The sequence below is a fragment of the Channa argus genome, chromosome 18, assembly GCF_033026475.1.
Source record: "Channa argus isolate prfri chromosome 18, Channa argus male v1.0, whole genome shotgun sequence".
In the NCBI taxonomy this organism is placed as follows: Eukaryota; Metazoa; Chordata; class Actinopteri; order Anabantiformes; family Channidae; genus Channa; species Channa argus.
The window spans coordinates 5,591,950-5,732,709 of NC_090214.1; the positions used below are offsets into that span (position 1 = coordinate 5,591,950).

Below are 140,760 nucleotides of genomic sequence, written 5' to 3' on the forward strand. Positions count from 1 at the left end.
CAAAGCAGGATAAAGCAAGCTCCTCACATTCTCCGAAACATCTTACGCAGATAATTTTCCTCACCACAGTCGCAGTCATTTAACACAAGTGGTTTACAGCATAATATATAGATGAACTCTTGACATTCAGTATGATACGTATAGAGAGAGAGAGAGAGACGTGCAGGGGATTGTTGACGCCTGCAAACAAATGAGGAAATGATGAACACACACCACATGACTCATCCATCGTACATATCTGTGACATGGCTCAGCGTGCGTTGGTGGGCCAATCTTTATTATCCTCGACGTGCAAATGGAAAAATATATATATTGCATATTTGAAACGATCCAAGAATACCAATTTGCTGAAGCCTCAGCCACTTTACCGGGACCCACACAACTTGTCAGATTTGTGGCAGCATGTCTTTCTCGAAGGAGGCCTCTACATTGTGTTTGTTCCGTTTGAAGTCCATATGACGAATAGGTACCTGAATGAACTCAGTCATTTGCATTTTCTTTAAACCCAGAACCTCGGCAAGCCTTAGCTGCAGCAAAGACGGCAAAGAAGTGGCTGAACTCTGCATGGTATGATATGCAGAGAAGCTGAAGGGACAAAGGAAGTGTATGAAAGAGCGAAAGACGTTTCTGTGGCAAATTAAATAGCGATAAGTACTTCCTCAATACAGAGCAAAGAAAAGAGGTGTTTGCCAGAAACTGTGAAGTCATTTCTGGGTCATGCACAGAGAAGAAAAACAAGATGAGACTGCTGTTGGAGCTGTATCAGCTCTATTATTGTCAGACCAGGGACCAGTAACAAGCTTTTCCCTTATAAATGTACAAATGGTAAATGTCAGGCAAGTCTGAATTTGTGGATGGCGTTTTCACAAGAATGGCAGCTTTAATGACTTGAGATTCCTGTTCTAATAGGCAAAGACTAAATTATATAATTGAATTCTCTCTGCTACACTTGAACTTGCAGTAATCTGCCCACGCTCTGTGAAAGTCAAGTCCCATAATTCTTATCGTAGTAATGATGTAAGAAAGTGCAATATGATTGGTCTGCATCATCAGCACCGAGGGGTTGTGTCACTGACCCTTGTTTCAAAGGCTCCAATATTGAGCTCCCAGTTTCTTTAGTAGGGTATTTGAAGAAGAAATAAAATATTGCATATACTATATAGTATATTTTACAGTTTGGCATTAAAAATTCTTTCTATTACATGGTTTGCTGTGATACTATGAGAATTACCACACCATGTATTGAATTACATTATATAGCAACCTTCACAGCAAAGCATAGAGGTCCCATGTAAAGTTTTAATATGTACTTGTTTACATTTAATTGTTGACCGATCAAACTTTGATTGCTATGATAATATCATATTATCTGTATTTAATGAATTCATTAGAGGGCCTTTTGTTTTAACATGGGTATGAATGTTCACATTGAAAAACTATTAAAACATTTTTCTAGCTACAGCTCGCATGTGAGAATATGCTGGTAAACAGGTGAGTGTGAGACGTGCGCACGCGATGTAAAGATGCGTTTTAACGGTGACAAAATTAAGCACTTAATGTGTGAAATACGCATATTATGATTTCAACACAAATCTTTTAAGTGTAGAGCTCATTAGCTGCCCTTATGAATATTACTGAGTGCAACAGTCCAGTGATTACATGTCAAATGGAACAAGCATGTTGTCAACTCATAGAAGACTAAGGCTGTCTGGTATCTCTTGTCCTCAGGTTAAAATGAAAAACAACCATAGGGCATATTATCATCAAAAAGCTCACATGAAGTACTTTTCTCTGAACTCTGCAGGGTCAACAGCTTCAACAGCATCAGCATGACGCTGAATTTCATGGACACTGCCTGCTGTGTCAGACTGGCAAATCATTTTCTACAACAAAAAGTTCAAAAGAATGGCTAAAGACGTTGCTGTACAAATAACACAAGGCTACAACAAAACGATTTCTCGTATCCGCCACAAAATCCGTCTGCTTAAATAACCCTTATTCCCCAGCTGGAATTCCATTTCTGAAATCTCACTTTTGTGGTGTTTCTTGGTGTCACCAGTGTCTTGTTCAGACTCTGCAAATGTGCAACGCTTACAATTGCCTTTAGGTTCAAGTGAAAGATGTTTCCAGCGTTCACATGGAAATCCAACGGATAACTCTATGCTCAAGATGAAAACAAAAAGACATTTGGACATACCGTCAGCATGAATTAGTAAGTAGCTAATTAATATATTATTTAGATGTTGCACAAGAGGTTAATTACAAAAACAGAGACAACATTTTAGCATCTGTATGTGAGACTCATTGTACAGTTATGTGACAGAACCGCATTTTGTTTGTTTATTCATTAATTAGTTGATCACACTGCCCCTACACACACCGCTGTCTTGGCATCTTGACTTTGCCTCGGAGATCCTTAAAAAGCTGTCTTTGTGAAGTTGACCATGTGTGGAGTCAAGTGGGACCTGAAAAGTCAGGCCACGCATGCTGCTGTATTCACAAAGGAAGATCACTGTGAATGGCTTTTGATCAGGTTTGAGAGAATGTGGCCGGCACAGAGAAGCACTAGGTCCCTGCTTTTAAGGAGAAGCTGAAGGACTTCGATCCTTCTACACCTAAGAGTGTTTTACTGTATGTTCACCTTTTGGCTTTCTGAGCAACTCTCACAGATTCACTGTTGCATAATAACAGAAATCAAGAACTAGTTCCCACTTTAAACTTCAATATTTGATGCAGTGATGACTGATTTCATCAGTCAGACACACTTCTTCATTCAGTTTTTACCAAAACTAGGACCATATGATCCGATTCCCTTTATTGCGACTGGTGAATTGTGGATACGCAACATTTTAAGTGGCGTTACAGAGACTCAGAAGAGTGTGGACAACATTTGAGGGGTTCTTGGTTTTTCAGGGGAAGAACCTCATCACCCAGTGGAGCGGTGTGTCTGGCTGATGTGTTTTTGATAATCAAACACGAGTAGAGAGGAATCAGTGTTTGCCTTAACATCTGTACTGTCATTGTTGACAATACAATTAATTCAGAAAATAAATAAGTCATCTGTTAATGTTGGTGTTGAGGTTTGTTATATTTTTGTATTATATTATCATTATGTGATGAATTGCATGTCACACTGTCCTATACTCATATGACTAACTTGGTGAAAAGTGTCTTTATGTCACAGGATGCGGCTAGAACAGAAGGGTTCAACACGTCCTTTTTTTGCATACATCCTTAACTGACTTAACCCTATAAGGAGTTGTTTTTCTGCTGAGAGCTCTCTATCTGCTTAGCAACAAGTTATTTTAATCTAAAACGAGAAGTAATGTATATGTGTAAAGTGTCCAAACATATGAAGGCACACCCGTGTCTGCTCTGTCGCTGCTTTCAATAAATAAGTTGAACAAGGAAGAGCCCGGTGGAGTTGGCTGAGTTCTGGTGAAGTGTTAAGTCACTAAGACCCCGCCGGGCTCCCCTTGGCCAAGTAAAACTGCAAAGTCGACTCTTGTGTCTTATTTCACTGTTGCTGAACTGTGTTCCAGGTGTAATCAGCACTGTTGTGGTTGTTAGAACCCAACAGTTGGTGTATACAGGGGTCAGCATGGGCCAATCAGATCAATGTACAGATCCCTTTGCATCAGCATTCACCAAATAATTTGAACCCTTGTCACCACTTTAGTGTTCTGAAGGTTTATTGAATGTTCATTGACAAGCTCAGTAACAAAGTGCTGTTATTTTTCATCTGAATGGATTTAAAGCAACAATATGACAAGGACACAGCATTTGGCCGCATATTGGAGGCTTCCTCTACAAAAAGTCAATGACTGATTTTATCCTTATGCAACTGCCCTTTTGTTCACACATAAATAGACACAGCGCTGACAAAGAGTGGCCGTAGCACTGAGTGGAGTAAATGCTCTACAATTACCTCTGGCAAGCAAGTTGTTTTTAGTTCTATTTGTCTGTGTGCGAGCAGGCTATTTCAAAAACTACTTAACACGTGTGAACAATATTTAGTGTGAAAGCTTACAAAGAAATGGCTAATATTGAGGACGATGAGGCGATAGTGGTGCTAGTTACGTAATAGAAAAAGTGACTCTGTGACAAAGACTGTGAAGCAGTGCAGTCAGGTGTTCAGCTTAACAAGCATTCCCTGCTCCATGTGAGGAAATTTCAGATGTCAATGCCAGCAGCCACACCGATTTAGATATTCTCCATAGACAACCCGGCCTCTTAAAAATTACATTCCTCTGCAGCTTAACTGCAAGCGTGATTATTCTTTTGTGGGGAATACAATTCACAGTATTTTTTTTTGTGTGTGTGTGTGTGTGTGTGTGTGTGGGGGGGGGGGGGGGCGTGGATGTGAGTCTCAAGGCGGAAGTGGGCAAACTGAGTGCGTGACCGCCACACCTCAGATCCAAGTTCAGCCCTGGAGTCTCGTGTGGTTACGTTGAGATAATCACTTAAAGAAACGTGGAAGCCGAAGGCTGCGTGTGCCTAAAAATGAGCACATTTTAATAATGCGACAGAAATACCATGTTGTAGTGCAAATTGGCATATTTTGGCAGAAAGAAATTCAGAATGAATGTATTTGGGATTCGCCATTTACATTAATAATCAACGTGTCCTCATTGTTTTATTGGGAAATATAACCCAGCTGCAATCATCTTCCTTACTGAGAAATATTTGTTTCCAATTTAGTTGCATATAAATTGATTTTTTAAGAAAGTGTTGCCATAAATTTGCATGATTACCCACCATTCTGCCTATGTCAATGCACATCCAGATGCAGATACAATCATTCTTACTAATAGAGTTCATGGAGTTGATTCGTGAGCTGAGATGCTTGCGCTTTTTGTTTTGGCTGTTCATGCCAAATGAAATGTTATTTTTTTAATATATGTAAATGAAACTAAAAGAAAATAGTTTTTTTTACATATGCAATTAAAAACCCACCTCTCATTCCCCTTCTTTGGGCCCTGGCCCTAGTGTTATCAATCTAATAAGAGTGGCTCAGGCATCCCTTTCCATGTGCCATATATTCAAAGCTTCTTTCAGAGTATCCTGAGGCGTTCCTAGACCAGTTGGAATATATAATCCCTCCCAAGTCTTTCTGGCTTCCTCACAGTCAGACGTGCCCAGAATAGCTCTACAGGGAGGCTTCAGGTAGACATCCTAATCAGATGCCCCCACCGCTTCAGCAGGTTCAATTCAACATAAAGGAGCAACTGTTGCAAGAATAGGTTAGGGGCTTAGATATGGTATCAGAGAATCGGAGCTCCCGGTCCCTATCCCTGCAAAGAAAACTAATTTCAGTTACTTGTATCTGCAGTATCATCCCGTTGGTCACAAACCAAAGCTTGTGACTAAAGGTGAGAAGTGGACCATAGATCAGCTGGTAAATCCCAAACTTCGCCTTTACAGTAGGCTCCACGCAGGCCTAAAGGTGAAGCTGGTGCATCGAAATGAAATTGATACAGAAAGAAGAAGACACAGAAACACCAAGGCAGATAAAAACGTGGCAAAAACACAAAAGAAGAGTAAATATTTGCATGAAAGAGTAAGAGAGAGAGACAAAGGAGATAGCGTTAATGTCCCAGTTGCTACGAACTGTAACACGGGTAAATGTTAGTCTTAATGCTAGTCACATCCACAGTGCTTAATCCCTAATTTATTGTTTTATAAGTGACTGAACTTATAATCGCTGAGCATAAATGAGACCAGCCATGCTGAGCAGAGAGACATTTTACTTAGCAAACAGTGATTTAATTGAAGACTTCAGGGGGTTGCCAAAGTCTCACATTGGAAAAACGTGAAGTACACTCTCAACAAGAGCTCCAGGAAGAGTGAAAAAAAAACTTTTAAATCTGCCAGTAGCTGCGGTAAATGTCAGAAAAAGCAATATTTTAGTAGAGAGACATGATAGTGAAAGCATTGTTAAGTCAAGTGTAATCAGATGTCTTGCTCACTTGTAACAATTTGTTAGATGGCTCTTCAGTTAAGAAATAGCAAAGGACACGCAAGCAGCTGCTTGGATAAACAAGGGAAAAGAATTTTCACATCCCTGAAGCGGATCTAGCTTTAGCTGCAAAAATAGCTGAAAAGTTCACATCCGATTGTTGGAATTCTGCGAGGTAACACCAGCATGAAGCACAAAACTAACACCTCAAAATAAAAACGGTGTGAGTTTTTGACTGCATTTAAGCAACCTGTTTTGGGTTCACAGGCATCTTGACAAGTGATGCTGTGTGTGTTGGTAGCGGTGTTGTTTATGAACGTGTGAAAAAGCAAAAGACTGCAAATAAATGTCACCAAGTGGTGGAAAACTACTGTGGACATGCACGATCCAGTAAATTGACATGCACATAACTTTTCGCTTAAACAACACCAAGCCCACCCTTTATCCCGTGTGTTCCATATAATTGGATGGAGTGAGGAAATAATGTCATTTTGGTTGAATGAGTGGGGAGTTAGTGAAGTGTTTGTGAAGCTTGTAAAACTGCCCTGAGTTTACAGTGCAGTGGCACAAATTGAAATCGCGTGCATTCATGTTTAAATTTATTTTGAAAAACTGTGAGATCTACCTCCGAGTTACACAGTTGTAACTGATAACTCACAAGCAATTGCATTTGTCCACAACGAATAGATAAAACATCAACAGTGCAGGTAGAAAATGTTTTTTTGAGCCCCTCGGCTAATGACATTCATTACCCAGAGTCCGATCAATGAAACGACACTGGAGTTGTGAGTTTGAGTCACTTTGACTCGTAAAATCTTTCAGTTTGCTGAACGAGAAGCATCTACTGAGACAGGAGTCGGTTGGCAGTGGCGTAGTCAGGGTCCAGACTTTAACCCAAGAGAAACCAATGTGAAAAACATGTCTGACTCCTCCCGAGGCATCTGACTGCAGCTATTAGTACAGTAACACGTGTTGGAGTTCATTTCCCCAAAGGATTCACTTACTTTTTCCACCAATGTACATTTCATGATCACTTAATGCATCTGCAACGTGTTCCAAGCACATTTTTCCCTTTCTGTATTCTGCCAAAAGCAAATCTGACCCAGCATCGCACCAACAACTGTACCAAGTTGCAACACAGTAGCGCTGGGGTTTGACTATAAGCTTGCGAATTGAAAGAAATTGATTATACTGACAGTTTAAACTGTGTTTGCACCAAAACCTGCTTGAAATTCTGACAACATCGTTCTTTCTAACTAGTTACAGATGTTCCAGCTCTGATTCATCTAATTTTGTGTGAGAGAGCCTTACAATTTTTTGCAAAATTCATCAGCCTTAACCTCACAGACACTATTGTTATTTTATCTAATTGTCTGTATTTCTAAGAACATGTCTTTAATACGTGCAAACATAGCTGCAATTGATGGATCATATCGCTTGAACTTTTCCACAGCATCATGAAGTCCAAGGAACACAGCAGACAGGTCAGGGATAAAGTTGGAGTGGAGAAGCTTAAAGCAGGGTGAAAAAAATACCCCAAGCTTTGAACATCTCACGGAGCACTGTACAATGTATCATCTGAAAATGGAAAGAGTGCGGCACAACTGCAAACCTGCCGAGACATGGACAAATACAGAAAACCTGTTAGTCTGCAAAAGACTTGGGACTGGTGAGGAGGTTCACCTTCCAGCAGGACAACAACCCTAAACATGCAGCCAGAGCTACAAGGTGATGGTTCAGATCGAAGCATATTCATGTGTTAGATTGACCCAGTCAAAGTCCAGACCTAAATTCAATTCAGAATCTGTGGCAAGACTTGGAAATCACAGACGCTCTCCATCCAATCTGACTGAGCTTGAGCTATTTTGAAAAACAATAACAGAGAAATTTTTCCCTCACTACATGTGCAAAGCTGGTAGAGACAAACCCCGAAAGAGTTGCAGCTATAATTGCAGCAAAAGGTGGTTTTACAAAGTGTTGACTCAGGGGCCACACTTTTCAGATACTTATTTGTAAAACATTTCGAAAACCTATATCATTTTTCTTCTCCTTGACATTTATGCACCGGTTTGTGTTGGTCTATCACATAAAATCCCAATAAAATACATTTACAATTGTAGTTGTAATGTGACAAAATGTGGAAAAGTTCAAGGGGTATGAATACTTTTGCAGGGCACTGTACACTGGGACATTCCTGCTATTATGTCTGTTACTAACAGCTCACCAGGATTAAAAGAAGCGATGCCAACCTGTCAAAACTCACATGTACTCTCACACAAACAAATCACAAAAATGGGATTTGTATCAGTGATACAAATTCTGAATGACCTGTAAAGAGGACAAAAAAATAGTACCAGGAAGAAGAATGTTATTAGCCAGTGAATAAATAATGCAGCAGTTGTGTGCTGCTGTATTTGGGCTCTGCAAAATACAAATGTCTGCAGGATAATATGCTCAAAATCACAAAGCTAACACGCTGATAATGCTTACTGAGTCCACCATCTTACTTTGGTCTTGGCGATCCATCCCACAGTTACTGAGATATTTTAGTCGTGAAGTGACTGTCAGGCTGACGAACCAACAACTTGCGTTGTGATTCCTCCTGCTAGCAGGGTTAAAAACACATATATGCTGTACATGTAAAGAATGTGATGTGACTTCTCACTGCATGATACCTTGTTATATGAATTGACCCATATTGTTGCAATCATTTTCAAATGGAAAAATAAATCACCTAACGACCCCCATTAAAACCACCAGACCAGGCCACTCCACATTCGCTCTTATGATGCTCATATGACCCATGTCAAAATTTACCCTCATTCTTTGTGTGCTGGCACCGTACAAACAGATACGGGACTGGTTCATCCCTCTTCTCCCCCAGGGTAAGCGAGAGGCTTTTGTGTAATTTCAATAAAAGCCCGTTAGTTGAAGCCTCACTTTGCTCCCACCAACATCCTTCCATCAAAAGCTCTCATGGGCTCTGCTTAGTTATTAGCCACTGCTCCATATTTGTGAGGTGTCATCAGTAATAAGCTGGTTGCAGGTTACCTTTGCCTCTGTCTGTCAGGTAGAATACTGGATCCACAGCCCCCAAAAGGCCCCACTGGGACCTTCCACCGCCAGCACCATCAATTAGCCTTACGTACAATAACATCACATGCCACAGGGAGAAGGGGACTTGTGGGTGGGAGCTTGGAGGCATGAGTACCTGGGATGTGATATTTTCACATTCTGTAACTGTGTAATTCTTGCAGACAAAGAGACATACAGGAAGACAAATTGGGACCTTTAGAGTATTTAAAGTAGAGAAATTTAGTTTAGTCACTGCTCACCTGTGTTTGATTGTTTCCAAATATGTTGATCTCTGCCCCCGTCTGTCGCTCTTCACGTCTGGGTGCCGACTTGAAAGGGATGACTACTGCTCATTGTGTCGCTCTTAGTGTCACTGTTGGTGTGAGTGTGTGGTTATAGGGGTTGACACTTTTGCTGCAATTGCTGAACCCTAGGAAAGATGTAGCCGAATGTCTGATGCCTGTTGAAAAAAGCGAGTGTCAGAGACAGCCTGCTTCAGATTCTGTCGTTTGGAAAGCTTAGGTGGATGTTCAGCAACTGGGCCAGATCGACTGACTCCTTTAGCTGCACGGATATTTTATGGATGTAGGAAGAGGGTATTCTGTGCCAAAAAAAGAAAGAAGAAACTCTCTCACACAGACACAGAAACTTCCTACTGCACAATGTTGGCAGTGTTGTAAATATGAAATGCAAGTCTTGAAATTATTGAGCACCAAAATCCCATTGCAAAGAATTTTCTTTTAATACCTGTCAAAACCATCATAGGTTTTTTGTAAAGAAAAAAACCTAAAGAAATAATAAGAACATTTTAAAGACCAACACAAAAATGTACCTTTAGACAAGCAAAGACAACAATGAATTACCTTAAATGTTTTTTGATTTTTTTTTGTGCTTTCAGCTTATCCTGTGAGTTTAGGGTCCACAGCGGATCATTGTCCGCATGTTGAACAGACATGGGCTTGGACTGTTCTACTGGCACTGAACAGGTGGGGTGCTGGGTGCCCAGTATCTTGCCACTTCGACATATAGCCCAGACTGGGGATTGGACCACTAACCCTGTGGTCTGTGGACATCTGCTTTTACCGACTGAGCTACAGCCAACCAAACGATTTACCTTAAATTAATGATGAATTAAATTCCTGTAGGTGACACCCGGCTACAGCCAGGTTGGTAAAAGCCTTGCATTCGGCCTTAAATGAACTGATTTTGATTAGAATGCATCCTAAGGATCCAATATCAAATTAAGAAGATTTGAAGTCTTATTTTAAAGCTGTCGGGCGGTGAAATTTAGCCAGCCAGAAGAAATGATTACTCTGATTACATCAGTATTTTCTCACCCATTCCCGTTCTCACCTTGGATCATTATTCTAATCAAGGTGTTGATATACAAGTACAGAACAGTACACGATGTAAGGAAATGGGTGTGTGGATTCTCCCTGACATTTTTGGTTTGATATGATAGAAAGAAAAGGGCAATGCCGTTTCCAAAGAGCCTTACCAAAAAGCATAAAAGGTGAATTGTGCATGGGAGAAAAGAAACCCTCATTTACAAACCTCAGCACCTGAACGTTCATCAGAGCCAACCACAAGAACATCAAGGCTGTGTGAAGAGGCCGAGGAGTGAGTGCTGCTCTCAAGCTAATCAGTACAAAGAGTCCCTGTCACTGTTCTGTCAAGCCCGGCACTGAAACTCTTCACGTGATATAAGCTGAAAGGAACCGGCTGTGGGATGATGAAATGTCGCTGCTGCAGCTCCCACCCAGAAAAGGGAATTTATTGCTTGTTTTTGCTGTGTTAGATAGTTTTCATCTTTACGCACAGATTCATGAATACATCGTATGTGACTCTCAATTTTTACAAGACCAAACTTGTGCTCTCGGGATAAGACTTGGTCTCAGATTTTGTCTGATTGCGAAGTTTTCATTTTCAAGCCACTGTGAAGCAGATGTTAAATGCTAGGCTGGAGCTGATGAACCCTTTCCAATACAGGCAGAACACATGTAAAGCAGGTGGACAAAGAGGTGTATGCAAGACCAAGTAAGTCCAGTACTGCATGGATGGATGCACTGAGGAGAGAGAAATTGAAAATTAGAAACATTTGCACTACATTTGCAGTATGCAATGTAACATTAAACAGCTGTATACAGCTGTCAGCCCATTATGCTGCAACAAATATAGCATCTTAAGTCCACTGGTTGACTGGTAATTGTAAAATGATGTACTTTCCTCTTGAACTGCAACTTACATTCATACCTGATTGATCTGGTGGATTTTATGGATTCATCGTTTGGTCTCTAAAATGAGAAATAAACAAACTAAGGACAGACTCTTAGGCGATGTCTTCTGTTGCCTGAGCCGGGGCCCCTAAACTCAAATATATTCTAATGTACACACTATTACACATGATGATAAAGTGCACAACGTTGTCAGAATACATTCTTTTAGGCATTTTTGCTTGAAAAGGATGCAGATTAGATTGTTTTTCGCTTTCATTTACGTTGAGGTTTCACTGCATAAAATATAAAATGATACTGTAACTATAAAATCAAACCTAACAAGCAGTATAATTTACTTCTCTGCCCTCCACACAGCAAGCACTTCAACCTTAACGCCCATAACAGGTTGCTCATCCCGACCCTCTGACACGACCCACAGAACCATTTGTTAAGATTACTCCCATGTAGGGAGGCAGACATCTGTTGAAATTGCACGGCTTTTCATGCAAAGGCACCAAACCGATGGCTGGTGTAACGCTATCTTTCATTCTAAACAGTCACAGCAGCTGGATCACAACCGGTCTGGTTGAAGTTTTTAGAGGCTTCGGTTTAAGTGTGGGCACAGAGTTTAGGCACTAAATAAACAGACGTAGTTAAAATGTCGGGGTTTTGCTTAAATCCTCTCATTACCTGGCATTTGTAACATGACTGCATTTTATGAGACTGGTTACAATAGGCAACAGAAAATAGTTTCACACTGGACCAACACTTTTTTCCTGTAGGAAATTCCTCTGCTATGCTGAGCCATCCCACCCAAAACCTCCCCCTGACCAACATTTCTACTGCCCAACAGTAATATGTCTGTGTTGTGCCCAACACAGACATGAAAAAAAATCCAAAAATACTGCTTAATAGACATTGTCCATTTGTTGTTTGCTTGGAAAACGGCCTAAAGGGACGTTTGCGTACACCCACGTTAGCTAAGTCAAAGACGAGGAAAACTGAATTCTAAGCAAATGCCTTTAAAAAGAGAAGATATGCTAAGCCTCATTATTGCAGTTAGTAATGTAAGATTTCAGCGTCGTGCACTGAAAAAAAAAAAAAAAAGCTTTGGTTGTGGTTAAAGGGGAAGAAAAACAGTCACTATCTCTGCTTGAATATGCCGGTGCTACTGCAGGCTGAACTGTCACCAACTTGAAGGAAATGCTAATGCGGGTTGAAATGGGTTACTTCCATGCACAAAGGAGAGAAAGATTAGATCAACTAATTTAATTAATGTCGACTTAAAGTTACATTAAAGGACAAAAAAAAAGGAGGAAAAAAAAAGCTTAATTAATTGAGATTGCCGTGCCAACCTACTAACTGGCTCGGAATGTGGGGAGAGCAGAAAGCTTTCAGGACCACACACGCCAGTACACACAGACATACACAGACCTCCGTCGGAAAGACGAAGTGCTCCATAAGCTATCAGCGATCCTTTGTCAAAAAAAACAAATACAAAAATTCAAGCGCTACAACAGCTATTGGGTGGTCATTACTCACTGCACTGGCAACTCACTCACCGATCACACATGAAGAAAATTATAAAAACTGGCATAATTATGCTTCTACACCACATTGTGTTGAAAATGTTCTGCGGTGAAGCTGTAATTGCACCATACTGGGAGAAAAATAAAAGAACATTAGCTCACCAGAAAGCATAACAACAATCACACTTCTGGCTATTATATCTCAAATAGTGAAAAAATAATTCCCTTCAGTCCAATCACACTTATTTAAGTGAAGATCTCTGTGTCTGCATTCCGCATCTTTTCGTGTATGTGGTCCCGGTCGGAGGATCGTGTGAGGAAATGCTTTAAATTGGAACAAAACACGTATTAAAAACATTCCAACTCAGTAAACCAATAAGCTCCAAGCAGTCACGTGAAGTTACGATGAGACTTTGAGAGCAATGAACAAGTGCGGCAGAACAGCCCTGCAATTTCTGCGAGCACAGCTAATGCCATTAAGTTAAAAAATGTCTGATGCAGTCTGCTGTCCCCCCATCTGAGTGTGTGTTTGTGATTTGACATGTCGTCTCTTAACTATGACCTCCATGTACACACAAATACAAACAATCCTGTGACTTTTTGATGCCCATGCTTCACTTTTTAACGGCAAATGATTCAAAGTGGGTCTTACATTACAGCGGCACACAGCAACATGCATTTAATTTTGTAAGAAACACAATATAAAACCACTTAATGTAACAAACAGCACGCACAATTCCGTCTGGCACCCGTGTCTCCGCAGCAAGCCGTCTACCTCCTTCCCAGCAAGCATGCTGATGATGTAGCCATGAAATGCAAATCCCCCGATGGGTGTTCAGAGTGAAGCCAGGGCAGCAACAGAAGTATGTTATCAATGTCAGAGCCACTGGATATACTATATCAGATAACAGAGGGGTAGAAGTAAAGCTTAGTGAATAATGGATACATCAGTTTATACAGTAACAATCAGTGTACAGCAGGTAAATTAAATAGACTGCTTCATTATGGATGGAGATGGTGTAGGGAGATGGAGGTGTGGAGCGACTAGCTGATAGATTACCAAAGCATGACATTTGTGCTCGAATACAATGTTCCTTTTCAGTCAGGTGTTCACGTGTTCAGACTGTTTTCATGGCTCTGCAGTAATCTGTATGCTTACCCTGCTGGCATGCAGGCTATAAGCATACAAAGAAAAGCGTGGCATGAAAAGAGATGCAGGGAAGGAATACTAATACCCGAAGCTCAGAACTAGGTGGCAAAGGTGGAGCAAACGATTCGGAGGTACGAGGAGTTGTTCAGCAGCCCATGCAGAGGCAAATGTGGATCAGTTTTAGCCATCGTCTCGGTGCCTAAAGTCATTTCTCTTCTTATATCATGTCTTTATGTTGGGCTCCATGCCTTTATGGAATTAGCACTGTAACACAAAAGCGCTCAGTGTCAATGTGGGGCTCAATGTGGTTTCTTTAGGCTCTTTCCTTTTGTTCTTCTAGCCTTTTCCCACGCACTTCTTTGCAAATCAGATGCATAATTTAACCTGATAGGGGAAAATGAGATTGTTACTGTTAACCAGGTTTAGATCAGTCCTTTAGTAAGATTAAAGATGTGACTAGACAAGACAATAATTAAGGTGCAGACAATCAGGAAGCAGAAGTGAAGTGGACAGAAAGCCACATCCTCCTACTGGAAGAAGTCATGAAATTACACTGGAGAATATATTTAGCACTAAATTACATAATCTTTACTGGACTTATCTTTATATGTGCAGTTGACATGGGTTTTCAAACAGAATGACACTCATTAAATAAGCAAGCAGCATTTTATCTGCCAGTTCTGCACATTGAAGGGGCTGAGTGGTTGGCACAGCCAGCACACACGCGGTGTCAAGACCAGAGCTGAATGCCTCGTGCATCTCGCGGATCCACATAGATAGCAACTCAGTCTCTGACTTCATTTGCTGCCTTTTGAACTATGAATTGAGGAGCAAGATCACACGGCTGGCATCGCTCTTCAGTGTTACTCCTTCAGCATGAACTCATCCTATCATGACTCGCAGTCCTTCAAGGCAATTAGGAGAGGCACCGCGTTGGCCTAGGTTTGGGGCCACACGCAGCCACTTCAAATATGATTAGTGACAGGTTGCTTTGTTTCGCACGATTTCAAAACGCCAGAGGATCGTAGGATGGATGTTGAACATTAGAAATTATTTGAGCCAACCTGTTACGCTTAATACCACCATGCTCTGAGAACACACTTCATAGCGGGATTTTCTAACACACAGACCTGTATTTTATATGAAATGAGATGAAAGTGTTTATCCCCTTGGGTTGTTGGAGCAGCAACAAGTAATGTGTTTCAGTAGAGAAGACTAAAGGACACAGAGTCTAACTACACAACCAAAATATAAAAAGCAATAAGAATCATAAACACAAGCAATAAGGCAATAAAACCAGCCAAGCAAAATGTGAAGATTAAATAGCTGTGGAATTATAGATTTTCATACGCACCATTTCATAGCCAGCATTTTCAACGCTCTAGATGTGTACATGGGAGAGAAATTGAAAACTAACACCTCAGAAGAACTAATGGATAACAGCAACGTGTCCACGTTATAACAATGAAAAGTAATCGTCATGTTGTTGCTGGGTCTTAGGAGCAGTGCGGTGGAAAAGCTAATTTCACAATAAAAAAAAGGCTCTATGAAAAGAAAACCTGACAAGCGCCATGTGAATAAATTACTGGCTCTTATAAGACGTCTAAAGACATCACCCTCCAACTAGGTCTTTACAATATTTCATTTGTATGTTACAGTGTATAAGTGGCGCCATAATCTTTTTCTGGAGGTAGAAATTGTAATAAAGCATGACATATCCAAACACTGGATATTATTTTTTTTAGAAAAACATGTTGCTGTTGAGTTCATTTATTTCAAACGGCCTAGATTTTACTATAAATATTGAAGCTTCACCAACACCATTAAAATTATATGTTCTTGCAAAGGCTTAAGAAAACTCAGCCAATAAGCACTTTGGGTTTGCTTGGACTATTCCATAGACCCAGCAGCTTCTTCCATTGTTGCTTTATTGTGGTTGACGGTGCAAAACATGTACTTGGCAAAATTCATTGTTCATCGTTTGTTCAGCAAAATCAAATCAGCACTTAGTTCTCAGCATGCACAGGTTTTTACCTAAGGGAAAAAAAAAAAAACTCTTGTAGGTGTTCTCCATTTATAAAATGTGAATGTTTATTAAATGTCGACAGGAACATCAAAACACATTATCAAGATTCAGCAAAACAATCTATAGTACTTCACTAAAAATAAAAAATAAAAATCAAATAAAGAAAACAGAGTTAGTTCTGCGCTGGGACTCAAAGGATGGGAGGGCTGAGGGCTGGGCAGAGAAGGGGACGGGAGTGAGGCAAAAAAAACAAAAAAACAGAGCAATAAAGAGGCAAGCAGTCTGGAGCTGGAGAGAGAAGAGAGGGGAATTTAAGAGCTATGGAGTGAGGGGGGATTGGCAGCAGAGGCTAAGGCAATTAAGGAGGTACACAGTAAGAAAGATAGAAGGTTTTGAGAGTTGGGGGGATCGATCAGGAGGGTGCTGATGCACTTTAATGAGTGGGATAACTGGGAATGATTGGAACGTCTGATTTCACTCTTTTATCGTGCCTTTCGTTGGAGGCCTAGCCGAGAGAGTGACTATGAAGGCATTCACTTAGAAACACACACACACACACACACACACACACACACACACACACACACACACGCACAGAAAGGGGCATGGCAAACAATACGTTACATTTAAATAACAAAGGGCAACAGAGCATCAACATATACAGTGAGCACAATGTTGTGGTGAGGTAATTAAAGATTTTGGGAGTGGGTTCTCAGGGCTTTAGGGTACGAGCGCAGTTCAACACAGTACCAGAAGGTGGTGTCCACTCTAATGGGTTCACATCACAATAAGGAATAGTTCATTATAATTATGCAAATCTCTCTGTTATCAACACAAATATCCGGGGAGGCAAGTTGTACATAAGCATCACATGACTTCAAAATTCCACAGAGAGATGCACTCAGCCCCCCGTTCTCTTGTCTGGCTCATGCACATGGGCATGTACAAACCAAAGCATGTGCATATACTGTATGTGTACACACAGAGACACTGTAGACGCACACATGTGCACACATGCTCTCACACACACACACACACACTCTGTTTAGCACAGAGACACGCAGACACACACATTTGCATACACACAGTCCAATTCATTCTCCTTAAGTGACTTCAGCTTGCTTTAAATTTGCTGCATCCTCTGACATTATCATCCCTCACACTGTGTGCCATAGTACCATCAGCGAGAATTTGAAACATGTGTCTGTGCTTTGATACTGAATGGAGGTGGCAGCGGTCCACCGAGCTGAATTAGCTGTGAGCACACAGCCAAGGTGCTGCAGAGAAACACACGCACAGAATTTGGGACATCCTTCCGAGCGCCGGCCACGACAGAAAAACTGACAGCTGTTCCTGTATCAGTGCAGCATTGCTGGGTGATGGACGCTAACTCGCTGTCGGCCGGGGCGACAGCCTTCAGCGCACATTTAAAGCTGTCTCCCGGTGCCACAGGACTTTCCAAAGCCGAGATGTCAGAGAGACCGCAAACGTCCAGCAAGGCAGCTAATGTGCCAAGAGGTTCCAAGTCTCTGTAAAAGATTTATATTTGTGCTGCAGAATTGAACATGGACATGTGCTCGAGGGATAATCAGATTGCTTCTGTTCGCTCACATTTGACCTTCAGTTGCGGGGCCACTCTGACCTATTGCTCAGGTAGAGGAAAGCGAATAAATTCTGTCAATACTTCTCGCTTGACTTCTTTATCTTTTAACTGGTGGATTTTGTTAAGTTCATGTGCTTCAGTTCTCTTTGTGTTTCAGCATAGTAAGAAAACAGATTCACATGCTCTAAAAGTCATACACACTGTACAATAAATCTACACATTTTTTTTTAAAGCTTTTAGTACATCCAAAGAATCTCGATGAAAGTGGAAAAAGTTGATTCATCGACATTTTTTTCTCTGCATGTTTTTCTTCATAACATTTTTTTTACTTTTTTTTTTTTTTTTGGTTTGTTTTTTTGTTTGCTTCCTGTAGGGCAATTTTCTTTTTGCCATAACACATTGTAGAATTCCTACTCAAAAGAAGAAAGACAGTGGTTCAGAGCTTCAAATCTTATTTTACAGCAATTTACTTTCTGTTTGCATGACATGTAAAACAGTGCCACACAAACAACTCCCACAATAATCACCTGGAAAAGAGGGAAACATAAAACTGAGGACAAACCAGAGGTGCGGGAATTGTTGTGGGGGGAGGGGGGTGGGGTTGTGTTGGCAAAAATGCATCCTTTTCTCACCGAGTTGAAAAAAAAAAAAAAAGGTCAGAGAGGCAGGGGTGACACGCTCTTGGATTGTGTGTCAGTTTTCCTTTACGTTGCATGTACATACATTAGCGGCTTCGTTATCTCATGTTAACTAAGATGGAGAGAGTGAAGGTATGTCAGCCATGCATCACGTTTAGTCTGTCTGCACTAAACATTTTAGTCAATCGAGACACTCTGCTGAACTTCTGACAGGAAATTGATAGTGTTAGAGAACTCTGTCTGTCTCTCTCCGTCTCACACACACACGTACACACACACACACACACGTACAGACGCAAAGTGCTGGGTTACCATCTGTGAGTGCTGCATCACTTGGCCAATACTCAGCTGGCAGGCAGATCAGACAAAGTGCCCAATATGCTCCCTAATGGTCCAAGTCAGATGAATGAGATTCTACGTCGTCTCTTTCTTTTTCTCATTTCTCTTTTTCATCCTTTTCGCATCTCCCTTTCTTCCACTTCCTCTCTCCCCTTTGATTCACTCTGCCCCTCTTTCTATTGACTAATTTAAGTCTTGTCAAATTGTTTCCTCGTTCTCTCTGTCTCTCTTTCCCTCTCATTATCCGAGGCCCTGCACTTCTTGCCACTACTCCTGCTGGGTCTCATTCACACTGATCAAGGATGTAAACGTGACTCAGTGTACTGTGACCACTGTGCTGGCCCTTCTCAGCGGTTGATTTTCAGAGGGGTAAAAAAGAGAATTTGTTCGTCTTGCTCATATCTTGTGAAGGGGTTTGTCTTTTCCGTTTAAATCTGGACCAGCCCTCTCCAGTTGTACCGAAATGGGAAGCGAGACTAAAACACAGTCTAAATGTCATGTCAGCAGAGATAGGAGGTCAGAGTTAGATGTCAGGAGGAAATCACTAGTGTGGAATTCAGGAGGGGATGGTTGGACACCATGTTAGACTGGATTAAGTGAAGTGAAGTGCTAGAGCAGTGTTTGAGGACTGACTGGTCAAAAACGGGGCACCGTGGTTGCATTACTTTCTGAAAGAACGGGAACACGGGAAGGATTATGGTAGCCAGCATGAGCAGCAGCTGAGTGATAGAGGACGAAGAGCAAAAAAAGGAGAAGTAACATCAGGAGGCAAACAGCAGTGTCAACTAAACTCAAAGAGGTACTGTATGTTTTAGTGAACAAACAATATCGAGACAAGTAACTCCACCTACTGTAGCTGTCAGAAATCGTGGTTTGTAATTTTTAAAAAAGTTTCTCCCCTTTCCTTCTTTCTCTCCTGTTAGTTTCATTTATTCTCAGCGTCACGGGTGGGTCGTATCTTCATTTCCGAAAACTTGAGGGAGTACTGCCAGCCAGTCCAGGAGGACCACTCGATGCCATCGGCATAGGAGGTGTGCTGACCGCGCAGGTACTGGCCGTTAAGGTTGGACGTGTGGCAGTTGCGGTACCACCAGGCGCCGTGGTAGAAGGAGGCGCAGTTATTCTCCGAGTGGTCGTTATCTCTGTCTTTGGTGGTGAACTTCATCCCATTGTGCTTCAGCAGAGAGTCGCCTAAAGGGGGAAAAGGTATGAAAAAATGTAAACGGTTTAGTTCATATTTAAAAAGTAACATGTTACTGTAGGGTTATTTACATCATGCCCGTTGCATATGAAAAGAGTCGCATTAAACAAGGGCAGCAGCTTCTGTTTTCCACAGAAATACTGTTGGTTCTAAAACCAGAAAGCAGTAATTAGAGATATCCGCCAGGAGAGATTCACACATCCACTTCAAAACGGTACAAGATTTTTCAATTAATCATTTCTATAAACAGAGGGAGAAGAAAATAAAGCTCCACAGTCCTCCAGAGCATTGCTTCTCATTATCTAAAGCAGGAGGTCAGACGCCTTTGTAGCCAATTTATTAAAGGTTCCGTGGTGACCTTTTTATCTTCTTCACTTTAATAATGCCCCCTCCCCCTGGCGATTTCATCAGGATGTCAGTCACTTAACGGACAGAAATGTTAATAGGAAGAGAGAGAGAAAAATCTTAATGAACCTCATCATATATGTAAAATTCCTTTTTAAACCCTTTAGTTATTTCAACTAGTACAGAAAGATTTCAAAATATGCACAACAGTCTATAAGATGGCACTCTTTCCTACAACCTGTGAACGTGACAGTGATGTAAGACCCCTGCAGGGATGCGGCACAAGGAAGCTGCAGCATGCAAGTTCCCTTAGTTGTGGTCTGCATAAGTCTGATGGGCACAATCGAGTCGAAAAGCTGCAAATATCTACTCACTACGTAAAGATTTCTCTCTGGCACATCAATAACTGCTTTGCAAGCCACTTCTCTAACAGGCTTACAAGGTAAATGAAAGCAATGTGTATATAGATACAGCAGTAAACCCAAAGATTTTAGCAAATGGATGTTCAAAGAGCTCATAATGTTCAATACACCTCCCCTTCACTCCCTGTCTGTTTCTTTCTGTCGAAAGAAGGCTTCACACTGACGAAGTGGATGGAAGGATAAAGCTGAGAGCAGACTGAAAAGACTGCTCACCAGCCACCAGGTGATGGCTAACAGCTCATCAGGGCATCAAACAGCCCTTAATTGCCCAGGACGTGGCCACCTAGCTCCTTACCCTCTCGCTGTGTTCTACTCTGCACTCCATTTGTCATTACCATGGTAACCAGTCATCAGGAAGAATAACCTGAGAGGCATGTTGTGTGCAGCTCGACAATAGAAGAAAGGCAATACGGGGGGAGAAGAAGAGAAAGGAAGACACAGCTCAGTGGCGTCAGCAATGGGATGATGTCCAAAGGAAAACAAACACAACAGAGGGACTTTAAGGCTCATTTGCAGTGAGCTGGGTGTCACCTTGGTGTGGCTGGGGACCGCCGGCTCCCTCTGGTGCCTATTAAGATCCAGCTGCTCTTACCCCAAATGAGCGCGTGTCAGCTGATCACAGAGTAACCACTGCAGAGCAAAGTAGTGCTAATAATAATAACAGTAGTGCTGCTTAGAGGGAAGCCAAGGTGAGAACACCATTATCCTGAGAGCGTCTGAGTGCCCTTATTTCAAATGCATTCGAATGTCCAACAGGCAAATGAGTTCAAGGTCAGGCCATGCTGGGGACGCACCAGGAGTATTAGCACAGGACTTTTTAGCAGACACCATCTCTGGGCAAAAGGCTGCTACTCATGTGCTGCTTTTTCATTCTCCTCCAGTTTCCTTTTCTGCCTTCTCAGTCCCTTGGATGTCTCTATCCTCATTCTTATTTACCTCTTCATCTCTCCTGTTACTCTCTTCTTTCCTCACACCTGGCCCTTTCATTCCCCCACCCTAGTTTCTTCCAGGCCCCCCTCCTTCCTCCCTTTCTCTCCACTGCTCCATCTCTCATATCTGTCCCCATTCTCTCTGCGTTCTCTGAGCAGCACTCCCCATAGGTTCTTCAAATTGCTTCTTCATTTCAACGGCAGGGTTTTGTTTACGCTGCAGGTCAAGCAGTGCAATTAATTGGCAGTAATTTAATCAAGGTGACAGGTGGCTGGCTTGGATCTGGTGGTTGGGGAGCAGAGACACAGACACCTGCAGTTCCCCCTCTCTGCGTAACTGTCTGCGTGGTTTAACAAGTGGACACACCTACCGCACTGGAGCAATGACTACTTTGCTACAAGGCAGCATGCATCGATGATGGCCGGAGGGTTCACATCAATGCTATGACTTTTGTTTTCACATTTAGGTTAGATGGACAGGCTAATGCAAAAATAGCACGTTCTAATCGACATTTCAGCACAAAACAATCTTGCAAGCAAAGTCTTAACTAGTTCTCCGAAAATACTGTACATACCTGCACTGCCTGAATAGTCTCCCACAGTCAAAGGGTATCCATCATCATCAGGGTCCACTGAGAACAGTCCCACTCCAAAGGTACCATACTGGGCGTATGCCGTGCTATTTTCAAAGTCTTCCAAGTCGATGCGTAACTCATAGTTCCCCTGAATGGACAGGGCATGGATCTGCTTCAGCCCTGCGGTGAAAAAGAGCGAGACACAGACCAAAACAATCCATTACAGTTCTACAATTGTTCTCAGCAAACAATTTAAAGCTATTTCAGCAGCCTCTCAAAGCCGTGCATTTTCTGGAAATAAGACGTAATAGGGTTTTTGTCCCATTTAGAGTCTCTCCTTGCATGTGTAGGGTTTCTTTTCAAAACAAGATTAGAGTTCCTTTTCACACAGCGGCTTGCCATGTGGATGGAAGCACCAGTCGAACTGACACGCAGCATATGAGTTTTAATAAAGGAATGACATACAAATGCAGCAAGACTGCATTGTACAGCAAAGAACTAACTGGTTATTGAAGTATTTCTATTGCTTTCATTCTACTGAATAAGTAGACTTAGGCATCACTTCCTGCTCCTGTTGTGAATTAAGCTGTATTGCATTCATTTGGGGAATAAACACAAACATGAAAACTCAGAAGTTAGTCTGACATGTTCCTAAGCTAAAAAAACCATTGAAAAAAAAAAAGAGAGAGGCTGAGATGAGAACAGGGTTTTACATCTTATGCAGCACAGTCAATGCTTTATGAAGCAACTGATTCTTATTCTTCCACGTGAGAAAGTATTTCTAGTGTTTAAACACACATCTAGATTAACTGGCTTTTCTGTCTCTGACAACTAACCACAGTCATCCAACACTTACTGCACAAACATGTCTGACGTTACTCAAAAGGTATCATTTTGAAATTGAAGAAAGAAACTTACAATTTAACAGCAAGGTCAAAAACACCTGTGGCCTCTTGATAATGAAAATGTATGGTCTGTAATCTCTCTTGCCACTAATGGGATAATTTCACTTCCCTTCGGGTCAGGAGAGGAAAAAAAAAAACTGCTGCGCTCTCACAGGGTGTATTCACTAAAACACTGAGGTAGCTTTTACCTCAATGGGCGGATTTGTACTGCTGTTGGAGGCATTACCAAAAAAAGAGGAGATACATGTGGTTGGAGTCATCATTAGTCCATTTCTCTACAGCAGGAGAGTGTGCCAAGAGTTTTTTTAGATTTCCTTTTAAAGCCCAATCCAAACGTAGGCGCACTTGCAGCTCTCATCCACCTGTCCTAACTATTTCTAAGGTCCTCCATCTCTTCTTCTTGAATTCCAGGTTCAGGTTTTTTTGGCAGCATTTTGTGCTTTAATTTTGTGTAAGTTTACGGATTCGTTTTTCTTTTGACGTTTGCCGTATGAGGCTCACCGATCCAGCGTGATACCTCAGATTCAAGCTTGCCATCCTTTTGATGGTTTAATTGTTGCTCAACCCTTCAGATAGAGTGTGTAAGACAAAAAGTGCCCAGAGGGAAAAGGTGTTTCCTTCCCTTCTTCCTTGCTTCCTCCTGCTCTATGTTTTCTCCTGCTGTGTTGGAGTGATGGCACCTCCTGGGGCAAGTTTCCCTCTCCTGGGCTGATCAAAGGTACAAGAGCAATAGTGTGTCAGGCAGCGAGGAGCAGGAGGAACTCAACCTGGGTCCCTTGAAATTCAAGGCAGGAAGACAAACAAACGTGAACTCTGCCTCGAGATTGTTAAACAGCCTTGTTCCGTGCTTACAAATGCACTCTATATATTTGTTTATTTGGGAGGACCCCCCTCCCCCCCCCAAAAAAATAAAATAAAACCAAAAACACAGAAAGCACGCATTGATGGAGAAGCTTCAAAGGGTTGGATTTTGAGGATGTAGGAAGCAGGAGGCTGCAATTGCTGGTTGAAAGCTTGTTTTACAGCCGATCCTGTGATGCACGGGTTGGAATCGGCATGAAAGCAGGAAGGACTATGTTTTCATGAGCCCCAGCCGTCACGTTATCTCCCACACAAATCGTCACGTTCACAGATGAAACTCGTTTTCCTTTTTGAAGCCTACAAACCTCAAACCGACTTTCCCTGATTTGAATTCTGTCGTCGTTGAGAATTGCACTCTGAGAGCGCCTTGTCTGAAGTAGTGGGCTAATTTGATGACAAACACAGCTGAAAGAACCCATTATTATTCAGAGACTGAAGCTTGCAGTCTGGGCCCAGCCACTTAGTTTGGATTTAATCTGGCCCAATGGGAGGTTGATCCCGCTCTTTTCATTTTCACAGTGGATCAGCAAATTGGAGGTAGTGAATCAGTCATTAATAAATTCATAAGCAGGTAACTTCATGCATGTTGGTTTCCAGGTAATTCTTAGGATCCTCAAGTATGTGTGCAAGAACCGGTCGGTCACAGAAACACACACACACACAATGCAACACATCGTCAAATGTATTCCGAGAAAAAAAAACAAAACAAAACAAAAAAATAACCAGACGGGCCACTTGCAAAATAGTTTTCGTGCATATGTTTGCATGTGTCATAACCCTTTGAAAAAAAAATACCAATCGACGTAAATACCTGAGGGAAAAGTAACCCTGGGGTGATTTGACAAACTTCAAAGCAAAGACTTAGGATGTTTTCTCTTTCTCTGTCAAAAAAAAAACAAAAAAAAACTAAAAACCAAACAAACAGATGCAACACAACTCTATTTAAAGACTCTGCGGTTTCCAACTGTATTTACATAACTTTAATTCAGTCCCTAATTAAAGCTCCAGAGAATCTGAGCGAGATTCTAATTCAGAATAATTAAAGTGGAAGACAAGTGAAATAACAACAGAGGCTTCTATGGTTAAAATCTAAATGCTCAGGTGTAACTCCCTGGTAATTAAATGCTACTGTTTGGTTATTTCAAATGAGATCTAATACAAGGGAGAATTTTGAGGTGTTTTGCTTCAGTATTAATATGCTGATTGCTCCGTTGGGGGAGAGATTCTTCCCTCTTCTCACTTATTTGCCATTTAATAGAAGCTTAGCAGACAGTCGGAAAATGCCTGTCCTCCTACGTGCTTATGGGCAATTAGGGTATTCTTTCTTTATTCCTGTTATTCCGACTACCTTTATATCGAGGTGATATTAAGACACATTATTTTTAATTGCGGTAATTTTTGATCTACTCTGCTTTTAAGTCTGTAGCACATTCTTCTTTTTCTGCTTCAGCTTTTCATCCCCATTGTTATAGTTTTTATGTGAACAATATGCACATACTACGTGGCACATAGGTTTCAAAGTCCTAAAAGAAACAAAAAAAAAAAACAACAAAACTTTTCAGTGCCTAAGGAATAAAACAATGTAAAAAAAAAGCCTTGCACTCGCAGTGTGTCCAGATGGTACATAATAAAGCACAGTGAACCCATTTTTATGTTGTTAAATGTCTATATACAGAACCAAGCCTTCTGTTTACGGATTCAGCAGCGTGGACATGTAAAACGTTGTTGGACTTTAACATTTTACAGTAAGAGTATGTGAATAACAAATGAAGTATCAGAACTCTACATGGGTTATGTAACGCATGTACTAATGCATGGTCAATTCATTAACTCATGCTGCAACTAAAGCATTTGACTCGACTCGACTTCTGAGTTAATCAATAATAAATGATGTTCATGTCTTCTTCTTCTTCATACTGTTCAGTCTGCAGTGATTTCGCAATTGTGCCACCATAAATCGTCCAGCATGTTATTGATCTGTGTTTAAAGGAGCTCATCAGGTGCAACTAGTGTAAATAATAATGCTTAGTTAATGCTTAGTTAATCATGATCGATAATTCTGAAATGCAAAAGGATCCACGTGCACCACCGTGACAGGTCAGTTTTTGAGCTTGTCTCTTTACCACAGACTTAACTGTGATGAAGACATGAACGGCATTATTAAGTCATAAGCCACGATGAGTAAAAATACTTTAGTTGTATCATTAATTAACGTAATGTTCTTCATTACTTCATGCATGACATGCAGTTAATTCTTGAAGAGTCCTGACAGTTGTAGAATTACATGCATGAAATCATACATTTTCATGCATGCAATTATGCATAGTTATATGCACAACAACCTCTTTAAGGAAGAGATTTTTAAATATTATAGTAAAGCTACAGTGTGCAACTTAAGCAAGCACTATAATGAGGCTCTGAATCAGTCAGTCCTCCCTCTCCCAGCTGTGAAAAGCTGCTTCGCCTCACTCTTTACACTCCACCACGCTCTGCACAGCCCTCCAGGCAGTTGTTGTTATCAAATTACAATAAATACGAATATTACGAAACTTATTATTCAAGCAGAAATGGTTGCTCTCCACTGATTGGTCAGAAGGTGAGACACTTTTAGAAGTGATTATCTTTCTGCTGGTGCCAGTGTTGTTCAGTGAGTTTGTCACCAGAGGCTTCCGCTGCACCTCTCCACATTAGGAAAACATGTTTAAGCTGTTGCACACTCTAGTTTTGGAGGATTTGTACGATAAAAATATTGTTTTATTATGAGTATGCGGAAATAATTGGGCCCACATACTACTTATGTTCTATGGAGCAATGATTGAAGACGAAGCAGACAGCTGTCCACATGAAAACCCACAAGATCCCCGATAGCATCAGACAGTCTGTATGAAACAAAAAAAGGCCAAGGTGGCTCCTGCATATAATATTTAGTGAGGTCTTGTAGGGACCTACTGTCAAAATCTGCTTTTGACGCGTGCGTGTTAATATTTCCTACACAGTACGTAATTTGTTACTTTATCAGCAAACCTGGGGGAGAAAAACTGGTTTGTTTCTTTGACTGTATCTCTGAAAGCGACAAGAAAAAAAAAAGTTGTGGGAATGTGTGTGGGCCCCAGGGCTCATGGTTGCCCCAGGCCCCTCTAGTGGGCTAATTCAACCCTGCCTCCAGTTACACTTTTCTTAAGCACACAGTAGATACAGATTTTCAGGCCTGTGATAGCGCTAACCAACACTTCAAACAACAAATTATGAATGGGTAGCAATCGTCTTTGAACTTTTCTTAACAGATAAATCTCCATAATATGCAAATAGTACTCTACAGGCCTAATTACTCAATGTCAACTTAAAAGAAGATAAATAATAGGGGCAAAATCAGCATCTCACTTTGAACAATCAATGTGTTTACGGATAAGGAATCGCAGTAAGAGTGTGATTAGCAAGCGCAGAAATCTTTAAGCATTCTTTGCCCTTAAATCATCCGTGTCATTACAGCCTCCTTTGCAATGTTTGCTAACAACAGCACTGTGCTTTTCCTTCCATAGGACGTCCACTGAAAGCTGAACATTATCTTCATCGTGTCCATTACTGTAGGGTTAGCACTTCAGGTGGATGGCAGACAATAAGTATCCACTTTACCGCACATGCAAAGCATATTACATTTAGAACACACTTATACATGTAGGAGAAACTATTAGTCCACCTCTGTAAAAAAAAAATAAATCTATGAAACATGACAATAGAAATGATGTATATCTGCAATTACCTCATTAAAGTAGGTCATGGTAATCCATACCTCATTTTCACAGCTCTGAAGTTTATAGGGAAGAGGCCAAATTCATCTTATTTAGAACATGAAGACAGAAATTTGTCATTTTTATATTTTATTAATTCCCAGAAGGCATGTTGTATTCTCCAGAATTTGATTTTAATAAATAAATAACAAAGCTCAAGCCTTGCTGACACTGATTAAACTATAACCGTCCGAGATTTCTGCTTCATATATGTGATTTTACAGCTAATGAGACTGACATCAATGACATGATTTAAAAATGTACAAGGCCTTTGTGAGATGTCTCTGGGATGCGGCTAAAAGGCTCAAATATTAATGATTTATTTGCTTTTATTTGAAAACTATGTAGAGAAATGCATCGAATGCTTTTAGGGGCCGAGTTGCAGCCCTGTGCTCACAGTCTCAGTGTAGCGTAGCACTACAGGGCATAAAGGAAAAGAATAAAAACCAGTTCTCTAAACCCAACAGAGAAATTATTACACTTCTCTCTGCCGCTTGTGACATTTCTTGAAGTTAATTATTCATCATGCTTTTCTCTCTCTCCTGCTGGGGGGCAACTCCTGAGACTGTTTCCATCGAAAAGGAGAGAACGGAGCAGCACTCCTCCATCTCTTCCTTCCTGCCCCCTCCCCAACACAACTCAACTCAGCCCCTCCCTCATTTTGTCTCTTTTTTTCTCTCCATCCCTCCCTCTTTCTTAATCTTCCTGTCAAGCTGTTTTACTCAGAGATCGTGGATGGGCAGGAGTTAGAAGAGGTTGGACTATTTCCGCAGCCACGAGTACAGTTGCCGTGCCCTTCGCCATCAGGGGCTGGGCCATGTTGAGGGGGGTCTGTGAAAAGCTTGCTGTCATCAGCTCTTAGGGGAAAAAATGGCTCGCTATCGTCAGATAGGAGCTCAGGGAGAAAAACAGAGACAGGTGTGTGCTGAACTCTCTGGCTTGCCGCTCCCACAGAGCCAACTGTGACATTTGGTGGGACAAAAAGCAAAAGAATTTTGAGGCCGCCTGTCACACCTCTGACATGTCTGTGCCTCTTTACACGTTTTCTCTTGCAAATTTCTATTCAAGACAGTCAGCCTCTCGAGCAACTGCACATTATATCACAAAGAGAAAGACCTGATGTGAACATTTTTAAGCAATAGTGAGAGACTTTCATTTTTAGTGTTGGCAACAGAGAGGGATGCACATTTTTCTGTTACATACTTTGAAGCACAAGCGTGATCCTCCTCATACAAATAGACAGAACTTAAAAAGTGCAAATCCTTTAACCCTGCTCTTTCTACTGAATGGTGAGTGTCAAGACTGCCTCTAGATCAAATAAGATATGGCCGGTTATGGCTGCAAAAATAGTCCCTATTCTTTCATGAGGAACTCAAAAAGAGTGTGGGGGCTGCCTTTTTTTTCCTGGCATGCTTGCACTTGTGTGCACACAAGTAGCCTGTGCACAAGAGGCTCTTCTACTCAATTCAAAGACTGAATTCTGAATATTCTTCAGCTGAACTGAAGTGTCAGTGCTACTATTTGTTCAGCAGCAAACCCATGGTGCCTTTCCCCAGGCAGGAGACTAACTTGGGACTAATGATCTTGGGAATGTTTGTTCACTTTTGCCCACAGCGTCCTCATTATTGCTCTCAGGAGTCGCTTGCTTCATCTTTGAACATAGATACATTTTGCAATATATTATTAATACATATTATTTCCTTTGAATCCTTATCCTGAAGTTGAGCTGCACATTTCAGCATTTTTACTGAATGAAATCCAGCAGCTTTCATGGTTTGTTAATGCTGTAATCATGACAGTAGCATGACATATCAAAAGCTTACACATAATTTCATTATTCCGTAGTCAGGGGTCATAAATAAGCGGACGGTGTGTCCAGGCAAAGCTACGGTCGAAAGCAAATCTGATTCCCTGGCTGTCTAGTGGAGCTATTAAATGACCGAGAGACACAGAAGAAATAAATTAGCATGATGCTGTTCTAGTGTAAGGTATAAGTAAATGTTAAGCCACCGTGAAACATGTGTACTTTTTACTCCAAAAATCTCTTTCTGCATCAGGGACGGATCTGCCTGCAATTAAATTGTTTTAAGAGGCAGTGAGGTTTTTTTTTTTTTTTGGTCTGTTTTATCTGCTTAAGGCAATGAATTACAATGTTTCAGCTGCCTTGTTATATAAACAGAATAATCTAAATCAGCAGGGGTGTGCGAGTCCTATTGATCAATATAAGCTGCCTCACTATTACAGCACCTCGATGACTTTAAAAATTACCAAATATAAGTCTTACTTATGGAATTATCTTTTACACACCAAGACAATAAGGAACACTTCTAAATCCCCCCCTGCACAACCCTCCACGCATCTGCTGGTTGTGGAAAAACTTGGAGGATCTTTGCATGAGTTTCATTCTTTTTTAAATTCAAGTTGAATCTTTCCCTATGATTTTCAATATATTTGACTTTCTCTAAACAAACTTAAAATTATTAACACAGATGAGATTAGTAAAGCACTTATACAACTTTGTTTATCAGGGTATGTACATTTTGACCAGCTCCATCAACACTACTTTATTTTAACACATTTACTTTATCATGCCATTTATCATTCATTATCAGTCCCTACTTATCGTTTTAATAAGGGACACATAAATAACCGGCAACATATTGCAGCCGTAGCAAATCTGACGATACCAGAGTTTCAATTAGGGACAATATGCAGAGAAGACAAAATCTTCTGTTAAGCACTTTGTGATATCTGATCTACAAATGTACTATATAAACAAACTACATACTCACTGAGCCAACTAGCATACAGAGCAGATGCCTAATGCACCAAAGATATGGTGCTTAAAACATCTGATAATGGTTATTAAATTGTTAGATAACATCCAATATCCATCATGTTTATCCAAAGGTTGAGTTGTCTATTTCCTTCTAATTAGTTTTCATACACCCATCATTGCAATTTATGTTGTTACAGTGGACAATAGCAAACCATATATTATTTTTGTTGGTTGAGCTCTTCCAGCCCCGTCAGAAATATACACGTACATATATGTTTGTGGCCATACGTGTGAAATGTTGCGCTACATGACATTATCTAGTTGGCTATTCTCATTCTGTCACATTAGTCAGTTAAGGGTCAGCGTAAACCATAGCCAGTTCCAGTATTCCTACATTCTGGCAATTTCTTAACTTCCTCATATCTTTGGAGATGTCCAATCCACTTTGTTCATTTCAAGTTTAACTTTGCTTAACTTTGTCCTGCTACCAACTCTCTGCCAGCTGTCGCTCCCTTCTCTTTCGCACTACACGTGTCTCAGTACTCATCTGAAATAAATGAGTACTGGTTGCTCTGCCTCTTGTTGCTGCTACTGCCAGCGTGAGCTCACAGTAAGACACGGAGGAGGTGACAAGTTACTTATAATGTAGCTGAAACAAGTTTGTACGGTTCAGCTACTCCTAGAGAGCTTGATTTGCAGCTCTCTACTCACAGACACTTGTGGTTTCTGAAAACCACTCCATCCTCACTGTTGCATTTTTGTGACATTTATTAATGAGTGTGTATGTTTTTTTAAATAGATAGGGACAGGGAGGGCTGGTGTAACGTGTGAGGTGCAGAGCTAATTGTCAGGCCAGGGTGATTTATAGTTGCAATGACTCTTGATTTAAACTAATGTCGTGCATTTACCTCTCCACCTAACATTCGAGGCCGAGTTTAACCAAGCAGTCATGGCAATCAAGAATATATCAACAACGTACACTCAACACACATATAAAACAGATTTACAGCTCAACTAAAACTATGTGTATGTGTAAGAAATGCTTCAGGCTTCATATTACTGATCTCCTTTCATGTTTATTTCCTTGTCATCATCTCAGTATGTGGATGCAAAGATCCACGTGGAATTTCCTCCTGTATTGAGGTCCTGTTATGATATATTATGCATTGCCTTTGCTCTAAGAATTATTCATGCAGACATAATTGAGCACAGAAGAGGACGTCAAAATGTCTGCGGTGACTATGGAGTTGACAGTGATTGTTGATGGTAATAATACTGCACCTGCAGTCTGGGGTCACATGTTGACAAATGTTTGGATAAGTGAGTAGTGCTTTGGAAATCATGCCTGCACAGCTGCTGACTGCTTGTGGATTACAAAACAGTATAAAAGCTTCATATAAGTATTCAGTAAATAAGTATTCAGTAAAAGTATGTGAAACACACACACATTTGTTTGCTATGGTCCTATCGTAGAGTCTGTTTAAAAGCACTGTTTTCTCACAGCACTTTGATAATGCACCTAGTAATTTGTGTCTTTCTTAAGAGTATTTCAATTGCAGCATATTTGTAAGTGGACTGAATGCTATTCTAATGGTCTACTTCAGATGCTCTGTTACTTGCCAGAAAAAGCTCCAAATTGCTGCTTAATTCCCATCCGCAGCCTGGTTATCCCTCTGAAACTGGAGTTTTTCTATACCAATGTTATTTATTTTTTTTTCAACTTTGGTTTATAGTTTTTTTTCCACTTCAACTTATTTAGTTTATTTTAAAACAAAATGGACACTGGTTTCTATTTTAGTCAGTTACAAATATTTTGGTTTTAAATTAAAATTTCTGATTAATTTTTAAAGAACTTACCTTTTAAGTCTCAAATTCAGTTGTGTAGTAGTGTTGTAGTATGTGAATTTGATTTCAGTTTAGTTTCAGGTAATAATCGTGTTGGCTACTGATGAGGACAGGTGAGACATAGGTCAGGACACAACAAATAGAAATCTCTGAAGTCATGCAGATTTCACTGATGATTAGTGTCACATTAGATCTATGATTCTGATGTTAGAAACCCCAGTCGGTGTCAGTATGCAATTTTAAGTTGTTGATGTTGAACATCCCACCTTTTTAAAGCGAATGCCTCCAAATGCCATTCACCAGGCAAAATAAAGGAGGGGATTTAAGACTCATAGGATCATGAGAAAGAAGAATGAAAGCCAGCACCCCGTCACATGTGATATCATCAGAAATTACCCTCTGGTGCCTGGAGGGGTGATGGGAGATACAGAGGAAAGGTGGAAGAAAGAGAGCGAGGCAGGTAGACAAATGCTGGGAGAGTCAGCAAGCCTGTAAGGGTGTAATTCAGGGAGAGGACCACATTAATATTTAGAGGCGCTCTCAGGTAAAACAAAATGAGCAGAACGGCGCTAGCTCGACAGCAAGGATTCACAACAGACAGGGCACAAGGATCCACTGGGTGTCCAGCAGTCACACAGACACAAAGCTTTGAGGTTTAGCTGTGGAAAGTTATTACATTTTCTTAGAAAAAAAAAAATTGCATCAGAACAATAACAGGCCACAGCACAGACAATTCACGACAAACATAATTCTTTTTAATACGAGGATTGATTTTCATTACTAGGGCCCTATTGCCCCTTTTATCCAGCTCAGTAGCCTGCTATCATGTGCCAGACCTTTGTCATCATAATTATAATAATAAATATGGACTGTGCCAAGTTCATGCACAATAATAATACATAAAAATACATATACTTGGTTAGGTTTACACTGAAATTGAGTTGAAGTAGGCACGCCTTTCCCATCCCTGACCCACTGACCAGCAGTGACTTTTGCTCCTTTGATAACTATTATGAGCGCCAGGCTGGTTAAGTTAAATTCAAATTATGATCGGCCGTCCAGTTCAGATGTTAACCAGCCATTTAATGGCCTTATCTGATGTTATTAGCACTACAGCTGTGGGTCAGTAGATCTCTGCTACACATGCCAATAGGCTCAGTAGGTAATTGCCATGTGGTATTATATGCTGGTGGCTCCAGGCATAAAAATACACTATTTTGGTTATGTTTAGGCAAATGGATTGTGGGGTAAGGAAAAACCCCACAAACAACACTGACTATGTTTGTGTTAAAATATAGTCTTCCCAAACAAATGGAAACTGAGAAAGAACCAATGCAGGTAGCACAACAAAATGTAGCAACTGAAATTGTACATTTCAATGCTCCCCTCATCAGTGAAACTATATATATACTATACTTATTCATTTATTTAGTTTTACTAGTTACCTCCCTTTAGCTGCACTTCATCGTTATTGACACTCTTGTATTGTAGAAAATATTCACATTTGTCCCTTGCGATGGTTATGATGCACTATTTGTTTAATTTCCACTAGGGTAATGGACACACTAACAATATACCTGATGCAACTGAACAAGATGCATCTCAAAAATGGAAAAGAATTTGGTGCTGGGATGGGTCTGAGAACCTGCGGGGGGCCTCCATAATACATTTCCTAATCTGCCTTGAAGGTTAAATCTGAAAAAATCTGAACTGTATTCAGTGGATTGCTGAGCAGCAGACAGAATTTGTTATAAGAGACTGACACACCCTCATAGCGATGGAAAAACACATGGAGAAGCAGAACACTCAAATTTCACGAAGAAGTTAATCGTGAGCACCACTCATATTATGCCCAGCCATAATGACATCGTTATGGCTTGGGAAGAGCAGTGTAATGGTCTTGCTTAGCCCCTCCTCTCATTCCAGGGTCAACATATTGAGGGACCTGAAGGAGGGAGAGCCAGTATCCAAGGGACTGGCCATCTTCTGACCCTTCAGCCATTCTGCCTGTAATGTTCAGTTTTAATTAAGCACCAGGCATCATTACAACTCTGTTTTGAAATGTCATGACACTCTTCTTCTGACCATTTACTGCTAAAACATTCACATTGATTGAGGGGGGTGAGGGGGATAGGCAAAAATAAGCCAGATAGCATCAATTAAAAAGAAGGGAAATTAGTCTTTAATAATATGACCTACAAAAATGCTAAGGGTGTACACATGTGGCCAAAAACAAGCATGAATTAAGGGAAAATGTCTTCCTAGAGCTTCTGAAACCCAAGCAAATACTTTAAAGGAGCACAAGGCTGTAAGACATAATATATTTAATTCAGTTAGAGAGACATGCTTTTACCAGTTATCATCACCTCACTCCTTATTTAGATGCTTATTCACAATGCAGCAGCCCACAGCAGGAACATTAGCCTGGAGAAATGTGTGCTCACAAGGCTGCCTTAAAAATGATTAATTGTTAATCAATATGTTGTTTTGTTGTCTTATGTCTGACCAGCCATGAACATTGTATCTGTACAAAGTACTGAAAAAGTTATGTATGTTATGCATTTTTCAATCAAAAGCCTTTAAGACAACTCAGTTGAAGAAATTAATTATTACATGAAACAAATGAGAAAGGGATTCATGTGGTGAAAAGCTGGGTCCTTGGTAAAAAGACTTTTCCCTGACTAGCAGATCTGTTCAATCATTCCTCAATCAATTTTTCAATTTCCCATCTGTGCTCATTTAACATTCCTTTATGAATGCTCTGAATATCCTCCTCACAAATATATAGATTTTTTGCGAAGTTAAAATTTCTCCCTCTTCCTTCACTTTGGCACCAACACACGTTGGGGAATGGAAGAATTTACACGAAGGCGATGAGAAGCATCAAATAAACCTTGGCCTTGTGGAGAGGACTGCAGATTGCTCTGGTCCTTATACATATCGAAATTACTGGCAGAATTGCTGCAAATTGCAGCTATCTCCACTCCAGCAGTGCAATCTAGTGCAGATGGAGTGTCTGCCAGGGTATACCCTCACCAATCAGAGACAGCATACCCTCCTGAAGGAAGCAGAGGCAGAGCTGGAAGCTGGATGCATCATTGTGTTAACATCAGGACTTATTGGCAAGGCCTTAGCTGGCTGGCTGACTGGATCCCTGGACGGCCGACATCAGTATGTCAGACTCACAGAGGAGGAATCACACTCTTCAATAATTGATTGGATATGAATGCAGTACTGAAGGAGCTTTAACTGCAAACACTTACACGTGGTCTAAATAATACATTGCATGGGGTTGTAGTTTATATTTCTCATTGTCATGCAGGATATGATATCATTCTTTCTGGGATATTCTGACAGCTGCATTCCACACTCACGTCAATCAGTTCCCTTGGTATGTTTGGACCCGCACTTACCAGCTTGTGCCACCACTTTAATCGACATACTAAATGTATTTAGTGAACAAGATAAGTGAATAAGATATATTGTGCTATTGCCCCATAGTTGCATGTGTATATGTCTGCGTGAGGGTATGTGGAGTACAGTAGTATGAACTCTATGTACTGTACAAGGTGATTTATAGGAGCACATTTATCAAAAGAGTAACGGTTTGCTGTTAAGAGAAAACAAACATAAAATGTTGTTTCACAGATGTTAATATAATAATGTAAGTAAGTTCAACGAGTACACAGAAGGCTATGTATGAGAACACCCAGGAACTATACACCCACACTGAGATACACTTGTCACTGACCTCGCGGGGGAAATCCTTTACAGTATTGTATGTTCCAAGGCTTTTGCCTGTCTTCCCAAGAATTAAGCGAATAGTCAGTGACCAATGTATTACACAGGCACCATAAAGCCCTTTTCATGTCGGCCCAATTATTATGGCAGCAATTGTGTGAAATGCTCTTGCCGAAACACTCTTAAAATTGTATGCTGTGTCATAGTGAGGAATTAAGCATAGTGGTAGCAAACTACTGTGGTTGTTCGACTCAGTGAAATGGTTTTCTGGATTATAATTATCTGCGGGTACGGCTGGAGGGAGGGAATCCGCAGGGTGGAAAGCCAACAGGCAGCAAGAGCCACATGGGCCCAGTGTGTGGGCAGACACTGGCTGTAAAGAGCTGCACAAGGCATAAAAACAATTTCTTCTCTGATGTTAGGGTCATCTCCAGGTGATAACAATAAGCATGCTTTTGCTTCAGTACAATATGTTGTCATTTTTCTTATGAACGGTTCCACAAATATAGAATAATAGCATTGCTAAAACTTCTCGCCAGTGACGTTAAGTAGTATTATACAGTAGATACAGTGTAATCATAGACTAAGCCGTGAAACTACACTATAGTTCTGTAGAAATAACTTTCCCGCCCAGGTCAGTCAACATGAGCACAAATGCGCAACTGTAAATGATGCTGTAGGTCAGTTGGTATAGAAAGTTATCATTTTATCACATAAAATCACAGTACAGGCTATGTGTCTCGTGTGCTTCAATGTAATGTTGGAAGAAGACGCGGTTCTAAACTTTTGGCCACCTCATTCATTTTAAACAGGCCAAAAGTTTACAACCAACTCTTCTAATAATACCCTCCAGTACGACTCCAACACCCACTACGACCTCAATAATAAACAAATAGTAGAATTATCACCTTTCTGACAGTTTCAACTTCAATCCTATTTAGAAATCCTGTTTAGTAACTCCTATAGTCCTAGTTAGAAATCAGCAAAGGAGGTGAACCCGGCTTCTTGTATATGACAGTATTGTATACATCGAGATTAATTCTATCAATGTTATGTAAATACAGTGGTGACAGGGAGACATAAGTGGATAATGAGTCATAAAAAGGCAACCAGCTAGCTCCTTCACTGCTGTGCTGAAAGAACAGACTGATATGTTGTAGGATATGTAAACTGACAGCTTGGGGGGATCTAATGTCACCTGCTGTAAACAACTCACAGGCTTTTGAGTTTAATATTCACTTCCTCAGGCATAACAAGGCATCATAACGACTGGTTTTACCTGACATTATACGGTGAGAATTATTTTAAATGTCCAGTAATTCTATACCAGCATTGTTTTAGGGGCTATAAAGAGAAGCAGACAGAATGAAGAGTTTCCACAGTACAGTGATAGGAGTTTTTAAGAAACAATGGAAGCGTCACACTTGGATAGATGGCGCACGCCTGCTGGAATAATGAGGCTATTTATTCCCTCTAACAGGAACAGAGAGAGTTCAGGGGCAGACTGTGTAGAGGCTTGTGGAGAGTTTCTCTAAGCTGTGACCTTCCTGCAAGGTAGCAGCCTTTATTGACTCTACACCCGTTTCAAATCATCCTCTTATGCACATTGTGGCCATGCATGCATAGAGGCTTGGCCATGTCTGAGCCTGGTGGGTTTTTTCATATGTGCATGTACGTGCGCCTCAGTATGATTCCCCCTGCCAGCAGCATGCATTTACACAGGGGTGGGACTGCAAAGCACGGTATGAGATGCTGACAAACACTTAAAGTAGTCAATATAAATTAATTTGTCCTTAAGCCTCTCTTTCACACTATGCTTCCATTTATGTTTATCTTCCTCTTTCACGGCCTGATTTTCTTCCCCCCTAACCAGTGCCCTTCCCTTCTCCTTCTCCAATGTGCTGTTCCTTAATCACTAAACCATTCTCCCTATTCACTCATCTGTTTCCTTTTCCAGCTACCTCACCAATCTCTGCACTCGTCATCTCTACAAATTCTTCATCTATCATCTCTGACAAGCTCAGTAAACAATATATTTCCAAAAACTACTGTATGGACACGGACATTGTCGAGCTGTGCGACTGAAAGCATTTCCTTTAAATGAGGCACAAGCCTCACCCATCCATTAAAGGCCACAGGGATAAATCTCCCGGAGAACAATCAATCAGCAATCTATTCCTACATCTCTCTACTAACCTGTGAGTGGTGAAAGGTGCTGACCCCTGACCTTGCTGCTGTTAGTGGTACTGCAGCCAAGCTGAGTAAAGAAGCAGCAGCACATTATTTGAGTATTTGACAGATTTTCACAGATGCACCATCGACCGGGTCATGGCTCATTTACCCCAATTGCTTTAGCTGTACTTTTTGTCCTCTGTTCCTCAGAACTGACACCCTTTCAGAGAGACCAGTTCTGCTGTCTACTGGCAGTGTTGCTGTATGTTTGGGATGGAATCCTACCTTGGACTTTAGGGTTATGTACAATAAAGGCAACAAATATGGGGGATGTTCTTGAATAGTCCCAATGAGTTACGAGTGAATCTTTGTTCAAACCCTTGGGCCTTTATTTCGTGGGCACGTTGGCCTTTGCTGGCGTAGTCCATTTACACAAACCTAAGTGTCCACAGACAAAATAATGGAAAAGTACACAAAGAAAGAGAAAATGGGCCATCATCCTCACATGAATTGTGATGTTCTTTGATTTGTGCTCTCTTTGTAGATAGTCCTCGTTACGTTTTCTACTGCGTGACAAGAATATAAATGCAGGCCTTAGGATGCTGCATTGTGGGAGAGGCAAGCTGCGGAGGATAAATGTGTGTAAAGATGTGTTTGTGCATGGCTCTGTGGGAAGGAAAAAAGATTAGGAGGAATTAAATGATAACACAGAGAAATAGTTGCACAAGGTAACCATGTGGAGTAACAATATGGTCACACTGCTGCATGCTTGGTTTCAAAATTCTTGCAGCAGCACATCACGTAAATGCTCTGTTTGGGTTGTGTATACCCTTAAGGCTGTTCAAAAGAGAGAGTGCACTGTAGCTGTAGTGCATTGTGCAGCGTGGCAGAAGTTAAACAAGGATCAATCACCTTGAATTTGGTGGCTTAAAGAGTTTCTAACACTGGCAGGTAAACCTCTGCATTATTCTAATCCTTGTTTCTGTGGGTTTTGTCGTTTGACAGCACAATGTAACTATTCAATAGCCTTCTTTTACTCTACACCAGCTACAAATCAGAATTTGATTCAATTGATTCAAAGCCCGATCACGTTTTCTTTTAGTCTTTTGTGCACTCTGGTGTGTGTGTGTGTGTGTGTGTGTGTGTGTGTGTGTGTGTGTGAACAGTGTGTTCTCTCCAGAAATCTCAAGAATGGCCTCCCCATCTGTGTGTGGTTCCTGTGCTTCTCTAAGCTCTGAGTAGTTCTACGGACTGGGAGTTAATTGCCAAAGGTTCTGTGCTGTTTCCCGTTGATCTGGGTCGGACTCCTGACGCACAAAGGAGAAACTGCTGTTAGGGGAAAGAGACAGACGAAGGAAATAGGAAAAAAAAAGCCATGTTTGGCAATTCTGCCTACTGGTTTACCATTTGTATTTGTGTGTGAACGGAGATGGGTGAGGGTGTTTGTTTTTTTTTTTGTTGATTATTTGTCACTTGTCAGTAAAGTTACTTACAAGAAGAAGAAATATGTGGTTACAATTTCTATTGAACATGCCACTTTAACGTTTTTCTGAAACTGTCACTACACATGGATTGTCCCCTCAGTCTTTTCAGGCTGCCCTTTTGATGTGAAATGGCCCTCACTTGGCTTGAAAATTGACACAGACAGCCAAACTTGTCAAATGCCCATCTCCAAATTATAGTCGTCCCCCTGCCTGGCTCCCATTTGCACTCTAACTTTTGCATAAACACACACAAACACTCAAATGTCTTATTCTCTGTGGCTCACCTCCCTATAATCACATGAGCTTACAATTCTCAGGTTGGGCTAAGAGCTCAATTATAGCACTCACATATGCCCCACTTGTTAAAGGTGAGCAGTATGTAAAGTGGTTAACACTGCAATTTCTTGCATAATTTTGTGCAATTTTAGTGACAGGCAGGAAAAAAAGGTTGTAGGGGAAGACGAAAAGATTTCCTTTCCCATTTCTTCTCAGTGGCAACTGTAAGTGGATCTTTAATGAGGCAGTCAGCCAATGAATGTTAGAACACAGCGAAGCACTCGCCAGAGAGAGGACAACTTCCAGGCAAAGCAGTCAAGATGCATGGCTGTTATTGAACTGTTCCCCTTTTTATTTCTGCTGGGGGCCATCACAACAAATATGATAGGACCTGCTTTGGGCATCGTTAGTAAAAAGAGAATTCCTAAATACTGTTGCCTGTTATTTGGTGGTTCTGAAATGTTGTAACACAGAAACAATGTCAGTTGTTTTGCCGCATTGGGCCGCAGTTGTTTTCTTACTTAAATCTTTATGCAAATGTTCAAAAAGAATAAGACTGGGTTTTGTAGTCAAGTTTCATTGAATGTTCATGGCTGACAAAAACAGATGCACAGGCTTGCAGATTTACAGCTTGTACAGTACAAATGATAAAAACAGCTAAGGATTTAGTGTATTCAGTTCAAACACACTGTAAACAGGGCCGATCTCATTGGTAAGTGAACACACATGAAACGCCAAAGTGCAAAGATGTTGTAAATAATGCATAAAAAATAATGTGACAATTTGAAGGGCCCTGTAATAAGCCAACCGCGTATAGCAGCAGTGTATTGAACAGCGGCAGAGAAAGTTAAATGTTATGTACAGCTTACATGGTATTGCAGTTATTGTGCAGAAATTGTTTTGCAACATCATGTAGCTGAGTAATCTTGTCATTACTCTGATGACACTGTTTCTGTGTTTGCTTGGTTTGGTGCACAGTAGTTTGGGTGCTGCAAAAACAAACAAACAAACAAAAAAAAAAAACCCCAGATCCATTTAGCCATCATCACAGTGTGAGATGAAGATTCGAATAGAAAAATAAGAGAACATCCAAATATGGCACCACATAAAGTCAAGTTCCACTTTAGTTTCCGTCTTATTTATCTACTCGCGCTCCCTTGCTCTGTTTGTAGTTGTGCAGCTGGAGACATACATTTTACATCAGTCACATTTTGCCAAAATGGCAAATCCTAAGCCAGATCTGATGTGAAACAGTAACACTACCATGGCTGCTCTGAAGTCTGACTTTAGGATCTGGTTTGAATCTCTTGCTGTAGGAAATGACAAACAGTAAACTGTCAGGGAAACAAGGACACAAGCCATAACATTTTCATCCACTTTTATTTCCCACTGCCTCAGGCTGAAGCTGTTTTTGTACGGAATTTAATAAAGCTTATTTTCAGTTCATGTCTTCTACAGCTGGCTTATTAAACAGTTGACTAACTGTATTAGCATTTTTGTTTTAGATTAAAACAATCCATAAGTGATACATGTGTCTGATTTTCCCTGTGGGATGGGGAAGATAGGATTGCGGCACAAGCTTGTTTTGTGGGCGACACTGACACGAATCCACGAAGAGAAAGGCAGGGGTGCCGTGGCACATCTGCTTGTAGGTGGCAATGGTGGGAAATCCTGCAGGAGAAGGCAGATGTGGAAACAGTCCCTTGCAGATCTTAAAGCTGAGGCATCTGCCATTAGGAAGGAGTTAAATAATTCCATACCAGGGTGGAGCAAAGTATGTCAGAGGGTTGAGTACTCAAGCCCCAGTGGTGCCAGTGATCTTTTAACAAACTGGGTTGTTTTGTTGCCATCTACTTTCTCCCGGTTCTGTAGGCAAACTCAACTACATTGCTACAAATAGAGAGAACACATCTAACCTGAGTAGGCTACACCCTCTAATGATTCTTTTCACAAAGCTTGGTCATGATCCGAAGCTTTCATGTTGGCCACTGTTATTGAGAACTGTTGGGTGGATAGGCCCAGTGTGCCTGGAGATGCACATTTTGCTGATGAATACCAGAACTGGATGCCAGTGCTGCTTCCTCTCATTCAGGAAGTTGGTAATGCACTGGTAGAAGTAGAAGACTATAGGTGAGGTTTGAGCAGAGTTGTTCCAGGACAACAATGCATACAGTAACTCTCCAGGCAAAAGAGGGTGTAATGATGGCTTCATTAACCAACGTGTTTGCCCGCTAGGCAAACAGCAGGGGATCCAGCAGGGGGGCTGTGGTGCGCTTTAGGTGGGCTAACACTGGTTTTTCAAAGAATCTGTATGACCACAGATGTGAAGACAGCTGGCCTGTGTGCACTTTTTCTGGGATGCACGATTTACAGGAGAACAGTATCACTGTTGAACATTTAAAGCCGGAGACAACTTCACACAAATCGAGTGATCTGCTGTAAATCTGTGTGTAGACAGGAGCCAGTTGGTCCTCACAGGCCTTTGGACATAAGAGTGAAACACCATCTGGGCCTTTGGTTTTTTCTTTGGTCTCTGTAAGTGGCGTAAAGCAGCCTTCTCATTGATGAAACATGCAGGTTTAATTGTTGGATAATAGTTGGAATTGGGAGTTGTACAGTGAGTGGCTTTCGTTTTGGCTTTTCAGGGTGGCTTCTTCTTTAGTGAAGCTGCGTCTCATTTCTTTTTCCACTGCTGAAGACCACACCCTAACTTTGATAAGGCGGCCTGACTTTGACTGTAAAACTGCTTGTATTGTATTTTAAATGAGTCGAAGTAAAAACACATGTTCTCTGCACTATCTGCACAGACAGCACGCAAAGTCACAGTGCCAGTAAGCTCAGTGTGATCACTGTCCCATCTTCCCATAAAGTTTACCGCAGGCTTTGTGGATTTAAGTTTCCTGCCTGTGAGTTGGGATAAGATAAGTGATCACAGGGTTTGAACGGTGCATAGGAGAGGGAAGTATGTTTTAATACTGTGTGATGGTGTGTTTCTGTCCCCAGTGGGATACTTAAGATACTCTCTGCATTTGTGCAGTGCCTCGCTGAGGTTTGCTCTGCTAAAATCCCCCAGAATAATGAGAATAGTGCCTGGGTGTTCTTGCTTCATACTGGTTATCTGGTCAGCCAAGCGCTGCAGTGCCTCGCTCACACAGGCTTGAGGTGGGATGTAAACACTGGCCAGAATAAAGGAGGAAAACTCCAGCGGTGAATAAAACAGCTTACCGTTAATGAAAGGAGCTTGGCGGTGAGGGCAACAGATTTTCTTTAACACTGTGACATCAATACACCAACCTTCCCTAATATAAAAGCAGATTCTGCCTCCCCTGATTTCCCCGAAGCTCGGATACATGGTCTCTTCCTTAGAGTAGAAAGCTGGGCAGATATTATTCCATGTCCAGGGTGAATTCATCCCACCGGCTTTGTGAGTGTGAGGGAACCTTGTTGGTTCTGTTAAAGCGTAACGATTTGTCTGTCTGAATGCCCACGGAGCACAGGTTCATTACTGGTGAGCAGACTGTTGGAGGTTTGAGACATATTGTACTAATGTAGCATGTGCTCCTGTTCTTCTCATGCAGGGAGGTGCCGCTCTACAATTTAGAGCTTCCATACATTTTCAAAATGAGTCTACTGCTAAACAAAGTTCTTGGTAATGTAAAAACTATCAGTCGAGACATTTTTAAAAGCTTATCGATCAAATAATTGTTGTACTTTACAATTTTAATATGTTGACAGTACTATAACACCAACCGCCAACCATTTGCGCCTCCAGGGGTCATTTACCTTTCCCTACAACCAAAGGGACCATTTGTTGAAAAAGTGCCCCCACATAGGGTTGCAGGCATCTGCTGAAAGTCGACCCTTCAAGCACCAAAGTCACGGCTGCTGTTCGTCACAATGGCACCAAAATGGCAGCTGGTGTAACACAGTTTTTCACCCTAAATGTTCGAAAAAACACTGGATTGCAATTGTGCAAGCATAGTAGTTCGGTTGGGGTTAGGCACAACATGTCACACTCAGCCGTACGGGCTATAAATCTAGACGGTTAGGATTAGGAAAAATCACGTGACTGTTTACAACACCAGCAGTTTTTTCACACTGGACTTAGACTTTGGTCTTATGTGTGAAAGTTCTGTGTTTGACACATCCAAGTAACCCAACATCCTCCTGGCAAACGTTTGAGTGTCTAAATAGTATGTGACAGTCAGCTGCCAGATGTCGGCATCTTTTGGGGGATTTTTTGGCTGCTGATACACAAAACCTACAGTAAAAGATGATAGTTTACAGGAGCAGAGTTTCCTTTTTTCTGTTGTAAATTAATACGTGGATGACATAAATCCAATCCAGCAGCTAGTATGACAAAAAAATGAATAACTATTAATATTACTGGGAGCCACAAAAAACTAGAATCCCATTTAGAGCTATTGATTAGAGCTCTTAATGCTCCATTGGCTAATGAAATTGAGCAATGCTCAACAAAGTTAAGTGTTTCTGTTTTTATTTGTAGAGAAAAGGTGAAAGAAATATTTAGACTCTTTGAGCACAATTTCTTTTAAATACTTACTTGGAAACGTTTAATATAAATGAACCATGTCTTGAGTTACAATTTTGAAGCTTCTTCCAGTGTTTTTCTACAATTGCACATGCTGGACAGTGGGAGCCAACATGACCTTCTAAACTAACAACGAAATTTGGTGAGAAAAAAAATAATAAAAGCCTTCAAAACACTTTTAAAACATTTCTTCTAAATGTCAATGTCATCTGATGTTCGGTTTCACAAAAGCAAAGGACAAAAACTTCACCGGAAAATGGCAGTTTAGACTTTAGAGCTACAATCCATAATTCTAACAGTTCAACAAGTGCCCTTTTATGTTTGGTATTATGTGTTGTTTGTACATATGCACACATTATAGCTGCAATTTGTAGACGTGAAGTCAGGAGAGAGGACATGAATATGACAATAAGCAATTTGTTTCCATTCAACTGGATTTAAGTGCTGCTGTAAACACTAAAGAGCAAGTCATGTTATTGCAATAGGCCATCTGGAAAACTGGGTTACTCTCTTTGGGACTAAATTAAACGGTTTCAAAAACTTATATTACAGGTAGATTCTAGTTTTAACAGTAGTTTCAACATTTTTGCACAACATGCAAAATATATATTATTTCGTTGAGACATGTGCATGACCCAAATTCTGTTTGCTACAGTATCTGCTTGCTTGACATAAACTGTAACTACAGATGGGAGGTGCACAAGGTCTTTCAGTTTATAGAGGAGAATCCAAAATAGCTACCAAATCAAAGACTCATGCTTTGAGCCTTTAGAGCAAAGCAAACTAGTTGCTTCCATAATAAAATGAAGTCACAGACCTGACTCTACTACAAACTATACTTCCGACATTATAGTAAGTTCAGACAGCCTGAAAATGACACAGCAGCATAAAGAGAAGAGAATGAATCACTTTCCCAATGGGAGAGATAGTTACAATTACTCTCAAAACTACTGACATACACTTACCAATTAAAATGTAGGAGCACTTGAACTAATTGACACCTAAGCTGCCAAAATTAAAATATATCTTAATAGATTTTTTTTCACAATTGGCCCATTTGCTGGTGTGAAATTAAGTCAATTTTCCTCATGCATGGAGTACAAAATGGGATAATTTTCTCAGGTGTAATTGTGTAATTCTGCTCACACTTCATAGGAACTATTAAGATTTGCTAACTGGTTCTCTCTTTTTCTTCATTTGCTCACCATGACAGTTTTTCTCATCATGACTATTATTGTCCCTATCATTACACTATCAGAACTTCCATTCAATTAAGATATTGGCAAATGCATAGCTCTTTAGAGGTGGGGGTGGCATTCGAGAGCATGCTTGGTGTGGAGGAGGTAGCTGCAGGGAGTTTCTTTCTAAGCTGGAGGCAAACATGAATCTATTTTTCATATTTTCCCTGAGGGTAATCGATGATGGGGGTGACGAGACAACAGCGCACACTGAATGAGCAAGGGTACTATGAAAGGTTCAAAGTAGCCTGCTGGCTCATTTAAATTCGGTCGGCTAAATCCAGGGCTTTCCATATTCCCGCCATGTTCCTACAATGTACCACAGGGAGAGCTAGCTGGTACTCTAACCACGTTTTTTACCGTGGACTATTCTGTAATAGCCTCAGGTCAGCAAAGAAATCTACACTGACTAGCCACTTTAATAGGTACAGCGTGCTAGCACTGCCCCTTTTGCCTTCAATATTGCCTTAATTCTTCATGGCAGAGATTCAACAAGGCACTGGAAACTCTCTTTTAGGTCCACATTGACAGGATAGTTTCATGCAGTTGCTGCAGATTTGTTTGCTGCACATCCATGTTCTATTTGATTGAGGTCTGGTGGCTCTAGAGACCATTTGAGACGATGGACAAACACTGAAGTTATGAAGGTAAGGGCATGGTTAGTTAGTACTAAGGGGCCCAAAATGTGGGAAGAACACACCATCACAGCCAGTCTAAACCATTGATACAATGCAGGATGGCTCCATGTTGTTGCTAAATTCCAACCCTACCATAAAGCAGAGTCATTCTGGTGAGCCTTTGTGAACTACACCTCAGTTTCCTGTACTTAGCTGAAAGGAGAGGCGCTCTTAGTGGTCTTCTGCTGTTGTAGCCCATCTACTTCGAGGTTTGACAAGTTGTGCATTCAGAGATGCCTTCGACAGTTCAGCAGCCCCAACTATTTCAGACCTACCGCTCTGGATTTACAGTACCAACTTTTTATCTATTACTAAGTCTCATGTCAAGATGTGTGTGAAATTGCTTAATGTTTGGCAGCAAAAATAAGTTATACATTTCTATTTGATTATTTAGTTAATATTACAGATTGTTAGGATGTTCTGTTTTATTAGCTTTTTGCTTTAACTAACAGATGCTTCAAGTGTAACATATTGGAAAAATGTAACAAACTCGTGAAACAGCTGCTGCATGGAGAAAAAAAAAACCCTCCCTTCAGCTGTAGCAGAGACTAATGTGTATAGAAATATTATGTGTAGAATGTGCAGAATGTTTGTTTTTAGTCAGTTTGTGAGTTCACCCCCAGCTAAAAATCCTGCACTTATAATTCACTTTTAAGCTTCCTTTCCTTTCATTTGACATCCAACAGATCACCTAAACTAAAGAGTTTCTCAGTTTGATTGCAATAAAAGTGATGACACAAAATGAACAAATCCTTTACCCTTGCCGTCATTATTGTATGAGTGCAAGCTCACGACACTATGTCAATATTGCTCGTACAGTAAGTGTATGGGTGTTGCCGACAGGATTGAGCTGTCTGCACCAGTCTTTTCCACTCAGGCCTTTTCTCTGTCCTGTTGTCATTTGCCCAGTCCACAGCCACAGAACCTGATAGAGCGTGGCTGTGATTTAACCTGAACGGTCCGGCTTTGTTGCCCTTTGTTTCATGTGAACGCATGTTTGCGGCATAGGTAACGCTACTGTTAACTCAGATTTGTGTCTTTTAATTTAGTGAACTCGTGGGCTGCTCGTCAGCAGCTTTGGGACTAGGCAGGGAATGCTTTATTGATTTTTGTATTTTTTGCCTTTATTGTATTTTTTCAGTAAACATAGATGTAAGGTTGCCTCCTTAATAAGCAGGTTTGTGTCGTTTAAACTTTGCTTGAAAGCTTCACCATTGCCGTGTCCTTTGTGGTTTGTATTTGGCTCCACCTGTAGCACTGTGCTGTGTTTGCTTGCTCTAGTTCATTAAGTCTGCACTTTTGTATGGTGCAATTGAAATTACTCACTGATTTCTGTCTTCTAAACAATAAAAAAGCCTGATTATGTATTTCTTACCTCTATTATTTCATGGGATGTAACATAAACCAGAAATAAATGCCCACAGTATTGCTCCAAAAGACAGCTTTGATGTGGATTACTGATGGGAGAGTATCTCAGCTGTGGTATGGCACGTCCATGACCTTGACTATGACCCAGTGTGTCTTTTTACAGAAATAGACTTTTTCAAGCTCCACTTACTCCACCAGTGTGATCCTCAGCAAAGCCTGGTGCGGGTTTTTAAAGATACACTCGGGCTTCCCGTGGTGATAGCTCATTAACACTCTGCTGCTCAATCCAAACTTCCTCATGAAACATTGTTCCAAATTCTTAATGTAGCTTTCACTTGTTCTTGACTTGTTCTTTTTGTGTAAGCAGACATGTGTGGGGATCAGTAATGAACTCAAAAGAAATAAGAAACATCTTGCCTCAACATATATTACAGAGAAACACTGACAGAACAATGACCTTTATTGTTTAAAGAGTGTCTGTTGAAAAGTTAAATTTTTTTCCCCAGCTACTTTCTGTGATGGGTTGAGTCACAACTTGTTGGCGTTTACGATTTAAGTTTATTAAATCATTGTGCATCAACACTATGTACGGTGTGAGGAAAGTTTGTTCAAGGATCTGTGGCTAACATGTCTGAGATGCATTCAGGTACAGCTACACAGTCATGTTCAATTAAAAAAAAAGAAGACATGTCACTAATTAATGTCAATTTTCATTTTCTCATGGGTTTTAGTTTCAATTGCTTTTTTGTGGGACAGCAGATTTCACCCCTAGACTGTATGGCACTTAGGAATCAGTCGTGACATAATAATGACATAGTAATGAACTGATAAAGCATAAAGAGACATTTACAAAAACAACATACCATTCAGACATGTCAGGACAGGAGTTCAAGTATACAGGGATAATAGTAGAAATTATGTACAGTACCAATTAGAGACTCGGATCCCAGAGATATGTTAATTACATTTGTGAAAACAGTGATTAGATGTTGCTACAGATTTTAACCTCAGCCACAGTTGTTTAGTTAACTCATCTGTCCTGGTCTCACCCTCACATGTGCTTTTTTGGTTGTCAACTTTCATACTTAACACCTGACATGAGAAACCTGTTTTAAGACTGTCTCATTTTCTCTTCCTGCGTGAACACGAACAAATGTCAGGCTAATTAAAGGTCACTCCATGAGAACGAGCTGTGTTTTTCAATGTCCTTTCAGGTCTTTTCAGGTTATATCCATACAGTATAATCAGGACATGAGAATCCCTGTGAGAAGAAATATTTTGGTGCATTTAATGAGAAGTGGTGTGAAAACGAGTAATTTGGCTTTGGAGAAGTTGATAATTTCACACTCGAATTCATTCTTTTGTTGGAATTCTTTTCCTGTCAAATTCGAAAGGAGGCATGGACAAATGTGTCATGCTGCCAGCAAGAAATACAAGGATTTGGACAGGCACAAATACAAGGTTTAAGCAGAAGGCGACCATGAAAAAGGATGTAATGTTTAAAAAAAAAAAGAGGAGGAAATTACACTGTTGATGTGTTTGTCATGTGGAAAATAAAAATATTGTAATTGAATTGCTGGTCTTTTGGCTTGTGCTGAAATTTTGTGGCGCTAAGCACACAGCTCTAGTAAAGTGCACTTTACACACATCTTTTAATTTGCTGCAATATTCACAGCTGTCAGTGAAGGGGTGTTCATTGCCACCGCACTGAATGCCATTACTGAATCCTTGATGATATGAAAGGCCAAAACGTCTAATCTCTCTCTGTCGGCCTCTTTTTCGATGTCTCTTTATCTTGATCCGTGTCTCGCCATGACTAGCTATTTCACTCTCTCTGAGTTTCTTTCTTCTTTCTGCGTGGAGTTTGAGTGCTTCACTTGTGATTTCACGTCACACTGGCAGTCATTGTGTTTCTGATAATAGTTTTATCTTTTTAAGTCTCATCCTCAAAATGTAACCATACAGCCATCTGAATTCCCTTGACAGTGCGCCATGAAGATCTGCTCTTCAGGACTTGGCTTGGCGTCATATTGGAGGCCACCAGACACATGTTTATGAGTCTCAAACACACACACACACACACACACATTGACATACTCACACACCTGAGCCACTTACCGAGCCAGTGTTCACCGGTGATCTTGCCAAATCCCTCACGGTAGGACTCCCATCCTCTGAAGAAGTTGACTGAGCCATCCTCTCTGCGCTGGATCACCTACACAGCCCAGGCAAGAAGTCAGGGGTCAGATGAGATTCATCTCACACAGCGTTTCATCCTCCTCTGTGATGAGTCATTCAAAGTCTCGCTGTTGGGCACTGAGCTCCTCTACAGCTAAACTAAATGAACTCATAAATGCCTGCATTTTCACAAATGAATAATGCAAATACTCTTCCAACTAAAAAGTGATTTGTCAAAAGCCAATCAAAGGAATCCATTAAATCTGGACCGACTTCTAATCGCCATGGAATCTGCATATTTAATTGAAATGACCAGAAAAGGGATGATTCTCCAAAAACAATATTCGTAAATATAGGAAGAGAAAGATATGAATATTTTCTTCTGTGCCATGAATCATGCAATTTTATGAAGCACTGGTGTGTGGAAAAATTACGTGGATGGTTTTTACAGCAGTCCTGCTCAGCATGGGAAAGGAAAGACATATTAACACATAGCATAAATCTAGCAACATAGCTGCTGTGTGTGCGCCCACATGTGTGAGCGTGCGTATCTATATCACCCAACAAAACACTCCATCCATTAAAAGTGCTGACATGCCAAGTGTCAGGCTGACGATGAAGGGAAATTGGAAATGTACTCCTGAGGAGGAAATGCATGCAGATGGAAAATAGTCGAGGACTCACTTTTGGAAGGCTGTGTTAATGTTGAAACGACAAAGAAAATTCCCTGAGACGGTTTATGTTCAGCGTGACTAATCCCCTAACATACCATAAGGTACCAGATGGCACCAACAGCCATATTTGCTTTTAACATCAGCACAGACAAAGAACAAAATCCTGCAGAGCAATGGCATAATCTTCATCCTTATCATTTTCAGCCCCATAATTGTCTTCATCACGATCTCTTAATCATCATTAGTGTATCATCATCACTTATCAGCACCATCTAGTCATTTTAGGGATATTCCTCCATATCCTCAAATAAGCTGGAGTCCTTATCTCCTCATTCAGAGCTCTCTGAATTCCTTCTGCATAATTCCAAGGAGTTATTTATTCATTTATTACACAGATATCACACCGACATTGCCAAACCTGAATTGTGTCATTAGATCCATGCCCCTCAGCATCAATCCCAGCAGTCTGAACTGGAGAAATAAGGACCCCGTAAGTTTTCCCAATGGATCTTTCCAGTCATTACATGTACTGTAAGTTAGGCAAGGAAGAAAACCCAAACTTAATCAATTAGAACCTGACCGATACTGGATTTCTGAATCCAATATAATTATCTAAACAGATAATCTTGGGATGGATTATTTAGATGTGTTTTCTGATGGGTAACTTGGCAGTGTTTTGTTTGTTTGTTTTATACAGGAAATGACCTCAAAAGTAGTTTGCAGTACTTAATTATGTCTCATCCCACATACATAAGCTAATATTATTATATACTTTTATATTGTAACATCATAAAGGCTAAGAAAGGTCTAAAACAGCAGCGTAGCAAATGTTACTCAAACAGCAGTGTGTAGTTCTTTTGGGGGAATATTTTCAAATAAAGATGCATTGGCTTTAGTGGGAATTTCTGGCAGATAGACTATATGCAGCATTGGCCTTGTTCATCGTAATTAATTAATATTTCACTCAGTGCAAGTTTTTAACAAATATGGGGTCTAGACAGCAAAGAAAGGACATTGTTGCTTTGTTCTTACAGTTTTTTAACAATGTGACCAGAATTTTTGTCTAATCAGTTTGTGACAATTGCCAAGTGTTGCTTCTAAAACAATATTTCATGCAAAACATTGTTTTTAGTTCTCTCCAGTTTGCCATGCCACGGCCATGATTTGCCAAGTGTTGCATTAACCTGCCAAGTATACATAAAGAAACAAAAAGGATTAGCACATGTGCTTATACATTACACTGGCTTTGATCCTAATGTCCCAGTTATGGTAAATGGTAAATAGTCTGCACTTATATAAAGCGCTTTACACTGCGTCTTATTCACCCATTCACACTCACAACTAAGTTGGGATTCACTGTCTTGCTCAAAGACACTTTGGCACGTGACCAGAGGAGCCAGGGATCGGACCAACAACTGCAGGATTAGTGGTCCACCCATCTTCCTTCCAGCACCACAGTTGCCCCTTATCTGTGCTGATCGCAGAGATTATACTTCAACGGAGCTTAACTCCTTACATTTTTCCTAAAACTATACCGTATGACAGTCATAGATCAGAAGTCATAGATAGGTAAATGTTATTGCTACAAATACTTATATTAATGTATATATAGAGAGAGTGTTTATAAATAGCCTCATCAATCATTCATGGGGTGAATCATTCCAAGTGTAATTCTACAGAACAGCTTAACGGACAGATGGGTGAAGGCAACTACACAGTAATTGTGTTCATTAAAGGGAACTAATATTGTAGATTCATACTGTAAGTTATGTGTCACACTGGAGTTAACATGCTAACAAGGTGACATGTTGACACGTCTTCAACACAGTTTTTAGCCACTTCAGTATATGGCTTAGAAAATACAGCAGCATTTAATAAAACTCTAAAATTAAGCTGTTCTGCAGAGTAATCTACAGTACGACATATCTCAATTTAAAAACATCCACATAACATTTGTTTAGTATTTGGGCTTTTATTTAGTTATTAAATATTTTATATTTATAACAAGACTTTTGGTAAAGAAGTCCCCTTGTCTGCATCGTCAGCTCATTTGTCACTGATTTTAAGCGATTACACAACAATAGATTGTTGCTTATAATATACATTTTACACATAATGTACAATAAAAACATTCTAAAAAGATGTATTTCAATGTATTAATGAGATATTATATGATGATATCTCATAACTCTCAAAGCAATTACTGAATACGGACCTTGGGAATAAGTCTGTGGCATTTCACAGTTAAACAATGTACCATAATCACATGGGTTACTGGTGGGGTTCATGTCAAATACTTCTAAAATTCAAGTCGGGTAGAGCCAGTGCAGTAAAGCATGGCTGCCTCGAACTAATGAAAAGTAGAATAAAAAAATGAAAACATTCATGCCTCTAAAATCTCCTTGAAATAATGACCTTCCAGCCTTCTTATCTTACCGCCTCCTTCCTCTTAACCCTCGTCATCCCTACATTCAAATTAGCTGAAATAGAGCCGGCTGCAAATTGATAGCATACAGGTTTTCCTTTTCATCCGTCCATAATTGTCTTTTCTCTCTTCATCTGCTTCAGAAGCAAGACAATTGTGTGAAGGGTCCCCTCATTCCCCCAAAATCATAAGAAAACTTTAGACAAATCCCTCTTTTTAAACATATGTTCACCAAAGAGAGTCTACTAAACTACTGTCAGTCTTTATGAAAAGACTGTAGACAATGATAGCTCAGGCCATTTATTTTTTATTCAAATGTTCTTTTGCTTTTGAGAAAAATAAAATGTACTACTCACATCATCACAGCTCTGAATAAGTTAAAGCCCATCTGGCTGCATGCAGTAAATACAGCCAGAGGTTTGGAAAAGATGTCTGATCAACTGCTGATTTCTTCTCTATTTCTATTTCAGAAAAAAAAAAAAACACAAAATGAAAAGCAAGCACATTTTGCAAAATGTAGATATTGGCTAAGTGGTCAGTGGTGCAGCAGGACCCTACAGCAGCAGGTTAACCACCAATCAGCTCACTTCAGATTAGGGTTAACACTATTCTGTCCTAATGGAAGCTGGCCCTGCCCCTGCAAAGTCTAGCACTGTGGCAAGAATGGACAGTCCCTCTGAGGCTCTATTGCATGTTGACCCTGAAGGTCAGAACCTTTGTGCATGTACATGTTCCCTGGAGTCACGAGGCTCACTGAGACAATGATCATTTACGTTTACATTTTTCACAAGAGGAAAAAGGCAGTGATGGCTGCTGATGTGACCATACAGTAAAGCATATGCCTGTATGGGTGAAATGTATAGAAACACAAAAGGGCTGTAAAAGCCTTAATTGTTACGTGTGCTTTATTTTGAATAAATGTGCACACTTAACATACTGTTGTGCATGTTCAATGTGTGTGTGTGTGTGTGTGTGTGTGTACAATGCATGCATACTGTGTGGGTTTAAATGTTAATGTTTGTTTGTGGCTAGAATAACAAAGTTCTGTTTCGGCTTTTGACACTAATACATGTGTGGAACATGCAAAAATAGCCAAGAGGCAGATAAGGAGATTACTGTGCACTCTCACTTTACATTATGGTTATAAATGAAAAAAACCTTCCAAACACTGGCCAGCACAGTGGTAGAAATGAGTTTAAAAGACCATTAGTTCCACAAAACATCAGCTTTTCAACCTCAAAGAACAAATATTGTTAGCTGTTAGCTGAGTATTTCTCTATAAATGTACATGCATCCAGTTACATGTGTTCGTGCAGTTGATCAAATGATGTTCTGGCCTCGGCCGCTGCTTCACCTCACAACACCCCTACACACAGAGACACAAACCCTGTTTTGCAACTAAAATAAAAATGTCTGGCTAGAGGGCAGAGCCTGACATCAAGGTTGTTTCCGTCAAGGTCGGACGCTGACAGGCTTCTTCTATTTGGGTGTGGGCAGGTGATGTTCTGGCCACACACATACTGAAAACTGCAGTCATGACACAGCAGTCAATTTATTAAAGGGCTGAGCAAAGTGTCAGTGTTCCGAAACATTAAGCACAAAAACAGAGGTATAATCAATGTGCAAATCAATAGTGACTACAGCCTGTATTCATAATGGTGTACCAGCAGTGAACATAATAATAATGTCTAATGGAACCCACTGCAGATACATATATTGAGTTCTAAATATTGAAAATGTTGTGTTAAAAATACTCGTCCTACTTCATTATGTAAGGCATATCCTTGTTCTCTTGAGGGACAAAATAACAGAGACACCTTACAATATAGTTTAAAACACTACAATGTATCATTTACCAAATATGTATGCAATATTAATGGAACACAATGCATTATTAATTCCACTCTATCATGCCATCATCATACAATTGAATCAGCACCTATGTTAATGTTGCCCAAACGAAAATGTTGTAAATTATTATTATTTTACTCCAAAATATCTCAGCGTGTTCACCATCAGATCTGTGGAAATGCTTCTGGGGCACTTCTCTCTCCAGCAGTCTTTTTCTCCATATTCCAGCATTTCAACTTTATCCCTTTTCCTTGCAGCTCTTAGGTAATTAATTCTTTATACAAGCTGTTCTACATGCTCCACAAAGCTTAAACAACCCTTATCTCAAAGGCAACTTTTTCAGAATTACCCCCACCCTTTTTGCAGCAAAGCATCTTTACTGTAAGAAAAAGACATCATAAAGAAAACATAAATATGTAAATATAACACGTTTGTTTAATTATGGTACGTAGCTCACCAAATTGTCAGTATTTACGACTTCCTAAAGAAATCTTTCAAGAGAAACAGCAGGCCAATTCTAAATGAGCATGAGCATGCAGAAAAACTGTAGTCAGCTCTCCAATCCACAGTTGGTAGATTTGTTGATCATATTAAGTTTGTTGGCTAATCACCTTTTGCTATAAACGTGCTAAAATGATAGCTGCCTGTAACCATTTAAACTAATTTGTCACATAACTTAATAACTGAGCAAGTTCTGGAGGAGTCTCTCTGAAACAGCAGCTGCCACACTAAACCATCCCTCCCCATGTCCAGCTGTGAAACACATCAGCAGTAGAGCGTGGAAAAGGATCAGGGCAATATTCACCCAGTGATGTTATTTATTTTATGTACAGTTCATAGCCCCTATTCTGAAATGGCTCAAAGAGTAAAACAAAGATTTCTTTCTATCAACCTAATAGTTAACTCGCACTTAGGTTCACACAAATGTTCCTTCATCATCGCAAGTAACAAAAATGGCCAAGCAGTGTACGAAAAGGTCATAGTAAAATAATGAAAATTACACCAATGCAAAGGTTTGCAACCCCCCTTGATGAATTAGTAAAGAATTAACTTTGATTTATGATAAAAGAACATTTGTAATTGTTCTTATTGTGGTAATGAAAAAGCCTTTGCTTTACTCATTTTGCCATTTTAAAATAACAGGATGCAAAGTTTTCTACCCAACTGTAAATTTTGAATCAATTTAAATCAAGAACTCGTTGTGGAGTTGACTTGAAGTCACTTCGCTGCCGCAGAAATTGATAGTGTCCATGCAGTAAATGTTGACATTGAAGAAAAAATACCTGTAATTTAATAACTCTGCATGTTTTTCCTCATTTCTTATCCCAACAAGCTCATGCATTATTATCCAGAAAGAATAAAAAAGTTACCAAATTAATAACTCTGCTTTTCCTCACAATTCTTTTTGCACCCACCCTTTATATTGATGCATTACCTTTGAGGGGACCAGTGGTTGGGGTAACATTTTATCGGAGCGTCTGTGTCAGCAAAGCACCCTAAACTAAATATTGACGGGTCAACGCCCTTTGCTCTTTTTCTCCATAGTCAATGAAAGTCAATTTGTAAAAGAAATGCATATATGTGCAGAAAAAAGAGACAAAGGTACTTTATGTAAATGACATTCGTTATAGTAAATATTCACCAAACTGGTAAATGTTGGATTAAACGACAACCATTAAACCTCCAAATGCTGAAGTAGAAGAATGATAAAAGTAAAATGGTCAAATCGTTTTAACAAGCAAATCTCCAATCGTTGACGACCATCTCACCTAACACTTGCTAAAGGGCTACTGCGGTGGCATGATCACATTAAGCTCACTGTAATCTCCGCAGTAGATGAAGTCTACTTAACAAGCTGCCTTAAGCTCTTCAGCAGGCTTTCTGTCAACTACTGGGAGCCCAAAGTGTGCACAGATGGACACCCTGACTGACAGACCAGAACACAGGGAAGAATCAGCACAAGCACTCCAAAGCTGATTGGGGGAGATTTACAATCTGGCATGTGACTGGGTGGAAAATAGGAAATATGCCAATAGCTTGTTAGCTCCTGGCATGTACACACTGTGAGCACACTATGTTTATATGTTTGGTGCTTTGGCAGCAGATGTCACTTAGTACGGCTGCTCTATACAGACTAACTGAAGATAATTGGTAACATCTTCAGAGAGCAATTAATACGTCAGCCATAAGAGACGGGCACAGATAAAAATAAAAATACGGTAATGAACAGAAAAATAGACAGAATATATGGACGTAGTGAAGGAAATACAGACGAAAAGGAAAAGAAGAAAGAAATAAATACATAAAGTAAGCTAATAGACTTAGTTCCTAAGGCTGCTTCGCAGCTCCTTTAGTAGATTTAAGATAAATCAAAAAAGACTGGCAGAGGAATTGATAACAATTTCATTACATTGTTAAGAATATTGATGATGTGGTGACAAATTCAACACTGTCTGATGAAAGCCCTCATGAATCCACAGCAGTCCAGAGAATTGCTATCTTCAAAGAGGACCGCAAACATCTGTTAGTGAATGTTTTATAATCCTATCAGAAAGACAGATCAGTGCTCTGAACACGGCGGCAGCAAACGGGAACAGAAGGAGAAACACAATCATCCACAAACACTTTCTATCACAATCGCAAACACAATTTCTGCATTTACACGTACTTAAGTAAAAGGATTATCCCTCGCTTTCAGCACTAACCTGTTTTTTTTTTAAAACTCATATAAACAACAAATATGATTTTTTTTTCATTGAGTTAAAAGATTAAGAGAAACTGGGTTAGCACAGGTAGATTTCTGCAATTCTCCCTCTCTCACTTTATAAGCACTCACTGGCCACTTTATTAGGTACACCTGTGCAATCTAATGCAATCCAATACAGCAGCTCTGCCACGACTTCTACTTTTACAACGTTATCATTTCTCAGTTTTAAAGTTGAAACTGTCGCAAAGGTTTCGCCCACCCTATTTAAAAAGAATGAGCGGGCCAAAACTTTAGAACCACCTCTACTTATAATGCCCTCCAGTACGGCTCCATCCCCCACTATGACCTCACTAAAAAACATTTAGTAGATTTATCACCTTAGAACACAGGGAAGTGAAAAACTGAGAAATTATAACCTTGTAAAAGTGTGTTGGATGGTGTTGAATTGCACAGGTGGTCATAATGTTATGCCTGATCGGTGCTGTACACATATAACAAAAGTCTAAGCAGTGATATGGCTGGGAGTCCTGTTTGTATGTAACAGAGAGAGAACATAAAATCAGTGAAGCTTCCAGTAGCAGCCCAACTGTCTAACCTTTCCTAATGTCAGCCTCAACCTGCCCCAGCTAATGGCTCTAATATCCTACAGGACATAACCCTACCTGTGATAATGCTACCGCCAGACAGTTCATGTGCTCTCTCTCTCTCTCTCTCTCTCTCTCTCTCGCTCTGCACCACAATAGACTGACTCCCCGTTTTTAGCTAATGAGGGTACAAAAAGATCTCAACACCCTTCTGCAGAAAAGTAAAACAATAAAAGTGCATAAAATAAACCAAAGTCTCAGTCAAGTAAGCAAATCAAAAAATTTGGAAACCAATGGTTTTATATGAAGAAAAGTTATATTATACTCTGAAGTTTTCGATTTCGCTCCCCTACAAAACATTTACAGATAAGACATAAGTCCACAAACACTCATCCTGGATTTTCTTTCCCTTTTTCTTTTTTCCATAGCAATAAACTAACAGAAATGAAATATTGAACAACCTCTGAGCCAGATAGAGATACCGAAAAGCCTATAGCGTACGCTGAGAAACGCTCAAAAGGCACTCCAAGCCTCTAAAGGAGTGACACAACATGCACACAATCGTACATTCAATCTGAAACTTTTACATTTCAGTTCGTGGCTGAATTGAATATTTGAGAGTGATTGCAGCGCTTCGGATAAAAGCACCATTTGATAACGCAGTTCCACACTGCACTCTGATATATCTACTCTCATTCATTATTTATGCTACGGTCATTTTTAGTCCCTTCCTTTTAACAAATAAAATAGTAATAATAGAAGACATTACCCTAAGCCGCGAGGCTGTATTTAAATGGAATTCGAAATCTCCCTTTGCTGAAATAGGTAGACCACATGCCCAAAGGATTACTTTATCTGAGTGAGGGATTCGTGTGTGTATGTGTGTGCGTGTGTGTATTTTAATATCAGTGTGTTTCTGGGTGGGCCTGTAAGCACATATGGACACATTTACTGAATGTAGACATGTATGCTTTTTGATTATCTGTGGAGGTTATTTTGTACCATCCATCTAATTCAGGCAGTGTGTGTGTGTGTCTGTGAGTGTGTGTGTGTTGAGGGAGCTTGGGGCTTGGTAATGACAGCTCTTTTCTTTTATGTTCTGTCTACCATCATCCCTCCTGCCTCTGTGGTCAGACAGTCTCCAGGGCGTGAGTTATGGCAGTGGAGAAATACTGACCAATTTCCTCTGACAACCATCCCCATCATCATGTTCTAATGTCTCGTCTAATCTCGTCTCGCTTCGTCTCTTCTCTTTGCTCCTCTTGTTAGGGTGTAGTTCTTCAGACAGTAAATGGTACTAATGACTTAAATTGTAGTGGAACAACCCTATACGACTTCTATCACAACATGCACAGCAAACATACTTTATGCACTAGTTTGTTAAAGTCTGTAGAGTCACAATTTTCATTGGAATCTCAGTAATTTGTTATTTCTTTAGTTTTATTCAAAACAAGACTATGCAGCAGAAAAGGAGAAGCTTTGCGTTAGCATGCCGATTACAGTACAGGACTATAGCTGAGTTTCAGAGCGACATCATCAGTGAAATGTTGAAAATCCACCTGAAAAGTTGTTTTTTGGGCTTAAAATTGCAACAAATTGCAGAAGTAACGAGTGGAAAATGTCCATTATCTAAAGAAAGATGCAAAATGCAGAACTGGCTGAGAGCTGGAGAGATCTGGTCAGAATTCTAAACCTGCATTGAAAGCATTTTTAATATAAGACCCCTTAAACTGTACACTTTGTTTAAGGACGACATAATGGATACTGCTATGGCTCTTCCTCGGCTGTACAACTCGAGTTTCCCTTTGGAGAATAGGTGACAGCTAATACAGAACCAAATTGAAAGCTTTGTATAGAAAATGTGTCACAGTGCTACTGTTAATCATTTTTCAGAAAAAAATGTAAACAGCCGTGAAAAGTCTCTTGTCAGGACGTCATGTGGCTGATCAGAAATACTGATTAAATCCTGTATTGACACAGTTTGTCTGGAAGCTCAGCCTGTTTAGACTGCAATCGTCCAGAACATGAGTTTTTGCATTAATGCAGCACAGCTGGCATTTATCCGACATAGTCTGAAGAGACAGCAGGATTTTTGATAAGTGTTAATGTTAAAGTATAACAACCAGAATTGGCACGTCAGTGCTTTTAACAACAGACTTTGTATATACAGGAGCCTCATTGTGCTACTAGCCATTAATATCCTTAGTGTAATATACAGATCTGGACAAATGGTTGGTATCCTACAGTTTTCTCTGGAATAACCTCAAACTGATAGAAGTAATAAAACAAAACTCATTTTAAGAAGCAAAAGAAATTAAAATCAGACTCTGCTTTTGATTTACTGGAATTTTTAAATATTAGAACAAAGGCCAATAGAATGAAGACCTTTGTGCAAATAAAATAGACTAAATGACTGATCACAAGCTTGAAGACATGTGTGAAACACTTAGTTTGAACTATCACCATAATTAAGTTATTTATGATCTCTCTAACGAATGTGTCTGGGCCATTTGTTGTATTATTTAAAATTTTCTGTTGAATCACAAATCAAAGGCAAAGTGAGATTTTTTTGTTATTCACTTTTATCAGATTCAAATTACTACACAGAAAATTGTGGGTTTCAAATAATTTTGCCCACATCTATAAGCCATGCTTCTCCTCCTGTGATCAAAAATGAAACCAAATTTCAACAAATTTGTATGTTTTGTAGAAGTGCCTTATATCTAAAGGGTAAAAATCTTAATATAAAAGTCATAGTGGAAATTTCTCTTGTACCCGATGGTGCACACACATGCCTGAATATTTTCTAAAAGAGAAAGAATTTGTACAGCGACAATGACTTTGTATTAGAAACACCCTGTGTGTGAGTTTTCAAGTAAACAGAAAAGGTGTCGTGCACTCGTGTAAATGTTTGTACACTGTTGTCACTGATCTCAGTTACACATCTGAAGTCTAAAGTTAGCAAATATTGGTGGCTGCCCATATGGAAGAAAATGTAAAGTGTAAATAAGTTATTTGAAGTCATTTGAGGCATAGTGCACATCATGTAGAGCAGGACACGGGGTTTTTTACTCGGTCACCGCCTCCCCAAGGTCCGTTGTTATGTTTTCCTGTTGATGACCATTGTTCTAAACCAAGATGTGATGACAAAACCCCTGTGTTAAAGCACAGTGGTATTACTGGCAGATTAGGAGACCTGGAACACTTCATGGGTGGAAAATAAACACCTCACACTTTGTTTGCAGTAGCTATAGATAACACGCAGTAGATATCACAGAAGACAACCAGAGATTTAGTTAGAAACCCTCACTGGTAACACCTAATTATTTTTACTTTTGTCTGGCTCCTTCACATGAAAAAAACAGAACACTAGACATGAATTTTTACAATATAAGATCAGTGAGTCATTGTGCCCAAAGGATGCTTTCAGTGACGTTAGTTGCACCTTCTGCATTAACACTGCAGCCAAGAAAATTTCAACAATACAGTCATTACCCTCAGTGCAGTGCATTTGTATTTGTGATCCTTCTACTACGAATGCACCTCAAAGGAACTTCCACTGAGCAAACCTTGTTGGGTACCTACAAAATGAACTCCACGCTCAACTTTGTGTGTGTACCCACGCATTAACATACCCACACATGCAGAACAAATCACATTGGTGAGCTGCAGGGAACGGACATACTGCATATAGATGTAGACAGATAAACGTTTTTGCTCAACGTCATCGCTGGCTGATGCTCCGCTGAGTGATACCTCGTCCTCTCACCGTTACTTAAGACAGGTGCATAATCCCTGAGGGCTGTCTTTTTACTGCTATTACAATAAAGCTGCATGACTTTATCACAGGCTGTACTGCATCTGCGTCAAGGCATTTCAGAGCATGGGAAAAGCTGAACGTCTCGCCCCCTGTTTTGCTTTCTATCTGCATGCATCACTCGCTCTCAGATTTTGATGTTTTCTTCACACCCTCCCTCTTCTTTGCTTTCTGTGACACCTGCCCGCTCTCCTGTCCCATCCCCCTGCTAAGAACCATGTTCATTTGTCAGTGGGTCTGCAGCATTCTCTGCAACAGTGCTATGGTACAGTATATCACAGTATGCTAATCAGGTAGCAGCATATGGATCATTCTTTATTCAAACTCCGCAATTAGACAGACAGTAAGCAACACCACTTACCGAGCATCCCATCTCCACACCTGCCCCTGTTGGCTCACACAAGCTGAGCTCTTAATGAGGCTCAAGCATTATCGCTATCAGCTCAACGCACCAAAGGATCAGTAACTGCTACATTATCACTTCAATCTGAGGTGCCATGAAAATCCTTCAATGGGACGGAATGCATAGTGGTCAGTGCAAAAATGGAGGGAAACCCTGATATAAATATGAAAGCATGCTCATACTCCCAGGCCATTTCTGTGTAGGTGCACACAGTTTGGCACCAACATTAATTCATGCATAGACAGATGCACACACAGTGACAGGCTCACGCGTCGCTCTATTCCATCATGCTGTGCTAAGCACTCTGTCACTCTGACAGTCTTGCTTTATTTGATGATAGCAGGGTACAACCTTGCCCATCTCACACCGTTAGTCACAGATTTACACTCATACGCACACAATTCACTGTCATGCCTATGTAACAGTGACTCGATGTGAACTTGAATATGTCTTTACAGTGGAAATGTGTTATTTATGTGATAATCACACAAAGCGTGTCGTGTTGCATTTAGCTTTGTTATTCTGTTTCTCTTCTTTGTATTATTATTGTCTGTGTTTGACCCTGAATGTATTTATTATAGACATTTGAACAGTAACACTACATGTTAGCAGATCAGTACAATTATAATCATCAGAAGTACATTTGCATGTGTTTGCAGCCCAAGATTGCGAGCGAAGCTGTTTACAGGTTTCATAAATTATTCTTATTGACATGGAGACATTTTCACACCTCTACAACATGTTCACACATTCAAGGGAAAAAATTCCTAAAATGTCCATCCAAAGACATTTTAAAATATCCATCCAAATGTTGTCAACCAGGCGCGTCCACAAACCGAAAGAAGACAGCAGATTTTATTTTGGAATTAATTTCTCTCAAAGCACGTGAAACAATCTTCCCCGCAGCCTTCACCGCTGTGCCTGACGTGACAGAAACAGATTTCCATAACACATTGTTCAGATTTTTGCAGATCAATCATCGAATAGTTTTGGACAGATTCTAAAATCAGCCCATGGGTGCTTTACAAAACTGTGTCACAACCTGCAAAAAAAAAAAAAAAAAAACAAGTTGTGATGTTGTGTAGCTAAAATTTCAAACTCCTTAAGTGTTACAAGGCCTTAGTTCCCTATTAAGAAGTGCTCTGCTATCCCAGAGGACTGCTACAGTACACTTCACAACAAAGGGAAATAAATGGCTCTAACCAGGTAGATGTGTGCACACAGTAAAATACATCTGAAACCGCACTTCCAAATATATCTTCAAACAGCTCTGTGTCAATGTTTGTTCACCTCGCTGTCTCCCATTCCCGAAAGACACAGTGCTTCCAGTATACACTCTCACTTAAACAACTTTGTTTACTTTAGCAAGGGCAGACGACTGACAGATGCTTGATCAAGGAAAAGACACATGCTTAAAGAAATTCTACATATCTCCTTCCATGGTACCTCTTTAGAATACAAAAGCCTCTCCGAACATTAGTATGCACGGACAAGATAAACAGGTCAGGCATTCATCAGCTCTTGTGGAAACAGATTTTTTTATGTTTTTTATTTTTTTTTTGTGAGTTTCAGGCACTGTAACAAATTGCACCCCCCCACCACCAAAAAAAGGAGTAAAGTATTTTAATGAGCTGGCTCTGCATTTTTCTCTAATTGTACTGTAAGTTTTCCCTTATTTATAGCAGGTAAGACTTCTCAGCATCAGCACTTATTGCATATTGGATTTAAATGATTAAATTACTGCATGTTATGTGAACGGTTGTCACAGTAACAGCTTACACAAGTGTTTGAATCTACCTTACCTGCCCCATTTACTTAGCCTACTGAACAAAAAGTGTCACCGTGATTGATTGCATGCTTTTCGGTTTTGTTGTGCCTCGCCGTGGTAAGTTTTATTGGGTTTTTTTTTTTGTCTCTCTTTATTCATTTGTCTCGCTTTATTCAGTTTCCTTTCAGCACTTCACCTGTTGACAGTTTCACTTCAACTATGACTAATTAGCATTCTGTTTACTAAACGAAAAACAAAACGTGAAAAATAATGGAGTGGTCCTCTTGAAATTTAAGACCTCCTCTATCTTTTCTCTCACTATGATAAAAATTTGATGATACTGTTTCAGATTGATACATGAAATTCCTAAGGCGGTACAACTTTAATCACTGCAGGAGGTCAGAAAAACAATGTAGCACCTCATGTACTGGATGACACCAATAATTCGCATTTATCTAGTAAAAAACACTGGTTTGCAAAAGCAGAGTTAGTAAAGGGTTTGTAGTCACTGTCCATTTCCCTGTTTTTATGTTCATCTTTATTATGACCGTGGTGAAAATGTAGGAACTCATTTTGTATTTTAGGCAGATACAGCTTTAGAGCTTTGTGCCTTCACTGTAACATGCGGGTTCTTCATCTGACTCACCGTCCAGCCTCCTCCGTCAGTGGTCATGTCGCAGTAGACCTGGAAGCCTGTAGGGTGGTGAACAGGAAACACAGAGTAGATGCCATCCTCTCTCTGACCGCTGGCGTACAGATCACCACAGTCACGGGGACGTGAGCCTAGGGAAAGGTGAAAGTAAGGAGACATGAAATATGTAAGGTCCAATGTGGCTTGAAAAGGGACAGAGTACTTGTAGTGGCAAAGTGAAATCAGTCATAAAAAAGAAGATGAGGAAAACACAAGATAACACTTGTTATACCCTGTCCTCTGTCTACAGCTGGGCCCTAGAGAGGCCCACAACTACAGTTAACCTGATGGAACAATTGTCGAGATGAAACCACAAAGTGTTAGCTTACTCAATTTTCTGAATGCTCTTTTCAATGAGCATGGCTCTTGAAAAGAATGGAAAGGGCGACGAAGAGGTGGAGAATGTCTGTGTTGTGAGGAAAGTTGCAAAAACGTAGATGGAAGATGGGCGAGTGATAGATGACACACTGGGGCAACACTGTCTAACACAGCAAAGATGAAACCTTTATGGGTGGAACGCAAGTAGGTCGAAACGAAGACAGAACAGCACAAGGGTGGAGCGCAGAGGCAATGCCACAGAAAAGAGAAGAAGGCTCGGAGACTCAGATTTGAGACAACAAGAGTTGTAGAAAGAAGAAGAAACTAAAAGACTAATGGAAGTGAGAGTGGAGTGAGAATGCAAAGGGAGGAGAGAAATGCTTTAAGTGGTAGAATAGAGAAAAATGGAAAGAAAGGCTAGAGACCAGTGTATGTAACAGGCAGACAGAGAGAATTCAAAAAGAGTTAGTGCAGAGAAAAGTGACAGAGGCAGGGAGCTTGTGAGCGCCGAGCAGAACAGTAGCACCCTTGTCTGTGACTGAGAAACTCATCTTTCACAAGGGATACAAAATCTATTCCCCGGGAAGCAGGAAAGGAACTCGGTGATGAGGACAATGTCATAGATTATGCATGCCTGCCTTCACCGGGTCAAACCCCTGAATTTAAAACAGCCAAGAGAGTTCTTGAAAAAGCTATACAAGATTTTTTTATTGTCACTACACGATGTGGAATGTTTGGTCTCCCTGAAGCTTTTCTGTTTCTCCATGTAAGTTTCAACCAGTATGCTCTGACTTTCATCATCATCATCACAAATAAATGGCAGCGTTTCCCAGTCTCTCTTTTCATTACAGGAAACTGGAGCTGTTTAAGCACCTACTTAAAGCCATTTCATGAAAATATGAATGATCTCTGGGCACTGTCATTTCTTGCAAATGTGATTGAAAATAAACAAAAGCGGAGCATTTGGCACTATTTTTAGCAGCAAATCTGGTTCATTGTTGACAGCATTTATGACAGCAGGATGTGCCAAATGAGAGCCAGTGTTTATAAAGGAACATGTCACCTCATGTGGCTCTTTAGTGGTGCTCCGTAGTAAATCAAGAGAAATATCTTCACCTATATCAGTCATTGAATCGTTCATTCACGGCATATGCAGATGATTGGTAGAAAAATATACAACATCCCCAGATGTATCCTTTGAAGTACACGATTAGATTCTAGCAATGTGCAGATACATGGGGTGACTGTGTGCACATTGGTGCATGCAGTTAGCAGAATATCTACACTAAATCTCATTTGGACGGTGACTAAATATCTAGTCACATAAATGCTTCAAAATAAGCAACCCTGACATCGCGGGCATTGCTCTGTAGGAACTAAAACATTTAAATGCACCCTGTCCTTGCATCCTTGCATCCTTGGCTAACACTGTTCACTTAATGGCAAGCATTACAATTCGAGCCATGAACCGAGTGTCTATACAGGAATATGTAAAGTATCACACTTCCATTTAATCCTATACTGAATGTGGAACCAATGCTTGCATGCCAAAAGATATGAACTATTAATTCTTTGACCGGTAGAATCACTGTGCTACATTGCATCAAAGTCAGGACTCTTATGGTGGTTTCATCTAACTCGGAAACCCCGCTGCAGCTGGAGCAGAGAAGGACTTTACAACTGTTTGGATCCATATAACTTTCAAAGTGGAATATGTCCTTATGGGAATCCAATGCAAACAGTACAGAGATGAATACTTTAAATATTCAGATTCGGTGGGACATCTGGTGCAGCATAAACTGTACGTAGCATCTTGAAATTCTAAATTCTAATAGTACGCGGTGTCAATTTGAAATACAGCAGCAAGCTGTGGGTAGCACTGCTGCCTCACGGCTATAAGATCCCTGGTTCAAATCCCTGGCCTGGCTCTGGCCTCTCTTCGTGGAGTTTGCATGTTCTCCAAGTGCTTGCTTGGGTTTTTTCCGGGCCCCCCAGTGTCCTCCCACAGTCCAAAGACATGCATTTGAGGTTAATTGGTGACTAAAATTGCCTGTAGGTGTTAATGTGAATGATTGCCTGTGTATATCTCTCCATCCAGGGTGGACCTTGCCTCTCGCCCTATGACAGCTGAGATAGGCTCAAGCCTCCAGCAACCCAGAGCACGATAAGTGGTTAAGGTGATGGGTGTGTGATAGATAAGAAAAATGGACATTTAGAGGAGATTTGTATGTTGTATCTTAACTTACTGATATGGAACTGATGCTTTTTATTGTTTTTCTACCTTTAGTTTATTGTAGAAATCTGAAACCTACTGGTTATATATTTGTTTTTTTGGGTTTATATCTAATTTAAATTCAAGTGTTACTTTAGACTCGGGGTTCTCAATCCTGCTCTTCAAGGACCCCTGCTCCGCTTGTTTTATGACTATCCCTACCTTATCCACGGCAAATCACCTCGATCAGGTGTGTGTGTCAGTTAGCTCTAGGAAAAACTAAGTAACATTGATTTAAAAGTCCAGTCAAGTAACTGTGTAGTTCATCAGGATAGTGCAGCTGAGCAGCAATAAAATGTGGTAAACCTGTTATAGAACATATTTCCTGTGTTTAATGCCATTGCAATTCTAGGGTAATTACAATTTGCCTAATTGGGAACCAATCTTTTTATCAGTGTTTTATTTAGCTTACTCCTGGCTATATATGAAAAGCAAAAGCAGCAAATTAAGCAATGAATGGGAGACGTTCTATCATCGCAAGTAATAGTTTAGGACTGGACTGTTTACCGCCTTCTCCATTGCCTGTGCATAATGACAGGTCAGGTATTTCAGCTGCAACGAGTGGGCGTAACTGCTGTTTTAGGAATATTTTAAAACATTAGTCTTGGGAAAGGCCGTGAACGAATGACTGATTCAGTTCCCTGAAAAGAATTAAGATTTGGAATTGAATGAGTTTTCGAGTTATGTAAATGCTTTTTTTATGTGTTTTGTCTCTGCAAATAACTTACGGATGCGCATACAACTTGCAGATGTCAACAAAATTGTTGGCTTCCTTTGATGTAAAATAATTTTCTCTACAGTAACTTGAAACTGACAAAAGTAATAAAAGAAAAGGAGAAAGAAAGACAGAAAGAAAAAGGAAACAATGAACAAGTGAAACATCTGACTATGCTGTTAAGGTTTTGATTCAACAGTTAGTTTAAAAAAATACAACAAAGGCCAATCCAAACAGCACAGTAACTTTTTTTTTTAATCTGTTTACAAAACTGAACACGTGTGATGCTAATTACGGGAAACAGGTAGTTCATATCGTTGGAATCTGTCCAGGCTATTTTCATTTTCCTATTTTTATTTTCAATTGTCAGTTTCAAGTTATTCCAGAGAAAAAAGTGTGTCTCTTTTGTTCTTTTCATGGAAGGGTACCAACACCTTTGTCCACATCTGCATGAATGGATTTACCAGGGAGCTCACATTAAATGATGTCTCTTGTCACAAAGTATATTAAATTTAAACGGAATACAGTGTATTCTACCCAAAATTACTCACTGAGTTATATTTCAACTCAGTGAGAAACCGCTTAAATATTTATTGATGTCAGTGGACACCTAAAGTAGAAGTGGCTGCAAATGGGGAAGGACTCCTGTAAGTAAAGGATTAATAATGAACTGTCTCTGACAGAAAGCTGACTGAACTGGACACCTGTTTCCAGTAGGCTCCACATGAAATAATGAGAGCAGGAGAAGCCTATGAGCCATAAACCAACAAACCTCAACAGGGCTGATGTAATCATCACTGCACCCTTGCACTGAATGCTGACTTAACCATGTTGCGGAAGAATTGAGTTGAAAATAAACAGAGATCCTATTTTCCAGACCTTTTCATTATTACAAACACCTGTACAGTCTAATTCATTGTAAAATAATAGCCTCAGAATTAATATTACCCTCTGAAACTAAATCTTCTTTTCTGTATTTAGAGTTTTATAGAAGATTGTTGTTACTTCACATCTCATTGCATCATATATTGAGGTGCTCTTGTAAATTGTGCTCTGCTATGCAGCTCATAAATTGACTAATGATTTCTTTTTTAACAATAGGGTATAATAGTGTTTCTGTCTCTGCTGCCATCATTACTATAGAGCCGGGAGACAGCATATTAAAATAAATCACAATGACGTTATTTCACAATGGGGCAATGATGCCTAATGCAAGATGATGACAATTCTTTTAATTTATCTTTATTTATTTACAAAGAACTCAGGTATGTTTCTGATTCGGTTACTGTTTACTGATTGCTGAAAATATAATCTAGAAAAAGTGCAAGTCTCAAGCAAAGTGCTGATATTGCTGTTGAACAGATGACTTACTCGCCACTGCATATGTTCAGCACCATGGACAGAGTTTCAGCTTTTTATGAGGAATAGAAAATACAGCCTGTGTTCAGCTTTTTTGGATGAGTCAATAGATTTTTAACTTATGCAATAAACTGAAGCAATAATTTACCCCCAAGCCCACGAGGGGAATACTGTCATGTTATGTAAAATAATTCACCAACGATGTGAAAAACCTATGTGTTGGCTTGGTTGGTCTTTGGTCTAACGAGTTGCAGTTTGACGGTAGGAGCAGAGTTACTCCAAAAAAGCTGCACCAAAACAGAAAGACCCTTAGTCAAGCTTTCACTTTTACTCTTAAGACCATCATTAGAAACAGGCACACATTTTTGGAAACAACGGCTGATAGGTAGCAGGTGTGCTAACTAATTGCTCAATTACATCAATTAGGGTAAGGATCCCACCCGTATAAATTGTTTGTAAGATACGATATTAATAAAACACTTCATCCGTCATGTAAAAACTGCATTTCCGTCACGTAAAAGTCACTTCAAACCTTGAAAATGTGCCTTTGTTAGCCGTTCCTATGCCTTATGGCATTGAAAACATTACCAGATTCTCAAGTTATGCCACTTACACAAAACTTGAGCTTTCTTATACTTTCTTTTTTTACGTGAACTGCAAATGCAAAGCGAACTCAACACGGAAACACCACTGGTTGTCATGGTGAATGGTTAAAAGCTTTCCTATGGTACAGTGCCTCGGCCCCTTCTCTGCCACTCAGCGACACAGCCCAGGGGACATGGTTGTTTTCTGTCATGTACTCGAAACCTCCACATCTCTACCAAGACCAGTGTATAATGTGTATGCGAAGTAGCCCAGGAAAATGTACAGATATCACCAGGAGGTTACAGCTGAATGAATATGTGGAAAGATGGATACCAGTAATTTTACAAAATAATCAATTAAAAGTAAAAGGAGATCATGGCAGGATACAGAATGTCAAATGGTAGGTAGATGGTGATGAATGAAATTATACTAACAGGGACTAAGGGATAGAATGAATATGAGACAGGCAAATCTACAAAGAAAGATTCCACTCTTTTCAGACATGTACAAATAGTCAAGTCACGGCTCATTTCTCTTACCATTGGAGCAGCCCTTGAAACGGGCCCCCCTGACTGGTGCCCTCTGCAAGTCGGCCTTGACTCGTGCCTTCAGGCCCACGTTCTCCTTCTGCATGGCATTAAGAGCATCACTCACTGAGTTCACTACCTTCACCATGTTGATCTGGCTGTCTGACAGCAGCTGTAATACACATACACAGGGGGACAAAATAACACACAGTTATTAAGGTAAACATATCTGTTGTTTATTGTATTTTAACTGAATAACTTAAAGTTGTGTGTACAGTATATTTTATATTACATCGTAAGATTCTCGATATCTTCATTGGCTAGCATTTATTATCTATAGCATACATATAGAAATTTAGCATTTTCAGCAGTGCAGTACTCTGCATTCAAATATTTTTTCACAGGACACACACTGTATTTTTCATTGAATTAATAAATGTATGATTTTGAACACACCACTCTGAGTTAAGACCTTATCACCAATAACCATATGTGCCACAGAATCAACCATCGGGGCTTAAAGACAAGACATCCAAGACACAACTCCTTTGTCTCCTCGGCTTATCTTATCCTCTGCCTGTAAGAGAAGGATGCTCTACCTTCTGACATTTTACACTGCAGTGCCAAACCTCTTAAATGTAAGAAAAGACCTAATTCACTTCACACTATTCATAATCGCTTGGTGTACATCTTCTGAATTTGCTTTTATGTAGAACGCTTGTGCATGCAGTGTCTTTCAGCACTCGACTAAGATGTCGGAGCATCCTTTAACACACCTGCAAGGACAGTTTTCAAAGTAGTCTCAAATGCTGGACCATGTGACGGCAAAGTGAGTTTAAAAAAAGAAAAATTGTGTATTTGTGTACTAAAAGCAGAAATCAATTCTGCCTATGAGGCACAGAATGCTGTATGTAAAAGTACTCACTATGTATTTAATCTGCAAAATATAGCGAAACCACTGGTACCATATAGTCCATTAGGGACACACAGATGCAAAGACTGCCCTGTATAGCAAAGACACCACATAGCATCCCATCTCATATAGCACCCTGTGAAACACACACAGCCCTGTAGGGAGGCTGGTGATGAATGTGCGCACTAGGGCTAGCAGAGAGCAGAGTAACCTCTCTGATCTTCTGTGGTCATTTCCTTACCTGCAGCCCTTTACTGTATGTGCCGTTTATTGCAGAAAAGGTCATTTGCACATTCTGCCCTAGTTGTCCAGCACCGACAGCACGTATAAGTCGGTGCTGTGCCCCATGCCTATGCACACACTATACTTTTGCAGGCACGGAGAATTGTCTTACACACACAAACTATCTTTTCCTTACTTTTGTTTCTTTCCACTCACTCTCATCCAAATGCACACACACAAACACACACAAAGACCCGCAGTGTTGAAAGTCATATAAGGAGTTCAGAGTCTTCTATCAAAGTATGTCTGTGCAGCTATATTCAGGTGTTAAAACTGCATTAGGCAGAAACCCCAGTGGTCTCTCTCTGGCCTCAATAACTATGCAACACACCTCTGAGGCACAGCAAGCTGCACTGCAATCATATTATATGGGCACTGGGGTTTTAACCCACACACAGAGACACAAACAAGAAGACAAATTTACATGCATGCCCACATGCAAGTACAAAGGAAACCACATGCATGCCAAAATGCAGAAATGACCCCCTGTGCACAGCAGCTAAGCAGGATACAGCAAAGAAAAAGGGGGTTTTGTCTGTGCACCCATGGTCATGAACACAGTTTGTGTGCATATATGCGATTAATAAATATTATTTAATAGATCAGTACCAAGTTGTACAAAATGTTTGGTTTATAGAAAATGTGTCCAGTGTTGTAAACACTGCACGTTTGTTTGGGTGTGTTTAAAGGAAGAGACAAAAGGGGGCGTGTGCAGTTTTAATGTTAAGCCTCGACTGACACGTCAATTACGATCATGATGTAATTAGCTCTCGTTAGACAGCCAACAAAATCAGTTACATCACCACCCCAACTGTATCGCAAGCAGCCTCTTTTGCTTATTTAATATTTCATTTAATAGATCTGGAGTGGTGTGTGCAATGCAACCACAGGTTTGTTTGGTAAATCTGCATTGTTTGGATGTTTTGTGTCTAAACCTAACTGCATTAAATGTGATTAAATTATCTTGCTGAAGCCCACATGCATTTGCACTCTGTGTTGTATTGAATCTGATTTGGTTTCATAAGTTTGAGACGTGTTCCCTGTGGGGTAAAGTCACAGAACAGAGAGAGGGTGCAAGGCTGGAACTGGCAAGTAAAAGAAAGTGATTCAGTCACCATCTGCCTAATACAGCATCTACACCTCACAGACAGCAGCTGTCCAGCCAACTGGAGCCTGGAGGAGCAAATGGGAGAAGTGAGAAAAGCCATCAAATTGTCACCGTATCTTTCCTCATGACTGGTGTAGCCCTTCCAAGTAGAAAACAATTTAAACCCTCAAGCACATTTCAACTATTCTATGTATTCACTTCTAAATTCTAGGGACGAGTAGGTTTGAAATGTAATGAGAAAAACAGGGTGAATTGCCACCTCACGGTCGTTTGCCTTCGCGAACAAGTCAAGTTCCAATTGACACGCATTTCTGTCCAGACTCGATATTCTAATAATTTCACCCATGATTCCAAATGCGTATTTGTGCCAGATGTAACAAAATTCCCTCCCGAAGTGTTGCTTTGACGAGAATGGAACAGATGTGACCTTGACCTTTGACCACCGAAATCGAATCAGTTCATTGTTGAGTCCAAGTAAACATTTGTGCCAATTTTGAAAGAAAAGTATCTCAAGTGAGTTCTGACATACTGTGTTCCCAAAAATGGGGCAGATGTGAGGTCTCAATGACCTTGACCTTTGATCATCAAAGTCAGTTCAATTTTAAGGATTCAGGTCACAATGATTCAGGGTTTTTTTTACACTGTTGATCAGGCAGAAAGTATGTTGCCTTGGCCTCTAAGAAACTGATTTTTCACAATTTGTGACAGATCATAAGGAGTATGATTAATGAAGAAAATATCAGCAGTCTTGTCAACGATGAATATTAAAATGACTTGCATCCTCACATCCTAGAAGTACTGGTTCTATAAGAAAATCCTGCCACATGCTGAGAAAAAATAAAAGTGAATAATACCATCAGGGTCTGCCCACAGTGTCTGGTCAATATAAACGTTTCATACTTTCATCCTTTCCCCGTGTTGCAATTGTAGCTCACAGACACTGCTCTCATCAGATTTCTTAATATTCTGAATCTTAAAGCACCCGCCCCATGTTTTTCCTGATTTGGCAGCTGTGATGCTGATGCACATCTTCATCAGACTCCACCTCCTGCTCATGCGTCTCTGGGCATTTCTTTGTTTTTCCCCTGTGTTGTTTCTCTGGTGCCAATAAAGCAGTGCTGAATGGGGTTTTGCATGGAAGAAAAAAATGCCCATTTTGTTACCAGAAAGCAGAATAAAAATCCCAGTATAGATTAACAGGATGAAGAATTTCTACTATATTTTCTCCATCAACATGTGCATGTCAGATTATGACAAATCAGCGGTACTTAAATTCACTATCAGTAAATTCTTGACTTAACACATGATATGAAAGCAGCTCGCAGCTTCTGGCTCACAAACTGTATGCTTCTGATTAAACAGTCCCAGCGATCCTAGACATATGAGCAGCCTCTGAAGCAAAGAAACAATGAATAAAAGATTACCCTGATGATGGACAGAACCTTCACACAAAAAGGGAATGTTTTCATATCAAGTCTGATTCATATCATACAGACAGTCTGTGATCTTTGATCGGGCTTTTCATTTTGCCTGTGTGTGATTTAGAGAAGTGGTGGTAAAGAGTGCAACTGTTAAATTATTTCATTAATATCTATCAGTGATTTAAAGTGGTGAATGGCCCCTTTGTGTTTGTGTCCACTTGTTGGCCATATGTCTTACTTCAGCAATAATCAGTCACACATGCATTAATATGTGCCCATTTTTGTCTCCTGTATTATGTTTCCATAATAGGAGTTAATTCCATAATCTTGTTGTTTGTACTAATAAATAGCTGTATTCACCATTTTTACATGTGCAGTATTCTACATTTTCTAACAAAGACATTGTTGGACTTCTTCAATCCTCCCATATAAGTAAGTTCAATCTTTAGAGCTACGTATTTTGCTTGAATTTTGTAGCTTTCTACATTTCAGGTCACTGATATCGTTATCCACACTTATTGAGATTTTCAGGCTTTTGTGTCCTATTCCCGGCTTCAACTGCAACAAGAATGAACATCTTCAGGCAATATGTTTTCTATTCTACAGTAGCAGAGGTTTGCCTCAAGGTCTTTAGCAAAGGTTCTGGGTGTCACTTGTTCAAAAGATTAATATTCTACAGGCACATAATTCAGGTTAAACTGTGACCTGTGGTTCAAGGAAATCAGTAAGTTCTGCTCTTCCTCACAGCCTTTACCTCCTTGCAGTCTTTCTGCAGTCAGACATTGTCAAGTCAGGCGAATATGTGAGCATTTTAATATCACCTGGTCGTCTGCAATGGAGGATCCTGGCCGTTCCATTTTTTTTATGCCAAAGGGTGCATGAGTGCAGGTCACAAAACCTCTATGCTCAGCCAGCCAGTACTGCAAGCATTTTATATGGTTTCCTATAATGTATTGCTAGTCAGAGTTGAAAAAGTAGAAATTAAAATCTTCAATACGGCCAAACATTTATTACCATGAGAAAGACTGAACTGGAGACACTAATATAACAGAAATACTTCATATCCTTGAAGGGTTACACTGCAGCAATGTTAGGTTGTTAGACTTTAAGAACTTTCAGTTAGCTATTATTGGTTTGGTGTTGAACCTTTTAGCTTCAAGTAAAAAGACGCCGTGATCCTGATCTCTACCTTATTTTTGTAAATATAAAGAAATATTCTGTTACCGTCTACAGGCAGAAAAACAAAGAGCACACTCTTTATTTTCAAGCCTTTGACATAAACTACTACATATATCTGAAGGAAGGCAAATACTATTACGTTGTAAAATGGTGAGAGGCTCTGGATGTCTGTGTTTTCGTGTGATTAGTTATCTACGGTTGTGTGTAATTATTTTTAACCTAGTTACTTTAAGCAGTCTGACTAACAACAGCATCGTAACACTGAAAACTACACTAATGAATGTATTACATCACATTTGTCTGAATGCCATTTAAAAAAACAAAATCAAACTGTAAGGTTTATGCTAGACATCACGGGCTATGTTGCTTCCATTAGCATTCATGAAGCTGATGAAATCAAGCCATGCTGAGTCCCCCGGGGCTCAGTTCTTGGGCCTCTATCATTCAGGGGAGAAATGACACTAACTCACTGAGACACTGGGCAAATAACAGCTCATTGAAATAATAAATAATGTAAAATGCTGTAACAAAACTATGAAAATGATGCAATAGTAAAACAACTCAAAAGTAAATCCCAGCGTTAAAATAACAAACATGTACACAACACTGTTGCTGTAAAATGACTTTTGTGCTCCTATATTTTGTGCTCCTAGCTTTTGAACTGTACTTTTTGGAATCAAAACAGATTGGTCCTAAACCAGTTGCAATCAAATTCTCCTGCTCACCACCTCAGGGGCATATGGAAGGGTTTCTCTCTATGTGGCAGGGTGAAACTGTTCTTCGGGGGGGGGGGGGGGGCTGTGGTGCACACTGAGCCATTATTAACACTGGCACAGTCCGCTCTGTGACATTGTATAAATCAGAACTCCTGGCCACAGGTGGCCCATAGATCATACAGTCACACCATGGTGTCAGGCAGAAACAGCGGATGTGCACACCACATGCCTTGCCTCCAAAAAGGAAATCAATCACCTGGAGTGTCTGGGCTGCTAGCACCAGCTCCACTTACCCTCAGTGCCCACTGCTCTTTGCCACCTACACCACATTAACAGCAGTGAGTCGTTCTGCTTCTATTGTGCTACCAATCAGCACCCATGGTTTCTTAGCCCACGGAGGCAGAGGAGACCAATCCTGTGAGTTTTTGAGTGATTTCTAAACAATGCTGCACCCTGAGATAAATAGGTCTGGCTTAAAGAAAGGATCGGCAGACATGAAATGCATTCAGTTGTTTGAGCTTTATGGCTGGAAGCTATGAAACCTGCTAGCTGCCGAACAGAGAGACTGAGCTTGATAGGCCAAAAATAAAAAAGGACGTAGTGTAAGGACTTTCCACACACATTTAGGAAATGCATCCTCAATAAATCAATGTGGACAGCGTGAGTCTAAATGGGGTCTAATTATGTTTTCATCCAATGTGGTTATATTATCTTACTGAATTAATGTCCAAGTTGTACTGTTTCTTGAATCGTGATGAGAATTTCTTCCCCTGTGACCTCATCTTCAAGCACTACACTGATAGAGTTATACTCAGTGGAACATGAGCCCTATTTGCACTCTAATCTAGCAGTTACTGGGCCTGTACAGTGTAAAGGGAAATTAGCATGGTTGGGTCGGCATTGGATTAGTGAGTGATGGCCTTTTGATTTTGCATTCAGGAAAAGGAAAAAAACTACGTGACGCCAACCAACAGAGAACCTTCAAGTCAATGAGCTGTCAAACATCCTCAGGTGGTTTCACAAACAATACGTATTGATGCATGTTTCACAATCCACACACCACATTACTCAAAGTCATGGCTTTTGTAGTAAGTCGTGCTCACTGGATTAAGTTCAGATGGTTGTTCTGCTAAACAAATTGCCAACTTGTGCTGCACGATATCGGAAAACAATGACATTTTCACTTTTTGAACTGTCATATAATCTGAATTTCTCTATTTGGGAAGAATTAGAGTTACTTCCAAGCTAATTCAGCAACAATGTGACAAACTAAAAAGTTTACACAATGCTGTGTAAATTACTAAGGGTTTGTAACAAACTATAAACATTCATCTTTAATTTGACATTATTAGGTCATTTCTGTACTAAACATTCAGACTCCAGCTTCATGACAACATTTCTGACCCCTGAAGACTTTCTCCATTTTTACAATAACATAACAAAACATTATGCTACTATTATGTTTGTAAGTTACATAGTTGTATGTCTATGGAACTGTAATGCCAGTATGCAATTTTAGAGTACTGCAATCAATACTACAGTACTGTAAGGACAGCTGGTGCTGCAAAGCTACAGCTTGGCTTTGATTAATATGAAGACCTTCTTCCTGTTATGTTACACAGCATCTCAGATACCATGGATATATATTCTCTTTGTCCTTATAGAATTGCAGCATGTATCTCTGTCTGTCTTTATGCTGTGTGTGTGTGTGTGTGGGTGTTTTCTTACCTGTATGAGGCGTCCCTGTTCTGTCTGCAGTGTGTTAAGGTCTTGCCCTAGGCTGCCCTGCCCTCTACGTAGGGCTTCATAGTCCATTTTCAGCTGCCCCGCATGGGCTGACAGCTTGGCCACCTCCTCAGCTAGACTGACAAGCAGAGCTCGATCCTGGCCTTTCACTGACTTCAGGTCAGAGTCGTGGTCAGTTAGCGAGTGAAGCAGTGAGGTCTGCACCCCTTCCAGGCGCAAAAAGTTACTGTTATAGTCAGGACAGTTGGGATCGATGAAGATGTTGATGCGAGAGCCATCGCCTCTTTCAACAGTGACCAGGGCATTAGCTTCATCCTGATTGGTAGAGATGTGGGGTAGGCCATCGGACATCGGTGGGGCTTGGTAGTGATTCATAAAAAGGATGGTGCCAGTTACGGTGACGGCCAGCAACACAGCCACAAAGAGAAGGATAGTACAGAGAAGGTAGCTGCAGCTCATCCTCTGTAGGAAAGAAAGATGGAAGTAGGAAGTGAGGGATGAAAACAAGGAAGGGTGAGGAAAAGTAGAAGATTTAATTGGTAAAATATCAAAAATTTACAGCAACACCTGCCTTATTCAAAAGGAAACAATTTTCATCCATCACTGGGGACATTTTAAATACCAAATGCTCACTTATATAACTATATTCTCTTTTGTCAAAATGCAGTTTGGAATGATTTATGTAGCAAAAGAATGAAAATTCCTTCGACTGTCAGTCCTCTTAAGATTCAAAAGTCCCTTAAATCAAGGGACAGTTTCAGTCCAAACAACATGCATGTCATTAAAGCAGCAGAGGGGGGTGTAGGGGCTTGAAACACACAGTCGATGTGCAAAGAGTTGAGTCCACTTAAAGGACAAAGTTAGACCTTTACCAGTAACACAGCCTCCAGTAACTTGACTGTAAAAGGCCTGTTTGATGGCCCCTTCACTTTTCCACTCAGGTCAAGAGAACTCATGCTGCATAGGAGAGAGCAATAGAGCCCACCTCTGCATGATTAACAATCTTTAGCTCCCCCATATATTCCTTCAAATGAATCAGCAACTGATCTCTTACTGAGTTTTTTTTTTTTTTTTCCTGGAGGATGTTCTCTCTTTCAGCTTGGCTCGGATTGGCTTTCAGAATGTGTGGGCAGGTGTGTGTGATTCTGTCTTTGTTATCTATTTGTATGTAGAAATCTGAGTGCGAGCAAACTCATTAATATGTAAATTGGCTCTACGAGCACAGTGAAACAAGCTAATAGACAGCCAATGGTCTGCTTTATGAGAGAGGTTTATGGTTTCTTTAATGTGAAGAAAATCAATTGTATTGCGCAGGAAATACTCCCATCCACTATGTTTGCCCACAGTGCTTGGTAGGAGGTGTAAAACAAATTGTAACTGCTCAGACAAACCTCCGTGTGGGGACTGGAGTGCTGTGTAAAGTGTGCATGGTATACAATGTGTGACATCATGTTGGACACACATGGATTTCTCAGGTGGACCTCACTGATAACTCTCCTCGGTCAAATCATTAGCTCTAGCAAATGCACACAAAAGGGGTTTAAGTGGGGCCTGAAGATGGTTTTCTCCCATGGGCCCAATTTGAACCCTGGTGGCTTCCTTCACAATACACATGGGCAGACAGGTAAGCGGCCAAGAGACAAATTTTGTTGGGCCTGGTGAGTCCCTTCTGGATACCTATGTTTTGTTTGTGTGCTAGGCTCACATAGAACTCCGAGTGAAAAATGTAATCCACAACACACCGGCATGGATTTGACTATTGCACTTAAAAATTATATCAAAATGTTAGTGCCAAGATGTTTGACCACAGTCCTACTTTCATCACATATTTCATTTTTTGTTAATGTGCTGAGACCATTGATTAAATTACTGCATTACGGTTTTTCCACAGCAGCCAACTTCACTATGGCCTTTTCTGGACACCATTGGTGTGTATGAAAGCACTGTCACTGTAAACAGCCCCTAGGCCCTGTTTGTCCAAATGGGTTGGAAGGTGTGAGCAGCAAATACACACTGGGTACAACTGGATGCCATTTACATGATGCACAAGCAACTCCACACACATAAATTGAACACAGTCCTTTCTGCCAAACCTACAAGCACATTCACATATTGCACATGACAAAGTGCAACATTGCTTTTGTCAGAACATTCCTACTTGTTTTTCCACCCATCTTTTTGCTCTAACTCAACATTTAGACCTTGCTTTATGAAACCTCCTCTTGCATGTTAAACAGTGTTTTTTTTTTTTTTTTGCTGTGCATGAATGCAGGTGCAGCTGAGTGATTGTGAATGTTTGCCTGGGCTTAGCTCGGACTGTGCGTCGGGGTGTCTGTGCTGGACATAATGTATACAGTATAATGGCCACACACTGCAGAATGGCAGCAATGTGACAACATTAGAATGGTTTCTGTGAGCTCTATCGCCCGAGGGCCAAGACATCAGAGGATGCCGTCATCTGGAGTGCACAGAATTCATTGCTAGCATACTGATTGTTAACGTGGAGAAAATATTCAATGCCCCCCACCCCCCCTCCGCCAAATGCTGACAGTGAGACACACAAAGCTGACACGTCTGCACTCACACAAAATGCACAAGCGTGCAAGAGTCTAAATGCATAAGAGCAGCATGTTTTTATAATGAAACCTTTCACTTAGGTGCTGTAACAGTCACAATAGCGTCCATACAATAGATGCTAACCTTTTATGGAAAAAGCTAAAGTGTTTTCCACTAGTTCCAAATTTACAGGTAGAAAAGGCGTAAATTCGTACGTCTTCAGCATGAATTGAAGGTATCTATAATCAGGTAACATATTGAGTAATCTGCAAACAGCTCATCATTACGCTGGTATTTATAGATTAGAGTTTTTTTTTATTGGAAATACAAAGTGAAATACAGAAGAGGCCCCATAATGCCCTCACCCGGTGACAGTTTTGTGCTCTAAAAAAAATATATAAAAATGGGCTCTACCTTTTTTCAGAGGTCAGTCTGACATAAAGTCAGAGAGAATAAACTGAAGGGGAAAAAAAAGTCAGCATGAAAATGAAGAGTGGAGGTTTTAGCGATGCCTTACTTGTTTTGTTTTGCTGTCGTCATTTTTTTTTTCTTTTTTTTTTTGATGGTCAGTAAAAATAAAATGCAACAGCAACCTGCTTCGCTTCCCCACTGGAATATACAATCTCCCAGCTCAGCTCAAGAGTTGTAGTCAGGTGTTGACACTGAAAATGAAGCCTGGAAGCAGTCTCCTAACGCAGCTTTTTTTGTAAACGAATCTCTCAATCTCGCAGCAGGAGCCCACTCTGTAATTAGTGGCTGACTTTCAGATCCTCTACTGTCTCTACTCATGCCACACCATGGGATTTGAGGGGACAACAGGAGAATTCTGATGGATAGTAAGAAAAGGAAAGGCAGAGAATGAGACAGAATTCCTCTCTTGGAAATGATGTCCTCCCACGCAGGAGCATTGGCAGACAGTTCTTGGACGAAAGGCTTTGTCTGCTCATTAGATAAGCAGGAAACCAGCAGGAGTCTTGCAAGCTGTCTCTCTCTCCCTCTCTCCTCCAACACAATGATACACAAACATATGCACACACAAACTTATACAGGAGATGAGGGCGTTAAAGCTTATACTACCCAACGAGCACATATTAAAACAGCCTCAGATGCTTGGGATCCCTGAAGCACAGAATCGTTTTTTTTAAAGATATTTTCAGCAATTCCACTTCCATTTCCTGTGTTTGCAGCTTAAATACTACCTTCGCATTAGTATTCTATACTTCCTCTACAGATTCCGCCGTGCAATCAAGCTCTTTTTCCTGGTGCATCCATGATCACAGTGCAGTTCAAAGAATCCGCAGGGCCTAATCCTGCCTAATTCTTGTGTGTTTGGGTACTTGATTTAAGGTTGTGGCATCGCTGCTGCTTGATGGCAAAACGCAATCTGTTATATGGACTAATCCTTTGCGCTGTCACCGCCGAAGCAGCGAGAAAACGAATTGTGATGAAAATCATCAATGATACCTAATCCCCTTCACAGGTGAGCATGTTTTTACCAAAAGGAAAGTGTTGGAATATATACAGAACAGGCAGCACATAAATAAAGCATCCATTTCCATTTTATAAACTGTGTCCTGGAACTTGTACCAACCATTAATGTACAGTACAAATGATTTTAGCCATTTTATGTAGCTTAAGGAACTGCAGTGGACAGTTTGTGTACTGTTGGACAGATAACAACTTGGGCTCTGGGAAAACTTAACCGACGTTTCAGTAGCTTCTTTCTTTATTGTTTGTGGTGTGTACCCATCCCTGTTTGCATCGAAGCACATGTACATGTTGCGGCGGCAGGGCCTTACCTTGGCTGGGGTCTCTCTTGCAGTTTCTGAGTCTGACCAGCGGTGTTTGAGCTGGGAGGAGCTGGGCACACACTCACAGAACGTCTGCATGGAACAAACAGACAGGGCAACCAGTTTTGGCGTTTGTTCAAGTCACATGTGCAACCAAGCATGCAAGCACATGTGCACAAACACACACATGCATGCCTACACACACACACAAAGACACACTTTAAGAGACACACGTTTTGGATAGTTGTTAAGAGATAAATAGCGCTGGCGCCGATAAAGTACACCACCTACACACACAACTCTGTAATGGCACAGACAGATCTGAAGAGGCATCTGTACATCTCAAAGGTATCACTGAATTCAATAGTTTATGACAGGCTCAATGAGTCTTCCAGGAGATGTCTTGGCAAATCCTCAGTACACAGAGTTTCCCTCGACTCAAAATACAAAAAATGAGTATTTCATTGAGCGTGAGTGGGTACAGCGTGTGTAGACGCCAGCATTTATACCCTTTAGTATGTGTGCCTCTATTGGGCACTTGTCTTAAAGTAGTTCTAGCTTTTGGGGGATAAGGGGGGGCTTTTAGAAGCTGCAGGAGACCAGGTCAGTTTGTGACCTTAAAGACCACTGCTCCCTGTGTGGCATTGCTCAATTAGCCTGGAACAACAACAACATAAAAGCAAACACACACACACACACACACACACACACACACACACACTGGCATATGTGCACACACACCACTGCCTATTTAGGATCAGATGCAGGATTTAATAAATCAGAATGTGTTTTCGGCCTAAGCATGGTGTCATGAATGCACATGAGTGACACTAAAGCCTTTTTCATATACTGTATGAACTCTGGACGATGCCTGTGTGCTGCTGGAAACACAGTGTTTTAGTCACAGCACATCAAAGCCATGACAGACAAAAAAAATAAAAAATAGGCAGCTTCGCCTGATAGAAATATCGTCAACCTGCTCATTTGCTCGCTTTCATGCCTCCCAACAAGCAGCATGCTCTATCCACACACAGGTTCACTCATATCACTCTGACTTTGTACTAGGAGACTTGCAGGATAAAGTCTAGGTCATATCTGGGCCATCTGACTCGGACATTTGTGCTCAAATATGGTCTTTATATTGGTTATACTTATGGCATGTGTTTTAACACCATCAGCAGCAGTGTAACACAACTGAACATCAGAAACGTCATTCATTTAGAGTGATGTGTTTCTTTTAACTTGACAAGTTCAACTTTCACTCCTGTTTTGGTCTCCAACAACTCCTGACAAAAGTACCTGCTCTTTAGCTGCTAATTGCTCAGCTTTCTTCAGTCAGTTAGCCATTTATTTTATCTGACTGTGTGCTGGCAGGTATACAATGAGTTTATCAGAGCAGTTTTTTTTATGTGGTAATGGCTGCCTGCGGGGGGCTAATGAGAGCAGCTTAGATGCAGCCACACAATAATTGTGTGGGCTTTAACAAAAAAATATGACTTTAAAGAGGCTTAAAACTCCCCGGAGCTGAAAAGTTGGACAGTATTTTCTTTTAGTCATAAGCAGGTATCGGTGAGCCCTCTCACATTTGAGTAGTTTGATTCAATGTTAAAAGACAAGCTAGGAATGCAAATTTGAGTGTGGATGTGTGTGTGTATGTATGTGCAGTTGTGTAGCAGTGGTTGTCCTTATGCATTTTCTCTCAGTCGTCAGTGAGTGTGAATTGGTGTGTATGCAGCTCACAGAGCCATTGTTATGGTGGCTGACCAATAGTTCACCCCTTAGCTATAAGCATCCTCTTGCAATGTATAAGACAGCAACATAGGAAAAAAGAAGGCAGCAAGAGAGAAAAAGTAAAGCGGGGGGGGGGGGGGGGGGGGGGGGGTGGGGGGGGGGGGGGGGCAGGGTGAGAAAGAGATGGCAGAGATTTAGGAGAGGTGTTCTGAATTCTAATGAGGAGCCTTAGGGTCAGTGATAGAAATCTATGTCTGTTCTGGCTAAAACATTGCTTCTGTCTGTGCTTTCAGGACGGACGAGCTACAGGGCTACAAATAAACACTTCTAAATAAACACAGAATCCACAGTGAAGCAGCTAAACAAACTAACAAGTCAGCTGCACGCGAAAGTAAGTTGGAATTAATTTGTGTGTTTTAAAAACCCACTAGTACAAATATAGCAATGCAGGCTATTCAAATGGATTGAAAGGGACGTCTACACCTGCTTCAGTAGAGGATGAGAACAGCATACGTACATACACACATGCACATGAAACAAAGGTTGTGTGTTGCAGCTGCAACCCACTCAGATCACTGACACAGTGCCTTCCCATTGCGCTGAGCAGCACGTATCAGAGCTTTAGTTTGTTCATGCCCCTGACTGCTAATGCTCACATTGGGGTTCTCTTCTGCCTGTGCACACAAACATGCACACATGCACTCACAGTGAGACGCCAATATCTGTGGGGCTTCTTGTTGGCAGTGGTTCCGGTGTGGGCATGACTGCTTGGCAGTGTTTGTCTAGTCCTAATCTGACTCCACAAGCTCCAGCAGCAGAGAGGATTTAAACTTAATAGAATATTTGGGTTTTTTATTGGTTGGACCTTACATGCACAATCCTATCTGATGAGTCACGTCTTAGAAGACAGGAAGGGCTCAGACTTATCCTGGGTGTGACTGAATGTGTACGAGTCCTTTTTTTTTTTACCTATGTGTTTACATGTGTGGACGTAATTTTCAAGACAGCAATTCCAGCGCTTTATACAAATACTGTGATTGTTACTGGTTTATTTGCTCTATTTGCTGAATACCTTTACATATGTGTATGTGACAGGGGCTTTAGCAAGGTGTGTTTAAGCCTAGAGCGCAAGCTAAGCTGATGGAGTGGAAGAGGCTTTGCATATATTCACTTGTGGGCTTACTAATCATTTAACAGGACTTGCAGACTGCTAAATGAGGTGATAAAAAAACGAGTAAAAAACGTGAGTATGTTGCAGAATTAAAAGCACCATCATAGTGTATCATAGGTGTGAAAGCCCTTACACAGGGCTTCATATAGAAAATTCTCTTGTTTAATATGTATCCCATGCTGTGCCCTCTAAAAGTCACAACAATAATAGAATAAGCGGATGAATGAATAAAGCTGTAGCCTTGCTCTAGAATATATGCTGAGGAAACAGAGAAATCGTTCCGATAAATAAAAATAAAAACATCTAAATTCCCAGTGTATTGCAATAGAGTTTATCTTACCCTTGGGTGATGATATGTTGCAGTGTTAGGATGGTTTTGTTTAGTTGTAGCAACTAGGCTTTATTGTTAGATCTGTGCTTGGAGTAACATTGGAAGAGTATTTGTACTTTGCAGATTTGATAGCTGAAGTCTTTGTAGCACAAATAATTCAACGCTGTCTCCTAAAAATGACGTACCAATGCGTCTAAACTGCAATTTCCTAAACGTGGCCAGAAAAACACAGAAGCTGATTGTTGCAAGATATACATTAAGTTTTCTGATGACATTACAACATGCTCAGTAATTTCCATTTACATTAATAATCAACATATCCCTCAGAAAAGGTGATCTGCTTGCAATTGTGTTCCTCACAAATGTGCAGGGCAGTTTCCTTCTATAGTAACTTAGTTTGTAAAGGTAGGGTCGAATAATTCACTTCGACTGTGATTAGATTATGTTTGCACACATGTAGCATTTCAAAGTCACCGCAGCTGCTTTTCCTGTTTTCTACTAGGTCCCCTCAATTTCGTCCAGCTTCATCAGCACCATAGAACACTAAATCACCATTTGGGGTCGTTTGTGTGATTCTTCAAGCTGCTCTGAAGGAAACAAGCATTAAGTGAAAAGGCATTCCACATACTTTTTCTTTTTTTTTTTTTTTTTGAGGCATCCTGACTAAGCTGTGGGTAGTAGAAGCCAAAATGGACAAATACATGGTTTGCAAAGCTAAAAGACTTACATGTATGTGAAGCCCATTTCTCAAAGGACACTGTCAGAAAAAGTCTGAAGAGCAAAGCTGTGCCATTTCTACTTGAGCTAGCAACAGCTGAGAGGGGATAAGTGCAAATAAATACATATTGTGTATGTGTTGTTGTCCATCAGTCAGTCAGAGCAGGGCTGTTCTGTGAAGAAGATGCTACTAAAAAGAACACTTTGTCATATAGAGGATGTAACGCTAAAATGTTTACAGACAGTAGTTGATTTAGCTCCAGTGTTGCTGCTGCAGCTTCAGATGAGGCTCAGCTGCACTTTGCACAGAATATGTACTGTACATTTTGTTCCCCCATTTCTTACCACACAGTTATGCTCATGGTGAAAGGCTTCATGGCTGTGTGAAGAGTGTAATTACAGTGACTAAGTGCGCTTTTAAAATACCTCTGTTTGTAGTGTATAGGTACATCAGTACAATTTTGGACGGGCTTGAAAGTTCTTAAATTTAACTTGGAAGATGAGGATAACTTTGTTTCTATGTTTAGGTAGAAATGTAACAATAGACAGAAAGGAAATTATTTTCAATGAATAGACAAAGTATAAATGTTTTGCACTCACACACACTCACACATCAGTGATTGCTGCTGTGGAAGGCACTAGGCTCATCCACCAGGAGAAAGGACATTTCAACATATAGACAGAGGACAACACCATAGCATAGTCAGGCTCCCACAGTAATAAAAAGTGACAATAAGGATAATATGTGACTATTTAGAACAGTGGTAGAGCAGATAGCTGTCCTTCCTTAATGGGTTAAGGGTTTGAACCCAGACAACTGCAGCTTTTCTTTGTGGAATGGGTTTCCCCTGGTTTCTCTAGTGTCCTCCCGTCAACCAAAGGACTTGCAGTTTGCACTAGGTTAGCTGGTCACTTCAAACTGTCCGTGGGTGTGAATGTAAGCACAAATGGCTGTTTATAGCCCTGTGATACTGGTAACTTGTCCAGTGTGTAAACCGCCTCTCGGCCAGTGACAGCTGGGATTGAGTCTAGCACCCCCTCCTCTGACCCACTACAGGATAAACTGTATAGATAATGGATAGATGGATTACTACAAATGTGCAATGAAAATTTTTTAATGAGGATTCTGTCTCTAGTACATTATACAAGGGCTGAGTATCTAATGAAGTAATAAATGACGAACTGAGGTAATAAATCACAGACTAATGATGCATTCTTAATAAAATGTCAGTGCCTACTTGTAAGTTAAGGAGGGCAATTTGCTCCTATACCTAAGGAGATGCAAAACTAGTAGCCTCCCTATGAACTACAAAGGAAGTTAAAATATGTTATTATGCAGTACAGTATAAAGTAGATAATACTGTAATAGATTACTAATTTGGAAATATGTAATGAGATTGGGTGTATTAAATCTATTACTTCAACAATTTGATGGTCTCTCTGCATTTAGTTGACAGAGTTGCATGTGATAGGAGACTGGGCTGAGGCATTCAGCTTCTCTTCAGAAATCAGCTGTTTTTTTTGGGGGGGGGGTTATGTGGTTCACTTTGGATGAGACTTCTGGGGTTCTGGGTGCATTTCATGGCACCAATGTTAAACTAACTGTGACTGGAAGTCCCTGTGTATTGGATTTTTACGTGAAGTCGTTGATGTCATGATGTCATTACAGACACCAGTGGCAAATTACACAGTAAGCCTTGTCCAATTGGGGGAGTGCAGAAGGTGGGACAACAATTTTAGGAATCCAGAGGTGGGAAATTAAAGGGATCTTCAGAGAGACAGGACAGGACAGTGGACATAGGACACGCAGAGATGCGTCCGCAAATGTACCCAAAGGCACACAGGAGCCACAAACTGTGTGAGAGTAGGCACAACTGTGGCACAGAGCCACGGATATGAAGGCAGACGGGTTGATGGCAGTAAGAATATGGGACAGACGGTGAGAGTGAGACAGCAGATGAGCTATCAGACAGCAAAACAACTGATAGCCGATGGCAGCACTGGACACACTGTTTGGTATTTCTTGGCTATTGGCACACAAACGATGGTTAGACAGGGGCACCAGGAGGGGCACCACTGTCATTTGGAGATAGTAATAAGTACATTAGATAAAGTGAGACACCCTATAATAGCAATTTATGTTTTTATATACTTTTCAGTTTTTTTGTTTTTTTTAGCAAAGTATATAACTTATGAGTTATATACTCTTATTTAAATCACACTCTTATTTAAGAGTGTGATTTAGTTGAGTATGAGTTCGTATGTCTGCTGGTACGTTACAGTAGCTACTGACACTATCATTCATCACCTTTTGCACAGTTACAGACATACAATGTAGAAAGTGGTGTTTGTAGCTACAGTGACCAAAACAGACATGCTCAATCTAATGGATACCTATGCAAATCTCAGCATCTTAAGAAGCTATTAGCATAAGTTCAAGCAGGACAACTGTCAGCTCAGCGCATCATCTCATAAAGCTCCACCTCTTTGACCTTCTTACCTCTCTCACCTCTGTCACTGCTGTCGTTGCAGCCTATGCCGCCTCGCCCTTCCACTACCCCACCACTGCCATTGTCAAGGCCCTGCCAAGACTCTGGAGGATCTTGGATTTAGCTGTTACTTATAGGGTTACATCCCCGTAGTCCTGAATCAATGGGGTCATCACCAGAGTCTCCTAAAAAAGTTTCTGCATTATTGTTAATGGTGTCCTGGATGACTGAACTACGTGTCCTCGAGTGAGTTCAGTGGATACTGTAAACTGTGTAAATTCACAATAAAAGAGAAATGCTCTTCACCTTCAAGATAAGACAGCATGCAGAGAAAGAAGAGGAAGAAGAGGCCTGCGGGAGACCAGGGAGATGAGTTCAATCCTAAGAGACAAATCACCCGCTCTACCCTCCACTGCCTGTCCTTGGAGCTCACACTGCAATTGGCCGCACACACAGAGTGAGTCTGTCACCCACTGTCTCGATATACTTGTACTTGCACACACACACACACACACACACACACACACACACACACACACACACACACACACACACACACACACACACACACACACACACACACACACACACTCAGGAATGCAAAAACATAACTCTGCAGTCTTTATCATAAAGCACACAATCACTGTACTGTCAGAATTGTTGCAAAGTGAAATATTGAATGTGAAAGATTAAAGGAGGGATTTCAATTTCACACGGGTGTTTGGATCTACATTCTTACATTTCTTCTTCCAGGAGACAGATAATCTGAGACTACTATTGTTACTACTATATGTTACCTTATTAAAAATGTATAATTTATTAGAGCTTAACCACTCTACTATCCACAGTTTTTTACAAAAAAACATTCCTGGTCATTTCTAAACTACGGACTATCCCACCAGAAGATGGACCCCCCCTCCCCAATTTATTCTTTTTTCAAAGTTTTTACTTGTCCTCTTAAAAAAAACATGGGCTAAGTCAGGAACTGTTGCTGCACTGGGCTTGTATGTGTAAGGTCCACTGATGTGATATTGGGTGATACTTTTTATGTCCAAGATGCAAGTCAAGTAAGGAGACTTTGAGCACGCATAAATGCTAAAAACATAAGACCCATCAGCACACATACATATGCATCCAGCAGGGATGTATTCTAATGAGGGCTTATGAATCTGTGACAGTAAAAAACATTGCACTGTGAGAGTCCTCAAAACGTAGAGTGGCCACCGCGCTGATGCTACTTCAACAAACACTAACCCGGGTATCTTTGTTACAGGAATACACTCAGGAGGTAATTATGATGCTATTCGCTTCAGCTTTGTCAGGAATAATCAAAATTGTACTCATCAAGGACGCCTCACATCTTAACTTTACAGCCTTACATCTCTTTCAACCTCCTTCCCAGTCCCCACTTCAATTTCTCTTTTTGAAATTGCAGGCCACTTACAGTCCTGATTGCTGTTGCTAGCCCAGGTAAGTGCACCAGCACGATCATGCAAGCACATGAGCCACACATAACTAGCCGTGCACGTGCACTCAGGCACACACATCCACAGAAACACAAACCTTAATGCACTACACACACAGCATTAAAAGACAAGATGGATCTCCTCCCCACAGCCTTGCTATTTTCATAACAGTGTGATAAGAAGGCAGACACTTCTTTTAACTGGCAGAAATGAAGAGCTACCACACCTTAATGTGTACATTTGTGTACACTGCTACATGCAAACCTTACCACACCGTGCTCATGGATAGTACATCCATGTTATGGATAGTGGTGTCTGCACTTCGTGGTACAGCTACAATGCAAAATGACTTATTGTTGTAGCTCAAGAACCTCAGGGTGGCCATGTGGGTGTGGGTGTCACTGTGTTCATATATCTCTTTGTCAATGTACTATATGTGGCTGAGTTTGTGCACAGGGGGGTTCCCTACATCTTGACAGTTTGACCTTGGCTGAGATCAAGAAAACAGATTTCAAATTTGTTGATGTGAGACAAATGTGATGTTTGCTCCTTTACTCATGTCTGTGTGTATTCGTTTGAGCATGTGTGCAGAATATTTACGTGAAAGGCTGCACGTATTTGAACACAGGTGTGCACACGGCATGTCTAAAGGATGTGTTGGTTGAGTGCTATCGGGTGGTAAGTGCTTCGTGTTCGCTCTCTCCCTTAGGGGAGGTCATGGTGTGGTAGATACTGGCCTTCTAAGGTCATGGGTTTCTACTAAGTCAACTTTCCTATCATAGACCCAAGTTGTTCTATCACAAACAAACAAAGCAGTTCCCTTAACCTTTCAAATGCAATATCTCACCTCTCTACTTCTACTTCCGATGCCAAGAAAAAGGGGGCATGAAATAGAAAACGGAGATGAAAAAATAAAATAACAAATTTGGACTCACTCTTACAACCATTTGTTCATTAAAGTCAACACAGGAAGCTATTTTTCCTTAGATCCTCAACATAGTGAGAAAATTAGTAAAGATGGAGAGATATTCCTATTTTTACTCTCTAACTTATGAAACTACACTTTGTGGCAAGTTGTTATGAAAAACCTGTCACACATGAAGTGAGTTTGAGTTATTATATAGTTCCAGTTGGCTAAACACAGTGAATAGCTTGTCTGTTACTTCCAGAGCGTGAATGATGTTTAGCACCTGCTAAACACACTCAACTGGTCCGTTTATGCAGTGACTATACTTTGATTTAGTCCTTGCCATCTTCAGAGTATTCATTTGGATTACTTTTTTTGACATTGCCTCACTGCATTCATGGAAAAAAAAAGAAATTTGTGGCAGTTCCTTTTTACAAACAGCCAGAGAGAAAGCCAATGCGTCTCCTCTCATATTTGCCAGCTCCTGAGTCCCAAGGATTCAGACTGTTGACTTAGATCTTAGCTTTTCAGAATCAAGCGTACCTCCATTTTGCATCTCTCTCTTACACATATCTTGCACTTTGCCTGCAAAAAGCTGCCAAAGTTCTCTTCCTACTTAGACAATAGTATTATATAAAAAATAGAACTGCAGTTTCCGAAAATGTTCCACAATCTCTTCCGGCTGTTGTGTGTATAAGTGTTAAATTACTGCACAAATTCTAGATAATGTAACTATGTTGGATTAGAAAATGCGAAGCTTTTTAACTCAATCCATCCAGCATCTTCATACATTAATACCTGCTTGGGCATATACTATTATATATTATATATTTATAGTAATATTTTAGTAAGTTTTATTTTAACACTCACAGTGGGACTGAAACAATTTTTTTTTCAGAGTTACACATTTTTATAAACATCTCTATTGCTGATCCCACCTTTTGCAAAGGCAGTGATCAAACAACCACACTCTGCATCAAGAGGCCCCTTCACAAAGCACACATATCCCCATTCTACAGTTTTTACTGCACTCATTGACCATTGTGTCTGAAGGGTTATTTTGCACAGAAATTTAGAATGCTTCCATTATGCTCAATGACCTTTTGAGAAAATTGCTTTTGTATTTACGAGTAGTGCCACTACTATAGTACTGTAGCACTACACCGTTGGCATGCTTGGTACGTTTGCAACTGCTAAGTAGGCTCCAGTCAGAAACAAATCTGGCACAACAAGAGCATCATGAGCAGAAATGCAAAATGAATCCTAAAATGTGTTCCTGCAGACATCAGTCCATGAGAGATTCCAGATAGGAGCAGATTTAATTTATGTGGATTTGATTTGTTGCAAATGGGAAATCAACGTGCTATCAAACTTTTCAGAGCACAAAACTGCATTAATTTAATTTTGACTAATTAAACAAACAGTGCTGCAAAGCAAATGCTAATCCTGACAGTCTGTCAATTTCCCACAAAGGAACAGCCAGTGGTAATGGCGAACATGTTTCGATGTTAGGACCTTTCTGAAAATGGGAAAACTTTAAAATAAAGACACACAAGAATTTAATTAATGCAGTTCTGCTGACGATTCCTCTGGAGTTATGAGATTAAACTCGTTCATTAGTGTCTAGAGAAAAAAAAGACAAGAGTTGAGAGAGGCAGAGCTTGGGGAGAGAGGAACGGGGAGACAGAGGAGTAAGAGTCTGCTTTGTTAGTGTTCAAAAGAGACACTTTCAAGGCAGTAATTATGACGCAAAAAGAATGTAATTATTTTCCCAGAATGCCAGAGGGCTCAGAGTATCTCCTAATAGTGATGGGTGACAATCTAATAGACCACAGATGTAAGTAGTGCATGGGGCTTAATTGGCATTTAAACGTAAGTGGCTTGTCTAAACACATCCAGGCTCTTGCCTAAACGTGTCGGCAGTGCCTGCACCCTGTGATCCTGCCTGGCATGATGTGACAAATTTGATCAGAGAAAAGCAGTGTCACTGTGCATCTCAGACAGTCTGACAGCTTGCAGTAATAAGCCTGAGGTACCGTGAGTCTTTAAAAACTGCTTAAGCCACTGTCACATTTTGCACTTCCCCAGGGTTCCCAAACTGTTTCCTAGCAAATCCACAATTAGATGGAGAGACTCAATCTGAATAAAGAGTGCCATGGGTGACTTGGGGATGTTTTTGTTGCAGAATGCATCGTGTGTTTATGAAAATGAGTAAAACGTAAGAGAAGACAAACAAAGTGAGAAAGAAGATAACCTTTCCAAATTAATTAACAGTGATTTTGGCATTTCTGCGTTACAGGTCAGTAAACAGCGCAAAGAGGTGGCTCGCTCAAAATGACTTTTCTCACATGGGCCAAGGTGACACAATAAATGATCCACTATAATGGATAAACCACTTTGCACCTTGTTGTTGCTTTTCCCAGGGTGCTGGTGTGAACATGGCTTTATGGGAAATGAAGCATTCTCTATATAACTCCAGCGGGAGAACTGCAGTGATGAGTTAAAATGTCTGGGCTCCTAATGGAAGGCTTGGTTGTGAGAACAAACCAAAAAGGTTTCTCATTTTTTCCAAGCCTCTGTCAGCTCACATTGGTGCAGGTGCCTCACACTGTTATTTCCTTTTTATGCTATTCAGCCGAAAAGTTGATTTATGAAGCTTAGTATTGTGATTGAAATCCGGATTTTCATTTTTATGATCTATTATTAAAAAAAAAGCAATTGATAGCTTCGTACGCACAGTATGCAATGACATTGATAGTTAGCTACCGCATCAAAGCTACGTAGCTCATACTGTAGCATGGGGTTTTTTAAGACATTCGGTTTGGATGCAGGGTGCAGGTTGACACCCGGCTCATGTGATGGATGTGAAAATCAAACGGAACTTTACTGCTGTAAATGGTGTATGGTGCAACCATCTCCAAAACTCTGATCAGCATTTGACCCATGACCCAGCTCACAGCCAACTTCTAATTGTGACAAGGCGCATATGGCAGATAATTATTCTGAATAATCTGTTGCCATGACGATATGTGACCCAGTGATGCACCCTCTTCATGTCTGGCTCTGTGTGGTTGCAGGCAGTTTTGCCTCTTTGCCCTCTTAAAAGTGCTGGGGATTAGAGATATACATTATCACTTTAATCTCTCCTTTAACCCTTTCCTTCAGCCTCATAGCCTCCACAGACAGAGGGCTACAGCCACACTGCTGAGCTGCATATGGACACGGACAGATGCATGTTTACCTGCTTGTGTATTTTGTGTAATCCTAATAAAAACATACACTTTCATTCTCCCCGTAGTGCTGTCCTATATCAGTAATCCACTTCAATCCCCATCTCTATCAGCCCCCTTTGGTGTCTGAGTGTATGTCCATGATATAAATACACCGAGCTACAACTGAGCTCTTACTTACTCTGTCTCACCCTTCAATAGACATATTCTCCAAAAAGGATAAACAAACCTTTCTCTCTTGATATGTATAAAATAAAAAAATAAAATGTACTGGTGAGGCATCCCTACAGATATCCCCCCTGAGCTGTGTGAAAATGAAATATGAAATTGCTCTGAGTCATAATTGAGTGGCAACGGCAAGATAATTTCTTTTGAGTTAAAAATTTTTTTTTAAAAAAGCTAAGATTGAAAGTGACTCAAATCAGTAACACCAGTCAAAAAGCCATTACAAAATGCATTAGTTACAAATTACCACTATAATATGCTAATCATTTATTTTGGAAAACAGCAGACAAATTTAAAAAGGAGCCTCATTTTAACAGTGATACTGACGAATCGGGGGGAAATGCCAAGAGCTGAGTCGAGTTAAGTTTTACAGTAGATTGTGTTAGAAAAAAAGTGCTGCACCCTACTTCTTTGCGTGAACACACACAACCAGGAAGTGAAATGAAAATGCAAATACAGAGCAGTTGTCTTTAGGTTGCATATAAGCCAGTTCAGCGTACTGGTAGTGTCTGGTGGGAATCTAAGCCACCACCATCTCTGTGACCTCTGACCGATCCTGCTACAGGCTGACAGCAGCTGTCATGCTCCATGTACTGGAAAACCACAGCACACCATCTAAACTATAAAATATGTTATCATCATTTTCTCTGCCTGGCTGCCTGATGACAGACAGTGTGTTGACCCTGAGGTGAACAATGTGACCCTCTGAAAAGAAACGTCAGAGGACCAAGATCCCTCCTCTTTGCTCGCCACTCCTGCTCACCTCCTCCAAGATCCAAAGCTGTCATCGTCCCTTCGTCTTTCTCTCCTACATCCAGTCCCCTTGACCACCTGGCCTCACAGCGCTAAACAGTTTCTCTCTTTATCTTCCTCACATTTACAATAAATCAATGTGAGCTGAGGGGGTGTAGAAATTGTGTGAAGCTGATTTATTTCTTAAGTTAAGACTTTATAGAAGGCTGCGAGGAGCCTGCCAGATCCTATTCGCCAAAGTGAGAGAGAGTGAGACGGAGAGAGAGCGAGCATAAGTTGGACATGCGGTAGATTAAAAAAAGAAACTTTATGAACCAAAACAAAGCTGAAGAACAAGTAGTCAGTGATTTTGTGTCAATTAACATTTTTATTTCATCACAAATTCAAGCTTGTTAAAAAAAACATGTTGGTTTTATCTTTGGGACATTTTTCTCCAAGCTCTTCGTCTCTCCAAAACCTCTGGTCTTTACACTTGTTTTTTGTTTTAAATAAGTTCTGTCACATTCTCCATAGTCCATTCCCATCTCTTGCAGACTTCATCTATTAGTCATTGCATCTGTAAGAAAACTCTAACTTAAGGTGGCAGACAAATGGCTGAGACATTGTGCTGTGCTGACAGCTCTATAAGGACTTTTATAATACCACACTAACTTAAAACTAAAAGTACACGAGTATCTAAGAGCACAGCAAGAAAATCTCCCATTTAAGATTTAAGAAGCCAAGTCAAACTGAAAGTACATGCAGTATAGTTTAAAATGCAACTAAAGAGATAGAATACAATTATTTGGGAATTAGCACAAAGACAACATATATAATGCTAAAAACTGAGACATTAGATTTTTTCTGAACAGAAAATATAATTTTAAATGCGACTGATGCACCCGTACAACATTACAGATTCTGGCTTATGAACTGTGCTCTGTCAACAAGTCAGATTGTCCTCCTCATCTTTGGCATCTTTGGAGTCCATGACTTCCAAATTTAATTTGAATTCTTGACTGGTAAGACCTCAGTACAGTTTTCCACTTCAGCTCAGTCCATGTTAAATCTACTTGGGCTCAGAGGAGGCGGCAGTGTTTCTGGATCTCGATCATATATGGTTGTTAAGTTTTAACTTGCATTTGCGGATGCCAGAACAAACGGTCTACTGACAATGGTTTTAAGACTTGTTTCTGTGCCTATGCACTGATTTTTACTACAGAATCGCATCAGCAGTGTCACCTTAAGACCCAAATGTAACAGTCATTGATTACTGGTTTTAAACCTTGTCCCTTTGCCTACAGAGGTTTCTCGGGATTCTAATGTTTTAATTATATGATGTACCATAAATGACAAGATCCCCACAGTCAAAGCAATTCTCCATTAACAAACATTATTTTTAAGGCATTTATCATTTTTTTCAGTGTTGAACATTATCCTAGCCTGACTCCATAAAAAAACTCTCACTCTGAGACTATGTTTTATACAAAATCATGACCTGTCGCCAATTAACCTCATTAGTTAGGAGGCCTTCTTTCATGGGCCTAGCCCATGGCCTGCCGATTTGTTATCACACGCTAGTACCCTCAATTCCATTTTTGCCAATAGAAGTTTGAGTTTTTGTTGTTTGGTTGTGTGGACACTTCAATGTACCAGATAACCCCATTAACACATTTTCTAAAAACCATTGTGAATGTGATACCAAACAATTTGTGTTTCACTCCATCCACCAACAGGTCCCAGGTCCTGACAATGAAACAGGAGGTGGGAGGCCTGAAAGGATTTTATAGCAGGGGGAAATTAGGCTGTACCATCCTGGGGTGAAATAGAGGGGAGTATTCTGATTTTATGGAGAAATAGCCTTAAAAGTACTAACATTTATTGTTAACCTTCCCAGGTGAATTAAATTAGAATAATATATTGAAGGAGATCAGGTCGTTTCTACAGAAAAAATCGATTGTCTTAATTGGTTGTAATTGATTGTATCCATTAGTAGTGGTTTGTCTTTGCAGGAGTGGCTTCAGGTATATAAGGCCTGGAGTAGAAGCTCCTTGAGAAACTTGTTGCTGCAATTCAGATGTAGACCTGCTGCTAGTTGCCAGTTATCAATGGGACTCGCTTAGTTTTTCCCCTTTCTGTTGATTTTCAGTTTTTGAATATAGCTTTCCATGTATCAACAAAACTGCACTTAAAAAAAAAAGGATGAAAATTAAATTTCACATCCTTTTACAGTGATTTTGAATTTTTGTTTTTATTAAGGGTCAAACATCACTAAATTTACAGCTAATGGTCAAAATTAGATTTTTTTTTCATGAAAATAAATAATAACAATAAAATAATTAATTCTTACAACATAGTAACTCCTGTTTTTATCCTGTTTTAATTGGTAGATAAGGCCACAGGCTGGCTTCTGTCATGTCCTCATACTTCAGGGATGAGAGGAAAGGAAAATGCATTCACAAGCACAATTCTGATTTGCTAAGTAATTGTTCCAGTGTACAGTTGCAAACAGTTTGTCATGGCAATATTGGGCTTTAAATTCTTTATTTGAACAGTGTTGAACATACTTGAAGAAATGAAAACCCTGACAGGGTTAAATTTATTTGGGGTTTTCTGACATCAATACAGGCTCGAAACTAAACATTCACAGTCAAACTACACATACAGCACATCTAACATTTGGTTAAATGTCTCAAGTTTCACTTAGCAGATTGTTTGAGTAGCCTAAAATGAGCTTCTGGCAGAACTCTGACACCTTTCAGCAGCAGGGAATAAGAATCTGAATGGGTGCATGAGTAGTTTTGACCCTGTATGACTATTTGTGAGCCTGTTTTGATGGTAGAAATCCCAAATGAAGTAAACTCAGTGCATGAAATTCCATCTCTAGATTGGTTCATAAACATTAGCCGGCTGTTTGCGTAAAAGTTACTTTTTGTATGGTAGTAGTTGGCAGAGACGCACACAGAGTTTTCACCCAAACAACAAACCGCCTTTTATGCATCTAGTGTTCAGCCTGTTTTGAGTTGCTGATTATTCGCTGTTATGCTGGTAAAGTTATTTTTTAAACCTTATATATGTTCAAGTGACCATCTTAGTTATAGTCATGTGGTGCATTCATGTAAAGGATTTTTTTAAATTCACCATTTAGTGTTTGAATGTGAACTGTACATCCACAATAACACCGCTTATGTACAGTCGATGATTGTACTTTTGGATATTTTACTTGTTTTTTGTTTGTTGTTGCACTTGGCATTAAAATAGAGTTTTTACCAAACATGTATATTAGTTGTAAAGGTACACAATGCCACAATAAATACTAGAAATAAATGTTAAGTTTTGGTTGTCTTTGCTTAGTTGTAAGCTCATTGCGAAAAGGCCTGTTTAATATTAAAGAGTTCAAGTTCGGGTTTATTGTCATGTGATCTTACAGAGAAATGGAATGTGGCCACAGTAGAGGTTTGCAAGTCCTTTATCGTAATAGATGTCATCACATCTTAAGGAGATTGTGTGATGTTTGTTTCCCTTTAATGTTGTACTGTGGTCTTTACGGTAACAAATTGTTTTACGGCGACTGTTTGGCAACTCATGCTGCTAAAATTGTGACTGTATTTCAGTTTATAGGTTTACGCACCTTTTCAAATTTACCGCCAGCAACCTACCCGTGTTGCCAGACCTTTGACCATATTTTTACATCTTTTTTTTTGTTACACTGCAGTTTGAACTGCTGTTTGTCTGCTTCGCTGTAAATAAATCTTACACTGATTGAAGTCAACGCCTGTGTCCCTGCGTGTGTGTCCTCCACCACTTACAGATTCAAGCAACATAACATAACAAAACTCATTTGTAACCCTGTTGCAACTTATTTGAAATGTGTTACTGCATCAAATTTGAAATTAACTTTTTCCCCCCATTAATAAATAAATAGACAGGTAAATAAAATTACATTTCTCAGTTTCACTTTGATATGTTGCACACAGCGGCAGTGAAGAAAAATTCCTATTGACATTTCCTGCTGTGATTTCTTAATCTTCCAGTGATTAAGATTAAACTGTATGTTTGCTGAAGTACAGAATTCTAACACTACCAATATTCCTTTGCTCATAACATGCTACTTTTCGGCCTGTGTGAAAAAAAACGGGGAAATAGTGAATTTTGAAGCTGACACTTTAGAAAACTTGTATATTGCTCATATAATTATAAAACATACTGGGTGTTAAGATTAGAGACAGTACATAGTAACAGGTTATTCAGGAAGTTCTCAGTATACTTTCCACCCTTTACATAATATTGAAAATGCACAATTCAAATGTGCAACAATCTCCACCAAACTTTAAACAGATATATTTTTAAAATGGCTGCAAGTACTACATTATGTGTGAGTCTTGTTTTGTGTGTCTGCATGCACAGACCGGCGTTTGTTTCTCTGAGGAATATGTCCTGCTGAAGAATATGCCCATGCAGTCAAGTTCCACACCATCAGCAGAAAGTACTGGTCTGCAGGACTCTACATTTACATATCCAATCTCATTCAGACTTAGGTATTGCCAAGAGGGGCAGAAATTTATCAGAGCAAACAAGACAAGCCAAACATAGTAAATATGAGCTTGTCTAATGCAGCCAAGGCAGGGGGTCAGAATTTTAATTATTATTATTATTTTTTTAAATGGGTCAACAATAAAGTTTTTGTTTCTCACACATATAGTATATTCCTTTTATATGAGCTAGGACCGTTTGTTTTTTTTCTCCTACAGTTTTTGATTGATTTAAGGTTTGAATCATTTAAACGGAGGGTTTTGGAATAACAGCAAGCCGTGGGAGAGAGTCCTACTATTCCTCATTTATTCAAATGTGCCACTTTCCCCCAGCACATCTGAATAATGGCACGCAGTCTGCCAGATTGAATTTTTGATGATGAATAAATAATGGATGCTGGTGGATAAGTCTGTTAATATATTAGCCATGAGTTTGTCATAACTGATTAATAGGATAGCTGCAATAAATAAATCTCTGCATCTTTCGTAGCCCCTCTCTCTGTCTAGTTGTGAATATTTTTATGTATCAGATCCTTTAAGAATCTCGTTCCTAAAAACTATCTTCAATACTACTGCCTCTCTCATCTTCGAATCAGCCATCAAAACCTCTGTCATGGAGTCTTCTTCTCATTTTGCTCGTCAACACCCAACCTCTTTCTGCTTTATCTAAGTGAACAAACTGTATTTGTTGGTGGGAACCTGGTTGCATGAATAGTACTGGATATACGGGTTGTTGTCGGCAGGACCATTTCAGACAATATACACACACAGACACATACATACACACCTAACTCATCCAGGTGCTGAGTCAAAAAAAAATTAAATAAGAGCAAAGCAACTCTGCAACTTTTTCGATGCTATGATTTAAAACGTTTTTTGAGGGCATTAAAAAAAAACCTTATGTTTGGAAGCTGGCCAACACTCACCGGAAGCTACTAAGTTGGGGTTCAGTGTCTTGCTTAAGGACACTTCGACCCGTGAACGGAGGAGCCGGGGATCGAGCCAACAACTATGGGATTGGTGGTGACGAGCTCTACCTCATAACACTATTCATCACAGAAACGAACCCGTGAAACATCATCAAAGGTGCTGCATCAATAAACTAAATCATTAAATACATTTAGAAGTACCACAATCATCAGCAGACACCTATATACATACTGTCGTTTTCTGTAGGCCGTTGTACTTTAGCTTTAGTTATTTTCCGCTGTGTATAATGATTTTGTATATTGATGCAGTGCCCCGATGCACTGATATTTGAGGCTTTCATGTTCCAAGGGATTGTTTCCGTGATGAAATGTGACACAAAGAATACTATATTATGTTGATAAATGGGGCCTGGGTTCCTGTGACAGAAGCAGGGGCAGTGAGTTGTGAGTCTTTGTTTAACTGATTGACATTCCAGCACTGCCAACATTTAAAAGGAGGGAATTTTAGGGGGCACCCATTTTACTGAGTGTGGCAGCAGATACAGAGGCAATCAATGAATTTTTGCATCCAATTTATGGATCAAGGATACTTATTAAAATGGACAAGAAGGATTCCAAAGCCTTGATCCTTCTAGTCAATTAATGTTGCTATTAACCTTGAGACACCTGATGGTGTCTTGCCCATAATGATGCCATTATGTTTCCTCTGTTAGCTTAAGCAAGTCATTAGCAGGTAAATATATGAAGCCGGTTTGCTGTGGAAATGATGCCATTTGGCTCAGAGAAGAGCCAATAATGTCATTTTGGAGAGACTACCAAGTAGGAGAGAGTTAAGAGAGAAACGGTGCTCAATCAGAGGCACTTTTACACCCAGATTAAAAAGGCCGTCTGTATGTCGGCACACTATTGTCACACTATTTTAACAACCGGCTGGGATCCGCTGCCAGGTTTTCTGGATTCCAGCAGTTTTCACTGGGATTGTGCAACTGCATCATCTTTCTCCTTCCCCCCCTGTCCTCTAATATTCTGCTTTAGATCCGGTGGTCAGAGTCGATTGATTGCTTGATTAAGCTTCTCCATTTATTATAAATTATTCACTGGATTTTCAGAGTCCAATTAATTCCCTTATTATTCACTATTCAGTCTGCATTCTTGGTCAGAAACATAACCCATCACAGAAAGGAACCACAGCCATGTGTGTACATGGTTTTTGTGTATGCACACTTGCATCCACGAGTATTTGCGTGTGTTGATTAATGATGAAACAAGGCAACAAAGCAAAAAAAAAAAAAAAAAAAAAAAGTCCATTATGTTGTGGGAAGTAAATTCTCTTGAAAGCAGCCCCACACCTCTATTTGATCTCGGCTCTAGTATGCCATGAACGAAGCTCCTTAACTCTTAGATTGAAATCGCCAGGAGGAAATTGGACACTTCTCACTGCAGATATGGAGATAGAGCCCAATCTGTCAGTGGAACGGGCCTGGCTAGTTGTCCATCAAGATGACTGAACTCTGTAACACACAGCTCTCTCATCCTTCACTCCAGCACTCTACCCCATTTCCACCCAGCTCTTTTGCCTCCATCTGTGCACCTCTGATCTGATCTGCTTCTCACAGGTGAGTTCCAATGAATGTTTAATAATGGTTTAATGAGGAAGTGAATCATAAATTGCAGAATGGTGATATTACATACATCCAAAGTAAGATAGTGGAGGGAATAACCACATGTATCTTCCCTTTGTAGTGTTTTCATCACCTTCATGACTCTTTCATTTTGACCACATTCGACCCAAACATGCACACGGAGCTGAATCCTGAAGATGGAAATACAATCCCTCAGTCTTCCTAGTCTCCCTCTCTTTCCCTCACTTTCTCTCCACACACTTTTAGCTCTTCTACTGTGAAACCCTCCCCATCAGGTCAGCTTGCTGACACATCTGTCAATACATGCTCTGGGAGGTAGGGTATAACCTTGCCCTGTGGTGCCTTCCTAATGTTCCCCGCTCAGCTTTACTTTCTTCAGATGCAGTATATCCAAAGACTCAGAAGTCAACCAAGAGTGTGACCACCTACTGTACATTATGCATGCCCACGCATATCTACAGCAATATAACTTACTGTGCGTAGCCACAAATATTCTCACAAAACTGTGAAAGTAAAGTTAACACCAAGTGCCAAGAATCACAAATCAGTTAGGTACAATTACTTTCTGTTGCAGCTGTTGTTTTGAATGAGAGTGAACCCTTGGTGATGCTTTGGGGCTTCCATGATGAGCCTTGTAACTGATCCAAGAGTCGACGGTGCAAAAAGTCTCTCCTCGGCGATGTGTGCTACATCTTATAACAGTGGTTTGTTAGAGGTACTGTATGTGGGATTTTGAGCAGCTGGAATGTATCTGCGTCATCTTGGTGCATGTGCCCCCAGCTAGCCTGCTGTCTGCTCAACACCGATCTGGGACCTACAGTGATTCATACTTTCCAGCCTCCCATGTCCTTTTTACTTTACGCTGGGTTACTCTTTTGTTTCTCTGCTCTGCTCTTTTATGTTTATTCTTTTGCGTTTATCGATTCCCACTTTCATTCTTACTCTTGTCCTTCCTTTGCCTCTGCCTCTTTTCCTCTCAAGGCCCCCCCGGCCACCTTGCAGCGCGAGAAATCTGATATTGAAATGTCCTGTCCCTTTATGTCAGCAAGAGATAGGCTACAGAAAGGTAGAAAAAGAGAAAAAGACATAGAAGAGTGTGACGATCAGATAACAAAGGCAGATAGAGGATAAGCAAGGCCAAACGCACGTGGGACACCTACTGTCGTTTGCAACCTTCTTCGGGCTACTACATGCACGTTACACAAAATGGTTCCATCTCTCTGCAGCAGAAGCCTAAACAAAATAATACACTGATCCATTAAGGCACTAAATCGTTTTTTATGTAAAAGCACTCGTCACTTACGTAACGACTTGACAGTAATGGCTCGTTACTGCTTTGATCCACCAACACACACACTCCTCTCACACATTCATACATTCATTCTAACAATAGGCCCACACTCCTGTGAACCACTCAGGTTTTGATCCCACATGTCAACAACACTAAAACAATGGGTTTCAACCATTCCAAGCTCACACCGTGTATAGATGTGTCCAAAGCTACACATTTGCTGTGATGATAAATGGCATCAAGAGAAGAGATATGATTAGAAATGCACCTGTGTGTGTGATAAGAACATGCCAGATGAAAAACAATGAAGCATTAAGGCCCTGAGATTCATTATAGTGGCTGCCAATATAAAGGGGGGGTTCTTATGAAGATCACTACCAAAGGTGAAATCAATGACAATGAGGGACAGCTTTTTTTCTTTATAAACTAAATAATTCACCCCCTTCACGCTCCCCCATACTCTTGTTTACAAGGAACAGCAGATAAATAGCAACCCATGATCACAAAACACGTACAGACCTGCGCAAATGAATCCAACTCTCTTTCCTGATACTTCACAACTGTTAAAAACACGCTGCTGCTAGCACAAAGCGTGACATAATAATTTGATCAGTTTCTCCTCAGAGATAGTTCACTTCTCTCAAGTGTGATCTATGTATAGCTAGATGCACAAATATGCACACACATACTCATATGAAAACACACACAAAAGAAACGTAGCACTCCTGTCAAACCCGCCTCACACTGCCAGTTGTCTTTTGAGAGTTTACAGCTGTACAGATGAAGGCACCCACACATAAACTAACAGTAAAAAAACATACAGGGAAGAGAGAAAGAAGTTAAAATGCCCAAATTCTCACACACAGAACCTGTCTGGGTGTTGAATTTGTACATACCATTGCTTCTGCCAGACACATTTTAGGTATGTGATCTGACACATGCATGAAGCACCTTTCGGGCTTGAAAACTTTTGCTGCCGGGGGTTTCCTTGGTGCTACCGAGAGCAGGGGAGGAGAGACAGAATCTGAGGTTGTTAGAGTTTCTCTGCTGCCATAGCAGGACCCCCCACCAGGGAAATCACAGACCCAGTGAACCAGGGAACTCTCTGCTCTGCTCCAGTCCACACTCCCTCTTATACCTCCAGCCAGCTCAGCAGGTTCATTAGTTCGACAAGGGTACCCACAAAACCAGTCAGCACACATCTTACACTTACAGTGCACAGCTACAGTCTTCATCTCTCAACACACCGCTGTACTATGACTGAAGAGCCATTTTCACGTGTTCAGACAAACATACGCCGGACACGTATCTCCCGTTTTAATTAAGTTGTAAATAAAACCTACAGGTAGGTGTTTGTAATATTAATTATAACAATGTCCTAACAAGGTTCGGCAGGGGACAGTTTAAGCCGGTGGCTGTTGAGTTTATTGGCTATGATGGCCGCTGCAAGTTTACTCAGGTGTATTTACCATTATTGGTTTGCATTGGCAAAACAGCATAGAAGAAATATTGTCGGTTACCTGGTTGATATGACAGATGATGATTTTAACTAAAATGAAACACCACGCTGTACCACTTTTGATTTTGCATGTATGTGTACTATTCTTAAAAAAACCCACTATTTTTTTCCTTCAGCCGGCAAAAATAATATTATTGCTACATTAAGCACAGTGCAGTGCTGCAACGATTGGCATGCAATCAGTTTGATATCAAAAACTCTGTCAGTTGCAACTGCTAAAAAAATTATTTGATGCTTTTGATAAATTGATACATGTTATGACAAATATTTAAGCTACAATATCAAGCTAGGTGTACAGAATCAATCTAGGTTCATGTCAATGCCCATGGCCTCTCATAGAGGAGCACAACTAAGTTTTTCACATCAGTATGTGACGTGTGAAGGGTCTGGTCTTCTGTGATTGGCTAGACAGGCGAGCCTGCCTCAAAAACTATTAGGAAATATCTCTGCACCACTGCCAGTACTGTTCTGTCAGTCTGTTTAACAGTACGTTTCAATACTTCTCCATTGCAAGATATTGCAAATATATATAAAGCATATATCTATATCTAGAGAGAGAGAGAGAGAGACCTCAAGAATAACATAGTTCCGCTTATACACAATAATAATAATAATATATGTAAAAACCAGTGTGCACATGAAGGATGGTTGGGCCATCTAGTGTGTGCCTGAGGTGCTTAAGCTACCACATGTGGTACAAGGTACTGATGAATAAACCCTGGCAGAGGTGTTTGTGTGTCTGTCATACAACCCTGATATAATTTCTGACTTGGGCAGCAGCCAAGCTGATGGATGTAGACCTGCAGTGTGTGTTCTGTCAAGGCAAACCTTCATCCTTTTTACAACTCTGATGTGTTGGAGAGACATGAACATCCAAACTATATTTTGATTTGCAAACATATTGATTTTATTTTGTGACTTTGATCCATTTTTGCGGCTCTGAAATGAGGTACTGGCTATAAAAATCCAGCGAATATACTAATTTTTGGGTTTAGTGTGTGTGTGCGTTTTTATTGTGTGAGCTCTGGTATTCTACTCATCCAGTACCTCTTTAAGTGTATTAGAAAGTTTGGAGTTCTCAGAGTGTTATTGATTACCTCTAACCTAAGGGGGCAAACCCACTGGGCCTCACTTACTTTTCAGCCACAGTCCACTGTAGTATGTACTGTATACTGTGTGTGCAGCCATGGGCTGAGTGTGGTTAAAAAGGAGAAAGACACACACACACACACACCAACATTTAAATTCAGTTCACAGTGGATTTGGGGCTGAACTATGTAACAGATATAACAAACAAAAGACTAGCTAGCATTTTGTATTTCTCAAAGGGACACAGAATTTTTTCTTGTGCACATTTTGTGGAATTTTTAAAAAAATATTTATTACATCCTTCAGTTGCCTTTTACAGATACTTTATATAAAAGTTTCACTGCCATATCCAATCAATGCTGCAACTCATAGTAGAAGATTAATTTCTTTCAAGTGTCTAATTTCAGTGATTTGGATGTCAAGGATGATTTTGACTTGCACTTAAATATCCATTTTATTTTAACCGGTTTCCGTCTGTTACAAAAGGGCACAGGTGACAGCACAGCCACAGAAACAAATCAAATATGCAGACTTACCAGACAAACGCTACAGTATGTTTTGTAAAATCCAAGCAACCAGAGAACACAAGAGATTCCTATTACTCCATCCCTCCCCACTGGCTCTGAAATGAGGCTTGGGATAAAGGTTTCGGGTTACTGCCTAAGATTACAGAGACAGACAGGGTAACGCACACAGACAGAGTGTTTGTGTGTGTGTGTGTGTGTGTGTGTGTGTGTGTGTGTGTGTGTGTGTGTGTGTGTGTGTGTGTGTGTATGTGTGATAGCAAAATAAGAGTGCAGAAAAAGGAGATAGTCAGTTGCAAAGAGAAGTGGGACCAATAGCAGCATTAGTCATCCCCATTTCCCACAACCTCTCATCTCATCCAACGTCCCCTGATGCTGACAGTGTTGGGGTTATGGGACGTATTTTGCCTTTTCATCCTCCAGGTTTGCCACTCAGCATATTAGAGCTTCATTTAGTCATCCAGATTCATTTTATCTTCAGGAACATAGCCACGATAAAACATCTGTATCAATCTCATCACTACTTACTACTTATTAGTTTTTGTTTTATTTATTTTTTTATCTGGACACTTTAGTGATCTGGGGGCAGGAACAATCATCACATTAAAATGCAGGGTAGCTGTATTTGTTATTCCTGTGACCTTTAACTGGCTATAAAAAAAGTAATGAAGCTTTAAGCAAAATAGTGGTCATATCCTCTTGGTCATTCATCAGCTCCACCTCAGGAGCAGAGAGGTTACATAAAAATCAAAGTAATGTAAGATAAATTATCCACAGTCCAGTGTGTATATGCATCTTATATGAGGACTTAAAAACTGTTCACAGTCCCACTGAGACATAAAATCATCAGAAGCACAAGACAGACAGCCACATATTATCTGACACCTGCCAAGCTTATTACATTTCATTAAATGTGCCACCAGCACATTTGCTTCTAACAAATAGCTGCTGAATGCCACAGTCCACATGCTTGCAAAATCAAAGAAGAGCAGAGAGCAAATATGTTGACATAGATGAAAAAAAAAAAGGTTTCTGGGAAAACAAAGTGAGCTTTTTTTTTAGTCTGCCAGACAATTTGTACCCTGCGATTATCGTGTTCAAAACTGGTCTTTGGATGCATTAATATTACAAACGTATTATTAGTGCATTTGTTTGAAAGTCCCAAATGTAACTTCACTTCGGTTATACGTATGTCAAGAGGTTTTACAATGGCTCTGATGAAGTTCCCATGTCACCACCGTTACATTATGTTTCAGTGATGTTGCGTAGTAGAGTAATTAAATGAATACCCGTGCACATTAAGGGATGAGGAACGTAATTCAATTGTAGTTGCTTTTCTCCTCCAAAGGCGCCAATCTTTAACCACAGTGTCCCGAAATCGGATTCCATGTTCCAGGGGGAGCCCTGTCCCTCATGGGCTGTCAATAACCCTCTACTGACCTTGTGAAAACACATTGACTGTTCCCCAAAGTGAGCCTCCCGGGGCTGCAATACAACGCACGTCCGCTCCTGTCTGACTTCATCCGAGCAGGAGACAGCCTAAAGAGCTCTGGACTGTTAATAGCTGAGGATGTCTGTACGCTGTGTCCGACGCTCTAAACAGCAGAACTGCGATTTGCAGACATTCATGTACAGCCCATGTTTAGACGAGGAGGAGATGCGAGAATATGTTGGGAAGATGCAATAAGAGATGCGCAAACATCTATCGGCCTCTTCATACTCATATTCACATCTCCTGTGATTGTGACAACATTCTACTCAGTTGATCTGTCAGTGTCTGAAGTAGTTTAACTAACACGTCCACGCATTTTGCCGCGTTAACACAACGTGTGGACTGTGTGAGCTACGGTTGGGTTTAGACATTCTGACGGGGACAAAAGTGCCAGAGCCCCGGGAGTCAGGAAAGGCTCATCTGCAGCCACTGTTCTCCAGTGCAGAGAATCGCCCCCAGAGCCACGTCGCCAAACTCAGCGTGGTAACACTGCGCCAAGCAGATGCACCACTCCTCATAAACCCATAGCACAACTGTGCGCTGTGCGAACGTACCTGGTTTTTATGCCGAGTCCCATCTTCGAGTTCAGAAGAGCTGTTCATGATTCCCCATCGGTCATTTACCATCCCACGGAGAATCTGCGCATCACATCCGCCTGTTTATTCCAGGCGAGAGAGAACAAATCCGCGCGTTTTGAATTCTTTACCTGGGATTAAGACTATTCCACGAGAAAAAAAAAATGAGGTGTTCAACGTAGAAAAGAAAAGGAGACACAACTACTTGTGTGGTTCAGCAGCCGTACACACCGCGCACATTACGCACCAAAACGGAACTTAAATTCCCCCCGACTGTCCGTGATTCCAATTAGAAGACCAAAAATGAGTGATAACGGGCTCCAGCGTTTAGAACTTGCTTCACAACGACAGCACAGTTGCGGCGGACCAAACAAAAATGAAGTCAAAATGATGCATCGGGCGCAGTCCTTTTACTCCACCTAGAGAAAACGACAGAAATCTTCTTTGGCTCGGATTGCAAAGTGCAGCCTGGCCTTTTTTGTCCATCCACATTCGTTCCCGGGATAGTTTGAAACGCCAGACTGTCTACTTCAAACTGAACAGGTGAACACAGGGTGGGATAGGGAGCTGCCGCGTCCCGTTTTCTCCTTTTTTTTCCCCCGGCGAGACTCCGATACAGACCCCAGGGGATGGATAGAGCCTCCTTTTTTTTTTTTACGCACCAATACGAACTAGCTGAGGTCTCAAAAAAGATGCCGTTCACGAGACAAGTCGAGCAGATTTGCGTGCTGCGCTTGTGAGCAGCACGCGCGGCGCTCCGTGCCTCCTACTGTCAGTCAACGCGTCCCTTCGGTGCGCGCGGCGCGCTCCAAGGCAGCGTTCCTTCCGTGTTCCGCCCTGTCATCGGCTGCTGTGCCACTGTCACCCCCTGCTACTTCACTTCCACCGCACTGTTATCTCACTGCAACCTAACACTGCAGTGTAATGGGTTAATGTAACATAATACCTGGATATAAATCTTCCCGCACAACAGAAAAACGTTTTATTTAAAAAAAAAAAGTGTGACACATTACAAGCATTCTCATGCCACAGTGTGCACGCATCTAACTAGGTTTAATAAAAATCTTGACCTGTTAATGACTGGGTGCGACAGCAACCAGTACTTCTAAATTGAGTGACATACTTTTGAGGTAGTACTGCTGGTTTTGTAGCAAAAAATAGAAAAAAAAGAAAGATGAAACCAAATGTTAAAAGCGCCTCATTTATCTGATTTAAAACCCACCAGAGTCCTTCCCTAGAGCTGCACGGGTTTATCTGAGGTGAACCCTGAGATCAGAGGACGCTGTCTGGGTGTGTAAAACACAAGGTCAAAAACTCAGTGTAAGAGGACAATGCAGGATATGCTGCACTGTAGTCATTTACTGAACACATAGCTGTGTCTCAGTAAGGATAAGCACAGCAACGCATGAGAAATAATGAGGAATAATAACTAATAACACAGAAAAATGCCTCAGAGTGTTATTAGTATAGGGGTTGAGTGCAGGTATAAATTAAGCAACAGGTTCTTAAATCAATTCCCACCTGATTTAGATGATTAGACATCTAATTATTGGTGCAAGGACCAAAGCAAAGGGCTGATTACCCATCCCTGTGATAAACCTGGGTGCTGGGAGGGATGATGGTGGGAAATAGGGTGGTCATGCTCTGCAAAGGGTCACTGCTGCAGTGTGCATCGTCAGAGGGTGGTCTGGCATGCACCAGTGGCGTGAGGGTTTATTGTTAAGGTGGAATAGGTTTTCATGGATGACAACCCATCTAGGCACCAAAAAATGCAAATTAAAACACCGCTTTAAATGGTTTGAGTTAGCCAATTAAAACTATGCAGTATCATCGGCTGAAATATGCTTCTCAATATACAAGTAGCACAAGCACCTTTTGAACAGTTGAATACTTGGTTTCAATTCTCAAATATTTCTCCTAAGCAACAAACAGTTAAAGTTGGATAAAAAGCTGCAGTTTGCACCTGCAGTTTGAAGTCATTCCAGAGTCCAGACACTTCTCATGTGCAGTAACATACTCTGAAAGTTATTCTAAAGTTTATTTAGTTAATCACTTATTATAAAAACAAATGAATTGACAAAGTGTCTGACTCTGATGACTTTCTGATGGGCTCTAACAGTAGTCATAAATGTGTGCTCACTGATCCCATTAGCACATGATGTCAAGAAACCCACAACACTAACACAGTTTTATAACAGCGAAAGTGTTATTGTGTGTGCTGGTAGTCATCTTATATAGTGCTTTTATCCAAAGCACTTTACAGTGTTGCTTCACATTCACCTATCCACACACACACACACACACACACACACACACACACACACACACACACACACACTGCCAAACACAACACTGACAGTGGGGGCAAGTTTGGAGTTGAGATTGTTACCCAGAGGAAACGTAGCCAAGATGAACCGGGTGTCAAACCACTGACTCCACGGCTCAATGACAACCGCTCTACTAACGGAGCTACAGCTGCCACAATTCACAAGGACTTTGGAAGGACCATTTTTTGAGAACAATACTAGCTATACAAATGGCATGAATTCATTAATTCATAACCAAAGCAGCAGGGGTTGATTGAAAAAAATTTTTTAATCAATTAACTTGGGAGCATAAAAAGTCAACCGAACAAAAACAACAAAAAGAACACCTCTAAAAATGTCTCTAAACTTTCTTATTCATCTGGATTTCCTTTTCACGGGTTCCGTTTCTAATCAATGCCATATTTATAAAGTAAAGTATACTGTGTCAGTATTGTCAAGTACAAAGTTATACAAATAACTGTATGATAAATGAAGAAGTAACTAGAACAGCACAGATCTTCATGTTCAGATGTCGATGTGTGCATTGCACGAGCAGAATGCATGTCAATGTGTAATTGCAGTATGATTTTTACATGATCTAAAAAAAATTCTGTGAAACTAAGCACTATAGAGTAACAACTTCCTTTTTTAAAAATTCTTCTAAATCAGTTGGCCATTTTCCATAGGTAAAAACTGACTATACTGACTTGCTTACTGGAACAAAAGGCATTTAACACCAAATGTCTTTTTAGGCCGGAGGTCATGGTTCTTTTTGTAATGAAACAAAGTGAAATTTGCAAACCCAGCGCATTTGCTGACAAACTGCAGGAATATTCATTTCGGCCTATATCCTTCAGGGCTTTTCACAAAATATTGTAATAACATAGGCCGAGTGATTTCCTTCACAATGAATGAGTCACAACTTGAGCATCGGGGGAGGAGTTGTAGGAGAAATTGTAGGAGAAGTTGTAAGGGAGGATTGCAAAATACTGAGTGGTGCAAATCATTGGTGGACACTTGGTTGTCTAATCAAGTATATGTATGAGTATTTGTGTTCATGCGAGTTCTCACGTGTGCTCACCTCTGGCCTCAACTTTGAAAGTCATCGAAACCTGATCAGCCAGAGACATTCAGATAAAAAAAGGAGGAATCTCCCAGGAAGAGCTGTTTATTCCTCGAACAATACAGACCTTCACTGGCATTGCTGTTTTATTGGTTCTTATATCCAAAGAAGCAAGTGTGTTTCCAGTAATGTCTTCGCTCAAGCTCTGCACTCTATTCAATTTTGCGGTCTGATTCTGCCCCCCCGCCCCCCCTTGGCTGTGTTTTTTTGAATTTTCACGCATGAAGTGGCAGCAGGACAAATGCACAGAACTGTGAAGAACCAACAGAGTGAACTGCCCTTCCCAAAATGCCAAGCCTATAATTTGCAAAACGACACAGTTACAAAAAAAGAAGATTAAAGATAAAAAGAAATAAACAAAAAAAAAGGTGTGAAAGAAGGATGGCAAAGAATACAACTTAAATTATATGTTTATTGAATGATACAGAATGGAAGGAATGTGCCATAAAAATGGAAGAACGTTACTAAACCTGTAGGAAAAGGACAGCTGGTAAACCGACAAGATTCATATATGCACAGACTGTATGGACACAAACATTTCTACTGTAAACTTTCTGTGCGTTAGAACTGATGCACATACATAAAAGAGCATTTACACAAAGTAGTGCACACCAAAACACAAACTGAATAACGGTAAGCATAATCAAAGTGTCAGTCCCTATGCTCTCATCAAAAGAATTCAGTGAAAAATCAATAGGGGACACAAACAGAGGCTGTGCAGGGCGAGGGGAGAAGTCTCTGGTGTTATGAATGTATAATGATGGTTCTTTCTCAAGAAACTCGAGAGCAGGGGCAAAGCACTCACACCTCTGAAGTGCAAAGTCAAAGGCAGTGTTGCATCTCTCCCTGGCTGCCCTGTTAATGCCCTAACTTAGCCCGAGGTTAGTCATCGGTGTGGGACACGATTGAGGTTACTGATACGTCAGGTTCTTTGCAGAGCTCTTCGCTCTGCCCGCTCCCTTTCTCAGTTAGAATATCAACCCTGTGGGGCAAAGCTATTTCACCCAGCACTCCGCACATACACACATTTGCGAACACTCTTTCCTGAGCACGGAGAGCCGGTGAGTACACGGAGCCTGGTGGCAGATAGAGGTGACATTTACTAATGGGGGCAATTAGACTTAAATCTGGGAGATGGAATTTCCTAAGAGGCCGTGCTAATGATGATCACAAAAGTGATTGTAATGATTATGAGCTCGAAAATATGTTGGGCGTTCCGGCACTTTATGGCCACCATACACTCGTCTTTACAGTCTTTGTTACTGTCTCCATGATTATTACTCTTTATCTGTGATAGTTTGCAATATTTATAGGTTGGGTAATTGCCTGAGCTTTGCTGTAGACGTCTCCTTCCGGGCTTTCGTTTCTCCTCTGTGAGTCCGGTTTGCCTTTGTTCCCCTGGCAATTTCGTTCTCTGTTTCCAATCTGGTGGCCGACGTGGTACGACTCGTGCACTCTACGTGTTTCCATCTCTGTCTCGTTAGAGCTGTGTTTGCTTATTGGCTCACTGTCAGGATGTCTCCGAGAGCCGACAGGCTGTTTGTCGAAAGGTTTGTAACTATCCGCAGGCCTCCCTTGGACAGCGCTCTCGAGCACCTTTGCAAGCATATACTGCTCCACCCACGTATTAACCCTTTCGTTTGAAGGGAATAAAAATGGGAGCACACAAACACACGACATTTTTTAAAACGTGCAAATATGTGTAAGAGACTCATTAAAGCATGTAGAAATCTTGTAGAGTAGAGCCCTTGCACATTTTCCTCTCATGTAGAGTCTGTGCATTGTCAACCAGCAGCCTCCTCATCCACTGTCACAACCATCCCCTCCCCCCCATTTCACTTTTCCCCTGTTTCCAGTCTAACTTCTTATTCGGCTCAATGTAGCGCAAGGCATCAGACAAGCTTACATACTACTAAGATTATAAGTAGTATAAGTGATCCTGTAACCTCTCAAGGAGCATATGGCCTTTAATGCTCTATTTCATGTAGGCCTGGAGTCCCACAGTGGTTTGAATCCAATCTCTTTGGTGGATTGGGAATTAAGTTGGAAGGAAGTAATCCAAAAAAATACTTGTTCTTGTAAGGTCTTATAATTCCATTAAGACTCTTTACCCCCTGCTGGGACATCCTTGTACCTGTGGTGTAGCCCAACAAGGGTTGTGACTTATGTGATTTGCATCAAATCTCTTCGCAGCCCCAAACCACATATGTTCAGCTGTTGTTGTCTTTGGATGTGACTTTAGGCCTCGAGTTTCTGTTTAAAGAGTCTTGTGAACCATGTGTAAACTGCCCAAAGTGAAAGACGCTTAAATACCATACAGTAGTTTTTAGCGATGTTAAGGTTCCTTTCATGCATCAATTTTATACAACAATAAGGTGAACATCTATTTAAACAGAGCAAGGTGCCTGTTTCTTAGTAAAAATACAATTTGTATTTTGTTTTGGGCCTTTTTTCAATTTGTACAGTTTTTAGGTTAGTATGCATAATTGCATAGTATGCATCTATGCAAGTATATGATATAATGATTATATTTGTTGCGATTTTTTTTTTTTTTTGTTACAACCATTGTGCTTTTTGCATTGAAGGTATACATTCTTGTCATTAACTCTAGGTTGGATTGATGTTCACCACTGCCATGCACCAGCAGTCCTGCCATCGCATTCTTTGCACCGTATCCTGTATTTTGTGGCAAAGCTGGTTTGAAGAAATGTAATATAATATTCTGATCACTCATAATCAGCCTTAAATTTATGGGGAATGTAATCATTTGCATCTACAGCACATAATCTGCATTTGAAAGTTTGTAATCAATTTTTAGAATTTTATGAGACTGGGCTACATGACCCATGAGCTCTGGAAAAGGATCATTTGAAATATGCGAGAAAAGCCATTTCGCCAGTGGTGCTATGCAGTAATGTGTGTGAAAATAGCAAAGACAGGGGAGATGGAATTCCATGACTTCACTCAACCCTGTTTCATTACACTTTCAGGTGAAACCAAAGAAAAGAATGAAAATGACAGATAATAATCATAATGTTACAGTCTTGTTGCTTGATATATTGCAGCTATTGGAGTTGATGGCAGATCAGCTAGGACAGATGTCAATCTGCCGAATCCATTCCCAGCTAAAGGTGAAAAAGGGTACAGTAATGGAAGAGGGATGTGTAGGCTGAGTGACCGTGGATAAAAGAAACTCTAACCCTTTCATCTTTGTGTTGAGTTAAAAATAAAATAAAAATCAATTGCTGTATAAATACTGTAAATTGCTGAGTTGGAGAGTCGTCCAAGGGTGAAAGCATCTGTATTCTCCTCAGTGAAGGGCTTATTTTGATCTTCTATCTTACAATACACAATGCCCACAAATAATAAAAACTGTTTAGGTAATTGATACTCAATTTAGACAACTCATATGCATATGTGATAAAAGTAGCTTTTGTAGCTCTGGAGAAAGATACAAAAGAAAGTCCCAAGTCCCAAAAGTCCCAAGTGTCAGCAGTATTGGTCGTGGCTAAAGACTACAAGCTTCAAAGTTTTACAAAATGGCCATGTGTCATATTTTACTATTCATCTATGCTTGAGGCCACGACACACCGTGGCACAATACTTTACAATGTAAAAATGTGATGATACACATTGGAAAAGTGGATTACAACATCAAATCAGTCAAACTTTGTCTCCTAGAGCGGGAAAAAAAAATTGTAATTTGTTTGGAAAACACTGTAGCCCAGTGCAATCACTGAAGATTCATCTGAGTCTCAGGTGCACTTTAATGCATTTTGATTCAAAAAAAGATGTCAGTTGACCAAATCTTAACTCTTATTTCTGACAGCGTAGTGGTATTCTGGTAGAAAGTATTCGGGGACACTGTGGAACCAGGAAACTTTTAGAACCCACGACTCTGAGCCAACAGTTTAAATATCACCCCTGTTTGCACTACAACCTGCTTGAAAAATTCAAAAATTTTTAACGAGAACCCTGTTTATACACTAGGGACATTTGATTTTTTTTCTTTTATTTGTTTAAAGAAGGCAGATATATGCTTGTTATGTAAAAGCTACATTTAGGTAAAAAAAATTATGAGATTCTTAATCTGCAAAAATGGGAAAAATGAAACAACCATTTCCAAAAATCAAATCTATTAATAAATTTATCCATTGCAAGAGGTGCAATGCTTTGTTACTTGGGTCATGGTTTAAGAGAGGAGCACAAAGAAGTAGAAGCATAGCAGAAAGAAAATAACACAAACGATCCACATTAACATAATCCTTGTGCCATAAACACATGACGGTTAACTTAGCCGTAGACCTACAATAAAAGAAGCATTAACCTCTATAGTGACTATGTTGTTCAGTGGAACAACTTTATCATACCAATTCTCTAGTGAAGCTATAACTGAACAAGCAGGTCCCAACAATTAAAAATAATGTCTATTTCAAAATGTATATTGTGTATTAGGTCTTAAAAAAAAGGAAAATGTCCCCTGGATCTGATGTGGTTTCTTAAGGAACAAATGTGCATAAGCACAATGAAGACACCAGAACTCAACACTGGCTTTGTGCCAGCTCCTGGCAGTCCTCCAATTAACGCCTTCGCTTGGGTTAATGTCTTGTCATGCCCCTTTGGTACCTGCGACTGAGGGTTCTTGTTGCAATGACTAAACTAATAAGCACAACGTGGCTTTGTACGAAATCAAGCAAACACTGTCCTCCCTCTGAAGCTGATATCATTTAGTGCTGTGTGGATGCCATGAAATTAATTTAGTCACAATGATAATCTGTTGTGCTTCGTGTTTTGACGCACAAGGACGTGCCATTATTAGAAGGTTAGTGCAGACGGCGGGTTTACATTGGTTAAGTCACACATTGCCTACTATACCCTGCATAGACCACACCACTGGCCCTTGCACATTTCCTCAAAGCTCCATAGTCTCTCTAGGCTGAGTGACAAATGACAAAAATGACAAAAATGACAAATTGTATGCAGTGAATTAAATTGGCTTCAGTGGAAGTGATACAATTGGCAGATTATATTGCTGTGGTTAAATACATGATGCCAATTTTTCAAATCAAGTTCGACTCTGGCTGACTTTGACCCGTGAAGTTGCACTGCTGCCCAATAAAAAAAACATTTTACAGTGCTGATTTTTGAGGGAAAAAAAAACCTATGTCACTGTGTCACTAAGTCTAATAATTCACACAGAGGCACAGAAAAACTTTGCTGTGCACTTTTTTTTTTGTTGATGCAGGACTTAAGAATTAAGAGTTCATAGGTTGCCCTTCTCAAGTCTGCCATCTTCTTTTTCTTTCTAACAACAAGCAGAATATGGCTCACACCTCATTACTCAACCAAGTCAGTGAACCCGGATTCCTTTCTCAGCTCTGACACTGCTGCAATGTGATCCAAGGCATTCTGCATTCTGACGTGATGACGCCTGGTTGCATGTGCAGTCTGTAGGTGAACACGAGACAGGACTATTTCCTGTGAGGCTGAAGAGCTGCTTACCAGCTGTTCAGGCACACAGCACCGCAGCTGCATAAACTAGGATCTGTGAGATAGTCAGGTATTACTGTGCTGCTGGATCTTTCTGGTGAATTCTGCTGAATCACGGCAATAAGAGTGGTGGAACGGAGACGTGCAGGCAATCAGTGCTGATGAAAAACAGGCAAACAAATAAGGATGCGATTGTTGTAAATTACAATTACAGCATCTGCTGTATGTTACATGAATTAATTTCAATTTTACTTAGATGCCTTAATATTGCTTGCAGAGACGTGAAACCACAGCACAGTCAACTGAAGCAAATTGAAAAAACAAATTACATCAGAACAAGGGAAAGAAGATAGAAACTCAATTCTAAATATAGAGGTGATTATGACGCTCAGGGAAGATAAAAGATGTATGTCGGGTATCAAGGGGGTCATAAACTGTCATTTGCAGCATTCATTTTATCACAGGTAGATTCACAAATGGCTCCGTGCGTTTGTTAAATGCTTTCTCAAAGGGACATATAATAAGCATACGATGTCCTCATCTGCATCGTTTTCTTACATCCAAATACTGTGATTTTGTTTAGTTACATTTTTTGTGCGTGTGTGTGCGTGTGTGTGTGTGTGTGCGTGTGTGTGTGTGCGAGCGCACGCATCTCTTCAGTTACAGATACAAGCCCAGTGAAAGTTGTGCTAAAAAACAAAAGTAGGTGTCACATCCCAACCCTTCCACACCGTGAGTACCGGAAGTGTACGGTTATTACACTACTGCTAGTTGTAAAGATTTAAAATTAGACACTGACTTAAAAATTACGGGTAAAAGTCTACAGAAAACAGGGGATACTGTCAGCCTATTCACAAATGTAGATCACTGGCCGAGGTAGATAACTTGTAGACCCTGTGTAGCCTCTACATGTAACCCCACCTAAAGGTAAACAACAGAATGCTCGGCTGCAACCTTTCTCCTTTCTCACTTTGTATGCACTTCTTTCCAGAGTGGGAAAGAAGGGTAAAGGAGTACAGGAGCTGATGGCCTACTGCTGACAAGGCTGTTGCACAGCCAAATTGCTGTAATGTACTGTCAATCTGACAAACCGGTAAGTGAAATTAAAGAGCAAAAAAAACGACTTCCAGGAAACAAATCTTATCAGGCAACCTGAGGTAGCTGAAGCCACCAAGTCATCTAGGGTAATGGAACAAAAATTATAAAATTACTAGATTCACCCACAATCAACTACATGGACCACGGAAAGCATCTGAGCCTTTTGCCAGTGTGTTTAGCTGTTTGCACTTTGTTGTGTCCTGTGCAAGACGACAATTAATGTCTATAATGAGAATGTGTTGAAGGGACTGGTCAGCGGATGTGGACCAAAACAGAGCCAAAGCGGTAACCTTTGTGTGACTAATTATCCCACAATCTTTCTTCTAACAGGGTGCAGTGGAGCTAGTAGGAAGCCAAATTAGATATCAGGCTGCATTTATAGTTCTGTGGAATTGATGTCATTTGAATGTTACAAAGTAAGTGGAAGTAACTGCATTATTTTTCTTTAGTTTAGACATAAAAATACATGCAGTTAGGTTACGGTATGTAACGGTTAAAAGAACGTCTAGTAGTACTTTATTGGAGTACTTTATAGTACTTTACAACTTGGTACTAAGGTACTGTAACGGTAAATATCTGAAATAACAAGGTAATGATAAAGTGTTTACTAATGGGTCATCGGAGTGTAATCTTTTGGTTGCAAAGTTAATATTATCACTTTTAATATTTTATTATGGAAAAAATTGCCATTATGTGATTGGCAAAATACTGGACCACTACAAATATTTACTGCATCTAAGTGCTGCTTTGCCCTCTATGTTGAGAAGGTGGCGTCGTGTAGTGAGAAGCATCACAATACAGGGAAACTGGCGTATTTAGGGGGGGAAATTGAGAAAAATCCCACAAACCTCGGACAAATCTTAGAGTGTGGACTCTCCTCAGACTTTATACTGTAGCACAAGGGAGAATTCAAGATATCATTTTATCAAATACGTACACTGATCAGCCTCAACGTTAACCTCAGCTGATGGTCATAATGTTTTTAATGAAAAGTAGGGGCACTCTGACCAGGAGACTGTTATCCTGTAAAATGCGAGAGAGCATGACGAATGACGAATGGATGACAAGGTCAAACCCGTCACTCCAGGCTGAGCTGGTTCACAAAACACAGCACTTTCACACAGGAGACTGCGGTTTGCAACAGTCCCATGGGATGATGTGAAGGAAGATAGACTGCAACGTTTTTTACTCATTCTAACATCTTTATTTGATGCCTAATCTTAACCTAACTGCTGTTTTAAATTTTAAGTATCTGAGTGTGAATACGTGTGAAACTGGTGCCATTTTGGCTCCATTGTAACAAAGGCTATCTGTAGTGTGATGTCAAAAAGAGTGCAATTTTTTGTGCAATTATGCACAGCAGACTGAAATGCACTGTGTGTTGTGACAGCTCTCGATCGTGTTTCCCATCCAGGGGAAAATGTTTCTGGTGTAGACCCTGTCTACACCGAACACCAAAGCCACAGTGGGGTAGTAATATTTTGGCTGATCCTCGTTGTCATGTAGAGCTCATAGTTATTCCCAAGCTGCTTGGTGGGGATCAACTTTAGTTCTGAGAGGGGGCGAGTCACTAGAATCTCAATATTGTGGATTTGACACGTCGCAGGTGGTTGAAATCGTCTTTGTGATTTGGGTCACATGAGTTTGTTCTGTTTGTGTAAATTTGTTATAATTGGTAATGCAGACAAATTAATATTCCTGTTCCTACAACATAGTTCACAAACATATTTTCCCGTAATTGCGTTGAGTGGCAGGACTGCCTCATTATTCCAAACTAATTTGCAAACCAAAAAGTCCATCCCTTGTCACTCCGTTGAGGTTTTTTACAATTACAGCAGTGAAAGTGCCGTCCACAATTAGACACTTGTTACACAGCCAGATATCCATCTTGATCTGTAAAGCCTAGACCTAGTCTAGACCTAGTCCTTCAGCAGAAAATATGCAATATCTTCTGAAAAAGCAAAAATTAATGAGACTGATGCTCTGCTTCAGGGATGAGCAAACATAGAAGCTTTGTTCTGCCTGATCTAATAATTTCCAGTCAGTGTGGCTGTCGCATGTACAGTATATGAAATGTTTGCCAAAGTAGTTTAAAGTCAAACATACTGAAAGTAAACTTTTCTACTGTGACGCTTACAGTACTTTAGCTGTAGCAGTCGATGCATGGGGTCAGAAGAGTGCAGGACTTCTTTAAAGCAGCCCTATAAAAATACAGTACCATCGCAAAGATAACCAGAGGTGATAAGCACAGTAATGAAGTATATTTACTCAAGTACTGTCCTACTGTAAGTCCAATTTTGAGGTGCTTATACTTCAGTATGTTTATGTGATGTTAGTTTTACCACAGTAATATTTAGAGGTAAACATTGTACTTTTTACACACTACATTTATTTAATAGCTTTAGTTACAAACATTTCATTCAACATTCAACATTTTTGGACTCTACAAAATGTGATCATATAATAAATGATGTATCATTATGGATTAACCACCTGCCAGTACATAAAGTTGGTAAAAATGGCTCCAACTTAGCCAGCTGCTTTTGCTCCACATCAAGTCTCTATAGTAACAAGGCTCTTTTACATTTATTTTTTATTAATCAGTTTATAAATTTTTCATTGCTAGATTTTTCACCTTTGAAAATCTGGACCAGACTTACACATCCGTGATATCCCTAAGATTCAAGTCAGTAGTGTTCGAAATGCATTGTTTTCATAGAGGAGTGTTTTACACTAACATGTGCTGAGTGCTGCAACATGAGAAAAGAATTAGAAATAGAACTTTTACTTGTTGTGGAGTACTTGATATAAGGAAGTACTTTTACTTAATTATTGGATACATTTGCCATCTCTGCATTTTAGTCTACTGGTCAACTATTCACACTCACACCTACGAGCAATTTGAAATTAGCAATTTTCCCGTGCAGGGGAAAAAACTCGAGACAGGAAACCGGCACAGCGCCGGGGATCTTGAAACTTTTAGCTGTGAGGCTCCAACACTGTGCTGCCCTGTGATCATTATCTATCCCACAATGTAACCAACAAGAAGTATTGTAAACATAGAAAAAAGCATGTCATTTGTTTAAACTCCACTCGGGCTGTTTAAATTAGACTAAAACATGTAGAAATTGTAAGAATTCCTACAGGCACAAACAACAAAAACATAAATAAAAAAAACACCAACAAAGGTTTGATTATGGTTTCATTGTACAGCAGTCTGAAGTAGGAGGGTTGTTTTGTAAGGAAGCTATCTACTGATTTAATTGTACTAAAACATGTTTGAAGAAAACCTACAAGACATTTTGGGAATGTAAGTGAATATAACAATAAACACCCACATCTAGGCTATTTTTGCACAGCTATCATCAAGGCTGAATCGCATTATGAAATCAAACGGGCAAGAAAACAAGCAGAAAACAATCTAGCACCCAAACAAGCAGTCCAGTAAATAAAATAGTCTGACACACGGAATGAGCTGCCTTGGGACGGTGAAAATCAATTAAGTCAGGGGTCCACTGGGTGTTTGGAGGGGGGTGTATGCTGTTCCTTCCTGATAAGAACATTTCTGTGCTTGATTTGGTTATGCCAAGAGAAGATTATCGCCTGGCAGAAGCAGCAGTAGGCCTTACTCATTAAGTGGTGGGTTATTGCCAGTCTTCAACATCAGAGCCAAGGTTTTAGTACATTGTAATGGGGGCTGGGTAAACACTCAAACACACTGGGAATCTTGGCCTGCTTTAGGTCTGCAAAACTAAACTGCATGATTTATCAGGGATTAGTTATTAATCTTGATCCCATTTTAATGTCACTTTGTCAGATGTGCAGTGCTGGGACGTGTGCTGTTGCTGCCGTGGAGTTGTGGATTTTCAACAAAAAAACAGGAAAGAATGAGATGTGTCGTTACATTGGCTTCCCTGCTGCTATTAGCTATTGTTTCCTTTTTAAATGAGTTGTGCAATTTAGGGATTTTTTTTCCCCTTTATTTCGGGAGCAGGGATCATTTGAATCAGCAGTAAATGAAAAAGATAATCTACCCTGCTAAAAAAGTTCTTAATATGTGGGTCAAGGTCTCATATGAAGGAACTGTGATATGTTTCTATCGACTGCATGGTTTTCTGTGACCTCGTGTCGGCCCTGATGTGTGGTGGAAACACTAGGCCACAAACATCCAGGTAAGTCAGAAAACCGAAGCTGGGTTTTGGTTTAACTTCAGCGTAATAAGGTTATTGTAAAAACAACTTGGGAAACTTGGGGGCCTCAGGAGGGAATTATTTACCCTTAAGCCCACAGGTATGTTCGATGTTCTGCCCTTGAATATGTTTGCTGCAAAGATTTCACTAAGGACACAACTGCACCACCCCAGGTCCCAGAAATGAAAAAGCCTGTCATGTGTAATTGGTGTGTGCGGCATTGTGCGGAGACACTGGGGTGCAGAGTAAATATAACCTGACAGTGTGAAAAAAGGGAGAGAAAAGGCTCTTTTGATCCCTTATTCATCTCTCCCCTGTCACTGATAAGGCTGGCGGGGTTGGACGATGGAAGATGATTTTCCCTTAGGAGAGCGAGAGGCTACACTACAGTGTCACAATACAGACTTGGAGAGTCAGAGACACACACACAGGGGGTTGGGGTGAAATCGAAGAATGCTAAATATGAGCGATTATAAAAGCATTTTCTTGTGGAAATGGAGGGCAAAGGGAGAGAGGAGCGGGAATAACCTCTTTTTCTACTGGAGGGAGTGTTTCACACACTGGATATATGTGAGAAACCTCTGCAGTATTTGTTATTTTCCATCCGGTGACTGAAGTGCATAAAATAAATACTCTAAATCTGAGGAGTTGACAGTAATGCTCTCTGCTTTTCTCCCTTTCTGCCCCAGCAGTGTCTAATGCATTGGAGTATTTAATGCTAAAACAGCTTTCTGTAAATGAAAACAGGTACGAGTGTGTGTGTGTGTGTGTATGTGTGTAAGAGAGGGAAAAAAAGAGAGAAAGTAAAAAAGAGAGAACACGCAGGGAGTGCGGAGACACGTCTGTTCATTCAAGCATAATTCCATTACAGTTGGTGTCTGCTGTGAAGAGGAGCCATTAGGTGTAATCAGGGCGTATGGATGAGGACCATGACTGAGACGATGAACAAGAAGAGATACACAGCTGATACTTTGTGATTGAGCCATAGTCCATGACCCATAACCTCCCAGTGGGGAAGGACTACATGTATACTGAGGGGAGGAAGGAAGTAAGTACTGTACTTAAGTACAATTTTACTTCCCTCGAGTATTTACTTTTTACTTTTACTCCTAAGGTTTTAACACAAATGTTAGTATTTTCCACTCTTTACATTTTGAAAATGGGCTCGTTACAGTGGACATTGTCCCTCCCAGCTGCTTTCTGAAGTTAGTTTCAAAGTTTGAAATATGTAAAAAAACTGGCTGCACTTTTAAGATGTATAGTCTATATACTGGAAACATTTCAAATCCCTGACTTTCCGTCGCACTGCAGTGAGGGTAAAGTCAGACAGGATATGTTATAAGCAATCAATTTAGGCCCCGTGGGTTCAATGCTTATAGTCTCCTTTCTTTCAAAGACAAAGTGTTAAATCTAAACTCAAGCCACAGTTATTTTATGCAAGAAGTGGAGTTGCTTGGTAGTCCACAGGTTCTTTAGAAAGCTGGCCGTTTACATAAAAGGCTGGCCAGGTCAGGCATTATATTCATGATTAAAATTATATGTTTCTCTCACCAGGCTCAGGGATTCAGCTGATTACATTCATCAGGCAGATTGGGCAGATATGAAAGCTGGTAGGCATGTGGCAATCATGCCTTTATAGTTTTTTTTTTTTTTATGCCAGCTGCTACATGGCATCATGGGAGGTTAAAAAAGATGGTTAGTTTGGTGAAAATTGGGAAAACTTACTGTAAAGGCAAATCAGAATGCAGTCTACATGGTGCTGCCACTCAGGACAACGCACATTCAAATACAATGAGTTAAAGCTGACAATATCTATCTGACGGCTCGTGTTAAAGTGGTTTGTGCAAATAGCGTTGCAATGATTTGTTTTAGCAGTTCTATTTATGCAAACAGGGAGCTGCTGCTGGAGAGACGTGTCCTTGAGAGTAACTCCCATCTTGTAACTTTATAATAGAGTTTACTGAACAAAGAGTGGCTTGTTGTGTAGCAGCATGGACTTAATTTTGTGGATAACTGAAATAAAATTCTGGGTTCCCACCAGTCCCTTGCACAAGACAGTGTGACAAGGTTGTATCATTAAGTGACGATGACAAAAAATGTGGACGAGGCGACCACATGTCAACAGAGAGGAAATAAAAGAGCCACAGTGTTCATCAGGAGCCCGGTGTCATGCAGGGGGAAAAAAGCCAATTGTGCACACAATTTACTTAACAATGCTCCTAAATTACGTCATTGTGCTCACAGATTACTAAGTATTGGCCTTGAATTTCTTTTATGAACTACTAAATAAAGCGCATACGCACAAGTAGTTAAAGAGCAGGATTTAGCAAAAATATGCACAGAATCTAACTTCTTTTTTTCCCCCATAACATCCCCGGTTCTGCAGATCAGTAACTGTTTTTCTTTTCTTTGTTTTATACCAAATTCACAGCAAGACATCGATCAGGTTGTTGATGAATACCTTACTGTTCATAGACAGAATTCAAACACATGAGAGTTACTTTATGCACCTCAACAAATTTATGCGCATTGCACAAGCACTTAGGCCGCAATTAGCCACAGAGCCAGGTGGCTCATTAGCTCATTAAAACAACATATTCACTGCGTGTAACACACAAATATTATATACTGACTGATTTTACAAATATATAAAGAAATTCTAACACGTTTTTTTTTTTTTTTTTATTATTACACAATTTCTTGCCGTTGTACAGAAAATATGGTGACATATGGTAACAGTTCCTTGACATGAAATTGAGATGTCAAATTGGGCACCTGGCTCGTTTACAGACAGACACATGCATTAAGGTAAAGGTGTTTCAAATATAGCTGCTCACACAGCGACTGATTCGTGTGAGCATCTCAGTCCAGTGGCTGCACTCAGAGCTTCGGCTGGCAGTACAGCAGCTCAATACCAGATGACTCATTCTCAGCTGGCAACTGAGCTTCGAACAAAGGGGTAGTTGGGCAGGGCGCTGTGTTACTTGGTGCTGTTTTCCAACTCAGACTGACTCATTTGGCTGTAATCCATCGCTCCAGGGCAGTTGTCTTATCTTCATGCATTGATGAGGTCTACACACATCTAATCCCATTTGCAAAGAATTACGGTCTGAATAAAGAGGTCAGAATAAACACACAAAACGGATGTTAATGTAGATGTTTGCGTGTACACAAAGAACAGTCGAGGGCCAGCAGGACACACAAGCATCGCATGTTGCATCATCACATGCAAAAGTACGATGAATCCCTGATAAAAGCTTTTGCTCTTTGTTAGTAGGGAGGAAACTATTACAAGATCTGATGCCAAACTAAGCAAATACTGATGAATTCTTGCAAATAGCCAACGCTCGGTTTCTTCTTTACCTTCATAATCCTGATAAAAGTAAGAGCTAATGCAAGACACGGATTATTAAAGCATACGTCAGTGTGAAGATGTGTTGCCCTGATGCATACTATTGTGGGACCTTGCTACATTATGATTCACTTTTGAAGCACATTTACAGACTCTACTTGACTCTTCTCACTTAATAACGACTGTACGTAAAAATGTGGCAGAAGCAACCTTTCATTTATAGTACTTCATCTTTTAAATATATTAAATTGCACATGTTCAGAGGAGAAGGTTATAAAATAGGAAACGCAGACTTATGGTTTAGCAAAACAAAAAAATAACAGTTGGCTTTAGGTGTCACGGCTAAATGTTAGGCATATGATTTAACAGTTTGGTTGCACTGCCATCAGCTAGAGGCCTTCACATTACATGACAGACTTTATGTTAGCACAAGATCTGCTCAACGATTGCAATGTGAAATTCAAACAGCTGTCCACATGTTCTTACTCTGAGGCCTACTGGCAAACATAAGCACTCTTTCCACGCATAGTTTCTATTCTAGATGTTGTCATCTCTCTGAAAGTGCATTACTTTTTGTTCTACATATATATATTTACAGTATATCCCATATTAGCGGCTTTTTAGTATCACATTGAACATTTTCCTGCAATAAAAATTCGTGGTGTTGGTCCAGTCTGGTTCAGTACATGTAGTGAGGTAAAATGGACTTTCATGTTTTACTTCTGAAATACTCACAGTATGTCAGCATGATTTGCTCCTCTGATACAAAATGTGCACCTTAAAACACTCCTGCCTAGAAAAAAAAAAAAAAAAAAAATTAATGTTCTCTATCTTCAACTTGACTCCAGGGCTGTTCTTTCAATTCCTAATTCATCTCAGTGAACAGTTTTACTTTTGGAAGAGATTATCCGTCCCTTGGTGTTGGAGCTACTTTCTACTGTTTGCAATTTAGGCCAGCGGTGGGGAAAATGTAGTAACTGCAGTCACAGCTGTAGCTGCAGAAAAGAAACAAACCTCTTAATAAAATGTATTTACAAATCTGTAGGTTGGTTTTTGTGTCTTTCATCTTCATAAAAAAACAAACTAGTAAGGTTCAGTCAGATGCCAAATACAATATAACTCAACATTTTCATGCTCCAGGGTTCCAAAACTATCACCTTCAACCTTGTGATAAATAGTGGTGGTTCACGTGGAATATTTTTCCATTGCATTCACTTGTTGCTAATGAGCTCGTAATCCCAGGTATCATTTCGTGTGGGTGGAGGTTATTGCACCTGAGAGGAATGCATTTTGCCTCCTAAAGGTCAGAAGTTTTCAACACACCACAGTAAGCCTGTTTGGATCACCGTGGTGCTTGAGACAATTATGAAGACTAACCTGTCTGAGCCACCTTCCTAGTACTTCTGTCCACTGTCATGTGGAGAAAGTGTAGTTGTTTTCAGAGTTGGAATTTATTTGTATCCATCATTTTCCCTTTCAAAATTTAGTATGAAGATAAAGACAACACTGTACAATAAAAGGTTCATATATCATTAAAAAAGGTACGAGTGTGCTTGTGATAGGCCAGAAATACTTTAATATAAATTAAAGTCAAGAGCTATATGTGTGTGTGTGTGTGTGTTTGTGTGTGCATTTATATGCATGAATTTTCTTGAACCTGAAAGAATAATTTTGCTTAAAAAAAAAAAATAAGTTGGCAATTTTTCAAAATAATGTACTTAAAAAAAAACAGGTTTTCTGTTTTTCAATTTTCTCAAACAAAACCAGTCAAGTGTTTGTTTCCCTCCATGGCAGCATATTCACTGCAGTAGAGGCGATGTGCATTTTGCTCAAGCTTCTGGTTAAAGCTGTGCCAAGTATTTAAGTATTTGACTGAAAAATATTAGGAGGAAAACTGTGGTTACAGTGATACGGGATCCTGAAATGCTTCCTACAGATGTAATCAGGACACTCTGAGCTTCCAAATAATGTATAAGTTGTCAAGGCTCTGTGAAGACGACTGAGGTACAGACCAAAACATACCTAAAGCACAGCTGCCAAGGCCAGTGTGTCCCAGAGGAGCAATAGTACATTTTAAAAAGATGAGAATTTCATACATAATAGAAATATACTTAAAAATTACTGCAAAAGCTGCTTTTATATATTGTATCTCTATGCTTCAAGGAAAAATCTCGAGCCTTTCTGTTTTTCTCACTGTCACCAAGTCCAATAAAAATGGAGGAAACTTAAAAACTGTATTGGTCACAGTTCTTTCTGACCCTATATGGCACTTAACCCCTGCCCCACTGGTTCCTCCTGAATACTCAAGTCTTCATATTTGGAGCCTGTGAAGTGTGAACAACTTAATGGCTCAACAGATTTTAAATCCTGGTGACTCCCCACTGGGTAAAAGGTGAAACGTCCAGCAAAAACCCACTTTAAGTAGTGTCATTTTTTAAGAGAATTACTTTTGAATTACTGACTTTCAGTTTGTGTTTTTCCAGGAGCTGAGTGGAGTTGATTCAAAATAAAACGCAGGGCCCATGTTTGTTGTAATGAAGGAGCATGACAACCAGTGCACATAGAAATAAGACTAATATTCAGCTGTGGCTACACCTGCAGTAGGATAGTTGGAACGATGAATTGCTGATTTCAGGCTTTAATGAAAATATAGAATGTTTCTATCCTTATTCTTCAATACATTTTTCATTCATTGTTCTGAAAACGGTGTAATTTCCTTTTATTTATTATCATTTGACCAAAAGGTAAAGAGCCAATGAATACATACTTTATCATCATAAGGAAAAAGATGCTGCATGGATTTAGTAATTACAGCAAGGTGGCAAATATTTGTCCGGCCGCCGTAAATGTCGGAATCCCATGAATTTGCTTTTAATGCATTTATGTTCTCTTTTCTGTTTTACCCAAAACAACACTGTAAAGTGACACAGCACTTTAGCTGAAATGCTCAGCTCCCTCTCACACAGCTGAAATGTGCTTGAACAAGCAATTTGACCCCATATCCTGTGATCAATACCACAAGCTGTGAAGAGGCTTCGTTGCAAAATAACGAAGGAACCTCTGGTGAAAAAAGTGATGGTCATATACGCTGTAGGAGAACACAAGTTACTGTCAATGACCAAACCTTGCTACGAGTCCTAATGTATCTAAGATGAGAACTATGAGAGTGTGTGGTCATGTGCATGGGCTTCTTTTACAAGTTGTTGTGTGAAACGTGCTCTTCAGAGGTGTAGCAATGATATATTCTGTAATGCCCTGCAGCCTTCAACCTAATTGGTCTCAGAGTCCATGTCACATCCCACATTTTTGTGTAATTTAAACTGGCTACTGTAACAGAATGTCTTTGGGGGAGCGGGTGGAGGGATACAAATGCACACATTTGGTCACTCTTAGTATTTGTCTTTGATTTAGAGCCTACTTTGTGACCTCTCATTTCCCAGAGGCACATTTTGATCAATATGTAAGACGAATGTTGATAACCTTGGCTTGACCTCCTCTCATCCAGCCATGTGGCAACAACTGGAGCCGTCCTACAAAGTGTGGGTGTGTTAGGTGGACGTTGACATATCTTGAGCTGTACAATAGTTGGGCAGTGGGATAGCCCTTCAGTGAACATTCAGGTGATGTTCATTTCAAAAATCCCTGTCGCGTTTCCAGCACATTTCCCATGTTGGGAATAAACGGCACGAGAATTTTGTACTACAGGCCAGTGAGGCGTATATCAGTTTAATGCTTGATCACCGAATGCAGGATCTAATCTCCATCACATTTAAAGCATCACCTGACTCCGCACACCCACCTGCTCACCCATTTCCCATTTCCTTATCAGCCCAGTTTCCCACATGCTTTGGCAGATTGCTCTTCACTCTTGGTCTTTGTCTTCATTAGAGTCCCTTCACGTCACGTTTGTCTGTATTTGGGTCTTCCTGCCTGTGTCCAGTGCACTAACTGTGACAGGGGAGGCTTTACATGTGTTTAAAGGTCCTTTGGAAGCTGTGCTAAGCAGAAAAAAACAATGTAACACATGCTGTTAAGTAATAAAAAATTAATCACGAGTGAATAAGGTAAAACGGGCACCGATCACAATTTTCAGCTAATACAGACAACACTGAACGTCAAGTTAAAACATCTTGGCTGTGACCTCTGTTGCCAACTAAAACAAAATCTAACAGTAAATGTGTTTATTCAAATTTAAACGTTCTTTCTATTTAGTTTCCCTATACTTTCTGTGCTCCAAATTATGGTTTTGTTTCACCTTTGTTCACGAAACCCAAAGAAAAAACATAATCACAATAATGCAGCTTTCACTAGCTTGTAAAGCAGCAACTCTGAATGTATCCAGAGCTGGCAGGAAGAATATAAAGCTGAAATTCAGAAAGCCTTGTCAAGACTTGTCAGGTAGGGAATCTGTTTTAGCGCGCATTTCATAGGTGATCATTACACTCTGACGATGCACAGCTGTGGGCCATTATCATCCATGCAGAGGAATCCCAAGCTAGTGAGCAATAGGTGCTGAAAAATAGACTCATCCCAGGCGTCTATGAAGTGAAGACATTTAGGATTCGTTTTATCATAAGATCATAAGCCATCATATGAATACAGCACTATAGCAAAGAACCTGGGGGGGTAACATCTGAGCGAGCTGCAGCCTGACAGAGTGTGAGAGAGAAAGGCCCTCAGAGGGCAGAGAAGAAAGGAAGAGCTGAGAGAGGTTGTGACCACCCGCTGGTCAGACGGTGGGGAAGTAGTCAGTGTAATCAGGTATTGACCTTTTTATTAAATCAGTCCTGCATCACCTTCGAGAACGTCATTACTGACCGTTACGAAAGCCTCGCGCCGCAGTGGCACTCGACTTCCAGAGTCAGCGGGAAAAGCCGAGATGCAGCTCTCTGGATAATGGGCAGTTGCTCATTGACTAATAATTATCCAATCTAATTTTAGGGCTGTAATTTCTCCGTCTGAGCCACTTCGAAGCACCGCGTGTCTTGTATCAGAGAGCCGATCATAAGTCTTATATCAGAGAAATGGTGCTGATTTCACAGACGGGTTACAAAGCTGTCAGCAAGTGTCATCGCACCAGAATCTTTCCTCTGAGTCAGCAGCGGTATCTTTGGGAATAAACGCTCTTTCCTCCTCCTGATCCTGAGCAGCATAAGTGATTAAGAAAGTGGATAGATACATGTAGATGGATTAATCTTCCCTTGCCTGCTGGTTAAATTGTTCTGCTTCACTCATATCACAAATCTACACATCAGAAACACTGACGGCTGTCAATCATGACAGCAGCTTTGTCAGATTCCTTTTAGTTTGTTCCAATGAGCTGTTCTCAGACTGAGGCCACTTCTGTTTTCTCTATGAAATATCCTCACGCAACAACATTTTCTTTTTAATGAGTGCATAAATCATCTTCATCACTTATGGAACGTTTCCTTGTTTCATTTTCTTCACTTTCTCCTGCTGCAAAATAAATCATGTAGAAGCTGTCTTCATATGGATATGTGGACATGTAAAAAAAAAAAACTAAATTAAATAATTTCCTACCTACAATATTGACTTTTAATGAGATCATTTCAAGATTGTATTAATATTAGTAAACATGAAAATGTAGGCAACTTTATTTACATAACTGCTACAACAAAAGCCTCATTTGCTCTTTTCACGCTGAAGCAAAGACAGAAAAAAAAGCTGTTTGCTGACATTTTTGTTTGCAGAGTCTGTGATGTTGCTCAGTACCAGGGTTTTTACACCGGTGTGGCTCTGCTCAGCTTTGCTGGGTGTGTTCTGGCTTTTCTCCTTCACCGGCACTGACAGCCACTTTTAGCCCTTTGAGTTTATGTCAAGCTGACACGGGAACGAGATTACAGAAGGTTTGCTGTTGCTGATGTTCCACTATGTTAAACTGGAGCTGCTGTATTACAACGTAGTACAATATATGTATTAATATATTTGTAACAGTGGATCAAATGACTTATGTACATGTTTGTCCAAGGGGCCACCCACCTCCATAATTTCCCACAGGTTCACGCTTTTCTGCTCGTTTTACGGCCCTCATGCGCTCATCAGCAGTGTTTGCCGACATGGTGCACAGCTATTTTAACAGAGAGCAAAAGCTGTAAAACCGACTCTACACTATCTGCCCTTCGCCGAGAAAGACAAAGTTAATGACAAACTGGTGAACACGCTGAGGCATTAAGACGGTAAAGAGGAGGCTATTCTCCTCAGAGGTTGGCGGAGAGCAAAGCAAAAAAGCAATTAATTAATATAAGAAGGAGAAGAGCGTGGCTTGATGTTAGACATAAAAAGGCCAAGCGTCCTCGAGTCTTTCCCTCACCTCTTTAAAACACTTCCTTGGCCATGACAAGGAGCTGCATATGCATCGCTACACATTTAAGCCGCATCTCCGCTGACCTACTGAGACACTGATAGACAATTATAGCAGAGGAAGATGGCGAACTTGTCAGCATGACGGCTCACTGTGAATTCCAGTTGTCCTCTAAACCTTTGTTCAGCATGAGTCACACCTGATTGAACTGCCACGGGGGGACGGAGAGCAGGTATTGTAGCAGACTGACTCTGCCTATTTGGCTCAAATTCTGTGATGCCTGCTGTCTGTGCATGCACTTACCACAAACACTGTAAACATTTATGATGAAATAGACATTCACATGAGCTCCGGGACAAAGGAAATCAGTCATGCTCTATATTGAACAGGACTACCAAGCTAACCAGAGACAGAGAGAAGCAAACCAGAGACTGAGACATGGACTGATAAGGGGGTGGGGATGGGGTGTGTGTGGGGGAGGTGATCTTCACACTGCTTCACAAAGGTGAGAATTAAACATGCAAAGGGATCACAGTGGCTGCTGATCATTTACAAGGTAATTAATTACATTTGGCCATAAAATACTAAGGATGACAGACCTCTCGATATGGTAAAGCAGGTGGTGGGTGTTGCGTCCTCATTTTCAGCGGGTACAGGGTTAAAACATCAAAGGTGCAATTAACCTGTGAAGCCAAAGCTCCAAGTTAGTAGAACAGTATACAGAGAGGAACTTTCACTAATAACGCTCGGTCAAAATGTGCAGCTTGTTTTCACGCTGCCCTCAAGAACATATTATACAGTGCTATGAGTTCACACAGTAGAATGGCTTAGAGCAGATCATTTATCAAATATTTCCAATGAAATAATTCTTTGAGCGAATTAGCAATAGCATAAAATTTTAATTGACCCTCCCTCCATAAGTTCCAGCATCCCATGACTCATACTAAAGAGAGAGGGAGCGTAAAACTGCATCTGTGATAAAAGATCGTTAATGCAATCAGTACTTCTGATACCCAGTCTCACAACAGCGATGGTGCACTGCGAATCAATCATTGAAAGAGGAGCGGAATTAAGGCAAACAAAGATCAGTGCACGGCGTCCTAGGACGTTCGTTGTAAATAAAAACCTTATCCCACAACTATCTTTTATCAGCTGCATTCTGTGCTTGGAGACACACCTTCAGTGCATATATTATAGATGTTTACAACAGAATTGTGCACAGTACCAAGAGCCTGCAGGCTTCTGCTATCCCAGAGGTTGCCACTGGGACAGCTGTTCATATAAACTTAACAGGTGTTACTAGGCTCCGCAGAGAGCCTCTCTCTTTTCACACTGTCTATTTCCACTTGTTTTTCTTCTCTTTCTATATTCAGCGTGTATCACCTATATTGTTGATTTCTCTCATCCAGTACATCTGCTACATCTCCTAAACATACAGTCCACAGATATTGTTTACTAGTCTTCACGCAGTATAAATCCATACAGAAAAAGAATAGTAGATGTGTGATCTGCGTTGGTCGGCAATACATTTTTTATCATATGGCAACACTGGATGGGTCAAGTTTGTAGTTAATCTAAAAATTACCAATGAAACACTTTAGGATCTTTTACAAAAATGCAGAATTTAAAGTTTCAGAGTGTATTGTACAATACATCTTAATTCAATTCAATTCAACTTTATTTATATAGCGCCAATTTACAACAAAGTCATCTCAAGGCACTTTACAGAATAAAGTCCAGACTACACAAGTATGTAGAAGCAACCCAACAAATCCCCCTTGAGCTAGCCCTAGGCTACAGTGGAGAGGAAAAACTCCCTTTAATGGGAGAAACCTCCAGCAGAACCAGGCTCAGGGTGGGCGGCCATCTGCCTTGACCGGTTGGGGTGAGTGGAAAGTGGAGAAAGAAAAGAAAAGAGCAACGAAAAGCAACAACGAAAAGCAACAACAAAACAACAAAAAAGCAACAACAAAACAACAAAAAGCAACAACAAAAAGCAACAACAAAACAACAAGAAAAGCAACAACAAAACAACAAAAAAGCAACAACAAAGCATCGTGCAGGTTGTAGGATATAGAATTAATGGTATACAGTAGTGACAAGTAAATGTATAGAGAAAAGCTAGTTCAGGTTGAGTGAGCAGTTTAACTATAAGCTTTATCAAAAAGGAAGGTTTTAAGCCTAGTCTTAAAAGTAGAGAGGGTGTCTGCTCCCCGAATTTGGATTGGAAGCTGGTTCCACAGGAGAGGAGCTTGATAGCTAAAGGCTCTGCCTCCCATTCTACTTTTGCAAACTCTGGGAACCACAAGTAGGCCTGTATTTTGGGATCGAAGTGGTCTAATCGGGCGATACAGAACTATGAGATCTTTTAAATATGATGGAGCTTGACCATTAAGAGCTTTGTATGTAAGGAGGAGGGTTTTGAACTCTATTCTAGATTTTATGGGAAGCCAATGAAGAGAAGCTAGTGAAGGTGAAATATGATCTCTCTTTCCTAATCCAGTCAGCACTCTTGCTGCAGCATTTTGGATTAATTGAAGGCTTTTTAGAGAGTTATTAGGACACCCCAGAAGTAGGGAATTACAGTAGTCCAACCTAGAAGTAACAAATGCATGGACCAGTTTTTCGGCATCACTTTGAGACAGGATGCTTCTAATTTTAGCAATGTTCCGTAGGTGGAAGAAGGCTGTTCTAGAGATTTGTCTTATATGTGACGTAAATGCCAAATCCTGGTCAAAAATAACTCCAAGGTTCCTCACCGCAGTACTGGAGGCCAAAGTTATGTCATCTAAAGTAACTATATTGTTAGACAGCATATTTCTCATGTTTTTAGGCCCAAAGAGGATGATTTCAGTTTTGTCTGAATTTAGAAGTAGGAAATTGTAGGACATCCAGGTCTTTATGTCTTTTAGACATGCTTCAAGTTTGACTAATTGGTTAGTATCTTCTGGTTTCACAGATAAATAGAGCTGGGTATCATCTGCATAGCAGTGGAAGTTTATGGAATGTTTCCTAATAATTTTGCCTAAAGGTGACATGTACAGATTAAAAAGTATTGGTCCTAACACAGAGCCCTGTGGAACTCCATAGCTAACTTTGGTGCATAAAGAAGAGTCATCATTAACATGAACAAGTTGGAATCTGTCTGACAGATAAGATTTAAACCAATGTAATGTGGTTCCTTTAATCCCAAATCTATGTTCTAGTCTCTGTAATAAAATGTTGTGGTCAATGGTGTCAAATGCGGCACTAAGGTCTAGTAAGACGAGTACGGACACAAGTCCATTATCTGAAGCGAGGAGAAGATCATTGGAGACTTTTACTAGTGCTGTTTCTGTACTGTGATGAACTCTAAATCCTGACTGAAAGTCTTCATACAAATTATTCCTGTAAAGGTGATCACATAATTTTTTTGCAACTACTTTTTCCAGGATTTTAGAAATAAACGGGAGATTTGATATTGGTCTATAGTTGGCTAAATCACCTGGATCAAGACAGGGTTTTTTAAGTAATGGTTTGATTACAGCAACTTTATAAGCCTTTGGTACATAGCCAGTTTCTAAAGATAAGTTAATCAAATCTAATATGAATGTGTCTATTAAAGGTAGAACATCTTTAAGCAATTTGGTTGGAACAGGGTCTAAAAGACATGTTGTTAGTTTTGAGGAGGCGATAGTTGAACTTAGCTCAGTGAGATCTATGGGTGAAAAACAGTCTAAGATGGATTGGGGCCTTATTGAGGATTCTAGAGCTGTTGTACATGAAGATCTATCTGTAATATTTGTAGGGAGGATCTGGTGAACCTTTTCCCTAATGGCTGCAATTTTATCAGTAAAGAAAGTCATAAAGTCATTGCTGCTCAAAGTTAAGGGTATACTAGGCTCAACAGAACTATGGCTCTTAGTCAGCCTGGCTACAGTGCTGAACAGAAACCGGGGGTTGTTCTTGTTTTCCTCTATTAGTGCGGAATAATATGCTGTTCTGGCATCACGGAGAGCTTTTTTGTACACTTTTAAACTGTTTTTCCAGGCTAACCGGGATTCTTCTAAATTAGTGGAACGCCACTTCCTCTCTAATTTTCGTGACGCCTGCTTTAAGCTGTGCATTTGTGAATTGTACCATGGAGGTCGCCTCCTCTGATTCACTGCCTTCTTTTTCAGAGGGGCAACTGTATCTAGTATCATACGCAATGAGGCTGCAGAATCGTCAACTAAGTAATCAATTTGTACAGGAGTAAGATGGCTACTCACCATAGCATTGACACATGGTGGTGAAAAAGATGAAGAAATAATTTCTTTAAATGTATTCACAGCATTTTCAGATAAACATCTGCTGTAGTGGAATTTTTTCCTAACTGCTGTATAGTCCGTTATTGTAAATTCAAATGTTATTAGAAAATGGTCAGACAAAAGAGAGTTATGAGGAAATACTATTAAATTATCAGTTTCAATGCCATATGTAAGTACAAGGTCTAATGTGTGACTAAAACAGTGAGTGGGTTTATTTACATTTTGGGAAAAACCAATTGAATCTAGTAATGAATTAAACGCAGTGCTCAGGCAGTTACTGTCAGCATCTACATGAATGTTAAAGTCACCCACTATAATGACTTTATCTGTACTAAGCACTAAATCAGATAGAAAATCAGAAAATTCAATCAAAAACTCTGAATAAGGGACTGGAGGACGGTACACGATAACAAATAATAGTGGTTTTTGAGTTTTCCAGTTTGCGTGTGAAAGGCTAAGAGTAAGACTCTCAAATGAGTTATAATGAGTTATGAGTTATACCATTTACTTGCATGACAGTTCGTGTGAACCCAAAGCCTGTTTACTAGCTGCAGTATGTGCTGCACCTATGCACACAATACGTGCAGCCTCAGCACAGAATGGCTAAACTGTCCTCAGTTCTGGACACGTTTTCCACTAAAATCGTTTGCCACTATTCTAATATACAGTATCATCCTCCACAATGCAATTAAATAAGCTTAAATATATGTTATTAATAATGAAAGCTAATACGACCATGTCTTTTTATTGACTTTGCTACATTTCATTTGGATCTTAGTAGAAAAATGGGTTTGACACAATTATGATCTCCTGCTAATATTGTAAGGGAGCGGGTTTAATTGTACTGTAAATCCTGCGGCTAGTATTAAAGTCAAATGTCTTTGCACCATCCTTTCATTAATTGTGTATTCTGCACATATTTCATCCTCTTTAAGCTTCCCTCAGTGTCAGACCTTTACAGGAAGTGCCATCAGGAAGTAGCTACAGTATTTCATGATAATGTTCTGAAATAATTGTTCACGTTGAATGCCAGAAACGATAATGTCTCTCGCTTCATTTCATTTAAAAAAAAAGTGAAAAACAATGATCCCATTTACGACCGAATTACTTAAATGATTATCAGCCGTGAGATTCTGTCAGAAATAGGCAAGTGCTATGACGACAGCATCAGGAAGTGTTTAAAAAAGTCATGAGGTGAGCATGGGGAGAGAGTCATTATGGATATGATGTGACAGAGACGCAGAGCTGTGAAGGAGACTGACTGTTAATTTGGGATTTGTAAACTTCTACAAAGAGTCTTCAGTCCTTCTCCAGTGGAAGTTAGTTTGAGTTGTTTCTGTTAATTTGAATGAACTGAATAAACCCTGCCAGAACTGGCCCGAAGCCAAGAGCAGAAACACAGCAGCAGACTGAGTAGACAACACGAATACATTTGCTCCATTCCAATTTACATTGCTTCAGATAACATGAGTCCATATTTCTTTATCAATATCTTCTTATCGTTTTTGCCATATTAATCGTAAATTCTCACATTATTTTGCAGAGTACTACATAACATTTCCTAACATTTTGAGGCAATCTGCATAATATCCAGTAATGCAAAATGGTCCTCCACAAAAATCTTTTTCTCTCAGGCCAGTCAAAGTACCCTTATGTAAGACACAACTTCTGAGCTGCATTTATCTTCATACTTGTATATCATTAGGACTGAGTTAATGCTTCTCTTTCTTCTATCCATTATTTATAACTGCTTATCCAGAGAGACACAAACACAGACGATCATTCACACTCACATTTACACCTACGAGCAATTTCGAGTCACCAATTAACCTAACACGCATGTCTTTGGGCTGTGGAGGGAATTCGGAGTAACCCCGAGGAAAACCAGACAAGCACGGGGAGAATATGCAAACTCTGGGATTCACACCAGGGACTTTCCACCTGTGAGGCAGCAGCGCTAACCACTCCACCACCGCGCTGTGATGTAGATTTCCCAAAGTATACGTTTTTGTTTCCTACAGTTATTCCTGGGTTGTACCACGTGGATCCCTCAGCGTCAGCTTCATTTTAAGCGCATAGTTTAGCGACATATAAATCAAGAATCGTCAAAATTTGTGGTTTTTAGCTGATAACTTTATTCAGCAAACAGTGCATGTAAAAGAACGGGGCTGTCATTGCAGTGAATACTAAATTACTACGTCCCTGCTTACTATGTTTAGCTAAATCTATATATATTATATATCTATATTTGGAAAACAAAGTCATCAATTCTTTTCAGGAATACATATGTCTTTTGTCTTTCCCCATCCCAAATAAAATCTCTAATATCTACTGTGTTTCACCATAAAGCAATCTTTTCTTTCAAAATACAGTCTTGTATTTTGAATTGGATTTCGCTGCTCTCATTGCTTTCCTCTCAAATTGCATCCAGCCATCTGTTGCAAATTACTTACCCAAAACAATATTTTATTGTGGATGAATCATATTGAAATACATTTTAGGCACTGGCTCATGGTATCGATATACGTCATGTTTCCCAGGTTAATTGTTGGTAAGAGTGGGAGAATAAATGCACTGTAAAGGAAATTTCTCATTTCCTATCATTTTTGTATTGTGAACTAAGTTTGGTTACATGCAGGATATTGAACACCATATATCACGACAACAGATATAACGTTCGTATAGTTCCAAACCGTTGCTCCTAGGATAAAGCACAGTGCATTTGCAGCACAGAGAAGCAATCAATGCCGGCTCTGCCATCACGCTTTCTTCGTATTATTATTGTGTTTCATAGATTGAATAACTCAAACGCGCTCAGCCAGACCTACACATACCCTTGAGAGAGGACAAAAGGTGTTAACTGCTGTTTTAGTGAGTTTGTGGGGAAGAAGAAGAGAGAAGGCATAATAAAAACTTTAGATGTTATGTCTTTCCTATATGATCAGCCATTTTTCTATGTGCTAAAGTCTGTATATTAGGTCTGAATATGGATGAGCTATTCTCTGATTAGTGGGTGAGTGTTGCACTAAATGGCTGCGTTGTAAGTACTGTATGTGTCCTCCTTTAGTTTGATTAAGAGTTTAGCAGAGCCTGAGCAAAAGCTTACATAGATGCTCTGGTGTGGTGGACAGTCTTACATAAAATTTACTGGTCAACACTTTCCTCTACTTTTTTTCCAGAGAAAGACAAAAGAAAAGAAGTGAAAGGCTACACAAGGGCAGAGGATTCTCACAATTTGTTTAGCTGGGCTGGGTTTTCAGTGAGCTGGGTGAAGGGGGCTCTGGATGAAAGTATTAAGATCAGAGCAGAGTTTTGTAATTGTATTTTCACCACATCCAGCAGCTTCCACTGCAGGAGGCATTAAGCTGCACTGAAAAGGGAGGAAAGGATGTTCTTCTTCAAAAAGATGTTGAGCCAATGACTACTTGATAGTCTGTGTCTGAATTTAGTTTTTTACATGTATACGTAACACAAATTGCTTGCTATTTTCCTCAGAATGTAGGATTTATCTTTACATTTCTTCACTATTTGCAGCATTTGAGTGAAGTTCATCTGTTGCATACACACTGTACAGCACATGCACACATGCATTCGGCTTGATTTGGGGTAGCTTCCATGACTGGTGGAAACAGTAACAGCATCTGTTAGACTCTGTAATCCATCCAGATTTTTGCCTTGTGAGCATCTGCTGCAGCACACACCAAGAGAGGATCTGTACT

At 40.2% G+C, this 140,760-nt stretch overlaps 1 protein-coding gene across 3 annotated transcripts; it reads right to left on the minus strand.

The window, feature by feature from the left end:
* Positions 1 to 15,995: 15,995 nt before the first annotated feature.
* fibcd1b (fibrinogen C domain containing 1b) lies at positions 15,996 to 109,713 on the minus strand. 3 transcript variants are annotated; one of them, XM_067484754.1, is made up of 8 exons: positions 108,851 to 109,711; positions 82,288 to 82,371; positions 77,915 to 78,394; positions 70,580 to 70,739; positions 64,747 to 64,883; positions 49,812 to 49,908; positions 22,008 to 22,187; positions 15,996 to 19,726 (listed from the first exon to the last, which is right to left on the minus strand). In XM_067484754.1, the coding sequence occupies exons 1-8, from the start codon at positions 108,920 to 108,922 to the stop codon at positions 19,461 to 19,463; spliced, it is 1,476 nt and encodes a 491-aa protein (XP_067340855.1). In that variant the 5' UTR covers positions 108,923 to 109,711; the 3' UTR covers positions 15,996 to 19,460. The 3 variants fall into 3 exon arrangements, with proteins under 3 accessions (XP_067340855.1, XP_067340856.1, XP_067340857.1); XM_067484755.1 differs by lacking the exon at positions 108,851 to 109,711 and adding an exon at positions 108,245 to 108,453; XM_067484756.1 differs by lacking the exon at positions 82,288 to 82,371 and having other exon boundaries at positions 108,851 to 109,713.
* Positions 109,714 to 140,760: the final 31,047 nt, after the last annotated feature.

Bases quoted from the DNA above. Each gene is read 5' to 3' on its own strand.
- fibcd1b (XM_067484754.1), bottom strand. From the start codon at position 108,922: ATGGTAAATGACCGATGGGGAATCATGAACAGCTCTTCTGAACTCGAA. The intron at 78,395-82,287 runs GTAAGGCCCTGC...TCTTTCCTACAG, and splicing joins CAAGAGAGACCCCAGCCAAG to AGGATGAGCTGCAGCTACCT. The intron at 19,727-22,007 runs GTATGTACAGTA...TTCCCCCTTTAG, and splicing joins AGACTATTCAGGCAGTGCAG to GCGACTCTCTGCTGAAGCAC.